Consider the following 144179-nt stretch of genomic DNA (forward strand, 5'->3'; position numbering starts at 1 on the left):
TACCTAATTGTATCTATTTCTTAAACTGTCCTAATCTTGTAAAGATAGGGTCTATGCTTTTTCAGCGTAGGTGTTTTTGGCTTTGAAAAAGAATGAGTGATTGTTCTTGTTTTTCTTGATGTGGGGAAAGGTGGCTAAGTTGCTTTTTTTTAGGAAAATGGAGGGTAAGTTTTTATTAGGTGTGAGAGATAGAGTTCTTTCTTTTGTGTTTTTGTTTTTGTTTTTGTTTTTGAATGAATATTTTTCACAGGAAGCAAGCTACCCGAACACAAGTCACGAACAAGTTACTTGATCAGAGACCATAGGCAAGTTACTTGATTATGAATCATGGGCTAGTCGCCTGAATAGAGACCATTTGTACAAAAAAAAAAATTATTTCTCACCCTATGGGCAAGCTACCCTTGCACAAGCCACGGGCAGGTTACCTAATCACGAACCACAAGTTGGTTGCCCAAATAGAGACCATTTATGAGAGTTCCTAGATATTTTTCACACCATATACAGGCTACTCGAACACAAGCCATGGGTAGGTCACCTAATCAGACACCACGAGCAGGTTACTCAATCACAAACCACGAGTTGGTCACCCAAATAGAGACCATTTAAAAAAATTGTTCTTTGTCACAACATGGGAAAACTACCCGAACATAAGCCACGAGCAGTTCAGTTAATCAGAGACCACGGGCAAGGTACTCGATCACAAACCATGGGTTGGTCGCCTGAACAGAGACCATTTGAAAAAATTCTTTCTTTTTCACAAACACGAAAAGGCTACCCAAATACAAGCCATGGGCAAGTCACCTGATTAAAGACTATAAATAGGTTACTCGATCACGAACCATAAGCTGGTCGCCCGAATAAGAACCATTTGTGAGAGATCCTAAATATTTTCTACACCACAAGCAGGTCACCTGAACACAAGCCACAAGCAAGTCACCCAATCAGGGCTGGTCGCCCAAACAAAGACCACGGGCAGGTTATCCGATTACAACCAAGGGTTGGTCGCTCAAACAGAGACCATTTTTAAAAAATTCTGTTAATCCTAATTTGTGATATATTTTTTTCTCAATTATGTTCTCATTATTTTGATTTTTTGGGTCCTTTAGTTAAATTATTCTTTTCTTTATAATTTTACTCTTCAATAAAAAAAATTATAAATGTCCCTTAATTTATGTTTTATTTCAATTTCGATCTGTGTTCTTCTAATTGCTATTTTTTGGTTTTGGATACTTTTGTATAATTGAAGTTTTCTTCAATTTCTTCCCTTAACATTTAATTAGTGAGGAATTGAGCATTGTGGTTTTTCCAAATACAGTACTTTTGGTTTAATGACCTGGGTCATGTGTTTAAAATGTTAACACGGGTTGACATTATTATTTATTTTACTTATTTTCTTTTTTTAATTTTATCATTCGACATTGTATTTTTTAAAAAAAGAAATAGTCTTTGTGGTTTTTTTTTTGTTTTCTTTTCTATCAGGTTATCCAAATCTTATTACCTAGATCACGGGTTTGGCAGGTTAATTTGGACTAATTCGTCCTTTATTATCCAAGTTGCAAGTTAGTCATGCTAACTTGAGTTGACTCGAGTTAAATTTTTTTATCCTTTTTTTACTCAATTTTTCCCTCCCTTAACAAAAAACTTTTTGTTCAAAAACTTTTTGTTCAATTGACCCTTAACTCTAGCCTTATCTTGAACTAACCTTGATTCGGGTTTTAAAACTATAATCAAGACTGTCAATGACCTAAAAACCATATAGTGATTTGTCCATATTATTTGTTGGTGAATCCTAGATAATAACAAGTTTGTCTCCGTTAATTCATTAATTTCTTGAATATTAATTAAAACATCTAAAAATCCACATTTTATATGTAATCTTCTTAACAATATTCAATTACTAAACCCTAAAATTTAAAGAAATCATATAAAAAAGAACTAAAATTCATCACAGGTCCTGAACAATAACAAATAAATCATAAATCAAAAAAATATAATGTTTCTACGTGATGAGTAGACAATTAGCTACCAACTTCAAAGGGCAAGATAACCTTCAACATTTTGGCTGCGTTATTTATGCAATTGCTTTTGTATTTGTGGTACAACAAACGTAGTAAAGTATTTGGTAATAAATCAAATTATGTTTTGTACTATGGGATCCACTAAAATATTAAGTTTGAAACCCAGTTTTTGTGAAGTAGTTTTTACATACTTTTTTAACTGAGTTTCGTAAAATCCTGTTTGTGTTTGCATTTCAAGAGCGCTTTTGAAAAATTTTTAAAATATATATATTTTTTACTTTAAATTAATATATTTTTTTGTGCTTTCAAATCATTTGATGTGCTAATATAAAAAATAATTTTTTAAAAATTAAAAAAAATATATATATATATATATATATATATATATATATATATATATATATATATATATATTTTGATGCATTTCCAAGTAAAAAACACTTTGAAAAGAAACCGCAACCACACTTCCAAACACAACTATCAAAACATTTTATACATGTTTTTTTGCTATACATAAACTTCAACAATAATTTTTACTAAACATGTATCTAAATCCAAATAACCATACCTATCCATACTTTTTTAAAACTTAATTTTTAAAAAATCACAACCACAAAGTTACCTTAAAAATAAACATAAAGTCTATAATGTGCTTTAAATAGGAGGAAAAGAGGGGTTAAACTAACCAACTCACTATACAAAAACCAAACACAAGTTTTATAAGGTAATATGTTTGAAATCATAGAACATCAGTTCAAGAAACATTTTACAAAACACGATTCTTGTTCATAAACCAAATGATGAACACATACACTTTATTTCTTAGGATTGATCTTAAATCAACACTAACTATTATAGTTGTTAACAAGACCGATTAGAACTGGTTCTAGGTCAACAAAGTCTTTATGTCAAACAACTAGATAACTTCTCGTTTTTATATTTACTCTTAATTAAAGAAGAAGAAGAAGAAGAAAACCATATTTCTCGGGTAGCTGTTTTGATAATTGAACTAGAAAATCTGCGAAAACATTGAAGTGCTAGAAAAACAAGTTTATATTGAATCTGATGAGGTCAATTCTTGAGTTATTTATACCTTAATTGTGTTTTTGATATGCAATGGCATTAGAAAGTGATTGTGTACCTCAAATTCTCTCCCATTAGACATTTGCGGTGTACGAAGCAGAATCTCAATCAAAGGATCTATCTCACTGTTAGAGAAGGAAATACAAGAAACTTCGGATGCACAAAGTCTCTTCCTGCAACTTGTTTTCTTGGGTTTTGAATCTCACCTGGGAGGCTTCGAACAACCAGACAAGAATCAAATTGATGTCTCCTTCACAAATTCTGATATCAACCAAACTTCCCAGTTACGCATTATGTTACAGGTAAGGTATATATGAGAAGTTCAAAAGGGGAAACTCATTTAAAAGAGAAGTTACCGTTACCAGGATACGCACCATTTTACTTACTTGAGCTTTACTTTACTTAATATGCACCGTTTTTATATATTAAAATCTAAAAGGCACGAGACCCTGCTCTCGTTTTCTATTCCTGACTATATACAAGGGCAGTTGTAACAGAATAGGATTATCAATAAAAATCAAGACAAGTTATTATATTCTTTTTCACAAACTAATTCTTCCTTCACCAAGTGGTATCAAAGCCTATATCTTCAAACCTTAACAATGGCGTATGACACAAGGTCCCAAGATATAAAAAAGTTGGAAGGGGTGATAGCAACAGCTAACTTGGAACAAGCTCAATGGAATGACAAAGTGGCAAGGTTGTTTGAACAACAAGGGCTACAACAGCTGTCCAGCGACACCAGACTTTTAACGTTGGAGGAGCTCATTTCAGGTATTTCCCTTCAACAGAATACACTATTGCAGAAGCTGCAGTTTCCTACAGGGAAGACAAGCTCTAACTAGGAGCACTTACGCAACAGTCAAGAAGGAATGTTAGGCAGGAGCGACTAGCAGTATGGGGGACACTACAAGTTTCATAAGCCTAAGCATGATTTTCCTTCTTTCAAAGAGGAAGACGTCCATAAGTGGTTGTATAAATGCAACTAATATTTTGAGATAGAAGAAGTACTTAATGCTGAAAAACTCAAACTAGCCTCTTATTATTTGGATGACATGGCGTTGTATTGGCATCCAAACTTCATGCACAGCAACAGTGACAAAGTAGTCACTTGGAATGAATATGTTGAAGCCATTTGTGAGAGGTTTGGAGGCCATAAAGACCCTCTAGAAGAACTCAAAGATTTGAAACAAGAGGGCGAGTTGGAAGTTTACATCAAGGACTTTGACATTCTATGGAATCGTGTAGAAATTGATGAAAGGTATGCCTTGATCTTCTTTTTAGGTGGACGGGAAACAGAAATAAAAAATTTGGTAAGATGTTTGAACCAAAATCCCTTAAACAAGCCTATAACCTGTCCCGCCTGCAAGAGAATACTAACCTATACAATAAACTACAGAAAAAGTCAATCAAACATGCCACTCTACCAGTTAACAGCAACAACAAGATAGCTCAATAACCACCCTTCTATAAAACTTATAATTCCGATGATACACCACCCTTTAAATTACCAGGGTTTCTACCCACCCCTCAAACACAAGTTAATACTCAGCCTACAAGAAGACCAACCCGAACTCTCAGGAGTACTGAAATGGAAGAACAAAGGGCAAAAGGTTTGTGTTTTTGGTGTGATGACAGGTTCACTTCGGGGCACAAATGTAGAACAAAAAGGCTTTACTCCATTTGTTTAGTGGAAGATGAGGAGGAGAACGAGGATAGTGCAGTAGAGTTTGTGAGGGAGATGGAGGAATTAGAAGGCACGGAACCACACATTTCCATGAATGCTTTAGAAGGGGTTCCAGGTTGTTACACTCTTAAGGTGACAGGAAGGTTGCATAAACTACCTATTTTTATTTTGATAGATTCTGGAAGCACGCACAACTTCATGAATGTTGAGGTTGCCAATAAATTACAGTGTAAACAAACCCCTATTAATCCAGTAACAATTAAGATGGCCAATGGGGGAAAATGTTATGCTCGTCCATATACAAAAAATTCAGGTGGAAGATGTAGGGTAATTATTTTGTGACCGATGTCTTTATGATGGAACTAGATGCCTGTGATATGGTCTTAGGCGTTTAATGGTAGGCTACCCTTGGAGACATTGTGTGCAACTATAAGAGTATGTGGATGAGTTTCTGTTGGCAAGAACAGAGAGTGACCTTAAAGGGAAATGAGCCGGTGAAGTTACAATCAGTCCAATATGGAAAAATGAGTGGATTACTGGACAGCAATAGTGGAATAGCAGGTGTTAGCCTCTGTAGTTTATCACTGGTTCATGAAACAGAGGGGGCAAAGGCATTGTTGATGGGGCAGAATGTCAACAAAGAAGAAAAAGAAGTCCTACAAAATCTACTCAATCTTTACCAAAACATATTCACTCCATTGACAGGGTTACCCCCTAACAGACCCAACGATCACACCATTCCATTGAAAGAGGGAGCCCCACCTGTTAATCTACGACTGTACAGGTATTATAGTCTTCATAAAGATATGGTAGAAGGAATGATCTCAGAAATGGTTAGTGCTGGAACAGTCCAACCTAGCCACGGTCCTTTTGCATCCCCTGTAGTGCTCGTGAAGAAAAAAGACCTTACATGGAGGTTGTGTGTCAACTATAAGGCCCTCAACAAGTTGACAATCAAAAATAAATTTCTCATTCCTTTAATTGAAGAACTACTGGAAGAGTTAACAGGTGTAGCAGTGTTCATTTACGCTCAGGCTACCACCAAATTTAGATGAGCTCCAAGGACATCCATAAAACAGCCTTCAGGACACACAACGGACACTACGAGTTTTTAGTGATGCCCTTCGGTCTTACTAACGCCCCTACTACCTTTCAAAGCTTGATGAATGAAGTGTTTAGAGCTCAATTGAGGAGGTTTATTCTAGTATTTTTTGATGATATTCTAATTTACAGCAAGTCATACACAGCACACATAGAGCATCTGCATGTAGTTTTTACAATACTCAGGACACACCAACTAGTAGCAAAGCAGAGCAAATGCGTCTTTGGTGATGACATGGTGGAATATTTGGGTCATGTCATCTCTAAGGCTGGAGTGGCTACTAAACCCGAGAAACTACAAGCGATTAAGAAGTGGTCATTTCCTCAGGACATCAAACAATTACGGGGGTTCCCACGGCTCATTTCCGAATGAGGCAGTTGGCTAACAAGAAGAGAAGCGACAAGGTCCTACAAGTAGGTGATTCAGTTTACTTAAAGCTACAGCTATACAAACAAAAAATCAATGCTGCAGCATCACCACAAGTTAGCAGCTAAATACTACGGTCCATACATAATAATCAAGAGGATTGGGGAAGTAGCCTACAAGCTAGACCTCCCATCATCATCAAACATCCATCTAGTTTTTCGTATCTCTCTATTAAAGAAGAACATGGGAAATAGGGTGGTGCATAAAAGCTTACCTGATGGACCCCGAGAACCATTATTACAGCCACAAGCAATCATAGATCGCAGGATAATCAAAAAAGGTCAATAAGATGAAATAAATCTCAGTTCCCAACTTTCAACCTTGAGGACAAGGAGGTTATTAAGGGAGGAGAATTGTTGCAAGTAAGGTATATATGAAAAGTTCAACAAGAAAAACTCATTTAAAAGAGAAGCTGTCGTTACTAGGATATGCACCATTTTACTTACTTGAGCTTTACTTTATTTAATACGTACCGTTTTTATATATTGTAATCTAGAAGGCACGAGACCTTGCTCTTGTTTTCTATTCCTGCCCATATACAAGTACAGTTGTAACAGAATAAGATTATCAATAAAAATCATGACAAGTTATTCTATCATCCCTTCTGCACCCCTGTTTTCTCTCCTATTATTCATCCTTATGTTCCCTTCTTCCTTACGTCTGTTATATTCTTTTTCACAAACTAATTGCTCCTTCACCACATTACTTGGAGCTTGTACGAGAACCTTTCAACTTTGAAGGATCTTACGGTTTGAGTAGGTCTGCTTCCTAGGGCAAGATTCTCCTATCTGTACTGCAGCAAAAGGTTGATGGACTCTCAATCCTGACCTGATCCTAAAGACCAGATCTAGATTCTCAGCTCATAGTAATTATACAAGTGCCACTTAGAAAGAAAGAAACCATCGGCAGCTGTATAGGCTAACTCCACATGCAGGTCTCTAAATAACATATGAACATGATTTTTAAAAAAATGTTGTACATACACCTCTGGATTCCTTACAAGAAACGGTTCGTCCTTGGATATCCCTCCAAACCGACAAGACATGATTCGTCCATGTGCAACAACGCAACCCAAAAAAACAAAAAATAGAACAAACGAGTAGACATGATCGAGACTGAATCAATGCAGCCTTGTCAGCTCTTCCACTCTCTTGCAAAGCTCCTCCACGGAGATCTCCATTGCCTTGGATATCTCATCCATCCGACTACGGCTGAGATCAAGGAATGACTCGATAAGATCTCCATCCAAGAAATTCTTGGCATCTACAGTTTTCTTCTCATTGTTGAATGATCTCCATTGCTCATGGCTCAATCCTCCAACACCCTTTATCACCTTTCTTAAGTTTGATTGCAGCTTCTCCAAAAAGAGGTATTGCTCATGAGGAAGTGAAGCAATGACCCCGATTACACCATTAACAGTCCCAAAAATGACAGTTGGGATCTGGCCAACATCGGAATCTGGCAAGCGCATGACAAGGGAACCATGTCGGAATCGATTTACAAATTCTCCAAGGTGATACTCACCGACCACCTCAAGACGGCCTCGTTCCTCATCAGTGGCACCTTCACTATTTTTCCGAACTGTGAATAGGTTAAAGTTATTTTCAGCACCAAGGTAAATGTCATCATCAAGAATCTCAACTGCCGACATCCAATTTGCATTATAATCACGGGCTCGCTCCTCAATAGCACCTTCCTCATGCTGAAAACAAGTTAGCAGTCGTGTCAGCTAGGCATCATCAGAAACAACATAAATGCTAGGGGCTCTTCAATTTTGATCTAATACATGTCAAAGATATGCAGTCGAGCAGCAAATAATTGGAACAAGTTGATGATGGAATGATGAAAACAAACACAAACTGAATTATCGAGCAAGTATTTGTTTCATGATACATGAAATACTCACCTTATAGATTAGCAAGGAGATTGACTTCATCAGATCACCAACAACAATGAAATCTCCACGAGTTTGTACATAGAGGGCAAGTATGTGCCCATGATGCCCACACTCAGACTGCAGCTCACGTGTTCCATCATCTCGGAGCATCCACTTGTATAACTGGATCTTTTGATTAATAGCAGCCAGCAGTTTGCCATTGAAAGCATTCAAAGAGTATACTGCCCCCTTTGTTTCCTTCTCAGCAATAAGCTGCAACTTCCCATCTTCCACTATGAAAACCAGTATTCGGCCCTACATTGTTCATGAAAGGAAGACATATGGGTGGAATATGAGATATAGCAAGTGCTCACTGCTCAATTTTTCAATTGGTTTTGTTTTAACTTTGTATTTCTGAACAAAGAAAAACCATAACAACCAGGGTGACCTTTACCTTGGTTGGCTCGTTTTCTTCTGGCAAAACATATGCAGTTCCAACACAATAGTACACGTTGCTATCATCAGAAAAGGAGCAGCTAAGTATGGAGCAGCCATACTCAAATGTGTCAAGTGGGTATGTTGATATGAACTCAAAGGTTTGATCATCTAACAATCGAATAAAATGCATTTCAGATTCTTCTGCATTGGATTGGTTTTTCATACTACAAATGGAGAAAGTCCGAGACTGCTCCTGGTGACATATACGCCGTGCATGTTCACCCAATGGAATAGAGCGGATGTGAAGCTTTTGGATATCATCGATGGTGCCAATGCTGAGTTCCCCTTCTTTTGCAATAGCAAGGCTGTTGACAATATACCACAAGTCAATGAAATGTGAATTTATCTTTTAGAAAGTATTTTTCTTTCCCTTTAGGAAAAAACTGCAGTACATTAGTGATAAACCATAGGACAGTTCATACAGAAGCCGGTTTCTAATACTATTTTTCCATGTTCTCATTTCAAACAATCCCATCCTACCTATCTACAATATTCCTTTTCATGCCATGCCAAAACCAGGCCTCATAAAATTATCACCCCACTCTGTTCAGGAAACAGAGAAGCTAAGTCCTATCAGTATGAATCATGGTACAGCAACAAAAGACAAGAGCCTCAATTAGGCAGAGTCAAATGATAGATAGCCCATATATAACTAGTTCAGAATCAATGACTTCATAGTTCTTCAGAGATTGTTTGGCTTTTAAAAAACAAAATTAAGATGCAAGAGAGAAATTTAAATAGCAATGGCAATCATGACCTTCATAAGTTCTAGAAGACAAGTGATTGAATAGCATTATAATAGAGACGCTATTTGCTCAAAGAAGTGGAATGGTGAATATAGTTTCCTAACAAGAAAATCTATAGGAAAGAAACAAAGAATCTCCAATCAAAGATAATTGCACCATAGCTACCTATAATCAGTAAAAAAAATAGATTACATGTACATAGAATATGCAAACTTTGCTGCTGGTTTCAATATTTTGCAGTAAAAAGTAGAGTAGGAAAATCACATCACAAAAGTGTTTCCGTTCGAAATGTGTTTGATCAAACCAACAAAATCAAATTGCATTCAATAAAATCGAAGGTGTTTCCCTAGTACCTGCTACAGTGTCGTGGTGCAAGCCAACATAAAAATTAGGGACACATAAGATTACCTGTCTGGAAATGCAGCAGAGTTAAAAGGACACATATGACTGACTTCTTTCAAGTTTACATTGCTGTAAAGTAGTTTCTTGTTGCTGCTGTAAATGACAGTTGGCCTATCTGATGCAGCAAATACATGTGTGGTATTCTTCGATGAGAAAGTACGGAGTGTTATAGGTTGGGTCCCCAAAGACACCTTTTTCCTATCTTTCAACTCGCCAGTACTCAAGTTCAGTAGGAAGTTCAAGAGGTGTCCGTCTCCAAGGGCACATAATAAATACGATATCTGAAGAAAGAGATAAATTATTAGCACTCAAAATTACCTCTCCATGGGAGAAAAAACCAAACAAATGTGAGCACCCAAAAACATATTGGTGAGATTTCCATATTCACTATTCATAATAAAAAGTTCATTATCAGATTATGGTCCCACCAAAGCAGGGGTTAGAATCCAACAAAACATCTTCCTGGATGTTCAAATGAATGCAATAGTATGATAAAAATTCCTTGGCTTGTTTGTTAAAACTAAACTTTCTGAGAAATATTTTTTGCAAGTCAAATTTATCTTTGGTTTTGAATCAAGAAATATGACATGGAGTTGAAGCTGCAAAGAAACTCGAGCAGATCCAGAAGAAGAAGAAAAACCACTTAAGACTGAAAGTGATAAGCATACCCCTTCAAAGGAACATAGAAGAACAGAACGGGGTATTATCTCTCCTCCCAATGGCTCCTTTGTTATGAGATTTAGATCAGGCAATGAAAATATCCTGACACTTATGTCTGTCCACATTCCAACCGCAGCTAGTTGACTATAGTTGGGATTCTCTCCAATGGGGTTAATGTCCAGGCATGATATCTCACACTCTAACTGTGCATGTTTTGCCTGTGTCAGTGTCCCATCACCGATTTCCAGATAGACGAGGTGGCCAGCACCAGTTGCCAATAAAACCTGTCAAATAAGTGGTGCAATAATTGAAATAATTTCTCATTCTATACAGACAACCTAGCACATGCAAAAACCTACGCTACCAGCAACCATTGTTCATTGCAAACTCATCGAAGTTAAGCATAGATCAAACAGCCATACAATTAAATGCCAACAACTGCCAAAGTCAAATCCTAAGCATAGAAGTAACATGTTGGCAGAATCACTAACATGCACAGAAGAAGAATCAAGCAATATAGCTTCCCCCGTGACCAAGGATAAATATCAACTGTATAAAAGGCTCCATATTATGAAAACAGTTCTCACAAGTTTATGGCAGATTGGCATGTGATCTACAAATGTGCCACAGGTAAAGACCTGGTGCCTTCAAGATGATGTGCTGGAGTAGAAATGAGTAATATTACTTCTTTTCTCCCCGGGGAAAACATCAACTGCTTTTTAGAATTAAAAACTGAGCAAATTATGAATGCAGTTCTCACAAGCTTGACAAACTGGCACTTGACCTACATTTGTTACAGGTATAGTCATAGACCTGATGCCTTCAAGATGATGCAAACAAATATTTGCCCCAATGCCAAGCAATAGCCAATCCAGCCCTGCTCTAGAGAAATTCTGATGTAGGAAAATGATAAAAGACTAAGGTGGGAGAAGACTGTGAAAGGAGGAATTGGGAAATGACAGTTATAAGGTTGAGGCTAGGAATTCAAATTAGAATTGGGAATTTTATACCCAGTTGTAACATCATCGTTCCAATTATGCATGTGCCTTGTTTAGTTATGACTCGTCTTTCATGTAGTTGTCTTTTATTATCATAGAAGAGTATTGTAAGGACACATGTCCACGACTGCTTTTGTTAAGCAGAATTCTGTTGCTGTATGAGAGGAGTATCAGAGCCAGATTTGTTATGCGATGAATGTAATTGATTCCCACACTCTCCCTCCCTCCCTTTCTCCCTCCCCTTCCCTTCTCTGTTCTTTCCCTCTATTTATGCTACTGACAGCATGGATACTGCTGGAATTATTGCTAATATGGTCTATCCCACAAACACACATACAAGAAAACATTGGATTTATGTCCCATTAAGGACCACCCTCCCTCTGTTTCTCTCTCCTCTTTCCTTCTCTGTTCTTTCCCTCTATTTCTGCTACTGACAGCATGGATCCTGCTGGAATCATTGCTAATAGGGTCTATCCCACAAACACACGTACAAGAAAACTTTGGATTTATGTCCATGTCCAAGTGGAGATCTAGGGTTTGTTCATTCGGGATTAGGGTTAAATAGGGTTTGTTTAGAAGAAATAAGGTGAAACAAGATTCTGAATTGCTCAGTATTATTGCATATGATAACAAAACAGAACAGTTTCACACTCATTTCCAGCAAAACCTGCAGCAAATTTATTGTCGAAAACTGGGAAACACAAATGTCAACACCAATAGATGGGGAATTGCATGAAACAAACCTGGGTGGCATTAGCAGTGGCGACATTTATTGAATAACCTGATGGAGCATTCCATTCCTGTCTGAGCTCTCTAGTTGTAGAACTGACCAGTCTTACAGAGCTTGATGTAACCTGCCAGGTCAATCCTCCCATATTACGACATATAATAGTGGATAAACAGTATCTCCTAGCAGAAAAAATTGGATGCAGAGAAATCCTTATCACATAACCTAATTTCACAAAATTGTAAATTCAAAATGGCAAAGAGAGGAATGATAATAAAACTTGAAAAAAAAAATCATTGTGAGAGCTTCTAGGATAGGATGAATGCAAAAGTAAATTTCCTTTTGGTAAACTGGAGGAGAGGGAGCAGGTAAATTAGTTTCCATTAAAAAATTAACACTTGCCACAAGTTAATTCTCAATAATTAAAATGTACCTGACAATAGACAGTGCACATGAATTCGCATTTGAAAAGGAATGGATTTCAGCATATCAACGCAAGATCATGTGACTGATCCCAAACCCAATGGTTAGCAAAGGATGGTAAAAGCCTTGTTAACAGAAAATGTAAGAGAAATTCCATAGCACAAGCACAAGTTCAGCCTTGTGGTGCACAGCATTTTTGGAGTAAGAGGACATAATAGAAGCATAAGAAAAAATGTTGCTCGCATCAAACCATAACAAATATAAAATAAACACCTGAGATTTGTTGAACTAAATTAATCAGTCAAATTGATCTGGTTAATCAAGATGCAATGGAACAAACAAGAAATTTCTTTTTTATTTCACCGGAAACACGTAAACTTACTTGTACAAGCTGGTTGAACACAGCACAATGGCAGAACAATGTCTGCACTTGTGAACAGAAACCCTCTATTTCAGTTTCCTCCAACTCATCCTCAATGTTCATTGCCAAAATTCTTGTCTCGCTAATAAAACTTACAACCAGAAAGGTGTCAAATGGATCATCAGTCAAAGATCTTAATGACCACATTCCTTTGATGCCTTGAAGCTCTACGGATGCCTACAATGAGTTCTATAAATAAATAAACAAATAAAAAAGCACACAATCAATTTACAAGGAACCAGTAAAAAATAAGCAAACCTGTTCATTGATTCCTATTCCATTACGAACTATCCGAAGAGACCCATCCTTATAGGCTCCAGAGCAAGTGACAACCTGACCTTGGCCTTGCCGCTCCAGGTCCACCACACAGAAGTCAACAATTGGTCCCAAATTGACATACCTGTCCAGAACTTCTACATATGAACCTTTTGCATCGGGTTGCAGATTTAACTTTACAAGCTGCACTTGGGAGCAACAAGATTGTCAATGCACTAATAATGCACATGAACTAAAATTATAGACAAGGTCAATTTTTCCCTGCATGTCGATATTACTTTTTCTTACAAGAGAATGAGCAGGTCCATGACCAAGTATTTCCTTACACTACCAAAATAAATTGAAATGAAAACCATTCAGATGTAGAAAATTAGAATTTTCAACAAATGAAATCTATAAAAAAAAATGTCAACTACTAAGAAGACAAGGAAGAATTCTTAGATAGACCCCTTCTTGTCCTCCTCTTCTGCAATCAAACTCTATGAAATACAGTTTAGTCACTTGTATCATGCAATGCATCCACCAGAACATCAATCAATTAAATAGATGTTTTTAAACCATGTAAAACACATTTTCTCCCTATTCATTACAAAATTGCAAAATCCCAGTACAGATTCACTAACATCAGGACAACACTATATAAATAAAAAGATCTCAATTTAGAATTTATTATTCAACAATAAAATGGAATTTTCTAATATTCACCATACCTGTGAATCTCCGTAGCTTGAACCAATAAAGACAAAAGCATTGTCGAGATATGATATGGTAGATGCAATAGAAGTTTCTCCCAACAGCTCAATTTTGAGGCCAGTGACCCTGTAGCACAAATGTGCACAAGCTTGAGAAAATTCTAATAATAGTGAGAAGTGATCAGTTTGCTTTTCCAATGAAAAAAAAAATGAATGCATGCAGATCATCATCAGCAGCAAGGAAAACTCACTTTTCTTTCTCATGGGTTATGACTAGAAGGTGAAGAAGCCCAGCATGATCACCAAGTAAATACCTAGAACCATCAGCATCAACCCTTCCATATGCTTTCGTGATAGACTAGCAGTGAAAATCAAGGAAAAAAGGTCAGGAACACATAGAAAAGTCAGTACTTGCATCCTGGAAATTTACTAAGAGAAAGCATAATATCAACAACAATCCACCAGTGACCTACAGGTCTGATTGGGATCGCTCTAAAAACATTGGCACTGCAATATACAATTGTTTCTTCTCCAATAATAAGAACACCACAGAAAGGTGGGGGCACTGGTATTAGCAAATCAGCACCATTGTCAAGATTGTTCTGCGACCAAGGACCCTCAATAAAGTCTTTATCTTTCAAAGCAACCTCATATGTTTTAACATGACGGGCATCCTTGTTATCCTGCATTGATAAGAACAGAATAAAATGGACATCTAAAGTTTTCTTCCCATAATATGCGTATAGTTGATAAAAAATCACATGCAGGACATGCATATTCTAGATAACCAGTGTCAAGCTGCAACTATCAAACAAAGCGATCATTTCAACATAAGAGTTTTTGTTAAGCATTTTCCACATGAATAATAAATTACTCAAGAAGGGTGAAAAGGAAGGCAAAGTCCAAAGCAAACTAAGAGCATGCAAGCACCAAAAGAACCAAAACGAAACACACAAAAAAAAAGCTACATTCTAAGATCTAAGGTGCCCAAGAACCCCAAAAATCAGTCAAGGTAGTGACTAAGGGTGAGAAAATGTGTGGATACTGTCCGACCATTGCAGTGGATGTAGAACAGAAACTTGCAGACAAATTATATTGCAAGGTGGACATGGTAGCTTCTTTGGAATATATCTGCATGCTTCAGACCACTCGTGCTTCTGATTTTAATTTTCTAATGCAGAATCCAATGAAACTTAGCTAGAACATAGTCGATATGGAGAAATTTTTGGGCCCCAGTTTCTTTATTAATTTCAGAAAAAAAAAATGGACTTAGGCAAGACAGCTGACGGTTTATATGCCCTACTTTAGTCATTAACATGCATGGTTTATATAACCTACTTTACTCATTAAACATACACAGAATCCACAAGCACATAAGACTTTCTCAACTCACCCTTAGTTATTTTGATTAATAACATAGCCAGTTTCATGTAAAAATGTAACACATTTTTTACTAGAAAGACAATTTTCAGAGCTTATGCTGCAGGACACCTCCTTGAATAATTTGAAAACTTATGAAGTCCATTTGATATGAGAAGAGAAAGTTACTTTTTTTTTAGATTGATCATCACTTCAATTTAATAAAATATATATAAATGTTCAAAGGATTCGTGCATAAAAAAATACATTTTAAAGAACTACATCCTGAAAGTGGGGATGCAAAAAGAAAACAGCGGACCTGGTAAAGAACAACAATCGTTGGTTTTGAACAACCATGAAGAAATTTGATATCCAAAACTTGAAGTTCCTCAAGCCTATAAAGAAGACACGATAAACAAATTATTGTATAAGCATATAATGAAGAAACAATAAACTCAATGATAAATTCGCCCTCTTCACCATAAACCTATGTGCAGACATCATAGAATTCTAGGGCATGGGCATGAGGAGACCCTCCTTTCCCAGAAAGAGCAATGTCTCAAAATTAACTTCCATCATTCTACTATTTCTCTATAGCAATTCAGATAGCCTTTGTTAAAATTGTCTCACTAATATATATCCATGTATTTACTAGAAAGCAGCTTCCTAAGAGAAATCACGCCTGGTTATGGCATACACACATATGCGCTGCATGTATGTGCAATTGAAGTATAGGAATCCAGATCCAATACACTGGACATCAACTTCACAGCCAAGGTCTTCATAAGCAGATTCATATATTCTTTAGATAGGTCATGGCAGGTTTATCCATAGAACTGATGTTGAGTAATTGGATAGAAGATTCATACCTTATGTTAAAAGCCTCTTTGAGTTGTCCTTTATTATCAAAAGGAATGACCTGAGAAAACAACCAGTAAAACTATCAATTCATCATTCTTTCCATCACAATTCAGAGAAGAATGTCGATAATAAGATGCTCTTATGTCAACCAGTAAAATTCACACTGCCATGTTGAAAATTCAAGTTGGAATATAGTTTGATCGTGAACCTTAAACAACCCATCATACAAATGGAGTCCAATTAATCTACAATCAGGATCAATTATGCCAATCTGCAGTAAGAAAGGAAAGATTAGATATGAACTAGTCAGGAAGAAGTTCATTACTAACCCCAATAAGAAGTTAAGGCACACTTGTCCAGATTGAGGAAGATAAAGGAAAACTTCTCTTAAAACATGAACAAAAAGCTTAAAAGAAATGATGGAGAGACTCAATATGAACCTAGAACTGTAATAATTACCTGACCATTGTCTGTTGGGCGACCTATACGGTCTGATACATCCCCCATTGCTCTATATGAGAAGGAAAAGAAAGAGTCAATGCAAGAATACTATAGAAAATGACATCCACATATTATAAAAATTTAAGAGATTCATCAAGGCATCTAATATCTAGACAGAAGAAAACTAGAGGCTGTTAATATCACCCACCCAACTTTGTTACTCCTCTATATACAACTTCCCATCTTTCCTTTTCCCAATACTGGCAACTAAGTTACAACTTAAAACAGGTTGCTTATGGACTCCAACTGTCTCAAATAAGGAAAACTGTAATTCCCATATTATTTCCCATTATTTTGATAATTATTATTCAATCCATTTAAATGTCTGATGAAAATTTTAACAAACCGACCAAGATGAAGGAATAAAAGCACAGCTCCTGATTTGACCCATGTATCACATCATGGAAAGAGACAAAAATAGCTATAAGCAATTATTTTCAATCAAACAAACACCGTTCATTCATGTGTTTTAGTCTTTATTGATTATCCATTATCTGAAATACTTAAAGCTAATATGGATTTCATCTAATTCATGTGTGTTAGTTTTCTATTTTGATTTATTCTCCATCTAGAAATCCTTAAACCTGAAGAGAATTTCTTCTAAATTTTATAGGAGCATAAAGAAGAAAGTTATATGGGAGAAGCGGATACAGCAGAAATTATAACCAATTCATAAACAAAGTCAACAGGCATAGAACATACAAAATAAAATTATGAGTGAAGAAACCCTAAATTGAACCCAATATCTTCCACTAATACTTGATTAGTTGCACTGTAATTGTGCCAGCTAAGTTTCATACTAGTGGAACTGCAAAGCAAATTAGACAACCTAATAAGTAAGGAGGCATTGATAAGACTCAAGGTTCAGGCTTTGGAAAAATGTCAAAATAAAAAAAATATATAGAAGAAAATCTGGTGGGCAAGATCACAGAAAGCAAACCACACTCTCACTAAACATGTTTAGAATTTCCCAGTATAACACCAGCTCATAAGTCACTAGATGCACGGTTCATCTTTGATACAAGGTGAAGGTAACGTATTCAACAGTCGGACTTCGAAGATTTTAGTCACAAAAAGCTCTAAGAGATGAATATCGTTTGACATTTTCAGCTTAAACCTGGTAATTAGCTCAGACGTCTCTGCATCCCACTGAAGCACACAGAATTTGTATCTTTCTGTTGCAATAAATAAAAAGTCCTGAGCTTCACCCTGATAAAAAACATTAAAGAATTGAGTTGAGATTTAAGAACATCAAAAGCACACAGCCGGAAGGTGAAATAAATAGAGATACTAACATGAGGCCGGAAAAGTTCGAGAGTTGCAATTCGTCCATATATTGGAACATCTAACATAGGCTGCAAGGAAAAAATTTGAGTCATTTCTCATGCTTTTTTAATGTCCTATTAGATAGATAGTTTTAGTAACTTGTAATTTCTCATAAAGCATCCATCCTTCCTAAAACTTGTGATTTGGGACATATCCAACAGGAAAACATGTGGTTGGTTACCTGTAATCCCTGAGGAGTAAGCAGATTGATTTCGATACGGGTACATTTCCTGGAGCAAGTAAAATGAAATTGTTATTAAGGAAACCAAGCCCTAGTGAAGAAGAAAAACAAAGACGGTAGATAAATATATAAAACAATCAATTGAATCCAACAAAAAAGAGATGGATTTATTACGCAATGATGAGATTGAGCTCTTGAGAACTGGTGAAATTGCCGACACAAGAGTGCGTCACATTGGTGGGCTTGTGAGCAGTCACCACATAGTTCCAGACACTCATCTTCACTTTCAGATCTCCCCCTCTCTTTCTCTGCGCGTCTGTGTTTTGCTCGAAGGAAATGAAAGAGCCCTAGCGGCTCCTGCTCTCTCTAGTGTTTTGCTGTTCCGTCTCCGTTTCTGGCCTTTTTCACTCGTTTCTAATTTACTCGCTGGTTAGTAAACTCCAAGTCAGACCCCCATCTATACATAACTTTCTAATTAAGTCCTTGAACTACTGCATTCCTTCTACAACACCATCCCATCCTCCATTAAAGTGTTGAGAATTCCCTCACTTCTAACAAGTGGACAAGTGACATCTTTTGTAGTGTTATAAATAAGGTGTATAGCTAACATGGTTGTAATTTTTTGTTTTTCAAAGCATTTTTTACTTAAAAAAATATATTAATAATAATTTTTTATTTTTTAAAAAATTATTTTTAAGATTAGCATATCAAAATTATTTAAAAATATCAAAAATATATTAATTTAAAATATAAAAAAATAAAATTTTTTCATAAGTGCTTTTAAAACGCATTTTCCAAACAGCCTTTAAAGTATGTAAAGCAACTTGATTTGTTATTTTTAAAAATATTTTTTATTTTAAAATATTTTAAAAATATATAAAATAATTCTGAAAAACTAAAAAAAAAAATTAAAAAAATTTATTATTTTCAAAAATATTTTTTAAAATATAAAAATAAATAAATTCATTAAATATCTTTCGTACATAAATCAATAAGATAATATATATTATCTCTCTAATTATATAAGTAGCACCCATCAATATATTTTTCCCATTCATGATGTTTATCTATTCTTTTTTTTATATAAGTAGAAAAAAATAATAATGAATTCTTTTAATATTGTAAAAATTCAATCAAGCAATTATTATACAAACGAATAATCGAGACAAGCATGGATAACAGTCTAGTTTCCTCAAGTATTATTAGATACGAAAATGTCCAGTTTTTGCTTTTCATTTATAGTTCTTGTACCTTGACCACATTCATGTTTTTACATGCGCTGAATGGGAACAAATTGCGTTCTCTCATATGTGACGTTTGTGAAGATCAAGGTTCATGAGAAAATATTAAGTAATTATCTAAAATGCGTGGGACATGGAAAAGTACTATAGTTTTTTAATAGGAATAAGAAAAAAACCAAAAAATTGATTAAATTAAAAAAATCGGAAAAAAAATAATTGAAAAAATCAAATCATAAAAAAAAAAAAAGATTAAACCTAAAAAAATTTAAAAACAAGCCAGTTCGGTTCGGTTTTTGTTTTTAAAAGGCTGAATTGAATAAATCAAACCGAACCGGTTCAAATAAAAAAATTAATAGTACTATAATACCTACTTTTCAGCTTTCCCCTTTTTCTTCCTAAACCCTAGCCGCCACCCATGTTTCACAATCTTCGTCTCTCAACACAGCCCTCACCCCCATCTTCACTCAACCTTTCTCGCCCATGTCTCTCAACTTTCATCTCTCAGGACAGCCCCCTTCATCTCTCATCTCTCAACCTTTCTCACATCTCTCAATCGTTCTCACAGCCCTCCATCTTCATCTCTCATCTCTCAACTTTTCTCACATCTCTCAATCGTTCTCACAGCCCCCATCTTCATCTCTCAATTTTTCTCACAGTCACCCTCAACATTTTCATCTCTCATCTCTCTCAACCTTTCTTTAAGGCTTTAAGAACAACCCCCCCCTCCTCCCCAAAGTAGATATGGTGAACGAACAATTCATTATCACTCATCTCTCAATCTTTTTGTCTTTTCTTTAAGCATAGTCGACTAAACTCATAGATTAACAACCAAACAGCAGCTCCGGAGCCCCCCATCTCTTCAATCTTTATTTCTTAATTTTTGTCCCTGTTTACTTTTTTTTTTTCTGTAGATCTATTATGTATTCATTTTCTATATTTATTTACAAGGTTGTGGATTTGCCATATGCTTATGTTGCGATTACTGTAATGGATGTTGTGATAATTATTTTTTTAAAATTTTCGTTTGACTCTTATTCTTTTTGGCTTCCTGATTTTTAATTTTAGAAAATCTGCTCGATATGCTTAGCCAAGATGAAATCGGTTTTTTCCGGTTTTTCCTTTCAATTAACCGAACCAAACCGAACAGAAACTGATCGGTTTGAACCGGTTTAGGTTTGGTTTCAATTTTGATTTAAAAATGAATAAATAAATTGGTTTGGTTAGTTTTTTTAAGTGAAACCCGGACCAAACGAAAAATGCTCACTTGCTGCTTTTTAATATTTTAATCTAATATGTTGTTATTTTAATATTAAAAAAAGATATCATCTTAAAATTTTGTTTAGTCAAATATTGTTTTACGAGTTGTATGTGTTGTTTTTTATCTGTAAAGTCAATTGAATTATATCGGGTAAACCCTCGTATGATTTCATTTTTTTGCTAGGAAAAAAACATTACCAACATTTGAATAATTTTTTTACGTTCAAGAAAAATTTCACTCTTCACTCGACCCTGGAGCAATACGGGACAATCATCTAGTAAGGATCTAATTTATGAAATGTAGATAGATAAAGGACTAAATTAATAAAATAGGTACGGAGAGATAGGATCAAGAACCTATTTATAGTTGACGGATGAATATAAGATCTTCCCTAATAAATGATAATGATGGCAATTATATTATTACAAGTAAAACGAATGATGAGGCCAAAAATGAACATATACTCTGGGCTAGAATTGTTTTTTTCATATATTTATTACATGGTATAAACCACTCTCTTGTATTTGAAAAAAAAAATGTTTGAGTGTTTTTTGAATTTTTAATTTTTATATAATATAATTACTGTACCGTTTCTAAGTTCAACTATACTTTCAGTAAGGACGATTAATTTTTATTTTGATTCAATTTTTTTATAAAAAAAAGTAATCTGTTAAATTGATTTAAAAAAAAAACCAAAATAAGTTGAAACTAACCTGGTTTCAGTTCATTTTTTTAGGATAAAAACCAATTCAAACCAGTTTGACTCGGTTTTTTTTGTTTGGATTTTGTTCGGTTTTGATTTGATTTTTTCAATTTCAAGTTTAAAAAAACCAAACCGATCGATTTAAAAAAAATTTTAATTGGGTTTTTTCACGTTTGATTTTTTCGGTTATTTTTTTCTGGTTTTCTTGGTTTAATCAGTTTTTTTTTTTTTTTGCCCACCCCTACTTTCAGTATTTTAATTTTAATTTTCTTGCAAATAGGATTGAGGGTGTTCTAATCAAAGTCATAATTTATTTTATTAAGTAATCATTATTTTGAATAGTAATAAGCTTGGATATTATTATTTCTGATCAATATTTTTATTTCAGCAAAGAAGCAACTTGTCATGTGTTAAAAATGATTTCTGACTTTTATGCATGGTTATTTCTCGTTAAAAGATTTTTTCCATGGAGAATGCTAGCCGAGCTCGAGCATTTTTTATTAATTTTTTTGTATTTTAAAAATATTTAAATTTTTTTATTTATTTTTTTTGCTTTAAATTAATATTTTTATATTATTTTAATGTGTTTGTGATAAAAATAATTTTTAAAAAATAAAAAAATATTATTTTAATATATTTTTAAATAAAAAATAATTTAAAAAATAACCATAACCAACTTTCCAAATGTGGGTTGCTTAAAAGTGATTGTATTTTGAATCATCTCCTAAATTGCTAGCCCTCCCAGCAAGTTCAACTGTTGCTTAAAAAGTGATTGTATTTTCGTTCTCTCTTCCTCGATCTTGCATTTGCTCGGGATTCTTCGTATTAGACTTCCATGGACCTTCAGGATCCAACAAATCTTTCCTCTAAAAACAAGGGTTGAGAAACGACGACCAAGATAAAAATGAAATATCAGCAAGCTTTGCTAACACAAAAAAATAATACTATGTTTTTCTTTCCGTTCCTTTTTATTGTAAAAATGCATTATATTTATAGGCTGCTACATATAACAGCTATGCAGAAAATAAATTAGAAAATTAAAAAAATTATTACAACACTTAAAAAAATAAAAAAGATGCTAGGAAATTAAAAAGTTGTAGCCGTTAAAAAAGTTTTTAAATGAAAAGAGTTGTTATAATTTTATTATTATTGAAAAATTAATTTCAAGAAGAGACGGGACGCATTACCATGTCTCCAATACTTTTAATTTAAGAGATTATCTTGGATCTGATACAACCAAAAACACCATAATATTTGAATTCAAGTGTTTTGGGTTTGACACTAGTTACATACCCATGTTTGCCTTGGGTTAGGTTGATCATCAAATCCAAGTATTTTAGATCTTGCACGTTCGCCAGAATTATATTTTATTGGGTCTAGCATGATTGTCAAACCCAACGGTCTTGTGTCTATCAAGGTCCTAGAACCATATCAAAGTTCACTATATAATCTTTATTATTTACAGCATTATACAGGTGGCACCTAATGTACAAAGTATTTATTTGATCTTGTATCATCACTCCATCATCCAAAAAATGTAAGACATTGCGTTATATTCATATTAAAAATTTGATAACTTTATTAATGATAACATATCACCTTGTCCCTTGAAAATATCACATGTATTATTTTATGATAATTTTAGAAATTTATACAATGATTTTTTTAGGTCTAGAATTGTAATCACTATATAAATGCATTATAATCATTAATTTTTAAAACTTATTTACAATAAACTCTCACTTGATTAATCATTTGAGCTTAATTTCTTAATAATGGTTTTTAATGTGTCCAACTCATTAGATTCCAAATATGTTGATCCAAATATAAATCAAAATCAGATTAAATAATTTTTAAAAAATTAACTTAGTATCAAATTAAGCATATTAATTGATTTATATTTGAAAATTAAATGTACAACCTAGCATTGTGTCATGGTCTCCTATATATTATAAAAATCATATGTGGTTTGACTTATAGTTTATGAGTTATGAGTATAATTATTATTTCTTCATCAATAATATTTTAATTTAAATGTTTAAGCATGAAAAGTATTTGCTTTGTCAAATTGTATTTGTTCTCAGAATCATAATCATTGATTTTTTTAATTAAAACTTGAAACCCTTTTTTTTAAATCTCATTCTATATTCTACAAGAATTTCACAATTAATACATTTTGAGACCATCTAAAATATTTTTTTTCTAATTCATATAGAATGATAAATCATTTCTTGATCATTCAAACACCTTCATATAATATATGTTACACCTAATATTTATTCACTTGTTATTTTGATTAAGGCAATATTAATCAAGATCAAAACATAACATTCTTTATATAATATAATGTAATGATCTCAAGTCTAATGATAACTTATATAATTCAAGGATTATTTACATAACTGTCACATGAGTTTTTTTATAGATACATGTGATCTCACCATATAAAATCTTCAAAGATATCAATTTAGTGTATATGTTATATAACAAACACCTTCATATTAGTTCCAAATCATACCTTAGCTTATGAAAACATCTATTTCATTTCATAAAAAAAAAAACATGATATATATTGGTCTCAACAACTCCAATTAATGTCTAGTTTTAATAAAGCATTGACCATAAAGATTTTAAAACAATTTTTAATACAATATAAATTCTCATATTATATTAAAATATTTTCTCAAAAATCTTTATTTGTACTCTAGACTCATTAATCAAACTTTAATAAATATTAAAAACAAAGAATATCTTTTATTAATAATGATATGTTCTTACAACTGTAGCTTAAAAGGTGTTTGTATTTTCGTTGTCTCATCCTCATCCTTGCATTTGCTCGGGATTCTTCATATTAGACTTCTATAGACCTTTAGCAACTTGAGAATCCAGACCTTACGAGATTCAGTGTTTCAGATTTGGAATCATCCTCCTCCGGGCATTCGTGTTTTGCTTGATGCTGTCAAGATAAGGAGCTGCTTTCTTTTCTTTTGCACCCAAAAAAATAAAAAATAAAAAATAAAAAATTGCTGCTCAACAGAATTAAGCAGATCCGTGACATTATTTGCAGAAATATCCTGCTGCTATTGATCATTCTTTGCCTTTAATGTGATGATTAAAGTATTTGTTCAAAGCTGATGAACCAATGCTCCATATGAGTCTTCCTTATGGCAAATAGCAGCATGCATGCACTTATTTTCCCTCAAAATGCTGGAACGATGACCATTCTGGATGATGTTAAAGTTCGAATTCAAAAATCTCTATCTGGCAATAGAAAGGTAGCTCAGCTTAGGCGGTGTAACACAGATCATAGACCCAGTCTAGCTCCGGCAGACCAGAAACCGGACGCATCCGCAAGTGATGGGAAAGAGCCGTAGAAATTATGTGTTCAAGCTTGGGAAAGGAAAAGGGAAATTATGGCAGCCGAGGTTGCAAGAAAGGGTCACGAATTGAATGAAACAGAGGAGCTTGTCTATGACCTCGAATCCCAGAATGAGACATTGATGGCAAATTCGTGGCGAAGAAAAGTAGTGGTAGCAGAGGAGAAGCACAAGGGAATTAAGCACTTCAAGAGAGAGTAATAGGGCACTTTCAGAGCAAGTCCTCTGCTCCCCTGATGGTTGTCGCTCTTTAAAAAGAAAAAACAAAGTTGCAAAAGAGGAAAACAGAGGAACTTGCGCTACCATGGATGTAATTGGGAGGTGCTTGATAGTGTAAGGAGCTATGGGAACCGACAGGCAACAGGCAAAGATATTGAAGATGAGATTTCAACGAGTGTTTCAATATAAAAATATTGGATGTGCTAAACTAGAAGGTGAGATCAATAATAGCAAGCCTCCTGCTGCATAATATTAAGTTTTTTTTTTTTTACCCATGGAAGACAATACTCTTGAGCATCTTCAATTATTTATAAAGAGGAAAGCGGTTGTATCGTGTAGAAGCAGACATGGGTAGTCCTTCAGTTTTCCAGTGTACTCCCTAAAATTTTGTTTTGTTTTCTATATTCTTAGTCACAGGATCTAAGCTCTTAAGGTTTCTGATGCTTCTTGTTGTGATGGATTCTGCAGATCCGTGTTCTCCAAATTTGTTTTGATCTTTCGCAATCAGGGTATACAAATGTTCAATTATTAATGATCCTAGTCTCTTCATTGAGAGCAGTCAGCAGCAAAACGAGGTTATATTGTGCTAGCTTGTATCGTATGACAGTTATACCCAAGGTCACCTGAGGTAGGATATGTAGTTCTGAAACAAAATATCCCAAGGATTTGATTATTGAACATGGCAAGGACACTATATCACCATAGAAAGAACTATATAGAATTAGTTAGGAAGGGAGAGCAAGAGTGCTTGGGTAAAACCTGCTCGCTCATGAATTGATGTATGAAAGAGGCAATGCTCATACCTAAGTCTTGATGAAACATGTACAGAGCTCCCAATTTTGAAATATAAATCCAGCATTATTGAGCCAAACTTTGCAATTTGCAGGCTGCTATAGAGTTCAAAACCCATTTATTGCTTACCGCCTTTGCTCCGGTTGAACTAGCTAGAGCTTCTGCATCAGACTGCCTTCGGTTTAATATCATATTCTTCTTGCTAGGAGCACATTTATCAGGCATCTCGAGGCTGTATATTATGAAAGTTGGAGGTTTAGAGTCCAGTAACAAGGTTCCCTGGGCTCCCGAAATGGGTTTTCTGTGCAGAATTGTTCCTCCACCAGCAACTAAAAGATCTTGTATATATCCCTTGTAAGAAGGAATAAAATCTCCCATGAAATAGAACTTAAATCCCTCAAAAATGTTTGGTTGCTGCACATAATAGAACTTGTCAATAAAAACAACTGGATGTATTAAGAACATGTATCCAACGTGCACCTAAAGAGAACTGCATGCATGCATGCATGCACACCTTGTTGTTAGAACTATGCTTAACAGGTGATTTAGCTTGCATGCAAAGAACTAGGGCCAATATTTTTCTTTCATAAACCAAATTACAGTCACAGATAAAAGCACAAAGCCTAATGCAGGAGGATAAAAAGTCTACTAGCTCTGAAAAAAGATGCAGATTAAAAACCCAATGCGAGCAGATTTCAAAACCAGAGTTCATGAGTTCTATGATCGCAGAAGAATCTTGACAAAGATATAAAGTAAGATGAAAATAATACAAAAGTTTATGGAGCATGCAGATTAGAGATGAACTAAACTACAGGTCTGATGCCAGCATGGAAAGGGAATGATCTGCCTTCCAATTATAGATGAATCCATGGAAACAAAAAAAAAAAAGGTCGATTCCCAAAATGTTTAAGATGACAACTGTAGAAGCAGGAGCAAACCTTGTTCAGGACTCTTAGTCTTCCATTTCGTGGACCATCCCTGATTCCGTGAACATCAGCAGTAATTTCATATCGCATCTCTTCAACAATTTTCATGGCTTTAATACAAGCCTTGACCCCTACAGAAGGAACAAACAAAGGGTTGAGTACAAGCAGAACCGCTAGATTCACATGCAGAGTCAATCACCAATGCTCAGTATCCACCTCCTCTCGAATATACTGATAAAAATAATAGGGTTCTGCATGTTTCATTTACATAAGTTCAATCAATGCCACAGGTGGCACCTAATCCTAACTTTTAAATGCAAATACACATGCAGAATTATTACACATACATTCACCCATGATTCTTTAATGCACACACAAATTGGGTACTTGAACATTGAGATATCACAGCATTCTGTAACTTGAGCGGATAATTCATTTCATGGAAACAATTATACTAACATTCAATGTTCACTATCCACTTCCCCTTCAAGATACCCATCAAAACTTTAAGGGTTCTTCTGCATGTTCCATTTTCATCTGTTGATGCAATGACATGAGTGACACTTGAATCCCAATTCTTCAAGACTGTAACTCCAGATAAACTCTCAAACTCAGAAACAATTTCCTGCAGTAATCAACATTTTCATTTAGGAAAGAGAAATGTTACAAAGCCGAAAGTCACTTGTAGATTTTCTATTACCTTTTCTCCAACTGTGAGAGCCGAACAGCAAAGAACCAACTTGTCATGTGTTAAACATGATTTCCGACTTTTATGCATATTGATGTCATGTTTGAAAGTAACTTGATTGTATTGCCTTGGTGTTTGTCTGGTAGAGGAAGGAGAATAAGTAAAAGGCATTTAGTATGATTTCCAAGTAGCAGCTAGAGTCAGCTACTTAAGAGATAAATTTGTCCACGGAATTTAGAATACCCTTTTGAAATGCAGTTTTTTCTCCTCTCTTGAGATTGTTTGCTTTCATTGGGCAACTTACAAGAAGCATGAAGAGGGCATAAGATGACAAAGTTTTCCTGGTGCAAGAGATTTGAGAAAAAATCAAAATGATGTTTGAACTACAAAGCATTGAATTTATGACACTTACAGTATCCCATCGACATTGGTGGGTCAACTTTGCGCAAGGAACATGGAAACTCTTGCGACAACTCTTCTCGTAACATCCAAGAGCAGCACCTTTGAGTCCACAGCAGCAACACTTAATTCTCCGACTTCTAGCTAATTCAGCTTCAAGGTTAATTGCATTATCACCCTCGAAGTAGACATTAGGTGCCCTGCAGGTATGATTTTTTATAATTATACGATGTCTACCAGAACAACAACATGACGACACGTGTAAGCTAAGAACTTTCCAGAGAAAGTAACCATTTTTTTAGCGCTCCTATACAGGCCCATGACTTAAATTAATTAAAAAAACTAAAAACTCAATGAATTGCCTTTATGAGCTCCTTTGAAGAATTCTCTTACCACTCAGCACAGTTTTTATGAGAGTGTATGACCCTGGATCCACCATTATAATCTGCCGCCACAGGTATGCCATTGTTGTAGTGGATCATCTCCCCTGAAGCCTGTAATTTTGGTGGAAGATTCAGAAATGAAATGGATTCAAAAGTCATGAGATACAGGAAAAAAGCAAAGTAGGACTCACAAAAACAAGCAAAACAAACAGATACCTCTGAGACTTCTGAAGAAAGACAGAAAGCACATTGAATATTATAATTAAGCTTGCAGTTAAGCACGGCCGCTCCATTTTCTTGGCAATGATCCCTTAATGTTGCCAAATCATCAAGAATTCGAGTATTAAGACTGGCTTGAACCTTCTCAACAGATTCAGTTGCCCTTGCAGAGTTGCCAGTAATATTTTCAGTGGACTGAGCTTCCTCTGCAAAGACATTGTCAGCACCTTCTTGATGGCCACTGACTAATCCATCTTCTATGATACCATCTAATGAAACTTCCATGTTTTTCTTACATTTTAAGTCTTGATTATGTTCTGGACACAATGCAGACTTGACTTCTTCCCCTTGTTTGCCAGGTTTCCCCTTGATTTCTGAGGGTTTTTTATCTTCAACCAGAGGGACGGGTAAAAAGTAATCATGGGCGTGTTCATCTTTGTCCATTTGGTTGTGTATTGAATGGACTTCTTTAATCATGTTTATCTCAACAGAATCCAGCTTTCGTTCCTTGCACCGGAGATTGATCTTTCTACTCACTTTTCCATTCTTCTTCCTTTTAAGATTACTGCGACCTTGTTTCTTATCCAATGAAATAGGCAGCTGATCAGTAACCGTGTTTTCATCAGCCTGGTCCAAATTTTCTCTAACTGAAACAGAAGAAACATTCTCTCCTTTCAACCTACCACCCTTATCTGCATTCTTTCGAGCACAATTCCTTAACGTTGTGTCCTTAGCATTCCTGCCTCTCTTATTGGAAGTATTACGCCCGATTTGGTAATTTGCACTTTTAACTATTGGAGAGGATAGATTGGCCAGCATGTCTTCAGAAATACCCATTCGCGGTTTGGTATCAGTACAGTTTTTGCTTTCATCACTACGTTCTTCATTTGTATTTGCATCCAGTGGGGGTGTTTCTGACTTACTCTCTCGAATTCCATCCATTTCCGTTGTTTTTTCAACCTAAATTTCACTTAAAATTTCAGCGAAAGCCAGATGACTTAAGCACTATAAAATACTAAAATTAGACAAAATTACTTGGGTGGGATGAATACCTGCATCTTTTCTGGGCTTGAAAAAATCTCAGGAGAGCAAGCTCGTTGCGTCCATTCAAACATCTCACTGTCAAAAAAATCTGCAACATGTGATTCGTTGCCACACACTGCCCCCTACATCATGTTAGAAAAACACGAGTAAGCAAATTGATGTGGTCGGACTAAATGTTAGGAACTCTATACAAGATATATATTTTGCTTGGGTTAACTAGCTTTGTTTGAGGAGAGCATAAGCTATGGATACAACGAATATTAGAGTTGTTTCCAATAGATTGACATAAACTTTACAACTTGATGATTTTTATTTTTGTTTTCATTTTTCAATATCCACTCTTTATCTGTATGCTTATTCTGAAAGGAAAGGAAATATCCATCGAATGACTATACATCTGTTCAGGAAAGCTCAATGAAAAAGTGTTGATTGAATTCAAGAAGAAGAGAAGAACCAGATAAGCCAAATCAATTACAGGAGCTATGAACCAAAAATATGAGTAATTGGCAGCTCACAAGACACAAGTATAGCAGAGAAGTAGCAAGTCACGAGATATTAGGATAAATTTGAATCGGACAATGAACTGAACTGGGACTCACTTTCGAGGATGATTCAGGGGGGTTTTCGTCATCTGAGTCTTTGATATCACTGAAAGTAGGAACATTTGGTGGTGTGATATCCAGAAGCTGATCTACATCAGTGTGCTGACTTGACTTCTCTCCATCTTCATCTCTCAACCAGAAGAAAGGCAATAGCATGCGCTCTCCCTTTTCATCGACAACAGGGTTCTTCCCTGAGACTGATGAATCATTTTTAAAGTCATCTTTTTTTAATTCTCTTGATCCAGTTTGTAGCTTCTCAGGTTGTGCCGATGTGCCTGAAAGAGAGCATTGTGGTACCTGAACTCTTTTCTTGGTTGGAAACGAAGGTTTCGAAGTAATGGGACCACATAATTCCATGTTGGATTCATCAAGTTTCCTTGAAACTTTTTGTCTGGATATATTAAGTTGCTCCTCTAACATATCCTGACAAATCCAACCAATATCTTCTCTGCCACAGTCCGTATCGTCTCCTACTTGCTTTTGTACATCTGTAACAAGAACAGCAAGAAATCATAAAGAAAAATACCCAATATTACCCTCACAACCAAAAAAAAGAGAGCAAGATATAGATTGCTAGAACTTCATCTAAGGGAGCGCAAACAGAATATTCATCGCAAGTGCTCCATGATTAATGCAAGAGACTCATGTTTGAAGTTGAACAAGGATGCAAAGTAAGTGCATAGAACCAATTACTTCCCTTGATTATTAATTTCTTTTTTTTGCATCACCTGATAATTTAGTTGATGGTGGTGGATTCTGAGTGACGAATATATTGAATCCTGAAGCAATTTCCATGTTTTTGTAAATGCTGACCAAGTTATCCATATGAGGAGCAGCGCGAACCTCTGAGGCGAAAAAAATAAATAAATACAGAAAAACACCCTCCTCTTTACTCCAAGATTTTAAATAAGAAAAAAAATGATAATGACTCAAATTGAAAATAAAAGGCAAGAACCATCATACCTCTACGCCGGTATGGCACTTTACAGACTGGACAATCGGAACCTGATTTCATCGATTTCACAATACATGAACTGAAATGGAACATAAATAAATTAGAGTAGAGTAGAGTAGAGTAGAGGGATTGAAATTCAAAACCAACAAAAAATAGTAAAATGGAATTTACTTGCAGAAAACATGATTGCATGTAAGCGAGACTGCAGTGTCAAGAAGACTTAAGCTGCAACAACAAAAAAATATTAGATTGAAAAAATAAAATAAAATAACAAATTGATTAATTTGTGAGTTGGTGTACCAGATGGGGCACTTGAGCTCTCTGCCCATTTTCTCGAGGTGAGTTGGATCTCCCATTTTGTAACTCGCTCGCCTTTCTCTCTGGCTTGAAATTTGATAATGAGAAGAAGACGCACTGACGGCGCTCCTTATCATTCTTCTTCTTCTGAAAATTCCCTGCACCCCGCCAATGCACTTTAAGCTCACGCGCCCTTTTTTCACTTTTTTTTGCCGCTGATTTTGTTTTTAAACTTTTCAAACCCGACAATTCTAAAAGACTGCCAGCATGAATTGAAAATCAATAAAGTATTATTTTACGTGGCCAATACTATTACAAATATGATGTTTATTTTTGTGTTTTAAAAATATTTTTAATTTTTAATTTATTTTTTTATTTACTTAAAATTAATATATTTTTAGTGTTTTTAAATCATATTGATATGCTGATATTAAAAATAATTTTTAAAAAATAAAAAAATATATTATTTTGATATATTTCTGAATGAAAACCACTCGCAAAAGTAACCACAACTATACTCTAAGTGATAAAAATGAGTTCTTTTATATTTTTTTAATAATTTGCATCCATAAAAAATATAATTAACTGATAATTTATTAATAAATATCCTTTTTTATTTTATGTAGGAAAAATACTGGTATTGAAAATATTCAAATAATAAACCGTACATGAAATGGTAAAATGAAAAGAGTCTTATGTAAAACAATTTAAGGATAACACCATAATTTTCAGACCTGACTCGATCTAAGGCTCAATTTTCGGGTTGACCGAGTTTTCCAGACAATTTGTTTTTTTTTAAAAAATCAAAACAACATCGTTTTAGTAAAAAAATAAATTCAATGGGTTGCAACCGGGTTTTTGACCAGGTTTTGTCAGGTCAACAAGGTCATACCGGGTTTTTCCTTCCTTTATTTTTTCTTCAACCCGTCCCGGTTCCAATCCCGGGTCGACATTAATATATTTTTATCTTTAATATGGTTTATATGTTTTTGATCGTTTTGATGTGCTGATGTCAAAAATGATTTAAAAAAAAATCATTGGCATGCATTTCGGCACAAAAATTTATTTGAAAAGCAACCGCTACCACAATGCCAAACACACTCTAAGATTATGTGCACCTATTCATAAGGTATGATCCTCGACAACAACTTTTTTTCTTGTCTTTTTTTGTCATGAAATTCTACAAGCAAGTATTTTATATATTAACTTATCTTTCTTTTTTAAAAAAATATTTTGCTCATGTTTTTTTATTATCCTACACACACACACTTGATCTATACTAATAATTCCCCAACAATATCAGGACTAAAATCTTTTTATCTTAATTGTTTATTTTACTTATGTATATATTCTTTCTTAAACCTTGTTAACTGAATAATTTTATTGTTTAAAATAATCAAATATTTATTTTCATGACAAAAAAAATACGAAATTTATTAAAGAAAATGTTGTTATTGCTTTAGCAAATACTACAACAACCAAAAATGATTTAACATATAAGAATTCACTATCACCTTTTTTATGGTTGATAGTGAGAGACTTGAGAAGTTTAATGGGTTTTAAACTTTAAAAGTTGATAAAAAATATATATATTATCCAACCACCTTGAACTTGACAAATTTTTTAACTGAAGTTGCGCCAAAGTTATTTGATAAAGAATTTGATCTCATTGTTGTGGTAGTTGTTGATACATTAATACATTGATTTTATGTTCAAATGTTACATTTTGAATGGATTAGACAATATACTCCATGATATATATGATTTCATTAATGATGAAAAGACACTATGAAAAGCTTCGAATCAGAAGTACAAAGTTGAAAAAATAGTATGAAAAAAATCATAATTGATAAATTTCATGGCTTCAAGATGCTTAATTCCAAAACTATAGCAAGCAAAGTTCAAGAGTTTTAACTAATCTGCATGATATTCATGTTGAAATGATGTTCCAAGTGAATATTTTCAAGTGACTATTATTATTAAAAGATTTCTATTGTATTGGAAATACTTCAAAAATTACCTTAAGCACAAGCAGAGAAAAATCAGGGTTAAAAATCTTATTATGAGCTTGAGGTGGGAAATGATAATAACTTGTCTAAAACAAAATTCAAATTTTCCTCAATGACCCGTGGGTCAAATGTGATTGAAAAAATAGCAAATTTCCATTACAATAACCATAAAAATAAGCTTTACCGCTAAGAAATTTAATGACAAATGTTTTATATGTAACAAAATAAAAACCAAACAAAAATAAGCCCAACAAGGCAATCCTAAAAGGAGGGTTTGTTCTAGCCCATGTCATTAAGGTTGAAAACCTTTAGAATAAACTATAAAAAATGAGCTTATTTCCGGTTGTCTCAAACATCAACTTGATCAACAACTATGAGCAGTGGTAAGTTGGTAGTAATGATACAAAATATATTTACACATGAGAAGATGATGATTCTCTCTCGTAACTAAGTAGATGGTGAATATTTGTATATGAAAACTAGTTAAACTTAAAAGTATTAGGGATCAAAAAGGTCATTCTACAAATGACTTCATGAAAGCTTTGACGTTAACAACGTGTTTCAAATTGTTGACATTAGAAATAACTTAGTGTTTGGCTTATAATTGAGAAAAAGATAGGTTCAAAATTGTTTTTTAGAGTAATAAATTTTCTCAAAAATAGCATATGTTTGTTATAAAGAGAAATCCATCAAAATAAATATAATGACCATTGTAATCTAATATAAAAACAATAATAATAAAATGCTTATTCTCCTTACTTGCTTGAGTTTTATGATATATGACATGATAATTTGAAACATATGAATTATAATTCTATACAAAGATTAATGAATTTTGGATTCTTACCACCAATTAATTTTTTCTAAAAAATTTACAAATGTGAAGTTTGTGTAGAATCAAAATTCATAAAAAAATATATTTTTATCAAGCAATTAAAAGAAACAACAAACATTTATATTTAATTCACTTTGATATCATTAATTTTCAAACTTGTATGAACTAGAGATAGAAAATGTATTATATTACTTTTATAGATGATTACATAAGGTATTGTTCTACCTGGTTGCTAAAAAAAAAAGATACGACTCTTGAAATGTTTTAATGACTCGATTAAAAGATTGATGTATTATCCCAAGGTAGGAGTATTGAAGTAATAAATTATCCAGCGGTAAGACTGGGATCGAACATACCACAAAGAGGTGAACTATATAAATTACAAATATATATATAAACAAAGAGTAAGGATTAAACAATGATAAAATAATTGTCAAGGTTAGAGGATCCGCTAATGAAATTAAGAAATAAATATAGTATAAAATTATTTTTATTAATCAACTAGAAACCACACATAAAGGAGGTTCCAATCGGATGATTTATCCTTAATAGTTCATTATAAATTGCTAACATGATCATATTAATTATCTTATTTAAGTAACAATAAACTTTTAAATATTATCAGCAATTCATGATGCTAACTTATGTTAACAACAAATCAAGTTTTTTTCATAGTACAAGTGTAAATTATACCATACAGTTGGTTATGAAAGTGTCGAGCATTTGTTTTACCAAGTGTTATACAATACAAATCTAGATTAACCATTTAATAAGCAAGGTATTAAGAATTAGTAAGATAAAAAGATAAGACATGTTAATAACAAACTTTCTTGGATATAAACATTGAAGTCCATGTTGAGTTTATATTCTACTTATTCTAAAACCATTAGTGAAACCTTTTCACCTTGACATAATAAACTTAGCTAAACATAATGACAAAGATAAACATAAATAAACAACATAAGAACATAAGTATAGTAAAGAAAATGAAAAGCATAAATAAGAGATTAAGAAAAATATAACATGAAATAAAACTTAAACCTTACAAAAATATAAAAAAAGAAATAAAGAGAATGATCTTGATGTGAAAACCAAAATGCGTAAATGCATTGCAAATGCCTCATTTTATAGGCCAAAATTTGAAACTATTGATTTGATGACTAATTGTTGAGTGGGTGGCCACATCTTGACTTGGTAACAATCTTATCTTCTTATCTGAACAAAACGTCATTGCTAATATCAGAATTTGAACAGATTTATACATGAAAGTTTCTAGGAAATTGTCTCAGCTTTGCAACAACAAAAAATTGGTGCATTTGGACTTATAAAACTCGAGATATTTGATGAACACTGAACAATATATGGGTTGTAGGACAGATTCAGACTTCTCCATTATTGCTATAATTTGAACTTGAAAATGACCTTTTTGAATCTTGCACTCCTCATGAAAGTTTTAGGCCTATGTCTTAGCTTTCCATCCGTATAAACTAGACCTAAATCCAAGTTCTACAACTTTAGTTATGACTCAATGACTAAACAATATTCCATTTTAGATTGAATCAACATCTCTTTTCTAAATTTAGCCCTCTCTTTGTCTTCTCAATTTCAGCAATTAAACTCATCAATCAATCTATTGATTTATGTGACAAGCCTGCATTTAAGATGAACATTTACCATAAATTAAAAGCATCTTATATTATTAGATATGTTATTATAAAACATGCTCTCGTTAAGAAGTTATTGATACTTCAAGTGTAAAATGATAATATAAAACCTTGATAAAAATGCATTTTTAAGTATTAATCATTTAACATTACATTAATGGAGTTTAAAAATAAACTTAATAAAAGAATAAAGGTAATAAAAGTGATAAAAGTGGAGAACATGGGGAATCTTTTGGTGAATGTTTTTCTCAAATAACATTATCCATCGAAATGTTGCTTCTTATTTGCCTCAATAAAATGACATTATTGAATGCAAAAACTGAATTCTAAAATTAATAGTACCATTATGATAAACCCAAAAACACCTCAAAACTTATGGATGGAGTTAATTTTAACTCTCAATTATATACTTAACAAAGTACTTAATGAAAATACTTTAGTATGCGTGTGTGTGAGAGGTAGGGGGTCCTGCAAAAGTGATGATATTTGATTCCAAAATATTTAAAATATGACATAAAAGTATGGATTGTATATTTATTGGACATGCTCTGAGAGTTTCAAAGGGCTTAATTAAAATAAATACAACAGTGAAAACTAAATAAAACTATAGGAAAAGAACTATTTGAATACTATTATCTTGGTATACAAAAGATTGAATGTTTAAAACATCGCATTCACTATTTTGCTAAGTAAATTCGATTGTATTCCACTATAAAATATTTAAAGCTACCTATCCTAATATAGTGTAATCTTCCAATTAATTTTATCTTTATAATTCCTTGTGTCTTTATATATTGGTCAATCAATTTTCATTCATATTGAGGAAGGTTCAAAAAATATTTTTGACCATAGTATTTGTACACAAACCATTTAAAACCATTAAGGGTGAATGTGAAATTGATCGATCAATTTCTTTGTATCTTATTAGATTCACATTGAGGAAGGTTGAAAAAAAATATTTTTCACATAGTAATTTTACACAAACCATTTAAAACCATTAAGGGTGAATGTGAAATTGATCAATCAATTTCTTTGTATCTTATCAGATTCATTGACTATTAAAATACAATGAATTATTAATAATTAATTTTAAACCAACTCTACATTCCTAGCCACTTGTATAAGTGAGGATAAAGGGAAGTCTTTCTTTGTAGTAATAAAAGAGATTAAAAATGAAAAATATATAAAATTTATGCTATTTTTGCCCTCTTTACCCCTGTGCTCTCATTCAACTTGTTTTAGGTTTTATTGTTATAGAGAAAACAAATATAAAGAAAGTCTTATAGTTAATAGGTTTTGATTGGAAGTGCATCCTTTCAAAGTATTATTGTTGAAATTCTTGGAAACAAGTCGCATCGAACCATTTGCATTTGTTGACCAGAAATTTAGCCTTAATAATAAATGTTACATTCATAGACAACAACTTTCTTTTCTATTTTTGTTGTTGTTCTATAAATATATGTACTTATCTTTTGTTTATGTTTTCTTTTATTATTTTGTAATTATCCAATTGTTTTTTGCCAAACAATTTTCTGAATATTTCACTATCTCAATATTGTTTTATCTCATCACTTTTTATCTTTGGATAACATCCAAATGTGCATCCGATATTGTTCTAAAATCTACAAAACCACTATATAAAAGTTATTTATTATTTATTCTGTAGGTTTTTCACAATAAAAATAAATTAATATATTACTTATTGTAAAACAAAAAACAAACTAGTGTTAATTGTGCTAAAAAGAGGAGTAGCTCACATAATTTGATCTCTATTAAGCTGAAGTTTAAAATTTAAATAATGCAGTCATGTAATTATGATGTTTCAATATCTATAAATACAAGAATGACAATGATCATACAATATTAGGTCAGTCAAGTCCATGATAGATACATCACAAGTAGAATAAGACCGGTCATCAAAAAATCAATTAAAAAATTCCCAATTGGGACGTAGGGGGAGGAGGATCAAATGTCTCCCATTTGGCTGCGACAACAACAGGTTTTATGAGTGGATTTGATATCTTCAACATGTCTAGTGTTTCAACACACCTTTGCACCCTCTTACCCTGCATAAATTTAATACACTATTGTCAAGAGTATAAGATTCTTTCTTTCTTTTTTAATGATAGAAAACTCCTTTCCCTTTTCATTATAAGTTTTCTTTATCTAATAAAAAAATTCAAAAATGTGTTTATTTATTGAAAACAAAAAATTCAAAAGGTTTTAATAAAATCTCATGTTTGAAATTACTTTAAGTGTCGAGAATTGAATTTCAAATGGAATTCAAGCTTTAAAAATTGTACAAAAGTAAATAAGATGTCAACCCATCTAATTTAATACATTGAAAAAGAAAAATTATTGTTAAAACTAGTTTCTCCAAGATACTAATCTACCCATCTTTCTTTCTTTTATCACTCTCTTCTTTTTTATCAAGAGTACACATTCACCACCATTAAAACCTCAACTACATCATTGCCAAAACATTATTTTCATGTCCTCTCATCCCATCATAAGTCATATTATTTATCCTTAATTTTATGGTTTATGTAGTAATGAGAAAAAAAGACCTTAAGAAAAGGTTTTTTAATTTTATTTTTTTGGGTTATTTATTATGGTAGTAGAGGAGAATTTGAATAAAGTGATTGTAATAAGTGAAAATAAAATGAAGAATTTAATTATAGAAAATCTCTTTCAAACATATAAATTAAATTTATTTATCAATTGAATTCAAATTAAACATTATAATTGAATTTAATTACAATACAAAATTGACTCCAAACAACCTGTTTAAATGCCACAATCACTTGAACGGGAAGCATATTGACTACAATAAATTAGAAAGAGAAAGCAAAGAAATTAACATTAACCCTTTCATAATGTAAAAACCAAAAACATGAAAGATACCTGTAAATATTTTTGAGCAGAAACATCTCCTTCTGTAGAAATGTTATCAAGCTTAATCGCTTGTCTCATTAGCATCTCAATTAATGTCGTGATTTGAATTTCTGGTACCTTAACTTTATTTAATATAGATTTTTCAATCGCAGAAACCTACATATAAGAAAAATATAATTAGAAAGTACTTGAATATTATAAGAAATAAACAAAAAAACTTCTCAATAAGTGTCTTATAAAACTGAGCAAATCACCCTGCTCTTATATTGCCTTTTATGTACAAAATAAAGTAGCAATTTAATGAGGAGCAATTTCTACTATAAATCACTAAAAAAGTTCTTAAATGCATGGATAAGTTATCTTATACACAATAAAAGATACCTTATTAAAAGACTACATTGTGCATTTGTATTTTCAAATTTTGACATGAATTTAAGTTTTTGGCAAGTTCAAATTGATGAGAAAAATAATTAAAAAAAAAAAATAGCTTTTACAATCCCCTTTGGACATCATGAATGGAATGTAATATCATTTGAACTAAAAAAAACTTTTTGAAATTTTTTAAAAAATCATGAATGATATATATTCAATCCATATTCAAAATTCACAATTATACACATAAATGATGCCCTTCTATTTTCAAAATCAATCACCAAAGATTTTAACTATCCATAAAAGTTTCACAATATTATAAATAAAATGGAATTGTTGTTTCAACCTAAAAATTCAACTTATATAAAATAAAAAAAGATTTTTAGGATGAAACATTTATCAAGGATCAATAACTACAATTAGCAAAGCAATAGAATTTTGCGATAAATTCCCTAATAAATTCAATGATAAAACTCAGCTTCAAAGCTTTTTGGGATGCTTCAATTGTGTTTCAGATTCTTTCCCAATTCTTAGAACTATATGCAAAGCCATACAAAAGACTTAAAAAAATCCTCGCGTATAATTTTTAAATGATTGAAGTTGTCAAAACTCTAAAAAATCATGTTAGAAATCTTCTTTGTTTAGGAATTCCTAATCCAAGAGCTTCTCTTATTATTGAAATTAATGCCTCTGATATTGAGACTCTTGCATATTTTTTTTGCTACAATCTAATAAAGCTTCATAGCAACACTCATCTCCATCAACTCCATCTCAAGAAGGAAAATTTACATTCTCACTTTCAAAAATAGAATTCAAGTTGACCTAGCATTATCAAGTTCAAAACTAGAATACAAAAAGAAACTCCAAGAATTCCTTTCCAGAACTTAAAGTATATATACTAAAGGGTTTCAAATTCCACATTGAAAAAAGATAGTTTTTTTTTTTTGAAAACATAGAGTATATATACTAATGGGTTTCAAATTCCACATTGAAGAAAGATAATTTTTTTCTTGGGAACATACTAATGAGTTTCAGATCCCACATTGAAGAAAGATAACTTTTTTTCTTAGGAACATAGAGTATACATACTAATGAGTTTCAAATTTCACATTAAAAAGATATTATGTTATTCTTTTAAGTTAAAGTATTTAAACCAAAAAGTTTTTTTTATCCCACATTGAAAGAAACATAATTTTTTTCTTGAGAACATAAAGTATATATACTAATGGGTTTCAAATACCGCATTTGAGGGAAAAAAAAACACTGGTCTGGCCTTGGTCACCTGGGTTTCACCAAGTCGTTGTATCAACCGGTCTTTTGACAAACCTAGACCGGTTCAGCTCTCAGGTTGACCGGGTCCCGGATCAACCCACCGAGCCGGTCCATGTTTAATAACTATGGCCTTAACAAGGCATCTTTTGCGTCATCCCTAAAATTATTTACTTCAATATTTGATTATATATATACGCATCTTGTAATGCCAAAGCATAGCGAATCCCACCCAAGTATTATCTTTGTTATGCCCACTTCGCTCATATTGTAATATTTTTCATAAATAAAAGTTCATGTTTTATAAGCTTAATTTTTTTGTTTTTATCTATCTTTGATGTTATTAACTTCAAGTTTTCATCTAGACTATGAATGGATCAAGTTTATAGAGTAATGGAAGAAAAGCACTATGAGCTTTTTTTTATACACATGTGCGTGTAACTTATAACTTGACTTATAAGATCTAGGATATAATATGGATTTTTATTAGTGAATTCTTATGCATCAAAACTTGAATTTTTGATAAAGGACATCTTAAAGCTTCCTTTTGTATTTTGATTTTGAACGTGATGATGTCAGGTTGGCTTGAATTCTACTTTTGAACGTGAGAAATGTAAATTGTGTTTTTATATATATATATATATATATATATATATATATATGAAGTTAATGGCGATAAGTTCTATTATGGAGCTTGATGAAATTGTAGCCAATAAAAAACATGCTTAAGTTTATTTGAATTGAGGCTATCATTTGACTTTAATATCCTTACGAGATATGGAGAATAATCAATATCTTCATCTATATCATGTATTATTATGAAAATCCAATATAAAATACATGAGAAACCAAAGGCAAAAATGAAATGCAAAGAAGCAGAAATTGAATTTGAGGGTTTTTTCTAAGAACAATTTCAAACCTTCTGCTATTTTTTAAGGAAAAACTTCATTTATAAGAGAAAATATTGACACCAATGATTTGAAAACCAAGCTGAAATTTTGTTTGAACAATTTATATTAAAATAGATAAACCAATAATGATCATAGTTTTTTAGAAAAAAAAAGTATTAAACCAAGCTTGTTAATAATCAAAGTAATTAAGTCATTAAAGAAAATCTTTTAAAGGTGTAAAAACCTTGATTCTAGTCCTGAAAGGTTAAAACTTTTAAAATTTATGATTTAAAAAAATGGTTTATAATGGATTATTTAAATCTTGATTGTGGGTTATTTTAATAGAATTTATGTCAACTGGGATAAATTCATAGAATTGCCTTATTTTTTTGTGAACTTTCTAGAAAAATTTGAAATTAAAGGGAAAGATATGAGGAATGATCTTGCTTGGGTTTTCATTGTAAAATTCCTTATCAATTGGACAAATGTAAAGATGAAGATTTCTCGACTTGTAAAGGTTAATGGATTTTTTTGATATGATATATAAAAAGTAATGACAAAGATGTTGAAGGTACTCTTTGATACTAAATAAACGAAGGTGTTTGAAGAACTTCAAAATAATTTTTAAGTTAAGTGTTTGAACTATATGATACCAAAAGTATGAAAAAAAAATGATTGTTTAAGGCAAATATTGGCCCCACTACAAAAGATCTTACCTTACTTAAGATTTTTTAATTACTTGTTTTAAAATGAATTGGTTTTGAGGGGAGTACGAACATATGATTATTTTGACTTCTTAAATGTGATGCTCATTTTGAGTCTTAAAAAAATCTTTGAATAAAAAATCTGAAACGGAGTTTGCTTCTCCTTATATGAATTCAATTTCAAAATTAAAATTTGATAAAACAGCTTGTTATCTAACAAAAATTTACTTTGAAATAACATTTTGAACATTTTTTTTCAACTGATATATTAATAGATTGACAATTTATTCATAAAATAAGTGTTTTGAGAAATAAATTATCTTAAAAAGATGAGAAGCATGAGGCAATTGATAAAATTTTTATATTTTATAGTTAAATAATTCTTTTGAGGACGCAACTAAATACCATAATGATATTGTACTATTTATTCTTAACCTTAAAGCTTTTATTTGAGAATAACACCCTAACCAATATCAGAGGTATCAGTTTCAACAATGAGAGAAGCCTTTGGACTAGGAATTCCTAAACAATAAAGACTCTTGACATGAATTTTAAGAGTATTTCAACAAGAAATATTATTTAGTCTGAATGGCATTGGTTTATGGTTTATGACAAATGTTTATGCTTCTCGTTCAATTTTTGCTTCATTTTAAATATAAAAGGCAACACAATACCATGATGATTTGCTTGGTCTTATAAGACCTTCATTGAGAAGTTCGTTGATATATGTTTTACAATATTTAAGTAATTTTTTATTCATTTGAATAGAAAAATATGACCTTTTTTGTTCCAAAAAATGTTAAGTAAGTTGGAGCAAACTTCTTTTTTAAATACTTATTGAAATTGTTTTATTTTTTCTTGATTTTTAGGAATTCTAATATCTTTATTTTTTATAATATATCTCATAATTTAATGTGCATTTTTTTGAATTATAAAAATTTATTTGTTGATTTAATTGCTTTGAAAATTATTTATTTCAATGGGTTTGAAAGATAATATGAATCTAAAAATTATTTCTTAACCAATTATTTTGCTTTTGATTCTTTGACTATGTGCTGTAAGGGTATATATTTGGGTTAGAAAGGGAGTTTCCAAAATGATTTGTTGGGAATTGTATTTAACAAATATAAAATTATTTTTGAAACAAGTTTCTTGATTACATATATGTATTTTTGATAATTTGTAATTAATTAGAAGTTTTTCACCATTAGCACTATTTTATGTATATGTTGTTTTTTCATAGTATTTTGTTAGCACTGATCCTTTTTTATGTAATTTTGATCTATTCCAGAATCCACAGGATCAATTGTTTTGATATAATATTCATTGTTAATAACTAAGGTTATTTCCATATATCATTTTTGTTATCGTATTTATAATTCTTGATGTGGGATTTCTATAATTTCATTCTCTTAAGATATTGAAGGTAATTCTTGATTTATACAATCCTTTCAAGATGAAAAATGATTTTGCTTTTTTAGTAACAATAGCTTTAATTTTGTTACAATCATATCTATGTTCTCTTAATTCATCTTTAATCTCTCTCATATCTTATTGCAAATTTGAATAGTAGTTTGACTTTGTTTTTTTGAAAATTATTTTAGGATTTATTGAAGGTTGCGTGGGTTTTTGTTTTTGCATTTGAAATTAAATTCCTTAATTTTAAGAGAAACTCTTTTAATTTCAGGGTCTTGAATTTTATCAATGATATCTAATATTAAGTATTTTTCTTGAGTTATTACATTAATTTGTTTATAGGGGCATGTATACACTGTTAGGCTATAGGTAATTGCTTTAATATTTTCTTTTTCACTATTAGATTTAGTTTCATTATTTTGGATGATTATAAATTATCATTGTAGTATTCTTTTATATTAATTTGTGTTTCAAAGTTACGAAGGTTGAGGAGTTGAATTTTTATTTTATATCTAATTCTTAAATATTTTTTTTATTTTTCATTTACATTTATAATGTCCTACTTGACCACACTTATAAAAAGTGTTGTTTTGAAGTTGTGGTATTTTATTTTTTATATGGCTTATTTGACCATCTTTTTTTATTTAGAGGTTTTTTAAAGTGCATTAATTTAATTTTTGCTTCCTAATCTATTTTATGTTTTCCTGAGGGAGGAACAAAGGTTTCATAACCATATTGAGCACAAAATGATCCTAACTCTTTTATACTTTCATGAAGTAAAAATTTAGAAGTCGAGATTAAAATCTTTCTTTCCAAAATAGATGTTGCCAATCTTTTATAATGGAAACATTTGAAAGAAACATCTCCTTATACCATGTAAAATCTTGAAGTTTAAGACATTTAAATTCAAAAGGATTTCAAATGAGCTTTCTTGAAATTATTATAGGTTACCGATAAATGTTTGGTAATGGAAAATATTAAGATTGAGACTGCATTTTTTACAATGACATGTGTTAAGGTATTTTTATTTCTTACTTTGACATCACTTATACAAGTTTTCTATCATTTTAGGTAAGATAATGATCCCACCATCCTTTGAGTTGGCTAATAAATCTTAAGACTAATACTTCATCTATTTTTTGTCTATTTATTTTTAAATTTGTATGTTGTGGCCGTCATGGTCATGTTTTGAAGTTTATTTGTGATATTATGTTCACTGTATCTATCTATGTTCCATTCATTTATGTTTTTACAATCATAATGAATTTGAGTTTGATAGGGCTGATATTTAATTTAGACATTAGAAAGTGTTGGTATGTTATAGTAATATTTGACCTGGGGTTTTTTTTTATTGATTTTTCTTAGGATTTCTAATCTTATTAATTACTAAATCTAATTGGAACTTCTCGGCAAGATCTTCAATCTCACTTTGAGTGTTTTGATCTTGGTTTATGACATATATTTATTTTGATGAGTTTTTATTTCTCATTTTTAAGGGGTTTTTATATTTAATGCTTTGAGTTTTTGAGCGATTATTTCAATAAGATCATACAATAACAATAGTTTAATAATTTGATATCTTAGTATTTGATGAGGCATGAAAAGTCGCTTTGAAATGGTGAAGATGATAGTTAGGTACCTCTCCCTCGATAAGGAAGAAGAGACTACAAAGACCTTTATACACTACTATTCTTTTGTCCATGGTATATATAATTAAATTGGTATAGTTGTTTTGTGACCAAATGAAATTTATAACCTTTTTATGAAATAGGAGTGTTGACATTTGTAGTGGTTGGTTTGAAATGGGTTGCTATAATCTCATTTTAATGAAAGTTTATCTTAATTTTTCCAAGATAAGAATGAACAAGGTTAGTATGATTATTAGTCGTTACATACCAGATTTGTTTAGAAATGGCTTGAGCATTTATTTGTTTTTGTTTATATTTATATGTTTTTAACCATGTAAATAATAGGATACAAGTATGCATCTCATTGAGATTGATTATAAGTTTTCAAGAATTGATTTCTTAATTCAATATTTTGTATCAAATAGAAATCATTTTTTAATTTTTATTTATTAATTTGAAATTTTGCTTGAATGACACTTAATTAATTTATGTACTACATTCATTATATGTTAATGATATAGTTGGACAATCTAAGTTCTCTTGAATTTCAATAATAATAATAAAAAAAAACTTATTTCACTAGTTTTGATAATATAATTTATGAATAGTCATACTAAGATCCACTCCTTGAAAGTTTGAAGTTTTTGAACCAGAAGGAATATTACTTATTAGTTTTCTAGGACTTCAATTTGTAATCTTAAAGGGATCATGTTTAGCTTATTGAAAAATAATTTTGACATTTCCTAACCGATTTTCTATAATTTGTACCAAATTATTTCTAAATGATAATGATATTGAAATATTAATTTAAAGATAATCTCTAATTATCAAGACACATGATTTGATTTCCATTATAAAAGTTTAGGAGCCTGGATATTTGAATTTTAAGGGCTAGTTTTGATAATGAGAGCTTATTTTTGGGTGATTTTTTAAGAGCTTTGAAAGCTATGTTGGTAACTATAACTTTATAGTATAAAATGTATAGATTATATCTATATTTCTAGAATCTAGAGAAGCATGTATGTTGGAGTCTTGATATTTAAATTTAAGAGTTTTATTATATTCAGATTGAATAATGAAATAGTGAAACTAAGGTAACAATTCAAGTATATTGGACTATTGATAAGATTTGACTAAAAGACTACAAATAATAAATTCATAAAAGTTGTAAATCTAGCGTCTCTTAAATGCATGAGTATAAGAGATTTTAATCTAAGACGATGAAGTGATTTGACAACAATTCAAACTGGATCTATGTGAAAAAAAATTATATCTTATTCTAAATTTATTTATTTGATCAACAATTTGAACCTTGAAGATTAATAGATAAAGCTTGTTCAATAGTTTCTATAGAATATTTCATCCATCTATCAAAGGATTCATATGTGATATATGATTTTCTTTGACTAGCTAGTTATGTTTCAATTTTCAAGATGTTATTTAATTGAGGAAATTTGATATTCTTTTTTATTGAAATCCTGTATACTATCTGGATCAAATAAATATAGATGCATTAAAAAAACTACAATTTAAAGATCTTGATAAAACTACTATTTTAAAGATCTTGAAAGTAAAGAATACTATAATCCAAATAATGGTGTACCAATACTACGAAGTATACTATGACAAACCTTTTTCATTACAAACTTTTTAATTAGGTTGTAATGCCATTTATGTGCTAAATTATCTTTATATAGTTGTTAAAGAAAATTTTATATATATATATTAAAGTAAATAGGTTGTTATTCATACATTTGTAATGTAGCAAAAACAAAAGGATTAATCAAATGAGTATAATTTAAGCTTAAACACTTACCTGCTCTACAAGTTTATCAACCTCTATAGACACGTCAGAAATGGCCCGATATGCATTTTGGATACGAGTATTTTTACACATCTCAATGTATCTTCTCTCAATGCTTGATGGATCCTCCATTAATATGAGTTTTGATCGATCTTTGACACCACATCTATCTAAGTACTCGCAATTTCCCCTCTCTTTTTCTTTGTAAATTATCTTTTGGTCACCTATTTGTAACCCTGTCTTGCCCGTCAAAACCTTCTTTACCTCTCCTGCACCCATTATCCAATATTAAGTTGACAATTAATTTTACTTTCTCCTTACTACCACTTTCATTAGTTAGTTGTGCATGTCTTATTATGGTAAAGCATTACCGAGATCAAATTTGATTATTGTTTCAAGATATAAAAAATAAAGTTAATAGAGATGTGTTTTATGTTCTTACTTAGCATAGAAATTTACGATACGATATGTTCATTAAGGTTTAGTTTGACATGATATATAAAAAAAATTTTTAATTTTAAACCATAATTCAAAAGGTTTTTTATCTTACAAATAAGCTATGATAAGAATAGTTAAATAGAAGTATATTTTGCAAAAATATCTAAAATAGCCTTTTCATATATAAAACGAGGTATTATAAATTAGAATCAATGTTAAAAACAAAATTTTAAACTTTTAGTTAAATCAAAATTTTGACAAAACCATTTGATTTATTAATTATTTATTTAGAAAACATTATGTTTGGATTTAATTTTTTGTAATGTTCATATTTTAGGATTTTTGTCATGCTCTTCTTACTTAAATTTTACTAGATTAATTAATCAATGAATTAAAATATATATATATATATATATATATATATATATATAAAGTACACTTAAATAAATTATCAATCAAGGTGTTAAAATTAGTTTTATTAAAAAGAATTTAGTTTTGAAAACTAGAAAGAATTAAAATTAGGTTTTATTAAGAATTTAGTAAATGTTAAAAATAGGAAGTGAATTGAAAAAACAAATATATAAATATTAATATATTTAAGTGATTAAATATTTTATATTATATTAGATTGGTTTGGATTTTTAAAAAACATTCAAGAAATAACTCAATTATAATTGATGTATAAATTGACTCGAAAATACCATTATTATATAGAGAGAAAACCATGACTTAGATTGTGTTTTATTAAAAAGCATTGGAGGAAAATTGTTAACAAAGTTTGGAATATGAAATATTAGATATCTTTAGTTAATGTATAAAAATTATATGCAAGGATAGAGTCCAATAAACTTTAAATTAAAAATAAAATTAAATAAAGTTAATAAATAATATATACTGTTGAACAAAAGAGAAAAGGGAGTCAAATTCCTGAAATAGCTAATAAATAAATAAAATAACACATTCGCACGTTTTTCCAAAAAGCTTAGCCAAATGGTCCAATCCTCCCTTGAATTTTTCTCCTCACTTTTTAAAAATAATAATAATATTTAATCCATTAACATTTAAAAACTCATTTATTTTTGCATTTAAAAAAAAAAAAAAATTACATCATCTTTATATATAGCTGCAACACAGTGAGCGCGCGCGAGCACTTACCGAACGTCGCCTGAGAGTTGACGGAGATCTCGTACCGAAGAACACCATAAAGAATTCGAAGGCGAACATTTAAAAGAGGAAGAACACCATCCTTCTCATTTCTTTTCTGCACCAGCATGCCTCCTGGTCTCATCTCCCACTCAATCTCATCCTCATGATCTCTACACGGCGTTGACATTGCAGTCGCCGTCGAGCTCGAGCTCATTTTAGCACACAGATGAGATCTTGTCTTCACCATAAATATATCATCCTCCGTGATCTCACCTCATATCTTTGAAGCTTTTACCGAGAAAGCATGAAAGGACCTGTCTCCTTCGTCTTTTAAGAGATGGAAGAAATGGGGCACTGCTGGTTTTTATTTACCGACACTTTCAATTTATACAGGGTGGAATGCCGGGTCGGGGGGTGTGGTGGTGGCCAGTGTGGGTTTTTTTAAAGGGCTTTTTTTTTATTTTATTTTTAGATTTTTCTTCCCTGAGGAAAACCTGAAATTAATATCATTCAATTCTTAACTGAGTTCTGAAGCAAAAGCATCTATCAATTAGATCACAGATATTTTACCGGTGAATGATTGGAATTAAAAAAAATATTTTAATATATTTTAGTATAAAAACACTTTAAAAATATAATTACTATAACTTTTAAATAGAGCAATAAACAGGGTAACATGAAGTCTCTCAACTAGTTTTTCTCATTTGTTTTTGCTAATTCCTCCGTAATTTTTCTATAAAAGAACATGTTATTCAACGACAAAGACAGGCTATTTTGGAATTGTAATATAAATAAAAATGGGTTAAAGTTTAATAATTTTTTATAATTTTAAATTATTAATATTTAAAAAATATATTATTTTAATATATATTTAAATAATAAAAAACAATATTATTAAACCCAAAAACACCATTTAATTAAAATGAACAATGGCAAATGGGGAGGGGGGGGTTGAAATGTTTTTTTTGTAATTCAAGAAATATAATCTGTTTTGCTTAAAGACAAGAGAAGGAGAAAAGGACAAGAGAGTGATTGGACCAATGAGAACGATATCACGTGTGGGAGGGGTGACCGTTTGCATGGATGACAGCTAAGTAGTAGATAGTTGCCGACAGTCTAAGCAAAGGAAGCGCCTGGCAAGTCCAATAAATTAAAGGGTTTTGTTTTAAAAAATAATAATAAAAAAAAAGAGATTAATAGTGAGTGGCATCTGGGTGACCTGTTATCGACTGTCACGATAAGGTTGGGTGGAGATGGAGATGTTTGGGGTTTTGCTCAAACATCGCATTTGCGGTACGTTACATCCTTCGTTAATTCCCGTTTTGTTGTTCTTATTAAACTAAGGCTTTCTTTCTTCATTTGAGGAGATGAAATGCTATAAATCTTATTTAAAATATTGTTATTTTTTAGCTACAGCTCCATTATGGTTTCAGATATGATGTACCAATAACGTTATTATTGTGAACTTCTTTTTAAAAAATAAAAATAACAAGCATAAACTTATAATATATCGAGTTCATTAGGTTAGAACCCGTTCAAACTAAAAGAATTATAATGACAATGTTGCATGAGCCCCCTTTTTTTAAAAAAATAAATATAAATTATAAGATGTGAAAGATTCTTTGATAATGCCATTAAATCTATTTTTAATGAATCACCATTAAAACCTTCTAACTTGAATTATTGTTTAGCCCTAAGCTTCAAAATTAAATTGTGTGTAATTTGTCACGAAAGTGACCAAATTCACAACTCAGGTCATGAACATAATATCATTAACAATCAAATTCGTGATCCGGTCATAAATACAATCGGAATGTACTTATTTGGTTGGTCAATTGTTGCTTTCTTTTCCGTTCTTTTATTCTCTCCTCAATTAGGCCTTTATTAGGCTCAAATAATTTAAAATTCAAGACGAAATGTAAGAGTTATTAGAATTTTAAAGTTATAATATATATATATATATATATATATAATATAATATATAATATATCTAATGTGTATAGTACACATGCCAGCGTGCAAGGTGGATATTACATTGGGCCATATTCAATTTTCTTCGACATTATATGATAGCTTTTCTTGTTTTCATTGGAATTGTCTTTCATTGACTTTCTTTTAAGGTAGCGCGTGGTAACGGTTGAGCCTCAGTGTAGCTCTACCGGTATATTCCTTTTCTTTATTTTTTTTTTTCACTCCTAAATTTTAAGGTTGTTTCTTCTCTTTCAAAAAATAGGGTTGCATTTTTCTCTCTAGATCAATTATAGCCCCTTGATTTTTAATCCTTTGTAAAATAAGAAATATGAATTAGTTTTTGTAAAATCAAGTATCAGTCCAAAGTTTTAAAGGGGTTAACAACTTGTTATTTGATCCTTGTAATTTTTTTTTTAAAAAAAGGTAGCCGACACATCACCTATTGGGATACGCGTGTCTACTTCACAGAATTCAGCCCCACCATGATGGCCAAAGAAACGAGGGGTTTTATTTTACCTAAAAATCTATTTCAACACATTTTCATCTAAAAACTTCTAATAAACAACATTAAAACCACCTAGAACCAATTTATCAAGCCAAAAACCCTAAAAATGATCCCAAAAAACAAAATCAAATTTTTTTTTTTTTTATCAAGGTCAATTTACTTTTTCTAGCAAGATTAAGGTAAAAAATCACTGTCTTCGAACTCTTCTTAATGAATGGAACCATTTGATGCCAAGTTTGATTATTTTGGTTGTGATAATTATGACAACCGTTGACATTCTCTCTTTATTATTGTTTTATGGCGAGGTTTTTTATTTTTTTTCAAACTAAAAACTGAAAAATAAATAAAATAAACTTTTTAATTAAAATAAAAAATATCATGAATACGAGAGGAGTCATTTATTTTCTTTGTGTTTTACTTTTCAATTAGTATTTTTTTTAACATAATTCCAAGCCAAATTTTATGTAATTAGATTATAGAATAATTAAATTAAAAGAAAAGGAAAAGAAAAGAAAAGAGAGAGGCAATGAAGCACCATAACAAAAATCATATCTTTTAGTATATTAAGTAATACCACTTGGCTACAAAAAGTGCCCGTGCTTATAATAAATACTTTAGATGTGAGGGGGGAAAAAATTACAATAACTAAACCCTGAAAATGACAAACATCACCACACTCTCTCTCTATATAAAATTAATTATTTAGTAATTTGATTACATTATCATAACCTTGTGGTATGTTGCCACATTGTTATTATTCTATTTACCTATAAAAAATATTTAACTAAGATTTTTTATAATTTTTATAACATTCCTTTTATAATGTGATTATTTTTTAAAATATTATTTACTTTAAAATATTTTTTAAAAAATAATTTTAATATCAAGTCATCAAAACAATTCAAAAATAATAAAAACAATAAAATTTAAAGAAATTTGAAACTACGTTACAAACTGAAACTTGGTTAATAATGCATCTGCACACAATCAAATACTTGTTGAAATACAACGACTGCTTGAACGCGGGTTTCGGTTCATCTTGATGTTTTTTTAAGCAATCTGCAACCTAGAAAGCTTCAACTCTCGAGTAAAATACACGAAATACACACTATGTTACAAGTAAATCCATGACGTGATCCACAAATCAACAAATGGTCCAAGTTTTAGAAGCTAAAGGTGCTCATCGAGCAACAAGAAGCTACCTACCAACAGGGTAATATCATGCAAACGATCCGACTCTTGAAACTTGTGATAATGCATCTTCGAAATGGTCATCATCGGCCTTTTCAGAGCTCAAGCTTGGTGGGATAAAAGATCTGTAGATGCGTTCCATGTTTGGAATTTCCTTCAACTCACGGCAAGCAACTTCGAGGGCTGTGTCGGAGAAAGATCGATAGAATTTCTTCTGACAGACAAAGGCGAACAGCAAGGAAACTATCGGCAGTGGAACTAGTAAGAGAGTACTGAAGGAGAATTTCTTCACCCCAAAATAACCGAACATGGTAACTTGGTATAGTATCAGAGCAGCTATGACTCTTGTATGGATGTGGGGCCACATCCTGCCATTGGTCTCAAAGGATGGAGCATATACTTTGAGTGCCTGTTAAATTTAACCACATTTGCAATTAATATTGATTAGCACCATGATAAGGAGTGCATGTTTAGCTGCAAAACTGGAAGAGTTAAATCGCATGTTTTGTGAAAATACTAACTTCTATTTGCCAAAACTTGCAGCACTTCAAAATGAAATGAAAACATCAAGCGAACAGATCGATCCGAAATTCAGAAAATGTTTGTCATATCAATACACAATACATGTTGTTTTAGCTAGCTACAAAATTTGAAGTGTTAACCCATCAGAATGAATGCAAGCCATCTCATGCCAGCACAGGTTTGTGGAAATATTGATTTCTATTTGCCAGAATTTGCAACAGTTCAAGGAATATGAACATTGAAAGCACGCAATGAATTCTCCAAAAAAGCATTCTGAAGTTTTTTATGAATGGTGTGAGATCCTTACCTGGTTCCTAAGGACAAGCCATCCCAGGCCAAAGTACACCACTCCAAATGGAATAATCAGAGGGGCTATGACAGAGTAGCAAAGAACAATTGTGAGAACAAGCATGTCACCAGGAATCCTGGTTGCATACCCTAAATCTCCAGGAAACCAAGCTTCTTTTAACTCAGCTTCGGTCTTGCATAGATACTTCCTCTTTAGATGAAAAATGATTAGAGGAACTATACGAGACAGCTCGAGTCCATAGCCAACGAAAAACCTGAGAGCCACAGAATACTTAAAAGTCAAAAAATGTATTCCAAAAAGAATAATGATTACCAGACCACATATCTAGATCAAAATAAATAGAAACAGAAAAGGCAAACACATTAGCATAAGAAACTCTTTTTTATGTCCAAGTGGTTTGGCAGAGCACAAGAAGATCTTGTGGCAAGGGGAGTTCTTCGACAGAAGAACGAAATAAAACAGCTCTGGTTGTCGCGCAACATCTTCTGGAGGGGTAGACGACTAAAACCATAGCTTTCTAAAAGGAAAAGAATTACGAGTTAAAATAGTGAGCTTACTTCAGAGCCACAAAAGTCAGGAAGAAAGTTGCATTCCCCGGGAGGCTACTCGCAAGCAAACTAACAATGGAGTTTGGTTCCTTCTCAATGCTCTTGAACGTTTCGAATAAGGTGCCACCCAGTGTCACTCCAATAAAAACGTTCAGTATGGTAAAATAGAAATATTTTCCAGAAGTGGCCCTTACTGCATGGCCCACTGAAGGAATTCCCTCCGCCTTTGAGAGAGCCAAAAGTAACTTGGGCAACAGTGCCAAAAACACAATCAGTGCAATCTGAGGAAGGTACGCTTCCAGCACCGTCTTAACCGAGACAATATTCACAATTGGCTTTAAAAATGGGAGAAGTTTCTTCAGATTATCCAGGGTTGTTAATGCGGAAATGAACCCGATTGGTATCATATAAAACAATATGGTCAGAGCCGCAATAAAACAAACAACATACTGCCGGATTATCCTTTGAAAGAGCTTAATTTTAAGATTAGACCATATTATTTGACGTGGTTCAGGGGCTTCCATGACTGTCCAGGTGTCAACCATTTGGGCATGTAGACTCTGGGCGGCAGAAGCTGCAGTCACCCTATTGGTGAAGAAGGCAAAAGCACAAGGTTGTTGTTTCTCCCGGAGAGTGACTTTCTGTTCAGCTTCCAACTTTTGGATTAGCTCTTTAATCTTCTCATTGTAGTGCTCTATGCTATCTACCTTTCTACCAACAATACCATGGGGGCCAGTTCTGATGGTTGGTCTCAATCCTTCTGGTTTGCCTGTTTTTTTGGATTCATTGTATACAGCTTCTGCATGTGCATGCTTCTTCTTGTATCCTTCCAACTCTTTATAAATCTTGTTAACCTAGAAGAGTTTTAGAAAAAAGAGGGGCTCAAAATCAGCAGAGCTCATACAGTATGCAGCACAACACAGAAAAATAAAACTCACAGTTGACCATCAAGGATCATAAATTCCTTGATATGGAATATAATATACGATAACCTCAAATATACTTGATATGGAATCATTATATTACTAGCACTTAATTCCTTCTTTTTTCCCTTTTCTTTATAATAAATTCTGAAAGCTCAAAGGAATTGGAAACTAAAAAACGTGGGTTGGCTCAAATTACAGAAGCAATTTAGGATGTGGAATCCAGAACATCAGGGTAAGTGGCAAGAGCATGGAAAGGAAGAAACTAATTTAAAATTAAAAAATACCTGTTTGTTGTTTGTCACCACCATTGATCTATAGAATGTCTCGGGATAGATGGATTTAAAATATGAATCAACCTGTTCCTTTCTAGTTTGGCCCTCAGGGACATGAGGTATGTCTCTGACAAGAACAGCGAATTGCTCTGGTTTCAGTTCAGGAGACATTAGAGCATTTGCTCTCAGCCCAGAAACATGCACGTACGCCTTCCATGACAAGAAATAGGTAACAAGAGAAACCCAATAGGTAGCAATCAAGAATGCCCACAGCCTTGGACTTCCCCCCTGCAGACATATTTTTCCATGGAGCAAGTCAGTTCAAGCAAAAAAAACAAAGAAAGAGGAGTTGTGGAGGTACCTTGACATTTCCCATTAATAACTTGTCAATTTCACTAAAACTTGTGGAGGAGTTGCCTTTAACTTTTTGTATTTCCACATTGTCGTCGGTGGCAGCAACAGGCAGAAGTACCGGCAGCAGAACAAGGCCAGACAAAACCAATATTGCCAGCGCTGTCATATAGAACAAAAAAGAGAGTAAAAATAAACAATGTGAGGAGAGCAGTTGTCTGAGAAATAATACATGGAATGGAAGTGAGAGTTGTCCGAAATCATGAAGAAATGTACACAGATGGATTTGCTTAATCCTATGATGTAAGGTGCTTGTCAGTAGTTCAAGCACGACTAATAAGAGTAGTCATTGTCAAACCCAATTATTTTAGATTTTATACTTTTTTTAGTTGCATACCACCATGTAAACAAATTTTTTTTCTGAGCAAACTAAAGTAGATGAAAAGGGAAATCGGAAAACAGAGAAAAATGAAAAGGTTACAGTATCAAGTTTTGGAAGGCAACCATCCCTTCGCCTCGAGAAATTAATTTAAGGGGAAGAAAGAACAGAACTACCACCAAAAAGGGACACAATTAAAGACTCAAAGCAACAAAGAAACCCGTAAAAGGTATGATGCTAACAACCTGATAAATTAGTCACAACATTACAATCGAAGCGATTCTTTGTATTAGTTTTTTACAAGAGAGAGAGAGACTCGGAGAAAGAGAGTTTAATTAATCAAATACCAGTGCTCAAGAAGACAAAGTAGACAGCAGCGTCTACACCGGACATGTTTATAACGTCCTGCTCGCTGGAAGAGAGGGCTTCCCGGATCCAAGCACAAGGGTTGCGGGATCTTGACCCGCCCTCCCAGGGATCCAGACCTTTCAAGATCCGGTTGGGGTAATACACGAAGGAGTTTCCAGGCTTCCTCGACAGCCATGTAAACAGAAGCATTAACACCACGAAAATAAAAAACGACGTCCCTAAAGACGTCAAGAAAGATGTGTAATCCATCACTCGCTCAGAACAGAATTATTGTGAAATGGGAATTATAAGGGCAAGGAAAGGAAAAGTAGCAGTGAAGATGAGGGCAATGAAAGCAGGTCACCGTTGAGGGAGGAAATGTTGATTGTATTTATGCTAGAGCATTGATTGGTGGGTGGTTCAAATGCAAAAGATGAGAGAATACAAAATGTCTGCCATAAGAAGAAGGCTTTTGAGCTGTTGGTTCTGTGGGGTTTCGCGCTTTTGTTCATGTTTTATCGTCATCATCGTCGCAGTGCTTTCATTTTCACAGTCCGCGTAAGTAAAATGAGTGTCTCTGTGTGAAAAGAAAGCGGGGACGGCATCAACCGAGCGCGCTTCGAGTTCCTGGTAGGGAGACATAGCTTGAAAGTACTAAATTGGGTTTCAACTCTTAACCGCTTGTTTCATGCCACCTTTCTTTATTTTATTTTATTTTTAATTTGGCACGATTTAATTTTTATTTAAGCATTTTTTAAAAATATGGAATTGTATGTGTATTAATCGAGTTTAAATAAGCAATTGATTGTAAAAAATAATTGTGAATCATAAAAATTAAAAATAAAACATTTAAGTATGAATTTTTAGTTATAATAGAAATTACCTATGAAAGAAAAACAAGTAAATAAAAGTAAATAATTGGTATATTAGTAATATGATGTTACCTAAATGGTTAGTCAATGAATCTAAATGAATTCTATCAACTTTAATATTAAATTACATCAAAAATTAGAATAATTACTTTGAATTATCAAAGAAATATGGATTAAGGAAAAGATTGTAAATTTAATTAAAAAAAAATTAGCCCCTGCTTTATACTTAAAAGGTTTTCGGCCAATGGATGGAAGAAAGTAGAAGCTTTCTTCTTCTCTTCTTATTGCTTTTTATTTCTCATAGGTTTTAGGGTTTGATACATGGGACTATGAGAGCTTAAACACTTGTAAATATGAGAGGAATGAAGTGAGAGAAAAGTAGGGTTTAAAAAGAGAAAGTAAGGAAATTAAAGCATTTTTAAAAATGCCCTGTCCACGTCAACGTGATCTTTTTAGATAATGTTTTCTGCATCCTAGCTCTCAGCTTCATAATTTTCAACTATGTTGACGTGTGTTTGTCTCCACTATTTTTAATGTTTGATGTGATAGAAATAAAAATAAATTAAAAAGTAAAAAAATATTTTTAAAAATAATCATCAATATAATATTAAACTGTTCGGTTCAGTTTTTATAAAAAAATAATCAAAACCAAAGTTTTTTTTTTAAAAAAACCAAAACTGGTTCAAACAGACTGTTTCAGTTCCGTTTCATTTTTTAGACAAAAAATTGGTTCAAATCGGTTTCTCTCGGTTTTTTCGGTTTTGCCTCGGTTATTTCCGGTTTGGTTTGGTTTTTTGGTTTTGCTCGGGTTTTTTCCAGTTTGGGTTCGGTTCGTTTTGGTTTTTTTGGTTTTAGACTTATAAAACCAAAATCAAACCGAACCAAAAAACAAATTGAGCCATGAATAAAATAATAAATACTTTAGATATGAGGGGAAAAATATAATAACTAAACCATGAAAATAACCAACATCAACATAGTCTATATATATACCAGATGCCATGCCCGCATGATGTTGCGAGCTTGTAGCATGCTTGTGTGTTGTTGTGGATTTGTGAAAAAAATCATATTTTAAAAAATATATGGAGAAAAATTGTTGCAATCCACAATATTTTTGAAGAAAAAAAACTATAAAGCTAAATTCTCAACTAACTTACTTTTTTTAAAAATAAAATTTAAAAAAATAATTCAAAACAAAATCATAACAAAAAAAAACAATGCAGGGAAACATTGTAGTAATCTGTAATGTTTCATGCAGAAATCTATAGTTTTAATTTTTCAAAAAGCTCAATATTAAAAATAATAAAATCGATAAAGATAATTTTGAAAAAATCTTAACAAAAAAATTCATATGGAGGAACACCGTAGCAATCAACAGTGTTTTAAAAAAAAAAACTAAGATGCTAAATTCTCAACTAGCTTAGTATGAAAAAAATAAAATCAACAAAAGACAATTCTAGAAAAAAAAATCATAAAAAAAGAAAAAAAAACCATGTGTGAAAACATCGTAGTAATCCATAATGTTTTTTAAAAAAAAAACTATAAAGCTAAATTCTCAACTAGCTCAATATTAAAAAAAAAATTCGACAAAGATAATTAAAAAAAATACATGCGGGAACACACTATAGCAAAACAAAAACCATGTCGGGAAATATTGTAGCAATCCACAATGGTTTAAAAAAAAAATACAACACAAAATTCTTAACTAGCTCAATATATAAAAAAACTGACAAATATCATTTTGAAAAAAAAAAACGAAGAAAAAAAAATTCATAAAAAAAAAAAATCATGTGGTGAAACATTATAGTAATCTATAATATTTTAAAGAAAAAAACTTCAAAACTAAATCCTCAACTAATTCAATATTAAAAAAAAAACAATAAAATAACTTTGAAAAAAAAACACAAAAACAAAAAAAAAATAATAAAAAATGACCATCTTTGAAAAAAAAGAAAAGAAAAAAACATTTAAAAACCCAAAAAAAAAGGAAAAAAAAAAAAAAAAGGGAAATACATACATACATACATACATATATACATACATACATATATATATATATATATATATATATATATATATATATATATATATATATATATATATATATATATATATAAAGGTAAAATCTTTGTCTTACAATCCTTTCCTAACTGATTTTTCAAAAAAAAAAAAAAAGTCAAGAGTTTTTATACTTTTGTTTTTGGATCATTAAATGAACATAATTGTTGGAATCACGCGAACTTAATTAAAAAGGAAAGGGCAAGTAGAAAATTTATTTCTTTTAAAATTCAATAAATCATAATTTTTTTTAAATAGTAAATTATGACTTGCTAGGTTAGATCTCATTTCAAAATCAGACAATTATGGTAAAACTAGACACATATCCTCGCGTAGTGAAGTATACAATTTCAATTATTCATATAAAATTAACTATTTAGTGATTTGATTATATTATCATAATCTTGTGGTATGTTATCCCTTGTATTGTTATTATTCTATTTAATAGTAATAAATCTTGTACCTATACAAAAATATTTAACTAATATTTTTTTATAATTTTTATAGCAAAATATAATTATTTTTTAAAATATTTCTCATTTTGTTAAAATAATAATTTTTTTTAAAAATATATTTTTAACACCAAACACCAAAACAATTCAAAAACGACCACAAAAAGTTAAAATTTAAAGAAATTTAAAACTACGTTACAAACTGAAACTTGGTTAATAATGCATCTGCACATAATACAATAACTAAACCATGAAAATGACCAACATCACCACAGTCTATATATATATAAATTTAATTATTTAGTAATTTGATTACATTATCATAACCTTGTGGTATGTTGCCACATTGTTATTATTCTATGTACCTATAAAAAAATAGAGTTTTTATAATTTTTATAACATTCCTTTGATTATTTTTTTAAAATATTATTTACTTTAAAATATATTAAAATATTTTTTTAAAAAATAATTTTAATATCAAATCATGAAAACAATTCAAAAAAAATAAAAACGATAAAATTTAAAGAAATTTGAAACTACATTACAAACTGAAACTTGGTTAATAATGCATCTGCACACAATCAAATACTTGTTGAAATACAACGACTGCCTGAACGCGGGTTTCGGTTCATCTTGATGTTTTTTAAAGCAATCTGCAACCTAGAAAGCTTCAACTCTCGAGTAAAATACACGAAATACACAATATGTTTACAAGTAAATCCATGATGTGATCACAAATCAACAAATGGTCCAAGTTTTAGAAGCTAAAGGTACTACAGGACTTCATCGAGCAATAAGAAGCTAGCTACCAACAGGGTAATATCATGCAAACGATCCGACTCTTGAAACTTGTGATAATGCATCTTCGAAGTGGTCATCATCGGCCTTTTCAGAGCTCAAGCTTGGCGGGATAAAAGATCTGTAGATGCGTTCCATGTTTGGAATTTCCTTCAACTCACGGCAAGCAACTTCGAGGGCTGTGTCGGAGAAAGATCGATAGAATTTCTTCTGACAGACAAAGGCGAACAGCAAGGAAACTATCGGCAGTGGAAGTAGCAAGAGAGTACTGAAGGAGAATTTCTTCACCCCAAAATAACCGAACATTGTAACTTGGTATAGTATCAGAGCAGCTATGACTCTTGTATGGATGTGGGGCCACATCCTGCCATAGGTCTCATAGGATGGAGCATATACTTTGAGCGCCTGTTAAATTTAACCACATTTGCAATTAATATTGATTAGCACCGTGATGAGTTAAATCGCATGTTTTGTGAAAATACCAACTTCTATTTGCCAAAACTTGCAGCACTTCAAAATGAAATGAAAATATCAAGTGAACACACGCTTCGCAGTCAAAAAGATCGGTCCGAAATTCAGCCAAATGTGTCATATCAATACACAATACATGTGTTTTAGCTAGCTACAAAATTTGAAGTGTTAACCCTCAGAATGAATGCAAGCCATCTCATGCCAGCACAGGTTTTGTGGAAATTTTGATTTCTATTTGCCAGAATTTGCAACAGTTCAAGGAATATGAACATAGAAAGCACGCAATGAATTCTCCAAAAACACACACACACACACACACGCTGCTAGTCAAACAGAGTAACCATTCCAAAATTCAAACAAAACATTCTAAAATTTTTATGAATGGTGTGAGATCCTTACCTGGTTCCTGAGGACAAGCCATCCCAGGCCAAAGTACACCACTCCAAATGGAATAATCAGAGGGGCTATGACAGAGTAGCAAAGAACAATTGTGAGAACAAGCATGTCACCAGGAATCCGGGTTGCATATCCCAAATCTCCAGGAAACCAAGCTTCTTTTAACTCAGCTTCGGTCTTGCATAGATACTTCTTCTTTAGATGAAAAATGATTAGAGGAACTATACGAGACAGCTCTAGTCCATAGCCAACGAAAAACCTGAGAGCCACAGAATACTTAAAAGTCGAAAAATGTATTCCAAAAAGAATAATGATTAACAGACCAAGTATCTAGATCAAAATAAATAGAAACAGAAAAGGCAAACCCATTAGCATAAGAAACTCTTTTTTATGTCCAAGTGATTTAGAAGAGCACAAGAAGATCTTGTGGCAAGGGGAGTTCTTTGACAGAAGAACGAAATAAAACAGCTCTGGTTGTCGCGCAACATCTTCTGGAGGGGTAGACGACTAAAACCATAGCTTTCTAAAAGGAAAAGAATTCAGAGTTAAGAGAGTGAGCTTACTTCAGAGCCACAAAAGTCAGGAAGAATGTTGCATTCCCCGGGAGGCTACTCGCAAGCAAACTAACAATGGAGTTTGGTTCATTCTCAATGCTCTTGAACGTTTTGAATAAGGTGCCACCCAGTGTCACTCCAATAAAAACGTTCAGTATGGTAAAATAGAAATATTTTCCAGAAGTGGCCCTTACTGCATGGCCCACTGAAGGAATTCCCTCCGCCTTGGAGAGAGCCAAAAGTAACTTGGGCAACAGTGCCAAAAACACAATCAGTGCAATCTGAGGAAGGTACGCTTCCAGCACCGTCTTGACCGAGACAATATTCACAATTGGCTTTAAAAATGGGAGAAGTTTCTTCAGATTATCCAGGGTTGTTAATGCGGAAATGAACCCGATTGGTATCATATAAAACAATATGGTCAAAGCCACAATAAAACAAACAACATACTGCCGGATTATCCTTTGAAAGAGCTTAATTTTAAGATTAGACCATATTATTTGACGTGGTTCAGGGGCTTCCATGACTGTCCAGGTGTCAACCATTTGGGCATGTAAACTCTGGGCGGCAGAAGCTGCAGTCACCCTATTGGTGAAGAAGGCAAAAGCACAAGGTTGTTGTTTCTCCCGGAGAGTGACTTTCTGTTCAGCTTCCAACTTTTGGATTAGCTCTTTAATCTTCTCATTGTAGTGCTCTATGCTATCTACCTTTCTACCAACAATACCAAGGGGGCCAGTTCTGATGGTTGGTCTCAATCCTTCTGGTTTGCCTGTTTTTTTGGATTCATTGTATACAGCTTCTGCATGTGCATGCTTCTTCTTGTATCCTTCCAACTCTTTATAAATCTTGTTAACCTAGAAGAGTTTTAGAAAAAAGAGGGGCTCAAAATCAGCAGAGCTCATACAGTACGCAGCACAACACAGAAAAAGAGAACTCACAATTGACATTGGTCGAGGATCATAAATTCCTTGATATGGAATAATATATACGATAACCTCAAATATACTTGATATGGAATCATTATATTACAAGCACTTAATTCCTTCTTTTTTCCCTTTTCTTTATAATAAATTCTGAAAGCTCAAAGGAATTGGAAACTAAAAAACGTGGGTTGGCTCAAATTACAGAAGCAGTTTAGGATGTGGAATCCAGAACATCAGGGTAAGTAGCAAGAGCATGGAAAGGAAGAAACTAATTTAAAATTAAAAAATACCTGTTTGTTGTTTGTCACCACCATTGATCTATAGAATGTCTCAGGATAGATGGATTTAAAATATGAATCAACCTGTTCCTTTCTAGTTTGGCCCTCAGGGACATGAGGTATGTCTCTGACAAGAACAGCGAATTGCTCTGGTTTCAGTTCAGGAGACATTAGAGCATTTGCTCTCATCCCAGAAACATGAGCGTACGCCTTCCATAAAAAGAAATAGGTAACAAGAGAAACCCAATAGGTAGCAATCAAGAATGCCCACAGCCTTGGACTCCCCCCCTGCAGACATATTTTTTCCATGTGGAGCAAGTCAGTTCAAGCAAAAAAAACAAAGAAAGAGGAGTTGTGGAGGTACCTTGACATTTCCCATTAATAACTTGTCAATTTCACTAAAACTTATGGAGGAGTTGCCTTTAACTTTTTGCATTTTCACATTGTCGTCGGTGGCAGCAACAGGCAGAAGTACCGGCAGCAGAACAAGGCCAGACAAAACCAATATTGCCAGCGCTGTCATATAGAACAAAAAAAAAAAAGTAAAAATAAACAACGTCAGGAGAGCAGTTGTCTGAGAAATAATACATGGAATGGAAGTGAGGGTTGTCCGAAATCATGAAGAAATGTACACAGATGGATTTGCTTAATCCTGTGATGTAAGGTGCTTGTCAGTAATTCAAGCACGACTAATAAGAGTAGTCATTGTCAAACCCAATTATTTTAGATTTATACTTTTTTTAGTTGCATACCACCATGTAAACAAACTTTGTTCTGAGCAAACTAAAGTAAATGAAAAGGGAAATCGGAAAACAGAGAAAAATGAAAAGGTTACAGTATCAAGTTTTGGAAGGCAACCATCCCTTCGCCTCGAGAAATTAATTTAAGGGGAAGAAAGAACAGAACTACCACCAAAAAGGGACACAATTAAAGACTCAAAGCAACAAAGAAACCCGTAGAAGGTATGATGCTAACAACCCGATAAATTAGTCACAACATTACAATCGAAGCGATTCTTTGTATTAGTTTTTTACAAGAGAGAGAGAGAGACTCGGAGAAAGAGAGTTTAATTAATCAAATACCAGTGCTCAAGAAGACAAAGTAGACAGCAGCGTCTACACCGGACATGTTTATAACGTCCTGCTCGCTGGAAGAGAGGGCTTCCCGGATCCAAGCACATGGGTTGCGGGATCTTGACCCGCCCTCCCAGGGATCCAGACCTTTCAAGATCCGGTTGGGGTAATACACGAAGGAGTTTCCAGGCTTCCTCGACAGCCATGTAAACAGAAGCATCAACACCACGAAAATAAAAAACGACGTCCCTAAAGACGTCAAGAAAGATGTGAAATCCATAACTCGCTCAGAACAGAATTATGTGAAATGGGAATTATAAGGGGGGAAGGAAAGGAAAAGTAGCAGTTAAGACGAGGGCAATGAAAGCAAGTAACCGTTGAGGGAGGAAATGTTGAATGTATTTATGGTAGAGCATTGGTTGGTGGGTGGTTCGAAAGCAAAAGGATGCGAGAATACAAAATATCTGCCATAAAGACGAAGGCTAGCGAGCTGTTTGGTTCTGTGGGGTTTCGCGCTTTTGTTTCTTGTTTTTTTTTTTTTTTCATCATCATCCTCGCCGTGCTTTAATTTCACAGCCCTCGTAAATAAAATGAGTGTGTCTGTGTGTGAAAAGAAAGAAAGCACAGAGCGCGCTTCGCTTCGAGTTCTTTATTTTATTTTATTTTATTTTATTTTATTTTGGCACGATTCAATTTTTATTTTAGCATTTTTAAAAATGCACTGTCCACGTCAACGCGATCTTTTTAGATAATGTTTTCTGCATCCTAGCTCAGGTTCGTAACTTTTAACTATTTTGACGTGCGTTTTAGATTAAAAATAAAATTTTAAAAATAAAAAATATTATTTTAATATATTTTTATATAAAAAATATTTAAAAAGTACCAATAACACAATATTTAACATTATCTAAAAAAATAAAACAAAACTTTTAACTATTGCACCCATTTATGACTGATTAGAAACACGATAGTTTATGGTTTCTTTACATGTTTTAAAAATATATTTTACTTTAAAAAGTATTAGTATTTACTGTTTTTTAATTATTTTAATATATTAATATTAAAAATAATTATTTTAATATATTTTAAAGCTAATAAATTTTTTTAAAAAAAACATTACATATTACAACACCAAACACACTCGTTTAAATAAGATATTAAAACTATCTTGTAATTTACAAAAATCAAAATGTAAAATGGGTATGTACTGAACATGTAGAAGGAATAGAACAATGTTTTACTTAAATGATTTCTATTTATTCTGAGCTTTAATTCGTCAATCAATTATTTTTATTGTAGCGTCAGTTACGTAGCTAGGAGTTATTCCTTCATTTAATCTCTTATAAAACACGGAAACCGCATATTCTTTTTAAAGTAAAGATAATTTTAGATACCAAGACAAGGAATATTTTAATATATAATTATCTCTCGCAAGATATGATTCTTGTCAAATTTATAAAACAAAATAAATATTACTATAATAAAATGTTAATCATATAGATGAATTCTCATGAATAATCATTTTCGATTCTATTCTTATATATAAAAATAACTAAACTAAATTTTTTTATATAAAAAAACCAAAATTGAACCGAAACCAGCTTAAATCGATTAGTTTCAGTCTGGTTTGGTTTTTTTAGATAAAAACTTGTTCAAACCTGTTTAACTCGGTTTTTTTTGTTTTGACCCGATTTTTTTTTGTTTGGCTTGATTTTTTTAGTTTGACTCAATTTTTTCGGTTTGGGTTCAGTTTATTTTTATGCTAAAAAATCAAAACAATTTTTTTTTTAATTTTAATCAGTTTTTTTTATAATTTAATTTTTTCGATTATTTTTTTTTCTGGTTTTTTTAATTTTTTTTACTCACCCTTGAATACTCAATCTAAGAAATTCTATATTGCTGCAATTTAGAATTACCAATACTTAAAATATAAGAAAAAGGAGATTAAAAAAAAAAAAAAAAAAGAGAGAGAAAATCTCATTCACAATCATTAAAAAACAAAGGGATAAAAATATCTTTGTTATCCTTAAAATTAGTATTATTTTTAATTTCTTCTCTTGTGTTTCTCTCTCGTTTATCTCTCTCCCTCGTGCTGTAGTTATTCATTATCACAATTTGATTAGAATCTCTCCTACCAATAACAAGGAAGGGGGAAAAACTACGGTGTTTAGAATTTAGACTTAATTATAGTAATTAGTATCAAACTTTATCAAATGGCTACTTAATTTTTAGATTATTATAATATCCTGATATAAAAATAAAAAAAAATATTATTTTAATAATTTTTAAATAAAAAAAAAAACTTTAAAAACCAATCTCTTGCACAAAAGTATAAGATGAAAGTAGTTAACTCTGTGGGTGCTGGTAAAGGACAGGTTAGTTGAATCAGAAGGCGAGGAATAAAGAGAGAGTTATCCAAAACTAGAGGAGCTTGTGGAATTCGTGACCGTCAAGCGGCCACTTCTCTCCGTGTCCCCACATACCAGATCTATTCCACCTCCCCACGCCCACTCTCCAGTAACCCCACCGCTGATTCAAATTCAAAACATTACAAAACGGTGCCGTCACACTACGGCTCAAACCAGCAACGTCCCTGGCACGCGCTCGGTCGAGACTGTGCATCCCCCGCCAGTCCTTTTAAATTAAAATCACAAGTTGCAGACAAAGCTAAAACTTCCTTTAGAAGAAGGGACACGCGGCAAGACAGCAGGCTGCCGACTACATATCTGGTACTGTGCCGCGTAGATGTCGGAACTGATGGACGGGGCCCATTACAGGGATACTTTGTCGGTTTTAGCGGGGAATTGAGAAGGGCTGATCATTGGGGGGCGACGTGGGTGACGACAGGGTATCATGCGGCCCCATCAGAGCTGCTGCTGCTGCTGCTGCCGCTTTTTTATCCAGTGGGTGCATCCAACTTGCAAGATAAGAAAGAACGTTGCCGGTTGGATGCCTTTCTGGTGTTTTTCGAGACCGGTCGGAGGGGATGGATGCCTTCGACTATTGGTATGCTTCCAGGAAACGAAAGGATAAATTGAGTAATTAGCATGTAAAGTGCAAATAAAGAGTGAAATGGAATAAGAAAAAAGTAGAAACTCATTCTTGATTGTTCAGAATTATCTGTAAAAACTACTATATAAATAATTACTTTTAAAAAATTTTAAATGTTTATTTTTAAATTTTCAAGTTTATAATTTTACTAAAAAATATATATTAAAAAATATTTATAAAATTATTAATTTTTAAGTGAAATGATCGACCACTTATTTAATTGTATCTAATAAAAATTATGACAATTCAAAAGCTTAAAGCAAAAATAAAATTGTTTAAATATTGTTATTTATGAAGTGCGACAATTATTATATAAATATTAGTATTTTAAGATTTTATTTGAAATATATTTTTTAAATTTATAAATTGATCAAAAGATATATATTTTTAAAGCTTTTTTTTTCTGTCGGCATGGAAGATTGAGAAAGAAAAATGTGTTTTTTTTTCCAAGAAATTGGGTAAAGCCTCTAGAAAGCATCCCCAGTACGAGCAAGGAAAGCAGGGAGAAATTATCTTTGAATAGCTGCAGCAATGGCTTTCATGTTGTTGATTTTGATTTTGGTCAAAGATTAATTAAAGAAATTTGAAGTTAGCCAATGTTATTTAAGCTTATATGATTTATCGAAAGAAGAGGAGAAAAGAGGTGCGGCTAGGTAGAAGAGAGGTTTAATTTTATAATTTTAAGTGTTTTTTTAGTTATTAATTAAAATATTATGAAAATTCGGTAAATGATCTGAATTTCTTATTGATTTTCTTACACATATATAAAGGATTATAAATTTATAGAATATAGAATATAAACTACAAATTTTAATAGAATAAAAATAAAGTAAAAAAATGAAATAATTTTTCTTAAAAAAACTTGGCAACTAGTCGAGGAAGGGCGAGTATACTGTGGTTTTTTAAAATAACACAACCATATTTCAGTGCTAACTAGTATATTTTACCGAGTTTCACTCGGTTGGATTATTATTTTTTTAATTTTAAAAAAATATTGAGTATGAATATTTTTATTTGCAGTGACATTAAATCTAATTAAACAATTTGATTTTGAAATTTATCAATTTGATTTCTTGTCTACCTCGAGTTTCAAATTAAATCGTGTAGAAACTAATTCAAAATAAATTTTTAATTTAATTTAATGAGTGTGAGGATTACTTAAATAATTGATAAAAACATGACATAACTTTTTAAAAAAAACTATAAGGCAATATTTTTTAATATTGAGACGATGCTAGATTAGATTGATCTTGGCCACCTTGTGACTTGGGTTATAAACTTTAATAGGTTTAATAACTTTGTTACTTTTATAAATTATTTTTATTTAATTTTACGATAATATTAGATACTTTCAAAATCGAACATCAACCCTAAAAAGACATTTATTTGAAATTGTTATAATTCCATAGAAAATAAAACATAAATTTAATTTCTCAATCCAATTCAATATTGAATAAGAATGAAATAAAAATAAACAATTAGAAGAATTAAAGGACCGAAAACTAAAAAAAAACATATAAGGTTTGATGAGTAACCCCATGAAACCTGTGAATTGGATAACTCAGTTCAACATATCAAACCCGCAAACCAGGTAATGGATTTCATTAGGATTAATAACTTGTTTTTTTTTTCTTTCTAAACTATTGTTCATTTAACTATATGATAAAAAAATAGACGATCAAAAAATCGAGTATCAAACCAATATCGAGACTTTTTTTTAAGATTATGATAACCTAATAGAAAACAAAATGAAACTCAATTCTCAGTCTAATATCAAATGATAAAAGTGAAAAAAAAAAATTATAAAAAAAGAAGCAGTTCAACTCGCCATACACGTCAACGAGCTCATAAACTCTTCTAAAATTTAATAGCATGTTTTTTTTCCTGAAACTATTTTTTTAACCATATGATTAAAAGAAAAATACAAGATCATATAATTGAGTTCAATTAGAAAATAAAAATAAAAATAAAAATAAAAGTACCTCATTAAACTTGCAAACATGGGCAACCAGAGTTATCTATTCAAACTTGCTAACTGAGTTATTGACTCCATAAAATTTTAATACCCTAGTTTTTTTAAAAAAAATTATATTTTATTTAACTATTTTTTTTTTAAATAGACCATATCGCGATGCTATGATATTTTTTTTATACCAACCTAATGTTGAGATAATTTTTTGATACAACAATAAATATATAAAGACAAATTAAAATAAATTATCCACTCTAAATCCTCTATAAACACGACAAAAAAAAATATAACTAAAGAGAAAAAAATAGACTAAATGCGAAAAAAAAACGAATATTGTGAATTACTATTGTAATCTATAATGTTAATGGGTGCGGAAAAATAATATTTCCCCCACGTCTTTAAATTTATTTATAATTTATAATAATGTTTCTTTAAAAAAAAATATCATAGTTTATGGAAGATTTTTACTGTCTGTTTTTTTTTAAAAAAATCTTTTTATGGTGGCGCTAATTCCTCAAAACTTTTCTACACCAATGTTAGTTTAGAAAAAAACACCCTAAAATTAATGTTTGAGTCCTTATAAAAGATTCAATGTCCTATTTTGTTCAGATTATTTATTCTAAGTTGGACAATAATGCTTTTTCATAAGTTAATATTATTTTCTAGTTAGAAATTGATCTATAAAAGTGTGGAGGTTGACCCCATGTTATTTGTTTGATTTGATGAGTTTAAAAATAATAAATAAAAATATAATTTGATTTACAAAAATTCAAAACATCATTTTAAAAAAATAATAATATTGAAATGACAACATATTTTATCAATTCAGACCAACCTAGATTGACCTTGTCAAATCTGTAACCTAGATTATGAGACCATAATAACCCCATATAAAATAAATTAAAACAAATTATAAAACTGTTTCCAAATTAACTCAATATTGAAAAAATAAAATTGAAAAAAATTAATTAAAAATTATTTTTTTACCCTTAATTAACTTGCTAAATCCGTAAATCGGGTCATGAGATTAGAATAACCTCATAAAAAATACACCAAAAAAATGACTAGAGTCAACTCAGGTTAACCTGCCAAACCCGCAACCAAGTTCATGAAATTATGATAACCTTATAGAAAATAAATTAAAATAAATTATAAATTTTAATTCTCAATAAACTCATTGTTAAATGTTGAAAATGAAAAAAAAAAATCAATTTAAAAACAAGACATGATAAAACAACACGCGTCTACCTAGGTTATCTTGCAAAACATGTTACTTGAATCATAAAACCAAGATAACGTCATAGAAAGACAAACCAAAATAAATAATGAAGCCTAATTTATAATCATCCCAATACTAAATGATGAAATTAAAAAAAAAACCATTTAAAAAAAAAAAAACTCTAGTCAATTGGGTTAATTCACCAAATTCACGACTTGAGTCATATGACCGAGATAGCCTTATAGAAAGCAAACAAAAAAAATCATGAAGCCTAATTCTCAAACAATCCAAATGTTGAAAGTTGAAATAAAAATCTTGTCAATTAAAAAAAAAACTTGAGTCAAACCCGTGACACAAGTTATAAGACCAAGCTAACCATGTATAAAACAAACTACAATAAATCATGAAGCCTTATCTCAAAAAACTAAATATTGAAGTATAAAATTAGAGAAAGAAATATATATTTAAAAGAAAAAAACTATTGAAATGAATAATGTTTTGTGAGGTGGTGAACAATAAAATCGCCACCTCTTTTAGTTTTATACTGGTTATATGACTCGTGCTCCACCATGAGTAAGATATCTCCTATAAAACAAATTTGTATATGTAGGTTTTTTTTGACATATTTTTGTAGCTAATTTTTTTTTAAGTACAAATAAAAAAGTTTATGCATACATGTGATAGAATAAATTGAAAATATATTTTTTAAAAAAATTAATGATCAATATATTGAAATTTATGAACCTTATAAAATGTGAGTTCTCATTTAAATAAAGAAACCAATATATTAGAGAATCAATATAATGCCAAAGATTTTACATAAAAAATAATAATGTTAGGCCTCTTTATAAAGTATACAAGTGTCCTACTTGTAATACAATTTTACCTAAATGAGAAGACGTAGGGTGGAACTGAATAAATTAGAACATAGCAAGCTTCCAAGTTCTTTGGGTCTAAAACACCTTCCAACAAGGAATGATATAAAACATTATCCACGACATAAATCATTAAATTAAAACTCAATGATGAGATGACAAGTTGGATGGTGATCACCAACATCTCTTAAACTTGGAAACAAGGTAACCAACCATGGCCTGAAGAAGTAAATGCATTGGTTAAACATTTTAATCAGCTAAATATCAATTATTTAGTGGCCACAAACCTTGTCAAAAGGTTTTCTAGTTTGATTTTCATTCTTTTCAAAGATAGGAAACAATAAAGAAGCTAACGACTTGATTAATTAAGGTTAGGATATAAAATGACCTTTAATCATCATGGTATCATCCTTGTAAAAATTGTCGATCAATCAGTTATTATCCATATCCAATAAAGAAGTAATGATGCATACTGTAATATATATTCTATGGTTGAAACATATAAAACAATGATGATAATATTAAATTGATTCTTGTATTGGGGATGCAATGAAAGATAGGATTCCTAAGGAAACTAAATGATCGATATGGAAATCATAAGCATGAAGCTGCTTTATATATGTATTATCTATACTTTGGGTTTGATAATTAAGCTATTGTTGAGTATAACTTTTTTTTTTTTGCTCCATTTCAGTATGAAAATGATAGGGAAATATGATTTCATTTGTTTAAAATTTAAGAAATATTATGGGCATTGTTTAAAATAAAAATAAAAAAAAATAAAAATTTTCATGTTATCCAAATAAGAAGTATAGTTTTTTGCAACCAAATAGAAAAATAAAAACTAAAATTGATCATGAACAATGGAATTGACTATGCTTAAAAAGTCCCAATTGATCAAGAAACAAAGAAGTAGTTAATTAGATGGTCAAGAGTTAAGTCAATCAAAGGAAACGATCTATCATAGTAGCAATAGTTCATGTAATTGAATATAAGGTTTAATCCTATTCAAAATGAGAGTTCTCAACATAATTAATGCTCTATATTATTTATGATTCACATAATTATTAGTAAGGAAATATGATAGAGTTTATTTTTGTATTAAGACTTATCATGTATATGAATGAGTTTATTTAGAATTAAATTTAAGTATTTACATGAAATTCTTTCATATAACAAAATAAATAGACCATACTAGTTACATAATGTATTTATAGTTATATTTTTCCCGCTTCTTTATTTTCACGCACTATCTCTTATTATGTGTAAACCTTTCCTTTTCCTATAGAGCAAATAAACCTTTTACTCAAGGTTTGAGGTTTTGGATCCTTATGTTTTGGTTGATTTGCAAGATTTCTACTATATTCTCTCATGATTAAGTTCATATTGTGTAGTTTCTTCTCCTTAGTAGATATAAACTAACATATATTAACATATTGATAAGATAAATATTTGAGAGATCAACACACCTAAAACGTAATCTATTTAGACTTTTACCGATGCTTACCTCTTCGACATACTCATTGCTAGCTATTTATACCATGTCTCTTACTACTTGTACTTGCTTTACTTAGTTAGTGTGACATTACTTTTACATGTCATAACACTAGCTCTTGTACTTTGATTGGACAATTGATCAATCATCGACTTGTTCTTAATAACTCTAACATATAATGCCTAAGACTTATGATTATTTTAACATATTTTTGGAATGTTATTTAAGTTAATTCATAATTAATTTGTCACGTGCAATGCATATAATCTTGAATTTTGACATAAAATGTTATAAACATATCAATATAGTACATTGACTAGATGATTGGTTGTGCTATGTTATATCAAGGTAACCTCATCAAAAGAGAACTTAATAAAACTATGATGCTCAATTACGAAATAACTCAATGTTGAAGGAAAAAACTGAAAAAAAAAATATTTTAAAAAAAAAAAAAAAAAAACCCAATTAAAACCAGTTTAACTTGGTAATCTCGTGAACATGATCATAAGATTAAGATAATTCCATAGAAAAAAAGTAAAAAAAATATGAAGATTAACTCTCAATTAATCAAATGTTTGAAAATAAAATTCTAAAAAAAATCAAATGTTGAAGGATCTTATTTGATAACAAAGTAAAAATTAAATGAGAATGTAATAACTTAATAGAAAGCAAAAGGAAGAAAAAAAAATCAAGCTTAATTTTTAGCAAATAAAATATTAAAGGGAGAAATTGAAGAAAAAAAATAAATAAAAATGTCAAAAAAACCCAATCCAATTATACACGAGTTAGCATGCAAAATCTATGATCTAGCAAGTTGTTCAGGTGTTAAGACAATTATAACACCTAAGAGGGGATGAATTAGGTATATCACTAGTATTAACAAATTAATTGAAATAAACACAATAATCAACAATATAATTAAAGTGCCTAAAATAAAGAGATAAAGAAAAGAATTTGCAAACTTGTTTTTAACATGGTTTGACAAGCATATATCCACACTTCAAGTACCAAACTGCACTTGAGTATTGTATTCATTCACTAGTCTAAATTTAGGAGTATAATAGTCACTTGATAAAGCAACATCAAGATTTTCCCCACTTGAAGATATGTCCTCTTCAAGATTTTCTCCACTTGAAAATATATCATATTCAAGATGTTTCCATAGTGAAATCACCTCACTAATACTAAAATTTTTTACCTAACTTTCAAATGTTTACAATGTTAATTTTGTTATTATAATTAACTCTTTCAATAGAGTAGATAATACAATTGAAAGATCTAATATCTTTATATCTCATAAGATAACACTTATATAATTTGAAAGTGTTTTGGTGTAGTGAGAATAAGATTAAGTACTTTTGTGCTAGATTATAAAGGTTTAAAACTCCAATTAGAGTATAATTAACGATTCATGTTTTATAGTGTTTTTGCATTTATATTAGCTTGTATATGATATATGTTTGGAATCCCTCCTTAATTTTACAATTGGACGACCAATATATATATGTTTATAAGAAAAACTAGTTGTTTATAACCGTTATAATCATACTAACGACTAAAATAGTTGACCGATTCAAATTAGTCAAGCTAATCAGTCGATTGATTTTTGTAGAATTTCCAGGTGTTCATTATTGATGAATAAATGGTTGATTGATTCATTTAATTATATCAAACGGTTGACTAGTTCATACAGAATTTTAATTTTAACAATTTAACCTTGGTGAATTCTTAGAATCGTCTATCTTAGATTATATCAGATTATATACCAATTCTTTAATGAATGCATAATAAGGAGTGTGAATTCATTTTAATTATGCTATAAAGTAGGATATAAAAATTGACATTTAGCACTTTAAATGAATATTTAATCCAAGTCTTCACTTTGTTTCCTTCTTGGATTTCTTGATCACGAAATCCATTACGCTTGTTTATATGTTCTTTGAATAAATCTGTTTAAAAACTTATTTCTCAACAAGGTATATTACTCGTTCATTTTTCATTTTATTGTTATCATAAAAATATATAAAAACATGAATATTTGACCTAGAGGTCAACATGGTTATGATACTGGGGTAACCTTGTTAAAAGCAAATTGAGTAAAATTATGAAACCTAATTATCAAATAACTCAATGTTAAAGGGCGAGATTAAAATCATTTTTTTTTAAAAAAATCATAGTCAATTCAGGTGAACTCGTTAACCTCACGATCATGAGCTTAAGTTTACAAGAGTAATTTTGTTATCATAATTAACTCTCTCGATATAATAGATAATATAGTTGAAAGATCTAATATCTCTATATCTCACAAGATAGCATTTATAAGATTTGAAGATATTTAAGTGTAACGAGAATGATATTGAATACTTTTGTGCTATTATAAAGGTTTAATAACACCACTTATATTAGCTTTAGCTTGTATATGAGTATATGATATATGTTTGGAATCCCTCATTAATTTTGCAATTAGATAAGCAACACATACACACACACTAGTTGTTTATAGCTGTTATAATCACACAAACGATCAAAACGATCGAATGGTTCAAATTAATCATATGATCAGTTCAACTTAGTTCAATCTAATCAGATGATCGGTTCTTGCAGAATTCCTAAGTGTTCATCACTGATGAATAAATGGTTGACTGATTCATTTAGTCATATCAAATAGTTGACTAGTTCATATAGAATTCCAGTTTTAATAGATTTACCTTGATGAATTCTTATAACTATCTATCTTAGATTATATCATATTATATATCAATCCGTTAATGCATACATTGTGAAGAGTGTGAATTCATTTTAACTCTGTTACCATGTAGGATATAAAAATTGACGTTGAGCACTTTAAATGAATACTTAATCTAAGTCTTCACTTTGTTTTTTTCTTGGAGTTCTTGATTACGAAATCCATTATGCTTTGTTGATATGTTTTTTTAATAAACCTATTTAAAATTTATTCTCAACAAGGTATATTATTAGTCCATTTTTATTTTATTGTTATCATCAAAATATATAAAAACATGAATATTTGACCTTAATGTCAACATGATCGTCATACCAGGGTAACCTTGTTAAAAGTAAATTGAGTAAAATTACGAAGCTGAATTATCGAAAAATTCAATGTTAAAGGATGAGATTGAAAAAAATTTAATTTCTTAAAAGGAAAAAAAAATCATAGTCAATCCAGGTTAGCTTCCTAATGTCATGACCATGTGTTGGGACTCGGACCAAGCCCCTTTTGGATCTACCCACAAACCTAAACCCAACCCGCTTAGGTCCGTACAAGGGCCCTAACCCATCCCCCAACCCCAAACCCCCTTGGGGCTTGCCCAAGGACTCATGTTTAATGGGTCTTGCCTCATAATCCAATTCACCCTGTGTACTTGTCAGGATCCAAATAATTTGTGTTATAAATATTTTTTTTATTTTTTAATATAATAATTTTTGTTATAAATATTATTATTTGTATTATAAATATTATTGTTTTTATTACTCAAGGCCCAACTTAGAAAAAGTTTTGACTCATGTTTAATGGGTCTTGCCTCATAATCCAATTCACCTATATACTTGTTAGGATCTAAATAATTTATGTTATAAATATTTTTTTTATTTTTTAATATAATAATTTTTGTTATAAATATTATTATTTTTATTATAAATATTATTATTTTTATTATTACTCAAAGTATTGATATAAAAATATATTATTATTTGTGTTATAAATATTTTTAAATTCTTAATATAATTATTTGTGTTATAAATATAATTATTTTTTTGTTATAATTCTAAATATTCATATAAAAAAATAGTATTATTTGTATTATTAAATATTATTAGTTTTATTATAATTAATATTATTAATAAAATAATTAATAAATTATTATTAATATTAAAAAATATTATTTTTATATTATTTTTCATAATATTTTTTTATAAAAATAAAAAATGATTTTTTATGTTGAATGAAAAACTGAGTTATTTTTGTTAAATGAGGGCCTACTCACTCCATTTAAAAAAAAAAAAAAAAAACAAATTGTTTAGTTCCATGTACAGAAATAAAATGGGTCTCCCTGCGTAAACCCCTTCGGCCTCGTTAAAAAAGAAAAACCCGTGTTGCCTTATCCCTTTCCTAAAGCCCCGACCACTGGAGCAACTCCCCACACTTGCGAACGCGTAACAAACCGGCGCTAAACCCCTCAAACTAAAACTCTAGAATTCTTGAAAGTGTCACTCGCAATCCCATGAAAAAGAAAATCCTCCTTTGAACTTTATCAACTGATATAATTTATTTCATTTATGTGCTACCTACTAGAGAAGGAACAGTCACAGTCACGGTGATGGCTTCTCTATCAGCAATTTGGCTTTATCATGGTGGGTTTCTGCTTCATTATTATTCAAATTCAGTCAAACATATTGTGTTCTTCTTCAATATATGTAGAACTTTGAGAATAATTTTTTGTTTTTTTGGGTTCTTGCGTTTAGCAGATAGAGGATTGAGGGGCAGTATTTCTGCTGATAGCTTTGTTAATGGGAAGCCTCGTTTCAATCATCTTTTCCAGGTTTAGCTTTTCTTTCTTTTGTTTTGTTTGTTAATGCAAATGTATTGTTAACTGTTTGAACTCTACATTTTGAGTTTCTGGGTTTGATTAACAATAGAAGGAATGTTGATGACGTGGGCTGTCGTCTCAAGCTTGAAAATTAGTCTACTGAAAGCGCAGGAACCTTCTTTATTTCTGATTTAAAGAAGGGCCAATAATAAATGTGCTGTTGCTGCTGGATACCTTTTTGCTTCAAAGTTCAGCGAAGAGTCTAAGTTTTCTAATCTTGTAGCAAATATTGAAGCGTTGAGTGAGTTTTCCAAGGAAATGCCTACACCTGAGAGTTGTAGCAAATATAATGCAAATAGCGCTAGTCTTTATTCGATGAATAGACTAACTGTAATATGTTTAGGAGGATTTGTCTAATGTTAGACTCCAAATCTTCATAGTTTAGAGATACTTCATTCAATCTCATCTGCCATTTACTGATGGTACATGGAATAATTTCGATTAACAATTGCCATGCAGACGCCATTTATAGGCTCTTTTCCAGCTGGAACATTGGAAGTTCGTAAGGCTCCGTCACTGCCTTGTATAAAGTGTGAGAAGAAGGATGAGAACGTTGAGCATGTATATGTTGAGCTTCCTCCCTACCATAGCTATATGGACTCAACATCTGGGCAGCTTGAACCGGCATCTGGTGCTCGTGCTAGTATTCCGGACCAGGAATACTGGCCAGAAGGCACTGCTGATAGAGTTAGGGCTGCCAGGGCTCCTGAACCAACAGGATTGTCTGCAGGATCTCCATCATATGGCAAAAAGCCTGGAAGCAGGAGGAAAAAGTATAAAGCTTCAGTGGCTGCTCCTGAATCTTCTGAAGCAAGCATAGAATTCAGTGATTCAGAGGCACTTGAAAGCTATGAGGAAATGAAAGAGGAACCTAAAGATGACTCATCTGACTATGTAATATATGATATAGAACCTGAGGAAGAAGAAACCGGATATGAGTTAGACAAGAAACTGGGGCGTCCCCATCCCTTTATTGATCCAAAAGTGAAGAAGCCAATCGAGGGGATTCTTCCACAGGAAGAATTATGGTGGAACTGGCGAAAGCCAGAGAATGAACAATGGTCCAGATGGCAAAGGAGGAAGCCTGATGTTGAAACGGTTAGTATGCCAATTATAGCAAAAGTCAACGAGTGACTTTAACTGAACCTTCTTTTTTTTATGATGATTGCATTTTGTTATGCTAACAAAGCAGTTGCTGTACCTTTGTTCCCAATGGGTCTGGACAAACTTGACATGTTGTCCTCCACCCTTCTATTCATTTTAATGTAAAAATGGTGTTGATGCAAGAAAGTATTAGTTTTGAAACATGCAATTCGATATTATTTGACTAAAATGTGAGAAGTCTTGAAGTATCATATCAAAAAATATTCAGTGACATTGGTTTTTTTAGCTAGCCTTTCTGGCCCCTGTTCGTTCATGGGTCTTGGAACTCTGTTCTGCATGTTTAATTGTGTTGCATGAGCTTAAATGGTGGAGTAGGGCATGCTATACTTAGAGAAACACTCTCCTCTTTGGTTTCTCATTAAGTAAAAAGTCTTTTTGGTAAAAAAAAAGTGTCCCTGGTAGATTTTAGTGTTTGGGGTCTAAAGTGAATAGTCATGGGGTATTTTGTAAGCATGGAAAAATTGTGATTTCAGCGTGTTCCTGTGAAACAGGGTTATTCTACTAATTTTCAGAATTATTTTAAGGCCTAGTCATATTTAGGAAGTTGTTATCTTAGTCTTTACACAAGCGGCACCATTCAGTTTGCACCATAATTATACTTTAGACAAGCAACATCATTGTCAACTCATTCATTACAGTTCAAACCACACTGCCTTTCTTGTTGTTGCTTGCTCAGACTTCAGATTGAGCAAATTCAATTGCTGCTGAGTGTCTTTCTTGTTTTGGTTTCTTCAAGATCGATTGCTTTGGTTATATTATTTGTAAGATTCTCGCATGCCATTTGACCTATTGAAGAGGATGTGTTACACCATGAAATATTTAGTGACTGGAGATATTTAGAGTGTAAATTTGGACTGGAGTTAGCTTTCGTTCAATTTCAATATGTGAAGCATGCTATTCCAGCTTATTTGCACTTAAAAAGTACCCGTGCTTATTAAAAATTGCTGTAAGATGGATATTCGATTCACATACATGTGTAAGTTATGAGTGTACTATGATAATGTGAGCCTTATTGATACTATCTATCCTCCAAAACAAAAATTCAGATTATCACATCGTGCAGCTAATCAAGTTCCATTGACTAGGAACACAAAGTCCTCGAGAGTTGGTGAAATATTGGAAACCAAAGTCCAAATTTCACAAACCATTTATTCTGAACTTAGAAAAAAAACTAGATGAAATCAATGCTAAGCTTGACAGGTTAATAATAGACATTGGGCGTTTTATGACGCTAGAGATAACTTTAGATATTGTAGAATCGCAAGAGGAAAATTTTTTAGTCTTACCTAGGAGTAATATTTATTATGTAGTAGTTAAATTAGGATTCTAGTTTCCTCCGGGAGTTAAAGACTTGTTAGGTTTTGTTATTTTACTTCGTTTGATGCTTATAAATAAGCACCCATGAATTCAGTATAGGATCATTGAATTATTGATTGAATAAAATGAGCCAGTTTTCTTCAAGATTGTCAGTGGTTATACATCGCTTAGCTTAGCACAAACCATTCCTAGGACAAAAATCCCAAATGTGTCCTGCATCAATGAAATATTAAACCATGTGATGTATTAATTCAGAAACCCATTCTTGTTTTTAAGTATCTTTCCAATGACCGCCTCAAGCATGGTGCAGGTTTTTCTCAAAGCAATGGCTGAAACTGGGCAGGTGAAGCTTTATGGTAAGGAGCCAACATTAACGGAGACTTCTCTTTACAGAGCTAGAAAACATCTTTACAAGGAAGAACGGTAGAATATTGATCTCTATTTGAACCTGTCATTTTGTGTTTCTCTATGTAATTCTGTATCTTATTGAGGGAAATGTATTTTTTTTTAAAAAAAAAATTGTTGGCTTATGTCACTTGCAATTTGTGTAGACTTGAAGCTGAACAAAAGAGACTGGAAAGGATAGGTCCAATGGCATACTACTCAGAATGGGTGAAAGCATGGAAGAGAGACACTTCACAAGAAGCTATTCAGAAGCATTTTGAAGAGACCGGTGAAGATGAAAACGCTCAACTAATTGCAATGTTTTGCCATCAAACGGATAGAGAATTTCGCATAATGATGGGGACTGATGTTCGTATTCGTAGAGATCCTTTAGCAATGCGAATGCGAGAGGATCAAATAAAGCAAAGTATCTAATCTAAAGCTGATAAGTTTGTGCTTATCTATCTTTTAATTTTTATCACAGTAATTTATCTTCTTGATCTAGATGTGAAAATTATTTGTTTGTGTGCACATTTCTCCATGATGTATAGTGAGGGAGGAAAGCAAAAGAAATGCATAGAAAACCTAGAAATCCACCAAGTAATCCTTGAGATCCACAGGAGGTTTTCTTGAACCGAATCAACATGGAAATTAGGATTCTTGAAATCCACAAGGATAAAGAATCTCCAAGTTACTCAACTTTAATCCAAGAAATGTCTTTCTCTAACCACAAAAAAATGTACTTGTACAGGCATAGCGAAACCCCAAAAATCAATGCTAAAATAGGAAATAAAACTAAAAAAACTAACATAAAAATAAATTCTAAGCTGGTCCTTAAACAATAATAAAACTAAATTTCTATAAATTGGTTTTTCAGCACTTTTTTTTTTTCTACCATCAAGTGACCTTTTCCTTTTCTGATTTTAATTTTAATTTTTCTATCTAAGCAAAAGGTTGAAGAAATGTCCATCCTTAATATTGATGGATTCTTTCTATTTAAAATCAGCTTGTATGTCCTTCAGATTGGCTGCATAATGGACCTACACATTCATGTATGTGCTGTTCTATTATTCGTAATGCTTTGCTTGTTCTATTACCTAAATTGATAGTATTACTTGAACTAGGAACACCCACTGTCCACTCCACAGAGTCGTTCATTGACTATTTCTGATTTTTGTTTTTTTTTGGAAAAGCACTTTTGCATTCCTGCATTTATCATGACCTTATAAAGCAAGGCTGCTTCTTATCTTCTTTTCCTACCTAAATTATCAGGTTTTATTGTATGTTAATAAAGCAATTTGATGGAAGAAAGGTGAATTAATCCTTTGTTAGGCTATCAAACTTTCTTTGCTGTGCTGTAGCAGTTGATAATTCTATTGGCTTTTGCAGTTTGGGGTGGAGATCCTGTTTACCCTACCATCAACTACATTCAAGATCCAAATGAAATTATTGATTACAGGGGTCCAGATTTTCATGAACCAACACCCAATATGCTGGATTACCTGAAAGAAGTTAGTATTCTAACCAAATTAAATTATATAATCACGTTACAAAAATGTTTGTAGTCAAGCATTTATCGATGATTTCAATGGCTTTAGTGTATGTTTTGAACTCAAAATTGGTTTATAAGTGGTGTTGAGTAAGTTTTTACTTTTAGAGGCCACAGTACAAAGCTTATGGTTTGTTTAGCTGTGAGATGATTGGATGATATCATCCAATGGATAATTGAATTAACTTGCTACCATCAAAACTGTTTGTGGTTCCTCTCTAATTTTATATCTCTGTTCCTTTTCTTTCATGAAGACTGCAGCTAATAGACTCATCTTACTCATTTTTTTTAACCCATGAATGCTTATTCATAAATGACACTGAGTTTTGGAGTTGGGTTTGCCAACCTAACAGATGAACTTGACCTTGAACCATTTGAGGTTTATGGTTCTACACGAGATATTTTGAAGTCTGCTAAGCAACAATAAAAGTGAATGGAAAGGCACTTACGGATATGAATTACGACTTTAGATTAGGCTTTGTTGTTTGCTTTCATTTTAATTCTATCAAGATTTCCAATTTAAATCAAGGTGGTGTCTACAAGAGGAACAAAACAAGGTTGCATTGTGCATATAGGAACTCAAACCCCACTGGATGGAGTCCCTCTCATGATGATCTTGGCTTTTTATTCTCAAGTTTGCCCAAGATGTTTAATATTCTTTTTGATGTATTTAAATTTTAATTTCCATAAAGCAAGTGGAATTCTTCTTTGTTTTAGGTGATGCCTGTGATTATTACGGCAGTTTGTCAAATGCTGACTTTGTTTTCCTAACCTTGATCAGCATGGAAAAATCATATCTAGGAAGGAGCTTGAAAAAATTCTGGCAAAAGAGAAGACAGAACAACTCGAGGTAATTAACAGAGAGCTGAACTTGCTATATTATCTTTTCTGCCAATCATTTTCTTTTTTCCATGATGAAATATTCTTTTCCATGCTTCATTGCTTAATGATGCGATATTTGTAATAATATCACATGATCTTTTTCTCACCCCCCAAATTTACTATGAACTTGCTGTCTTCTCAGTCTTTAATTTCTATCCAAAAAAATAAAAACTAAAGTCATGGAAATTAAAATGCTTGCAGAGTTTTCATATATTTATATATTTGAGAAGGAAAGGCCTTATTTTAATTTTTTTTTCTTTTCGTGTTTTGTTCTTTTGATTTATAAGAACTTGCTCAAAGTAAAAAACAAACTTTTTTTTTTAATTGTCAGACTAGCATTATTTTTGAAAATAAACATTTTGTGCAGTGTTTCTATTTGGTTCATTGAACAAATTAACATTGTTTTCAAATAAAAAATAAGAGCCCTCTTGAATTAGAACACACACTTCTCAAAATTAAGAAAATGTTATTTTCCTCAATTTTTAACATGAAGTTAATGATAATTGCTACTTTACCTATGACATGCTGTTTGTATGATTGTTGTGTTTATATTGTAAAATTATTAAAAAAAAAGGCATTACTAAAAATTTGTCCAGTGTTTCTAATTGATTCATGACAGTGATAGCTACACCCAAACCATAATTTAAAACCCTGAAATCAACTAGGATGTATTGAAAATGTGGGTAGATTGTAGACAAGTAAACTATTTTCACCATAAGCAGTTTGCACTGCTGCACATAAAAAGCAAGGTGTCAACATAAAAACACTCAGCTTCTAATATCTACTTATTGAGGCCAATCAGAAGCTTCTGTTGTAACCCCTGTAGATTCTTGAGGAGACTACTAAAAACAAGAACTTTTATTGAACTTTAACAAATTTAAAACAGAAGTTTATTTAGATCAACATATTGAGTTCAAAATCAAATCACAACTAATGAGGTCATAGTTTTAAGATAGAATAGATTGTGCATGAACAGGAGCTTTTGAAAGAAAAGAGAAAATACGTATAAAATGTTTGGAAAGGTTGATGTCAGACATGATAGTAGAGAGAGTAGAAAGAAGTAGAATTCCCTATAGGAGAGGGAAAAATAGAGAGAAGAAAGAAACCATATAGAAGAGGGTAGATCTGTATAGAAGTGGGCTGATGGATTGAAAGAAAACCCTGTAGGGGTTCAAATATACAGAAGAAACATAGCTCTGAAATTTTAATTAATCATCAACGTTATATCCCTCTTCTGTAAAGAAAAAATGGTGTGTATATAGACACTAAAAAACCCTAATATCCTAAACTAAATAGGAAATAAGAATCCTCATAAAATATTATTTTTTAATAATAATAATCAAAACAAAATCATAAAATTCTACCTGCATAATAATAAAATCTTGAACATAAAAAACTACAAACAAACAAGTGAAGTTTAAAGTTCCTATACTGCATCAAGTTTTTTATACAGTTTTGTATTTTTGTTTACAAATTTGTATAATAAATTAATCTTTGTGTAAATAAGGATTGCATGGTCTACAATTACTTTCTTTTCTTCATTTTCTTTTAAAGAATCAGATCAGATCATAATTAAAATATATAATTTGGATTACAAACAAAACCATCTCTCTTAAGGAGTAGACCTAACTGAACTGCCCTAATACAATTTGGTCTAGTTTTGATTGACAGTTTACTATGAACAATGATAACTCAATAGATTTTTGAACTTTCCATTCTTTGTTAAACCTTATATGGGATAATGTTATTCTCTATTATAACTTAGTTTGTTGGGACAAACACTTATCTCTGAGATTGTTTTCCTTTTCTTTTGCTTTTTTTTTTTTTATTTGATTTGTCTTTCTGTTTGTTTTGGTTTCTGCCATCACATCTTTCATGTCTTTCCTGTTATTTTCCACTGTAGTTGTCCTTAGATTTTTCTAGACATAGATAGATGGATGAACCATTTAGTGTTAGTAGTGGTACTTGTCATGGCCTGTTAGTAGTGGTACTTGTCATGGCCTGATAAGCGAGCAATTGACTGGAATGCAAATAGGATGATCCCAAGGTCCACCTTGTCCACGCAAGCCTCCAACCTAACAAAATGTGTAGCAATAATAGTGTAAAACTTATTGTTCAGTATCAACTTTACGTACTAACTTTAATAAGTGATCATTTACAGAATATTCAAAACAAACTCAGAACTTGATACAGGCATAGAGCTCTAGTTAAACAGATTTGCAAGCCTAAATGAAAATATATAAATCAAATAGGTGCAAATAAGCATACATGAGGAATGAGCTTTCGGGATACCAACTCAAGCATATGGCAAACTTCTTTTACGCAGATGGAACTCGACTGCTAGTGCATGCTACTACCTGAAAAGTTAATATAGATAAAGGGTGTGTTTTATATTACTGAATAAATGATACAAAATATTTGACTGACTCATTTGCAAAAATATCCATATCCTGTAATGCCTAGTTTAAGAGTATTCTTTCTTGTTATACTTGTGTTCTTGTTGGAGCTCCATATATCAGAAAGTCAAATGCAGGGAGAGGAAAGTAAACACCTGTGATCAGGACATGAGAGATCTTGTATGCATACACCCTAATCCATGTGAAAAATCAAAACTTGAGCTCGAGTCTTGGAGTGTTGAAGTAGAATAGACTCCTTAAACTTGAATTATGGTTTGATCATTGAACTGAAGTTTAAACTTGATAGTGCTTTCTCCTCTTTGTTGCTAGGAATCAATCGCAAAGAAAATTTAGATTAGTCTGGACCATGGAGCAATACTTGCAGTTATAATTTTGGTTGTGGTGCTATAAACCATCGCACTAGTTTTGCCTTTTTGGTTTTTGCTCTAGGTTTTTTGCTAGCTCTTTAGGAACTTCATTTCACAGTTCTCATTGTATAGCTTATATACTAGCTGCTTTAATTTTCTGCAAGCAGAACTTGGTAACGTGCTTCTTGTTGAGGCCTCTATTTTGACTTTTCCTTTTTCTGCCTTTTGTTTTCAGCTCTATGTTCTCATTTTTCAGCATGCAGTGCAAACTGCCATGTGTGTTGTATCGACAACTCCACTTGCTCGTTTAGCTTTTCAACCTGAGTTTGGCTAATCTATAGAATGTGCAACCCCTAGATGCTTTTTGGCTGACTGTTTTAGGGTTGAAGTCTGCTCTTTTGACTCTTTTGGTGATTGGTTTTCCATTTGGAAACATAATTTTTTTTCCATGAGTTGCTAGAGCATCAACTCACCTTCCATCTCTCACAAGCCCTACTTATAATCAGTTACTATGTTCCTATAATATTTCTTCTTTTCATGAATATTATGTAAAAACCTAAGCTCTTATACAATTTGATGCATTACAGAATACTAAGTGATTAGATTTGTGTTAGAGGTCAGGTTGTTTTGGGATCCAGTAATTGAATTTCTGATCTGAAAAATATAAAAGCAATCAACAATTAGACAGAGCTACTATCATCACTCCAGTTAAGTCAGAATTACTTCGGACGGAGAAATATTCACACATTCTTTGTTTATATCAGTCAAATGCAGGAAATAAACTATTCATTCTATTGATATTCTGAAATATTCCAAGTATAGGTTATATCCATATTTATATGTATGAAATATTTGCAGTCACAATTAGACTTTGGCTGCTAATACCCTATTTTCCTATTTGAAATAGGAAAAACCTAAATTGGAAACTCCAGTTTTCCTAATTAGCAGATATATATTTTCTCTACATGTAGCTAGAAAAATATTCATGTTTGGTGGAAAATACTGAAATTATAAGTTTACTATTGTTTATGTGTTTACTCAAAATAAGTTTCAGTGTTCTTTTGGACAACTGCATCTAATTCTTCCCAAGGAAAGAGTACTAGATTTTGGCTGCTTTTAATATTGACTCATCATCATTTAATTCTTGATCAAAAAAGCAGATGACAGACATTGATGAAGCTATGGCACGAGCAGTTGACATTGGTGAAAATGATGTGAGTTTCGTGTCCCCTGCAATTTTTACCATCATCTGTTTCATACATCCACATATACCACAAATTTATCATGCTGTACATTTTAATTAAACGTACCTGTTTCATGTGTAATGACATCTTTCTGTTCATGCCTGCAATAGGGCGAGGGAGAGGATAGTGAGGTTGATGGAGAAGAAGAGGAAGAGGAAGAAGAAGACGAAAAAATTACACGAAATTGGAGTGTTTATAAAACTACTCCCCAGGCTCGAAAATCAAAGGTGATGGTGCATCTTTCTAAATTATGTCTAATGCCTTGCCTCATCTGATACAGGCACATGCATGCAAACACACAGTGCTGCAGCACCAAAGCTGTTGCTATGATATTCATCTCCTGCTTCTGAAGCATTCTTGTGTTGTCTGCTCTAGATTGTTTAAAATGGAAATATTTTCGTACCATAGCCTATTTCATTTGAAGTGGAAAAAAGGCATAACCTTGACAGAATTTGCAAGAATATAGATAGATTTTTTAATTCCTTCATTTTAGTAAAGACATGTTCTAAGTACTTGTATTCTTCGAAATCCTAGAATTCCACTGTATTAGAGGCGAGGATTTTTCCTTTGTCAGGATTTTCGGAATTGAGAAGTTTTGCACCTCTAGCATCTTACATGTATATACCAGCTCCTACACTTTTCAAGCCCCTGACAAGAATCATGTCCTTGATTTCCTTGAACCTGCAGGATAAACCTAAAAAAGAGGGCCCGTTGAGTCTTGAAGAGGCAATTGATGATTCTGAGAACTTAACTGATTTCCTCATGGACTTCGAACAAGATGAGTGATTATTGCTTGGCCTTCAAAACAACAAAGTTTCTCAGCTCATTTGATTGAAACAGACATGTGGTGAGATAATTGAAACTCAGAATACAGTTCATTGTTAATTGGGGGTCTTTCAGCAGCTAATATGAGTATCAATTGCAGCTTAAGGTACCATTTTTGTTCTTTTTGAGATGTATGCTGAGCTTTCTTTTAAGAACTTATGATGAATGTGCATTTTCCCTTAGGTATGGAAAATTTTGATATAAATGGGTAGCAATGTAATTTACCTTTTCTCTTTCCTGATTAATGTGCATTTGCCCTTAGCTATGGAAAAATTTGACTTTTTTTAGGGAACCATATAAAATTGTGATGCAAGGGCAAGGGATGGTGGACCTAAGTTAGGTTTGGGATTTCCTGGTTTTGTGCTTATATAAAGTGTAAGTGAAAGAGGAGAGATAAGCAATGAAATGTGTGCTAGACCTCTTTTAGTTTTAGTTGTTTGCTAGATAGTGGTTCCTGTTATTCTGCAGATTGGATTAATTTGTTTCTAACATTTTTAAAGAAGCAAGAAAAAATTTGATACTTGGATAATTGATTTGATTGGGTTGAATAAGTTTGATTAATTTAATAACATGATAAAAAAAAAAGGCATGAACAGTAATAAAACGAACAAAATAAACTTGGCAATTATTAGCTGCCAATATCATACTCATAAAAATTTAAATAAAAAACTCGTTAGAGATTCATCATTTTTTTATCATTAACATTGCCCTACCAATAATAAGAGATCACCAAGATAATTTTAAAGTCACTGCAAAAGATTGGAACAATGACCTAGAAAATAAACCAAATAAAATATTCATGAAGTGAATATATTCATCTTTGTATTTAATTAATTAATTTAACTTAATTTAATTTAATTAAAAAATAAAATTTCTTTTAAAAAAAACTAAATTTAACAAAGAATGATAAATAAATAAAAAAAATCTGAAATAACCTTGGTCATTTAAGAAATTAGTGAAAACTTCTATAGAAAAAAATAAAGTAAAAAAAAATGGTTGCTTTAAAAAATTTGGAAAGTTAAACACAAAAATCAAAGAAAGAAAAAGGAAAAAAAAAACAAGAGAAAAGATCATCGGTGCTAAACTAGAGGTTAATAAACCATATATGTCACATAGGAATAGAGGGACTGCTAAGACAATTACAACACCTTTGTGGAAGGTGAATTTTGGCATTCAAAAGACCCCCCCTTCAAGAGACACCCCATGCGCCTCCCAAAGCACACGCCATCTACATTTGTTTTTAAATGATATTTTTATATTTATTAAAGTACTAAATTACCTCTTAATCAAATTGAGTATTACTAAGAAACTAGAGTGAAAATATGAAAAAGTTCATAGCCACTAGTTAAATAATTTTTTCTTTGAATGATAGTTTAATTATTTTATTGTGTTTTAAAAAGTTAAAATATAAAAAAGTTCATGGACGTCAGTTAAATTATTTTTCTTTTAAGGGTAATTTAATTGTTTTATAATACTTTAAGAATGTGAAAAGACCAAGCTACCACGAATCAATCTAAAATGATAAATGGATTTTGTAAAAAAAACTGCATTACCTTTAATAACTAGTTCAAAGATCTTCTCTTGAAAGGGAAAATTCATCATTTTATTATTCTAATTCATGAGAGACTAACAACAATTTTTTTTTTTTTAATATTTCAATCATAAAATCTCATTTCCCCCCTCATGAGTTAAGCTCCTTATATTGCAAAAAGTTCAATTTGGTTCTTAAAGTTTTCGAAGAAGTTCAATTAGTCCTTAAACTTTTTGATTTGTATATTTTGTCCCTATAATTTTAGATGTTTATGTTATCGTCTTAAATCTCATTTTCTCACGTTTCAATTCCTAGATGTTGCAAAAAGTTAAATTTATTCCGTGAAAATTTTATTAAGGTTAAATTTGGTCCTTAAAATTTTTTATTTTTACATTTTTGGTCATTGTAGTTTTAGATGTGTATGATTTGATTTTAAAACTTTGTTTTTCTCGTATTTAAGTCTCTAAATGTTGAGAGGGAGAGAGAAAAGTACCAGCAAAGAAATGAGAGGAAGATTTTGGCTAGTCACATTCTACCAATAAAAAGATATGTTTTTATTAAAATAATAATAAAAAATAAGTTGAATGAATAAGAAAAAAAAAGGGTTTTTGATTAAAAAAATAATTTTTTTGTCCATGAATTTAAATTATTAGAATTATTCTGAATATTTATTTTAATTATCTTAAGTTTTTATTCAAACAATCATGTTAATAAAAAAAAATGTTTCATCAAAATAAGAAAAAGATATATAAATAATAAATAAGGATTTTGACCAAAGATAGATAAAATGTTTCATGAATTTAAATGCTTTGATATTTATTTTGATTGGTGTAGAGTTAATAAAAAAATCACTTTTAAAATGATTTTATTATTTTCACCTTTTTTTTCCATAATTTATTGTACTTATATTATTGTTAGCTAGTGGGCTTTATATGGCTTACACTTATAAAATATTTGTCTAGGTAAGATCAACTTCATGTTTTAGTTATTTTTAGATTTATTATATTAAGTTGAGAAACTTTATGATGCACATGGAATAATTAGTAGTATTTTATTAGTTACTTTCATCTTAATTTTTAAACTTAACTAGATGATTCACGTATAGAAATAACCAAGTCAAGAGTAGAAAGGGTTGATCTAGGTCAATCCTGAAAACTAAAGAAAAAACATTATAAATTATGAAGAAACATAGTTTCTAAAAGTAAAATGCATTAAAAATCTTTAGTAAAAAACCTTCTCATATCAAAGCCACTAAATACAATATTATATCTATGGCTCAAAGAAGTTTTAAAGAGGAAACAATATGTTTCAAGTTTTGAAGAGGCCATCTTCAAAACTTGAATATGCTTTTCTAAAATAGTTGTTGGAAAGAATGATGAAGATGGAAAAAAGCCACTTTTAAAATGGTTTATAGTTTCTATTTTGTTTTCGTAAATTAGAGATTTTTTATCTTATTCATATTCAAAATTATATAATTAAAAAAGAAAGTTAATTCTGGTTAGATCATCTAGATTTGTTGAGTCACTCGAGCTTATTAGTCAATTTGACATGTTATTTGGGTCTAAATTGAGGGTATTTTCATAACGAACTTTCATGGGCCCAAACTTGACTAAACGCTTGCCAAACAAGCTCTAATATCAATCTATAAACGTGTGGTGAGGCATTCATGATTCCTTTATGCTTGTTTTAGCCAATTTTGTAACTTTCAATTTCAGAATCTAAGATTTTCGTAATTTGTTGGATCCCATGGAGTAACGCGATAGCTACAAAATGAGCTAAGATTGTGTTTGTTCAATAATTAAAAACTAGTTTTTAATGCTAAACGTACCTTATGAAGTCTAATATAATTAAAATAGTTTAAGGAGGAGGCCTGTCTAAATTGAAGCATAGGTCGATTAAAAATAATATTATTGATAATTAAATAAAAAAATAGATGTTTAGTAAAAGTATAGAAAGTATGTACAATGGACCTTTGAAATTTAAATCAATGATGAAATGATATCAAAAATATATTTTGGACCCAACTAAATAATTATTCGTGTTATATTATGCGTTAGATTAATTTTTTATTGAATGTTAAAAAAATTCAAGTATTATTGTTTTGTTTTTTTAAAAAAAATATAAACAATATAGGATTAACTTGATTTGATTTAGTTGATTTTACATATTCCAATATAATTAAATAATTTATAATTTGACTAAAAATATCAAAATAATATATTTTTTAAAAATACTAAAAAATATATTAGAGTAATTCAAATTTACTCAAATCAACTTAAATTAATTTAATTAAAGCTTGATATGAGCTAAGCATATTGAAAATTAAACCCAACCGAGCCAACTTTATTTGATGTAATCTCTCCTTATTACAAGGCAACCTTTGGTAGAGTGCCACTTCAGTGAAAAGATAGACCAAATTACAGGATAAAATCTAATCTAGTAGTTGTTCTTGAATTGATACCATGGACTGCAAAGACGGACACCTCAGCTAGAGAAAGTACTTTTGGTCTTTGAAAGTGAATTTTTCTTACGGGAAGAGATTTGGTCCTCCTTTTCCATTTGAGAATTATGGCACCTTTTCACTTTTTGGTCGTAGTGCCGTCCACAGCACTCTCTTTGATTACATGAAAGTAGTTTTTTTTTTTTTTTTTTCTGTTAAAAAAAAAATATATAATGGGTTGATATTAAATATTTTAAAAAGATTTAAAAAATATTATTTTATTATATTTTCAAATAAAAAATATTTTAAAAAATAACTGTTATTGTACTTTTAAATACCTCAAAAATTATAGATATGCCTGGTTCAATACCTTTTATATATATAATACAATGTTGCTGAATATTTCACTAGAAACGAGGAATAAAATTTCAATTCCCATTATGATTCATTTGGAGCCACCCTCCCTAGATGTTCTTACGCCAACAATCATTGAAGAACTCCAGATTTTTGTTCAAAAATACCCACCAGATTCTCCATGGTAGCATTCCATGGATTTGTGCAAGAGATTATGATCTTAATATCTTTATATTATGATATCTTGGTAGAATCTTTCTTCAACTCTTTATAAAAATCCAATGACCCGAATGTAGATTTATGACCCGAATACGAGAACCCTTGGTCCCATCAAAGAATAAATAACACACTTACTTTAGATGATGATTTGAAGAAAAAATAAAAATTATTCTAAAACTCCGCAATACTTAAGACAGTCATGGCTGCATAATACTCGAATAAGCTCTACCATCTTTTGTCTACAAAAGGAACCCTCCCTCGTCAAAGAAAAAAAGGAAAATTGAGAGAGATATTTCCATTTTCTACATTCTCTAGGAGTAGGATCCCCTTGTGCAAGGGTGGAGCCGGGAATTTTTTTTATCCTGGACTATGATATAAATACTCATAAATTATTTTTTAAGATCAATCATTTACTTGGATATATAAATTTGTCAAGTTAATAATAAAGTTTTAATTCAAATACGTAACATAAAATATATAAAAAATAAAATTTAAAGTACATAAAATTCAAAATAAAAATAAAAATAAATTACACTATCAAAGCTGCACTCTTTGATGTTTTGTAGAATATAATTTATCTATGATCGAATCCGAATTAATATCTTCAACAAGCTCTCGTTCAATGTAAATCATCATAGAATTTGCTAAGAACTCTTCTTCCATTTTATTGCGAAGCACAGTTTTAACATGTTTCATAGCTAAAAATGCCCGCTCTGTAGTGGCAGTGGAAACAGGCAAAGTCAAAACAAGACGAATCAACCTGTCAATCAAATGACAGTGATGCGACTTATTTGTTTCAGCTAATCCTCGACATAATTCAGAAATGGTAGATATATTCTGAAAGCTCTCATGATGAATCACATCAATCTGATAATGCTCTAGCTGAGATCTCAAATAATACATCTCTTGTTCGTTGAAATCTTCAGGATAAAATTTCTCAGCAAGCTTGTAAATAGCATCAACTTTAAATGATTTAAAGTTGTCCTTAGGTTCTAAAGCAGAGTTAAGTACAAGGAGTTCCACTGTCCCATCACTGAATCTAGAATTTAATTCTTCCAACTAAAAATCTATTGTTGAGTTAAATATATCATAATGATAATGCTGGTACACTATCACTGAACCTTGTTGTTGACATGAACGACCTGTAGCCTTTTTATACGAAGCATTCATATGTGGGATGTCAATCTCATATTTTGTGCAAACAAATTGCACATTTGCAAGGAGAAGATCAAATCCGGCATCTCTCAAAGTTTGAAGCAATACTTTAGTAGTTGATACAAGATCCATTGCATTTAAGATGTCAAGAGATTTTTGCTACAAATCTCGACAAAGTAAATCAGTAATTCCCATTATTTTATGCATCAAATATAAGATAAATATAAATTCAAAAGATTTCATCACAATCAAACAGCCACCAGCTTCTCCACATATAGAATTAAAAGATCCTTCTTGAACCATACTTTCAAGCATAGTAATAGTTGCACCATACATATCTATTAAGCTGCAAATAGAATCAAAATGAGAGCTCCAACGAGTAGTTCCACTTCGTTGTAAATTACCAATTTGATTAGCCCCTCTACCAGTCTCACGTTCTCCAGTAGCTACCATATGTGCAATTTCTATAGCCTGAGCATAATGTAACTCGGTATGACGTTTGGGAGAAGCACAAATAAGGTTGATAATGGTTGTCAATTTTGAGAAAAATAACCAAATAGAAATCTCATTTCTAGCTGCTGCAACTAATGCCAGTTATAGTCGGTGAGCAAAGCAATGTACATAATATGCATAAGGACAATCTCTGAGAAATAAAGCTTGTAGTCCATTCCATGCGTCATGCATATTGCTAGCACCATCATGCCCTTGACCTCGCATATTGAAAATATACAAGTTATATCGAGCGAGCACATCACAAATTTCTTTTTTAAGTGTTGAAGAAGTAGTATCTGAAACATGCACAATACTAAAAAAATGCTTTCGTACAAAACCCTGAACGTCAACAAATCTCAAAACAATAGCCATTTGTTCTTTATTTGATGCATCTTTGGCTTCGTCAACCAAAATACAAAACTTTGCATCTCTAACTTCTTCACAAATTTTTTTCCTCACTTTGTTCGCAAGAATATGCAAAATCTCTTTTTGAATAGTCGGCGAGGTATACTTTGCATTTTTTGGAGCTTTTTCTAAGACAACATCATCAATGTCAACATTCAGTCTCCCCATAAGTCTTATCATCTCCAAAAAATTACCTCGATTATTAGAAGCTGAAGATTCATCATGACCTCTAAATGCACATGCTTGTAAGCTAAGCCATCGAACACTTTCAATTATTTTCATAAGTTTCAACTGATTTTTCTGAACTTCTTCAACAGTTTGTGCATTCAACACTTTATCAATATGTTTACTTACTTTCATTAAATCTTTAGGAGATTTCACAGCATTATGATGTGGTGAAGTCGGACTTCCCACATGCATCAAAAGTGCACATCTGACCCCATCATTAACCCTCTTCCAACTTCTAAAGCCTTCGGTGGTGAATGTGAGATGACAAGGCATTTTTTTTTCAAAGATAAAGCATGGAAAACAAAATACTGCATCCTTTGATCCTTTGATTGAAATCGAGATACTGTCTCCATGATTCAGTCCTAATAACTTAGGTTGATATGGACCCATTTTGATATAAGCTCTTCTAATTTCATCTTGTTGATTAATAGGATGTTTCCACACTGGAATTCATAACCCAGGATCTCGTTCAAGAATATTAACATCAATTTCAACTCTTTGAGATTTGAAAGGGGGTTGTTCACTACGATTTGACACATCAACATTAGAAGGAGAATGTCCTTTACTGGTTGATGTTTGTTCGTTTGGTTTAAAGAATGAAAACATAGTTTTTCCTTTCTTGTTTCCTTGATTTTTCATTATAATTTATAACCTATTCAAGTAAAAGGGATTAGAAAAATCAGGTGCAAGATTAAAAGATATTAATGCCACAATAAAATATTCATAAAATGCAGAATATACAAGGACAAAATAGTGATGCAAACTACTGGGAGATTTGGAGAACTTAACTTTGAAATAACTAGTAAATTATTAGTACTAGTGTAACACCCCACACTAGCAAGTGTGTTAACATGCATCAATTTTTAGGGTACAATACTGTTTACTCCATTAACAATCTACTGTAATGAATGTGAAACATTGAATTCAAAATGAAAAGTCATGGTTTGTAAATTCTTACCTGATGATTTTACACTCTTGCAGCTCTTTGTATAAATTCTTCTTTAAAATCCAAGCTAAAATTGTATATTGTTGAGAAGAAAAATAGCTAAAACCCCAAGTTATTTAGAAGACATGTAAACTAATTAATTATTTATATTTAGATAAATTTGCTATAAAATATAATAATTAATTAGTATTTGCAACTATGCAAGAAAGGGCTCTTGGGTGGCTAATTAACTAATATTGCTAGGGAAAGTAAAGTGGCGGCTGATGGCTAGTAATTAATTTGTATTGCAAGGAAAAGTGGGACATTAGGTTTGCAATATAGGAAAAGTGAAGTATAAGTTTGCTGTCTAAAACTTAAAAGGAACAGTGGACCATTCATTTTTTTTTAACGTGGGCTACAACCCTTCTTAGCCTTCTACAAGGCTCTGCCTATGTGTACATGCATACAAACTTTTGGTTTTAGATAAATTTTATGACAATCAAGTTCTTAAAGAGGTTTCCTTTTTTAACCCAAGAGCCCTCCATTCTTTCATAGTTCATGGAATATATTTTTATTTAATAATACATTAATAAAAATAGATATTCATAAAAGATAGTGAAAAGATTATGGAACAAATTAAAAAAATATCATGTATTGATAATTTTACGTACCTATATAAAAACGAAATATAAGAATAGTAAATTTAAAAAAATTATATAAAACATTTACATTAAGAAAATGAAAAAATAGATATTTTATTCTTATTCAATATAATGAGAAAATTATTTTAAATTTTTTGCATATTAGGCTAATATATAATTATTAATAAAGCAATCACTAATATCATCATAAAAAAGCCATGATCTTTTTAAAAACAATGACATAATTGAATAATTCCTTGTATATTATTTTAATAAATTGATTTAAAGAGATTTTTTTATCAAAAAGAAAGAAAAGAAATAAAGGGATATGTTAGAAAAAGGTAGCTCAAGAAAAAAAAGTCTAGGCACACATGGGTTTGGAAGGCTAGGCTTATATGTTGGATTTTTTAAAAAACACATGATGACACAAGTCTAGGCATACGACACATTTTCTTCTAGTTGAATTTCTAGCCACCTCTAGTAATTGAAAAATCAATGTATGAGTTTGTTTTTATCACAACAATTTAAATTTCAACTTTTTTTTCACTTAAAACTACCTCTAAGAACTTATATAAAACCATTTCCTACCCCAAACTATAATCACTCTAAAACAAAAATCCATCCAAAACAAAAACAACTTTATAGGTCTTAATCTACTTTCTTACAACATGTTCAGAGAACAACACTACCTTCATTGAACTCTCTTTCTAAGATAAATCAATTGACACCAAAATCATTTTTTTATGACTGAAATATAACCAATCAAACACTTTCTTTGTTATCTCTCTTTTTTTAACGACTCTTTCCCCTCTAAAATTTTAATGATTAAAACGCAAAATAAATGAAGTTCAAGATTGAAATGTAAAAGCCTTAATAATATTGAAACTGAAATTTTTGATGATTTTAGTTTTTATATGGATTAGAATCAACCACCAAAATTTAACAAAGAAGAAACTGAAGATGTTATTAAGCTTGAGGTTTGTAAAAATTCTAAAATGTCTATAAGTTGGGATCTACAAGGATTCACTCATGAAAGAAAATGGACCAACCTATTATTGATAGCCAATAATCAATTATTCAAAGTTGATGCTTAAAGAATTTCAAGGTAGTTTTGGTGTTGTCAATAAAAATGTATTGCTAAAAAAGAACATCATAGTTGTTATTAATAAAAATAATGTTATGCTGGATTTTGAATTTAAAACTTGATTAAGAAATATTGGCTTGCCACATGTAGGCTCCGTTTGTTTACAAGAAAGTGAATTCCTTTCGGAAAGTGAATTCCGGGAAAGTATTTTTCGATGTTTGGTAGTGTTATGGAAAATGAACTGGAAAACACTTTCCAGTGTTTGGTTGTATTATGGAAAATGAACTGGAAAAATAATTTATTAATGAATTAATTTTTTTTTCAAATTTATGTAATATATATATAATATTTAATATGTAATCACTTACAATAAAAAAAAAATGAAATCTAAAATGTATAATAAATATTAGTAAATTTTTCATGTTAGTAAATTTAACCTAGTCTTTTTAAAATAATAATAAATATTTTTTAAAAAAATATTTTTTTGTTTGAAAATACATTAAAATAATATATTTTTTAAAAATATATTTTTAATATTAATATATCAAAATTATCCAAATACAGAAATTTTTTTTAACTATAATCTAAAAATAAAAATAAAAATAAATTTTTCTTGAACACAATCTCAAATACCCAATAGAAATCCTAGTCGTAGCGTAGCGTGGGTGAAGGCTGGAGGAAACTTTTTGACTTGGGATTGGGCCCACCTCTGGCCACCACTATCTTTATAAAAGAAAAATAAAGGAAAGTGTTTTCCTTTCTTTAACAGAAGGAAAACAATTTCCTTTGGCAACGTTATAAGTTTTCCATTGACTGAAATTCATTTTCTTTTGACTATTTTTCCTTGTTGTCGCCAAACATAGGAAAAGCAGGAAAGTGAATTCACTTTCCTGCAATCAAACACGGTCGTAGTAAAGAATGAAAAAGACTTGGGTTAGCCAATAAAAAAAAAAATCATTATCTTTAGTGTTGCATATAACTTAGAGTATCTGTATAATCATGTTGATGGTAGGTATGATATTTCTAATGAAAAGACTGAGCACATGCATGGTTGTTAAATTTTGATTAAACATCCATGAGATTAAAGTGAAAGGATTTTGAACTCGAGGATGAGTTCTCTCTAATCTAGGGAGACTGGTGCAAGAAATTTTTTCCTAATGCATAACATTATGTTAATAGGCATGCATTTTAATTTGATTGTTGAATTAGGTTGATATTTTGCTATGAAATTCTAAAGGTCCTGTTTCCTATAAGTTTAAAATCTTATAGTCATCTAAGGTCAGAAAGGCATTCAAATAAGGCCCATAAGTTATTGTTCAGAAATTACCATATTTTTCAAGTTGATTTAAAATTATTTTTCCTTTTTTGGTTCAATTCTTGCTTTACTTAGAATTTTTTTTCTAGTATATAAGCTACCTAGAATAGTATAGTTGCACCCCACTCCACACCCATGCCTTCTCTCTCTCTCTCTCTCTCTCTATTATCTCTAATCTCTACTTTTTACTGACAGAACTTGATTGATGTTCAAAAGACTTCCTTGTTATAAAACCTTAAAAAACATAAACTAATAAATTTAAAACCAAAGAAAGAAGAATATGTTGTTTCAAGTAGAAGGACAAGGGATACAACTCATCTTCTTTGAGATGGTTATCGCTCAACAACTTCTTACATGTCCACATCTCTTATTTTATTTATAATTGTTTGCCCACTTAATTTTTCAAGTTTTTAAGGATATGAAACTGATGTTCTTATGACCCATTTAATTTTCATTTGGAAAATTCATATGTTAAAACCACTAGCTGTACAATGCATGCCCATGGCTAGGTAGTAAATATGGCTACCAATTTGGTCTTTAACTTGGAAGTGGTGGGTGAAGTTGATTCCTGAAAGGATTAGGTAGTTGGTCTCAAGAACTCTATCTTACCCGAGTTCTACCTTTGTTGGATGTCGCTCCATGTTAAAAGGAATGGCTCATCAATAAGGTTATTAAAGACATTGATGAAAATATTGTTGTTACTAATGGAGTTGATATTGGGTTCATTTAATTAATATTTTTTATTATGGGCCTGGTTTTTTTCGTAGTGTTTGTTGAACCTTGAAACTTGACAAGCAAAAATATGCTTTCATTGCTTCATCTAGGGTTAATTACCTTTCCTTCCATTTATATATTCAAATGGAACAATTTAGGCAGATATGAGAAAATGTTGGGAAGTTTAAAGACTTAATGGTATTGGATCTCTAGAATTAAATAAATAAATAAACAAACAAACTAGACCAGACTAAATAGATTTCGATTTGAACTAATTTTTTATTTGGTTTGGGTTTAATTTTTTCATAAATTAAAAAATCCGATTTGGTTGGATTTTTTGTCATAAACCAAACCAAACCAGATTGTTGACACATCTAGCTTTTTTAAAACTGACATTAATTAGAACTATTGAGATTGATAAATATTATATTTTTTATTTATAAAAAAGATTAATTGCTCTTATAAACTAAGGTATGAGGGATAATTAAAACTAATATGTAGGCGGTTATTAGATGGCATGTGTATTAAACTAACATGTATGAGGATTGCATATGGGGATATTATTTATGTTTATAGAAAGGCTTACATGATATTTATTTATGTAACTCTTAGAATTAAGATCACTAAATTATCTTATATAGAGAATTATGTGTTTTGATCCCTAACTACAAGTTATTGAAAAATGGGTAAATATTGGGTACAATATAAATTATATGAAAAAAAAAAAAAGGTATTTGAGTGATTAATAGAGGATTCATCATCCTAGATGAATTATGAAAAATATTTCATGTATTCTCAAATAGTATTGATTGTGAAATATTTGTTCATGGTGGAATGAGATTTGAAAATGATTTCAAATCTTATTCAAAGAACCAATGATTATAGCAATGAGAAGAAATATGATTTGACAAAACAGACACACTTCTTGCTTAATTATCTAAATCAAAACATTCATCATCATGGGATAACAATTATACTAATAAACTAATCACTGAAAAGTTAAGTAAAATTATATATAACTTTTCTAATAATTAAAGGATTAGGACTATGATAAATGTTGTTTTGTTTAGGATTATGATTTATATTTAAGCCAATATTTTAGGAATCATTGGTAAGAAATTAAACTAAAGTGATTAATCAAGTGAACTTAAAAGTAAATAAGTTTTTTAAATCATGGACAAAAATGTAATTAGTACAAGGGATTACAATTTTATATATATATTATTCGAGAGGAAAAGTGATACTTTTCCATTAATAGAGTTATCATATTTTTCCTATAAATAGAATAATATATTAATCAAAGAGACACACCTAAAAACATATAAAAGAAATAATTATCAATTAAAATCATAGCAATCATTATCTTCTAGGAAACTTCTGATTTGGTAATTTATATGGATTATTATTATAGACCAAATAATTGGATGATTTATGATAGCCTAGCCTTAATTAGCTAAAAAAAACATAGAAACTAAATTTGATATTTAGGTAATTTTTAATAAAACCCTAAACAACCCTACATTGTTTAACAAGATCCTTCGGACTCTTGAAAAAATATAAAATTATTGTTTTTGCTATTTTTATATGTTACGGGAAAACCAACAACTTGATGCTAACAAATTGACTAGACCAAATTTTGTAGGCTAGTGCTGAAATGTAAGAATTGTTCTTAAACAAAAAAAAAGAAGAAGAAGAAGAAGAAGAAGTTTATATTAATTTAAAATTTGATTCCTTTTGTACTCGATGATATTGATGATGAAGTCAAAAGTGAATATCAATGTCATATTGATGATAATGAACAAGTTACATATGTGATGTTAGCTAGCATATCAACTAAACTTTAAAGGTAAGATGATAATATAGATGACAATACTATACTTATACATTTTAAAAAGTTGTTTAATGTGGCTAGTAAAATTAAGAGGTATGTGATCTCTTAAAAATTATTCTACTTCATGAATATAGAAGGTTTCACTATGAACACCCATATTCTAAAAATGTTTGGTTATATTAAGAAATTGGTCTAATTGAGCTTTATCATAAACCTGAGTTAAATATTGATTTGGTTTTGAAGTCCTTACTTTAAAGCTTCTTTAGTTCATTATAAACTATCACATGATTAAGTTGGATGGTTTGTTACAATAATTGCTTAATATGTTTAAAAAGAAAAAAAAAATGTTTTTTTCTCCTACTTTAGTCTTATAAAAAGCCTAAGAACAAGAATAAGAAAAATAAGGGTTCTATCTTTATAGTATAAAATCCTATTAGGAGCATAAAAAAATAAAAGGGTATTTGTCATCATTATGACAAAAATTCCACTCGAGAAGGAACTAAAAGAGTATCTTACAACCTTGAAAGCTAATAAGTTAATTGAAGCTTTTACTTTATGAATGTTTATAATTGAAACTTATATTTCTACTTTAGATGATAGTTCTTGTGTATTAGATATCGAATATGATTTTTAAATTTGTAAAAATATGTAGGAACTAAAGTAAATTAGAATATTGCATAAATGTGAAATGGGCATATGAGTTGGCAGATAGAGCAAGAATTGTTGTATTAACTATATGAACTTATTATTTATGTTTACTTAGTAGACTGATAATAGAACTTCATAATTGTTATATTGTTTATTTTATAATAATGATATTAATTGTATATTTGGTCTTTATATGAATAATTTGTATATATTTGATTTAAATATGCCTATATTTAATATAAATAATAAGAAGAATAAACTAGATAATCAATATCCGTAATATTTATAGAGTTATATATGAGGTCATATCAATGAAACAAGAATTTCTAAGTTACATAAATAAAGATATTTTGATAATTATGATTATGAATTATACAAACCTTGTGAAGCTTATTTATTGACTAAGATGACCAAAACACCTTTTAGTGAAAAGAGTAAAAGATCTAATAAATTGTTAGGTGTAAAATACATATATGTATAAACAGGTTAATGACGATTTGTGCCATAGGTTGATAAACATCTCCTTACATTAGCCAATGACCATTTTAGATATGATTGTTTGTACTTAATGAACCACAAGTCTGAATCATTTGAAAGGTTTAAATAATTAAAGAATAAAGTTTAAAAACAAACTAGAAAAAGTAATAAAATATTTTCATCAGATGAAGGTGGATAATACTTTAGCCAAGAATTTCAAGATTATATAAAAGAGAATGAAATTCTATCATAAAAGACACCTCTTAGAACACTACAATATAATGATGTTTATAAAACGAGAAATCATATTATACTAGATATGGCATAGTCCATGATGAATTATACAAATCTTTCGTATTCTAAGGTTATGCTCTAGAAATTGTTATTTCTCTTTTAAATTGAATTCCAATAAAATCTATTTATAAGATTGTATATCAGATTTGGTAGGAGACCAAACTTATTATACTTAAGGATTTGGAGATGCGATGCATCTATAAAGTTTATAGTATTTGAAAAGTTAAGAGCTAAATCAAATAAATTGTTGGGTATTATTTTTACTATCTCATTGAGAAATAAAGTTTATCTTAAGACATGTTATCTTTCTAGAAAAAAAAAATTGTTTTTGAAAGGAGTTGTGGCAAGAAAATAGAACTTAAAGATGTTCAAGAACCACAAACTAATATCCAAATAGAACTTGAGCTTGAAGCTATAACATTGAATGCTCAACCTAAAGCTTAAGAAATACAATACACACACACACATGACATAACATGTACTAATGAGATATGAACTTATGAAAATTAAAAATAATGAGTTACTCGTACTTAATGAGCCTGCCAACTAAATGAGAGTAATATTTAATATTTATTCTACAAAATGGCTGAGGTTGTGAAATTTAAAATGGATTTTATGTACACTTATTAGGTATAGAGCTTGATTAACCCATTTGAAGAGATAAAAAGCATTGGATTGAAAGACTGACATGAATGAAAATGTACAAATATACAAAGTTATACTAGTTATATAAAATTACAAATAAAGACAAGGAGTTAACTTTGATGAAAATTTATTGTCGGTATCTATAAGGATTCTAGCAGTGTCAATGGAATTAGTCAAGCAAGTCACTTTGAAACCTCTTGACATAACTCCTTACCTAACCTAAATTTCAAATTAAACCTTGTGGGAGTTAACTCAATGTGATCTGGTCGACTTCATGAGTTCAAAGATAACTTAGACAACCGGTGAAAACTCAGTTTGACTTAATAAATTCAAGATGACATTATGTTTTTAAAATATTGAGATGAAAACATCTTGAATCGACTTGGCTCAACTTTGACTAACCAGCCAAACCTGCAGCCTGAATCATGGATCCGACTAAGTTTAATAACTTTATCTTTTTTAAAATAATTTTTTGTTTACTTATAGGATAAAAAAACAGTTGTTTGCATAAAAGCAACCGGATAACGTTTAAAAAAAATAATCATGATGGGATGCATAAAAAAATATTTTTCTAAAATTATAAAAAATTGTATAATCTCATGAACTTAAACTAAATATTGAATGACATTTAGTAAAATAATATGTATAACATACACTCAATTAATATAAGAATGACATAAAATAATAAATTTAAATTGAAGGGAAAATAATCTTTTTTAAAAGGTAAAAACACATTAGACGTACGTGTCTTGGTAGTTTAGCATGTCTGACCTATCATAATAAGCCTAGACACTTCAACCTGCTAAGCTAAGCCCACAAGATAAGCCTCTTTTTTTTTAAAAAAGATGGATAACACATCGTATGTCTACTATGAAAAAAATAAAACAAATAACATGTAATCTAGAAGCCTAGTTTTCAACCACAATTTAGATTAAACCGAATAGTGCTAACTCCCAATCTCTATTATCACCACTATCTTGTTACATATTTAACCATCATTGCAATCACTAGTTTATTTCTATAACTACCATCTCCACTTTGTCTTCATTGCTACAATATACATCATAACCTTACCATTATCACCATGATCATCTCTACTACTATCAACACAACTACTATTATCATATAACAACCATAAACACCATCAACATCACCATCATTGCTAGCATCATTACCATCATAATCACTATCACAACCACTAATGGTAACACTATCATAATATCACCACCACCACCATTATCATTAATAAAAACACCATCATCCACTATTTTATTATTATTTTTAAGAAAAATATTTTTTTAACTTAGCCAAATAATAAAAATAATATCATTTTTAAAAATATTTTTGAAGAAAAAACACACTTTTGGGTTCAAATAACTAATCCCTTTTATTTTTTTTATTCGATATCATCTATTGTGTTCTTTTGATTTTCTCTCTCAACCTATATAATTATTTTTGTTTTGCCATAAAGCCATTGTCCTAATCTTGGTGTTTATTAAAGTTAATTTTTTATTGTCGTTGTTTATGTTATTATTGACTAGTGATGTTATGAGAGAGAAAGAAACAATGGGAAAAGAAAGCGAAATCATGTTAAGAGAGAGAAAGAAACAAAAGGAAAAAGAAAGCAAAGTCACAATGTCTTGGTTTCTTTTTTACATTAGAAATTAATTTCATATTTCATTTATGATTTTTTTTTTTACTTTTTAGGTGCTCTTTATTATGTTTCATTTATGATTTTCTTATATTTTCTTTAATTTGAATATAAATAATAATATTAAGAAAAAAAAACAAACATAAAATTGTAAAACAAAACCTAAAAAACCAACTCTTTATGTTCCAGAGGCAACCAATGTTCCAATTAAATATGATACATGCCTTGACATATATGAAGTTTAAGTTTGACAAAACATGATTAAGCTTATAAATGATGGGGTGGATGGCATTTCTCACATAAATTTAAAAGACTCGGCTATCTTCTTGTCTTATCACAAACTTTAATATAGCTACTAGTTGTTGATCAAGGCTATGTTGCGAGGTCGGATTAATTATTTTTTAACAAAATAATATTCAAAATAAAATTAAAATTTTTTTTTTTAAAAAAAGCAACCCCATAAAAAGGTCAAACCAACCTCGGGTCAACCCACCAGACTTGCAACTCAGGTAATGAGATCGGAATAACCTAGTAGAAAAGAAAATGAAGAAAACTACAAAGCCCATTAATGAAAAAAAATCAATATTGATTGATGAAATTAGAAAATAATAATAATAATAATAATAATAATAATAATAATAATAAAAGATATCAAGCTACGTTAACTTTGGAAACCCATTAATCCAAGTCATTAGGCCGAGAGCACCCCACCTGAAAAAACTATGAAGCTTTATTATCAACCAATAAAATATTGAATAATAAAATTAAAAAAATATATATATACTAAAAGATCCAAAACAAAAAAAAAAATACCAATTAAAAAGAATAAGGATAATGAACAATTCAAAGTATGAGGATCATAATTAAAACAAAAAATAAATTAGATGACATGTACAAAATTTTGATTGAAAAGTAAAATTGAAAAGAGAAATCAATTTAACAAAAGGATAAAAAAAATAAAAACCAAATTTAAAAAAAAAAACATATAGAAAATTAAGATTGAAAACAAATTAAAATCTTAATCACGAACAAAAATTAAAAATTAAAAGAATAAGAATTAAAGTTTAAATATCAATAAATAAAGGACAACTCTAAAATTACGCATAATCAATGTGAATTTTGAGGTGAAGAAAGCAAAAGAGAAAAGAAAAAAAGAAAATGATGTCGGTATTGAACTGCTGCATCGACACCACAACTCGCTGCTTCAACAAGGATAAAATAATGCTTTTAGGGTCCGTTTGTTAATGAGGTTGCGTCTGTGTTTTGTTTAAAAAGCAAATGCAATATGCTTAGTTAAGAAAAAAACATAATTTACTGTGTATGGGCTCGCATAATTTTGCGTTCGAGACACATGGAAAGGAAAAGCAGCAAAATGCTGCTTCTTGCACACTGATCATGCTAATTGATTAGCATGAACAATGTAGCCAGCTCTATTGTTTCAGTCTGGCCGGTTTTGGTTTAAAACTCAAAATGTATTGAACCACGACCCAATGAAATAAAAAATTATTAATTGTGTTTTATTTGAAAAATTAGTGTTTAATATTATTCAATGACACTACATAAATTAGATAGAGATCACTTGATGATGTAGCATTTATAGAATTTGATCGCAATTCCAATTTTGTTCATGATTAAATTTTACCTAATGTTGTTGCGCGCTTAAGAAACAAAAAAAACTGTAGTCTTTGTCAGATGTATTTCATACGTGATGGAATTGTATATAGTTTAATGGAACAACAAAAAATATTTTATATAAAAGTATTATTTATTTCATGATGTAATAACAATAGTTAAATCTACAATATTTAAATTAAAAACTATCAATATTAATATATATTTTAAAATTATTTTATAACTTTAATTTCAAAAGCATTATTAACCAAACACATTAAACTATTTTTTGTTCAACCTTAATTTTAATTACAGTTTTAACCAAACATATATAAATACTAAATCAACGTCAATAAAAAATATTTTTTATAAAATAATTTTTTTAATAAAAAAAGCTTTTAGTCATTGCAAATTTTATATACAATTCCAATCTACAGTACACGAATCTTGTGCTACAAGATTTTTTTTATAATTTTTAGATTTTATTAATAAAATAATTTGAGGACGGAAAAAACATAATCTGTTATACATCAAAATTAATCATTGAATCCAACAAAACTTCCATTAAAACCTAAAATATCTATTTCGGATACATTGTTTTAATAGATCGAAATTTGTTTTTTCCTTTTTCTCTAATCTACCGTCCATGTCCTCCATTGCACGCATCATGGTATAAATTAGACACCTAAACAATCAACTGTCTAACTAAAGAATTGTAACAAGACCAACCATCTAGGTGGTAGTCTAGTGGTAAGATTTGAAATCAAAAGCTTTGCTTTTCTTTGTGATCTCAGGTTCGAGCTCTAGGTTGCTCATATGATAGTTATTGAAGGCTTATATAGTCGTTAACTTCAGGACCCGTGGGATTAGTCGAGGTGCACGTACAAGCTGGCCGGACACGCACGTTAAACTAAAAAAAAAATTGTAACAAAACCACTCCGTTGGTTAATTATCATATATTATAATCAAAAACTCTTTTTAAAACTTTAATTATGAATATATATATATATATATATATATATATATATATATATATATATATATATATATATATATATATTGCTGCTATAAAAACTATTATAATATTAAATATAATATATTTAAAATTACTTTAAAAAACTACAGCGCACACTCTCAGACACCCTTCTCATCTCTCGCTTTCTAATAGGAAATCTGACGCTCTCCCTCTGTTTACCTTCCCTCTCTTTCTTTTTTGTGTTCAGGGAGGACTCGGGAGGAGGAACCTTGGCTCGCCGAGCCTTTCTTCTCATGATAGTATAAAAAAGACAGCTAAAAGATGGTGGCGGTTACATGTCCTCTTCATTGACTGAGCCCCCATTAAAAAGAAAAGAAAAGAGAAAAACAAAGAAAGGGGTAAAAAGCAGAAGCATCAGCAGCAAGCAACACAATCACGTACTATAATATCCATCATTACTGGGAAAAATAAACTCTCCCCATAAATCTTCCGCTTCTTCTCCTCTGTTAAGATGTTGTGAATATAGGTAGCATTCAAGTGCTTGAAGCAGTATGGTGTGGTAGCTATGAAAATGTTGCGCACTCGGTTTTTAGTATGTAGTTAATGCTATTTGGGGTGTAAAAAGATCTGGGTTTTCTCAGAGAACTCAAATTTAGTGACATTCAACTAAGATCTAGCTTAAATGAGACGCACAAGTGAGTGATTTTGTCGGCTGGTTAAAGCTTATTTGAAAAGCGGATGAGGCTGAAATCGATCGTGTTTTGTAGCAAAACCGGTTTCGGTTGAGGATTTCGAAACTGGGCCCGTTTCTTTGCTTTTCTTGGCTTCCATATGAACTTGTCTTTGATGGTTTAATAGTTTTGTCATTCTTTTTTGGGTAAGAGGGAAGGTAAAAAGGTGAAGAACAGGAAGAAGAAGGCATGATAGTGTCATTGTGTGAAGGGAAGAAGTTAGTGAAGATTGTTTGGGTTGTGGGTCTAAACTTGTTGCGATTGTGTTATTAAATCTCCCTCCCTCTCTCAGTCTTAATGAGGCACTCTTCAGCTGGTTTTAATCCACAAACCCACGAAGGTCTGTGTATTTAATTATTATTGCCTCTCTATTCTTTTTTCATTTCATTTTTGCTTCAGCTATAATTTTGGTGGCTGAGTAAATGAGATCTTGGAAAATCATATCATGCTTGGTCGATATAATCCACACTTAAACTTTGATTAAGTTCCTTAATTTTTTTTCTTCTTTAATTCTGATTTTTCCAGTCCTATGCTCAGAGACCTTACTGTGTATCCAAGTTTTGAAACTTTTCCAACGTTTTTTTTTTTTTTAATTTCCCTCAATTTTCTCAGGGATCAAGCAGACTGTTAATGTAGTTCACCTTGCTGAATTTACTTCGTTTGGCTTTTTATAATATTTGCCCTGTTTTGGGGTTTGGGAGAAGTGATTTTCATTTAGTTTCTGTTTCAAAGCCCTTTTTCAGCATTCTTAACTACTTCATTCAAGCTAATTGGTGGCCATATTTTTTTCAAAGTTTTCTTCGCCAAAAATTGCATTTTTTCATGTAATTTTATCACATTACTTTGGAATGGATTTTGCAGTGGAAAAGCGGGTGCTGAATTCTGAACTATGGCACGCATGTGCGGGTCCTCTTGTTTCTCTACCTGCTGTTGGAAGCCGCGCTGTTTATTTCCCACAAGGTCACAGTGAGCAGGTTAGCAGAACTCCGATTTTAGCCTGCTTACGTTCACCTATCGATCAGATCCCTTTATTGTTATTGAATAATTATGTGTTTGGTAGAACGAGTATCTGAATATAGCCTACAGAGGCTGTCTCTTCCTTGCACGTAGTTGAAATTTTAGAGTAATTCAGTTTGATCATCAAGATCTAATGTGTAAATTACCAGTATGACATAATACAAATAATCAACAATGTGTATGAGACAATCTATGATCATTGTGGTGCTAAGCTGCTCACCGATTCTCTAAAACGTCCACTGTATTTATTAGTTCATGTTGAAAATTGAAGTTGTGCTTGTATGCAAAAATGTGTATCTGATTTTTCCTCATTGTCACACTCTATGTTGACTTATGACTGTGAACAACTCTGTGTGCTTCATTTCATTTATATTGCAATGGCCTTTTATGTAGGTTGCCGCATCAACGAACAAGGAAGTGGATGCCCAGATTCCAAGCTACCCAAGCTTGCCTGCACAACTTATCTGTCAGCTTCACAATGTGACCATGCATGTAAGACTTGCTTTGCTTTGTTAGCTTCTGGTTCTGAATATTCCTTTCTTTTTTTAAAGCACATATTATTTCTCAATTTCAGGCAGATGTTGAAACGGATGAAGTTTATGCACAAATGACCTTGCAGCCACTAAATCCAGTATGCCTATCTGTTTTTATTGGCCTTTTTCATTAGTTGTTCTTATGGATTACTCTATATGAGTAGCATTACATACTGACAATGACCTTGTTCTGCAGCAAGAGCAAAAGGATGCCTACCTTCCAGCAGATATGGGCACCCCTAGCAAACAGCCAACCAATTATTTCTGTAAGACTTTGACTGCCAGTGACACAAGTACTCACGGAGGATTCTCTGTCCCTCGGCGGGCAGCCGAGAAAGTGTTCCCACCATTGGTAAATATTCAATCTAACTATGGAAGGTGTCCATCAATTTTTCAGTTCTCCAACTCTGATGAAATCCTGACGCATTGGTAAATATTCAATCTAACTATGAAATGCAACCATCAATTTCCATCTACTGTTTACTTGCAGGATTTTTCTCAGCAACCTCCAGCTCAAGAGTTGATTGCTAGGGATTTGCATGATAATGAATGGAAATTCAGACACATATTTCGCGGTTAGTTTTTTTTAAAACTCTGATTTTGTCTATTGAGCACCATATTCATTCTTTATGTCAGTCAAAGTGCATCCAGTGGAGCCTCATCTTCATTTAGTTTTTTTAATTGATTGGGGTAAACACGATATGTGATGAACAGGTCAATAAACTATTGTGTATCTGATGATAAAAGTATTGTTTTTATGAATTATTGTCTTTCAAACTCATTATTTGTTTAGAGTTACAACTTATTAACTAACTGACTAATCTATATTCCTCTTATGCTTGACTCAGTTTTTAGGTCTTTTGTTTGTTATGTCAATGCCTGCTCTATGTCTACATTATTCTCTGTAAAACTTGCTTTTTGCATGAACTGATGGTGTAAATTATATTTTTAGAGCTTTTAGATTCAAATTCTCAAAGAACCATTCTAAATTGTCATAATTAATTGTTTTTTGAAATTTTGTATCTTATTGGAATGATTCTAGTTGCTTACAACTTATGATAGAAGATGATTCTATTATTTTTGGAGAATTTAAGCCAAACAAGAAGTTACTCTTGAATTACAGGTTCCACTCTTAACAAATTTTGACTTCTCTTTAATCAGGCCAGCCAAAAAGACACCTTCTTACAACTGGGTGGAGTGTGTTTGTGAGTGCTAAAAGACTTGTTGCTGGGGATTCAGTGCTTTTTATCTGGTATGCTGTTGGTTAGCTCCACTGTATTGATACTTTTAATTTACTTTATATTGTGTGTTTTTAGTTTTATATAGTCTAACTGAACTTGGGGACACCAAGGCTAGAATCTCATCCTGATCATCTTAGCTACATAGTTTGTGCACTCTCTTGGAATTCCAGTGAATGTACATGACACTATGCTTAGATTAGGAGCATAATGCACTGGCAATCTGGTAAACCATCTGTGGTCACACGATTCCTCACTGTATGTTATATGTAGTTCATGATGTGGATTTTTTAAGAACATCCTTGCTCTTTAAATTGTATGTATATGGTTTTCTATAAACCATGCATCATGTTAGTGTTTCAATTGGAGCCTGTTTCTGTTCATCAGGAATGAAAAGAATCAGCTGCTACTTGGCATTAGGCGCGCTGCTCGACCACAAACAGTGATGCCTTCATCAGTCTTATCAAGCGATAGCATGCACTTGGGCCTTCTTGCTGCTGCAGCTCATGCGGCTGCAACAAATAGCCGTTTTACCATATTTTACAATCCAAGGTATGATTGTGCTTGTGAAAGTTAAATTTTAAATTACTTATCTGCCCTCTAAATTTTTGTCCCCTCTTATTCAGGGCTAGTCCATCAGAGTTCGTCATACCACTGGCCAAATATCTTAAAGCTGTTTATTATACTCGAGTGTCTGTTGGCATGCGCTTTAGGATGATGTTCGAAACAGAAGAATCAAGTGTCCGTCGGTATGCCCTGAACTTTTATTGTCACGTTCACATATGATAGTTATGATTCTTCCATGATTGGGTTTTATCTTCTTGACATTTTGTTGACAACTGGAGTGAGAAAAATCCTCGTTTCTTATTAGCCAAGGGTGACAGTAGATCAATGACAAGACAAATGTTTGCCTGGTTTTTCATTAGATGGTTTGTTGTCACATCCAGTTGATTAGAGTGAGAAGACATCATTTTTCCCACCTCACTTTTCTGCACTTGTACTGCTACCTAATGCCTACATTGGCTCTGTAATTTCTAGCTTACTTCTCTTCTTGTTAGTGCTAAATATTCTTTCCAAAAAGCATTTTAAAATTTTGTTTCAATGAAGACATCTGACAGTTGTTCATTATCCAGCTACATGGGTACAATAACTGGCATAAGTGACTTGGATGTTGTTAGGTGGCCAAATTCACAATGGCGTTCAGTCAAGGTATGCCAAGAACAATCAGCGACGCTGATATTATTTATTTTTTAATAAAATAAATGCCTGGTACATGTAGAATTTTGCCTTTGCCAAATCACCTTTCAAATATTTGCTTGCTATATTGTCCAAAACTCTATCTTGATACAAATAGAGGATGTGCATGCAGGTTGGCTGGGATGAGTCTACAGATGGGGAGAGGCAGCCAAGAGTTTCTCTTTGGCAGATCGAACCACTAACCACTTTCCCAACATATCCATCTCCATTTCCCTTAAGGCTCAAGCGGCCATGGCCACCAGGACTACCCTCTTTCCATGGTAAGCTTGTCTACAACATTTTGAGGGTTTGATGGATGCTACTATCATATAAGCTCTCATTTTAAAGTACTTCCATGATTTTTCTTTCCTTGTTCTTTTAACCTTCACCTTACTTTGCCGGGTTTAGGCATCAAGGATGATGATCTAGGAAAGAACTCGTCCCTTATGTGGCTACGAGGAGATGGAGACTCTGGAATTCAATCTTTGAACTTTCAGGGAACTGGAGTTTCACCGTGGGTGCAGCCAAGAGTTGATGCTTCCATGCTAGGTTTGCAAAATGATGTCTACCAAACTATGGCTACTGCTGCCTTTCAAGAGATGAGGACTCTAGATCCTTCCAAATCATCAGCTGCATCCCTTTTGCAATTCCAGCAACACCAGAATCTCCCAACCAGGAGTGCTGCTTTAATGCAGCCGCATATGTTGCAGCAGTCTCCTCCTCAACAGACCTTTCTTCAAGGTGTTCAAGAGAATAAACATCAGTCTCAGACTCCATCCCAGTCACACCTTATTCAGCAACAACTGCTGCATCATCACTTACTTGACAGTCCACAGCAGCAGCAGCAGACATTTCTGCAACAACAGCAACTGGCTGACAAACAGATCCCAAATGGTGCCTCTGCAATATCTCAATATGCTTCAGCCTCTCAATCCCTGACACCACCATTGCAAGCTATTTCACTGTGCCAGCAGCACAGCTATTCTGACTCAAATGGGAACCCAGCGATGATCCCTGTTGTTTCTTCCCTGCAAAGTCTTTTGGACTCATTTCCCCCAAATGAATCATCTCATTTGCTAAGTTCGCCTAGAATAAATCCCTCGGTAACTTCTTCTGGCTGGCCCTCAAAGCGAGCTGCTGTTGAATCGCATACTTCCTCTGGAGATCCTCAATGCATGGTGACCCAAGTGGAGCAGCTGGGGCCACTTCAGACAAGCATCACTCCTAGTTCTGTTTCTTTGCCACCCTTTCCTGGAAGAGAATGTTCAATAGACCGGGATGGTGGCACTGATCAACAAAACCATCTTCTATTCGGTGTCAACATAGAGCCATCATCTCTTCTACTGCAGAATGGAATGTCAAGTCTAAGGGGAGCTGGAAGTGATAGTGATTCCACAACTATACCTTTCTCTTCTAATTACATGAGTGCTGCAGGCACCAATTTCTCTCTTAATCCAGCAATGACACCTTCAAGTTGCATTGATGAATCATTTTTCCTGCAATCCACAGAAAATGTGAGCCAAGGAAATCCACCAACCAGAACCTTTGTTAAGGTAACTTTGCATTTTGCAATTTGAATTAATGTTCCTTTCCGGATGCATTGTTGTGGGATTTATGGAATGCTTTTACATTTAGCATGCAAATTTTTAGTGTGTTGGTAGACTTAATTATTTCTCCATTATGAATGTATTCATCTAGAAACCTCAAGCAAATATTGTCATGGATGTTAACAATGTAATTGTTTGCAGGTTTACAAGTCAGGGTCCTTTGGTAGGTCACTGGATATCACCAAATTCAGCAACTACAATGAGTTGCGCAGTGAGCTTTCTCGCATGTTTGGCCTCGAAGGCCAACTGGAGGACCCCCTGAGATCAGGCTGGCAGCTTGTATTCATCGACCGGGAGAATGATGTTCTTCTCCTTGGTGATGGCCCCTGGCCGTGAGTTTCTTACTTTTACTTTTGGCAAATTGGTCTGACACAATTTTCTTTGTTAATCTAAAGCTCAACTTAACTAAAATCATTGAACGCATTTGATCTATATAATCTTTATATTTGTTATTGTTAAAATTAAAGCATTTGATCTATAATCTTTGATGTGATGTTGTAAAATATCCTAAGAAAAAGATGTAACAAGAAGAAAATGTCTTGTATAGATGTGCACGAACTTTGAAAGGCTAGATTCAGTATATAACATTCATGAAATTGATACATATGTATGCTGAACGTCTTTCAATTTCCATCTATTGTGTTCCAGTCTCCATCAGCCAAATTCCTGATCAATTTGGTGCTTTCTTATTACAGGGAATTTGTAAACAGTGTGTGGTGCATCAAAATACTCTCACCACAAGAAGTACAGCAAATGGGAAAACGAGGTTTAGAGCTTCTAAACTCTTTTCCAATTCAGAGGCTTTCTAATGGCAGCTGTGATGACTATGCAAACCGGCAGGATTCAAAATCCTTGAGCACTGGTATAACTTCTGTGGGGTCTTTGGACTACTGAACAATTTAAGAAGTTAAGATACCACTATTTCTTCTGTAATATCAGCTTCTCTTCCAACTCTTTCAGTTTCAGAGGTGGAAGGGCAGCCTAATCCTAGCGTAAAGTTTTCATATAAGCTATTACTGTAATTAGAAGATACTGTTCCTCGTTTTCAAGCTATTGAATGCCCACAGTTGATATTAGGAGACATATTTTGCAAGCTCAGCTGTTTGATTTTGTTATTTTGCAGTCCATTTATTATGAGCTAAATCTTACTGTAGAATGAACGTGATTTTCCTGTGTCATAACTTGGCTTTTTATGCCCTGACAAAGACCTTGCTGGGTTCAGATGACTTGCTCATCTTGTAGGTACCGGTACTGTCACGTGCTGGAGATTGATGGCGGCAAGGTATTGAAAAGTGAAATCCACTTTTTCTAGGGTTTGCATTAATGCGAAAAAGCCCGAGCCAGCCGTCCAGTCCCACCATTGCTTTTGATTTGACCAGGCTACTGATGCTGTACACGAAAACAACGATCGAGCCAAATCTGCCTCAATGTCAAGTCCCAAAAGTCTGCTAATTTCCCTATTCAATTTGGATAAACCAGCTGCGAATATATATAGACCGTCGAGTACAACAAGGTAAAAATATATGGACCTGGATTGTTTCTTTCTTGAGGTCGAGGGGGCCAGGTGTTTGATATTATCAAAATCAAGTTCTTTTCCGAGTGATTTGAGTGAGAAACGGAGTACTATTTACAAAGAAATCTAGCAGTGTTTCTGGTGTTGGATTAAATCAAGAAAATGGAGCAAATTCCTTGACCATAAAACTAATTTTCCAAGCTTAAGGGCTCGTACAATCAACCTTGAGATTTCAAGAATGGCACTCGCAGGCAGAAAGTTTGCCTCGTGAGGCACGAGATATCCTCCATCTAAAACCCTAATTTCACAAGATTCTACGTTCCCTTGATGGCTGTGAGGATGATCTTTCAAGCAGTGAAAGGGGAAGGAGAGAAGAAAAAGGTTTAGTTGAGCTCTCATTTTTCTCCGTGGGACTGTAGGGGCCACTGTGTAATGGTGGAATTGTGTTTTGTGATGCATTGAGTGTAGATTGGACTTTCCTGAGGATTGGAATGGTGACAAGGAAGGACGCTATCAGCAATAAGACGTAGGGCTGGCAATCCACCAACCCTCTCAGAGACCCTTTCGCAACTGCGTGGGGAAGGAAGGAGGGGTGTCCTTTTTCTTCTGGCTTACAACGCATCAAGAAATTGATTGAATTGACCGGTTAGTTTATATGCATTTCAATCAATCTTTTAAGAGCTTAATATTAATAATTATATGAATCTTGAAATTTATAAAATTTGTAATACTCGAATTAGTAATTTTTAAAAAGCAAATTTATAACCTGATCAGTTAAACTATATCTCTTATCCGAGTACCATGAAGCACGTGGAATCCCGTGTGAATCAGCAAGGACCACCTTGCAAGGCTAAATACTCCTGGATGACCGATAGCGAAATAGTACCGTGAGGGAAGGGTGAAAAGAACCCTCATCAGGGAGTGAAATAAAACATGAAACCGTAAGCTTTCAAGCAGTGAGAGGAGCCCAGGGCTCTGACCGCGTGCCTATTAAAGAATGAGCTGGCAACTCATAGGCAGTAGCTTGGTTAAGAGAACCCACCAGAGCCGTAGCATGGTTTTGTTAAGTGCAAAATTGACACATACAAACCTCGCCTCTCCATTCCCTTTCCCCATCAACACAGGCGAGATGAGCTTAGCCATGGCATTGCTGTTGTGTCTTGACTGTCTGAGATCTTAGCTCTCAACAAGGAAAGGCTCGAGTTCGAAAATGCTCGAGGAAAGATGACGACTCATTGAGTTACAATCACAGTACCATAAGCTCATGAGGATCTTCCAACATGCATGCCTTCTCGCATGGTTTTTTGTCGACATTTAGGCTGCAATGGGAAGATTATGGACAGAGCTTGTTCAGCCCACAAATCTACGTTCATAGCTTGAATGGCCCATAAAATGATACGGCATCGTATAGGGAGCCCAAGAACGCTTTCCTCTCGCTCTTGATTATGCATTCTTCGGCTCTCTTACTTCCCCATTTGTGTCAATGTCAACCTTCTATTCTTAAGAAATGTCTTTGTTAGTCCTTCATTTATATTCCATTGCATAAGGTGTTAAATCCTTTCTTTAACTCTATAACATGATGACCAACAGGCACTTGATACTAAAGGGATCAGCCACAAGATTTATGCCTCTACTAAGTAGTCATTTTACTCGTGTTTTGTTATGGATCAGATATTTATTTTAACAAAAAATAAATATGATATTTTTTCAAAAACAAAAAATTTAACTATAATCATAAATTAAAAAGTTGATGAGAAGTATTTATGTCAAAAATAAAGTGTTAACATGTCAATTTAATTTGTCTAGCTGCAGGTTGAATAATTTTTTTTCAACACAAAATCATTTAATATACACGTATCATTAACGTGTTTTTTTTTATATCAAGTAAAATATATAACCATGAATCATAAATTCGACGCTTATATATGATAAAATATAATAAATATTATATACATAAAAAATATATTAGATCTCAAACTAATTTTTAACATAGTCGAAAAATGGAACAATGTTGCAATTGTTATAATAAAACACCATTTTCTTAATCTGTGTAGAATAAATCTCCAATAAAAAGTGAAAAGAAAAATAAACAAAAAATAGAATAAATAGACCAGGTGTAAATAATAATAAAAAAAAACATTTCTACAAAAAGGTGTAAAGAATAAAAAAGAAAAAACATTAAAATGATGAATTTGGCATGCATATTATAATTTTTTAAAAAAACAAATCCTAGGTATGTAGGTTGCTCCCATGTGCCTTTTTACATAAAAAAAAAATAAGTGTCATTTGAAAAGCCTCTCTAATCATTCAATTAGATAAATCGATAATCATTTATTTATAAGATTTTGTTCATTAAATTGTTTTATTTAAATAAATAAAAGATAAATCAACACTAAAAAACTCGTTACTTAAACGATAAATACAAATAAAAATAACTGAATAAACTCATACCATAAAAAATATTATGAAAGGCCTAATACATAAAATTGTTTTATAAGATTTTGTTCATTAAATTGGTTAATTTAAAATAAATAAAAGATAAAATCAACACTAAAAAAACTTATTGCTTAAACGATAAATACAAATAAAAATGATTGAATAAATTCATACCATAAAAAAAATATTATGAAATGTCTTAATACATTTCAAAAAAAAAATATAACTAATGAACATTTACCGATACGATGAAAATATTTTTTTTATCCAACTCCTAACATAATATAGTCAATAATCTAGTAATCGGCCAATTATGCATTATCTTTTTATTATTTACACTTTATATTCAATTGAATTTATTTATTTTTTTTGCATTAAATTTCAAATATTTTATTACAATTTAATATATTTTTACCTACGAAAATCCTCCAATGATAGAAATTAAATCTTTTCTTCCCCTGTCTCCGTTAAATAACATAAAGGTACACATGAAAGTATAGCCCAGCCCAAATCCACCCGTTGCCATCCCTAGTTTTGAATGGATCTACAGACATGGCCTCACATAGCGCAAATAAATAAGCTTCAGGTTTTCGAGAGAGCGCAAAACGGGTTCATATTCCACCAGTATATTTTGCTTTTAATTCCTCATCTCATTTGATTCACTTGCGTTTCATCTGAAACCAAGCTGGTCAATGGGGAAAAAAACACCTTTCAACGAACATGCCATTCTTCAAGCTTTCATGGCTCCTAAAAAGTTCATATTCAAGACGAATGTCAAAAACAATAGACTGGAACTTGTTATTGCTCTCTTCTGAGCAGATTCGTTTTGCAAACTTGAAAAGGGCTTCGCTACATTCTTAGGAATGTAGACAAAGACATGAGATTATGCTTCTCGTGTGTAGTACGAAACAAAAAGACAGGCGCTGGGGTTGAAATTGCATGTAATAATGTGGAATCCGTTGCCGACGGCGGAGAGTGCGGTGAGATGGGTCCGAAACGGAGAGTAGTTTCAGATCAGAGATCTCTGGGGTCTCGGCTGAGCATGCAAGCCGGAGCCAGCTTCACTTGAATATGAAGTGCACTTCGGGTAGAGTATTCTTTTGCCATATCAGTTGAGAGCAGTTCTCTCCTCTGACGCCTGTTCACTGAGAGGCTTGCGAGCCCAGTTTATTCAAAGTTTAGACTTTGATACCTGAAAGAAATTCATCTTGCTCAACAGAAAAGAGGCTCTCTTTGATGTATTAACTTACATACTGAGGTCAGTTCTATTGAATACACGATCGAGCAACATACACGGGAACACTCTATGGATCATTAGAGATCCAAAACAAGAGACTCCATTTCAGCTCAACAAGAGCACCAAGCAATTTATTTTGGACCGTTGGTTTCAGTAACATCAAAACCAACCACAGCAAATGTAATTAGATGATGGCATTCGCCCTGTTTGACGAATACATTCTGCTTGGGCTGCAGTTCTTTCTGCATCTTGATTTTTTCTAGCTTCAGCTGCCGCCCATTTTTCTTCTGATCGCTGCCTTGTCATGGCGACCTTCTTCACCATCTTCGCATGTGCTTGGGCTCGCATTTGTTCAACTCGAGCCTGAAAACAAGTCCGCTTCAATCTTAGTCTGTATCACTTGATCACAACATTACAGAACTCAAAGCCAAAATCTATCAAATTTGATGACAGCACAAGTTCTAGATTGGCTGTAAATCATTTGTGATGCCTGGTTCCTGCCCTAGTGGTTTTGGCTAAAGAGCAACCACGTAGTTTTACCTAGTTATTAATACCAAGTCTTATCAGATTCTCGGTCTCCACTATACCCCCCCCATTCTATTAAACAAGAAAAGAAAAAAAATGCAATATTGGGGCGAAGTTGTTTCTACTAAATGTGGACCATCATTATCCAAATACCTCTACTCTCCGCATCTCTGCTTCTAGTTTCACTTTCCGTTGACTTTCCCATGCTTGGATCTTGATTTCTTCACGTTTATATCTGAAACAGTTAAAAAATTCTTTTGTCAGATTAAAGTGTCGGAAATATCTTTTGCCAAAAAGCTAATCAAAGCTCCCTATTTGTTTCAGGAGAACAATGACTTATGTGAAGTTTAGCATGGCTAGTCTCAACAGAGAAACCTTGCTGTGTGTTTAGATTGTTCAGCTTCCTCCCATGCAGCAGCACGTTTTACAAATTCAATTTGCTCATTCTTCTCCATTTCAGTAGTTTCAAGTGAAGATGCATGTTTTTGCTGGTCATTTTTACTTGCCCAAGCAGCAATATTCATCTTGCCAAGCTGAACACCGAGGGCCTCAATCTCTCTCCTCGTCTTTAGTTTCAATTCTTGCTCAGTCAATTCTATTTTGCCATTTCCAGTGGCATGTTGTGTATCATCATTGGAGCAGTGATCTGTTGTTGTGAGTGCTGGTGCCCTTCTTTGGGGAGTAGATGGGATAGAAGAAGTTGGGCTGCGGAGTGGAGTTGTTGCGTCTACAGGTGTCGCAGTCCTAGAAGGCTCTAGACTTGTAACAGGGGTCATTTCCGTTCCCATATCCCTCATACAGACTGATCTTACAACTGGAACAACTGCAAGTTCATATCATCAAATCATCAAGAGAAATAACAGTAGATAAAGAAGAGGAATAAGATATTTGGGTAGCAGGTATTCAAAGTACAAATTTAAAAGACATGTACATTCTTGCAGGAAAAGGAAAATGGACACCATGATTCTCTAAATTCACACAGACGAGTTGAAAATCTGCATCCTGACAGATTGAATATACCCACAAGGCAGGCTGCTAAGTATCCTGAAGGATTTAAATCATTGTACGCTACAGTTAATTTGAATCATTCGAAGTGTTTATACTTGTATAGAACAATAAATTTGTGTAGGTGCTAGCTATCTTAGCTGGAAAAAACACTTGCCATTACCCCCAAGAGACTTGGAGCTCAATCTCCCTCTACTAGAATGAAAGGGGGGAGATACATCCTGTTTTGTAGCCCATCCATTTAACAAATTGAAAAAAACAAAGATTAAGAATAAAAAGAAAAGAAAAACAAAAAAAACAATCAGTAAACATACGTCTGGACTAACATTGTTTCCCAGAGATCCTCCACTCTAGTTTTGCAAGTCCACAAACCAGACAATTTACAAACTTGATTATCTGCCTCACACTCACAGACCACCATGTCCATTTCGCAGACAGTCTCTCAATAGTCGATTATAACTTCCCCTAATTGTCTGCCCACCAGCAACAGACCTAGCCCTAATTCTTAACAGGATTGGTAACTCACTGCAGGCATACCAGAGGTGGAAGATATCAAGCAGGTAAATAAGAAAGCAAATTCGACCTCCTCTTTAATCACTTAGATAGAAGGACATCAAGCGGAACAAACAAACCACCATCACCAAGATGCCATTATGAATCAATGAAACATACACTGTCTTGGTGTCTTTGATTTCCTTCCACACAACACTCTTTTGTTTCAGAGGACGTCTTTTTAATCCAAATCCATGACAAAGCAACGGTGAGAAGATTCTCATATTAAAAATCAATAAAGCATAGATGTGCGCGGATTTACCTGCTGAATCTTGTATTGAGATTTTTGTACAAGATAATTCCCTTTGATCCACTTCCTTCAAGTCTGTACTCTGAGCACATCGATCGACTAGGGTGTCAACCCCATTTTCTTGACCAGAAATTGTGAGAGGTCCAGGAGGAATGAAGGAGAATTTTTCAAACGCCTGTTGATAAGAAGGCAGACAGAAATCTACAAGCTTCGTGTCTGCTACCCTGCTATTTGATGATTTTGGATCATAATTTGACAACGCAGGAGCAACCCTGTCCACACTTGTTACTGGATTCCTATTAGCTTGGTTGTGTAAAGTATTATTCTTCTTAACATAATTGGGTTGTACATTCTGCCTCTTCATTATCCATTTCTCTGCATCATTCCACTTAGAAGACATAGGCCTTGAGAATCGCTTTGAAAATTGATTGTTTGCCGATCTCTCATTATGAAACTCAAAGCTGGACGAACTAGCATTGCTATCGTAATCAAGGTTCTCATCTTCTACTGTCCTGACAGGGTGAACTGCACTTGAATTACCCTTTTCACACTTTGAGAATGGCTGCATTTTAACACGACCAGCGTCACCAATTTCCTTGGGCACCGTCTCCATCGGCAGGTCAGCTTGGCAGAGGTCCAACACCGCCTCACTTGGAAAGTTAACAGATGCAACCTCAAAGCCGAGAGCTGCAACTGGAGAGCATAGTTCAATATAAACATACAAATAATCATTTTGTGCAACACAAGTTTAAAAGCTCAAAAAAAAATCAAGTGATGAAGGAGAGCTATACCAACCTTCTTCACCGAAATCTCCACAATCGGAAGCTAATAAGCTGTTTTTGACAAATTCGTTATCCTGAAGCTTGGAGGGAGAAGTTCTTGAGGAATTGCTGTTTGACCCATCCTTCTTTCTGTGATGGTGAGGTCCTACGAGCTTCATCCTCAGCTTGCTAGGAGATATTATACCACTCTGCATTTGATCAATTAAGAGAAAAACACTATTACGCTGCTAACATACAAAATTAAAGCAATATTATATATTGTAAAGGTACTGATTCTTAAAGAGCAAAACATCCAAAAAACACATCTTCCCTGCACCTAACTTGGAGAAAACAAGATCGTGTTCAACTTCCAAAAAAAATAAACAAAATGAGATATGCATTAAAGAAGTTAATTAGTAGAGCATGGGGAAAAGGGACATGAAAGAAAAACACATAAACACCAAAAAAATAAAACAAAAAAACAGCCATTAAGTTGAACAATTTAAGTTGAAGAACAGCCAGAAACAAGAAATGGGTGGTCATCAAAGAACAAAAGGACTCATACCTGCACTTTGTGTATCCTTTCGTAATCCATGATTAGATCTCTTTCTTTCTGGGATTAGCTTGTCTCTCTCTCCCACACGGACTCAGCCTCTACTCATCTAGAAAGCAGCACCAGTCTCGATGGAAATGGAATGGGATATATGCGCCTGCCAAGTTTAAATGGAAGTAGTGTCTCAGTAAATTACTTATTTGGTCCCTGTATTGTTTATAAAATAACTAGTTATTCCCTTTTCTTGAAAACTCTGATATTAAGTCCTTTTGAAAAGTATTCTTGTGTCGATTTTCATCACAGTTAAGGTTTTTTTTTTTTTTAAGTCTGTTTGTTTTTTTTTTCTAAGATTATTTAAAAAAAAATATTTTTAAAAAATTTTTTAAATTAATTATTTTTTATTTTCAAATTATTGTGATATGTTGATGCCAAAAATAAATTTTTAAAAATATAAAATATTATTGCAATACATTTCAAGTAAAAAAAATTTTAAAAAACAGTTACTACTTCGAGTCTTTTTATTTTTACTTTTTAAAAAAATTTTAATTTTTTCATCAAATTTTTTTTTTTCAAATCATTTTGATGTATTAATATCAAAATTAAATTTTTAAAAATATAAAAATATTATTTTAATATATTTTTAACTAAAAATTATTTTAAAAAAATAACTACTAAAACCAGCTATTCATAATTAGATTTCCCATTCTTCTTACATACTACAAGAAAAATATTAATCGATAGACTAAAATATACTTTTCAAAACCAGAGGGAGTAGAATATAAGATAATAAAAATATAGGTGCTAAATCGTAATTTACTCTTTAAGAGGGAAACAGACAGAGGTGTAAGCGCTGACCAGTCCACTGTGTGAATCAATTACCTATTCAATCAGTTCAAAGCTTCTCCCTCCAGATCTCTCCACGTCAGTGCTGGCCCACCTTCGCATTCAATTTCCGGAGAGGGACCTACCTACTCCTAGTCAATCCAAATTGCCTGGTCGGCGATTTCTTACTTTGACCAGCCGATTATTCACTTGTGTTGAAGGAAGGAGAAAAAGGGAAACGTGGAAAATGATTAATTGCAGTCCATCACGCTTAAGTGCTTTGCTTTTGCAGCCCTACCTTCCCTAGCTGCTCGTGTTATTATAATGACTAAATTAACCTCATTATCTTTCCATCAATCAATCACCAAAATTTTAATTAAATAAATAAATAATTTTGATTTATTCTAAATATAACTTTTTTTAACTTATTAATATTATAAATAAAAACTTATTATTTTATAAAAATTACTTTAAAAAACAATTATATAAAGACAATAAAATATTATTTGATTTTACATTTTAAAATTATTTTTTAAAAATTTAAATTTTTTATTTTTTATTTGCTATAAATTAATATTTTTTATTTTTAGATTATTTTGATATGTTAATGTTAAAAATAATTTTTAAAAAATAAAAATACTATTATTTTAACAAATTTTTCAATAAACTATACTTTAAAAAATAATAAAAAATACACCTCCCAGCACCCGTTAAAGATATTAAAAAAACCAATGAATTCTCTGAGTGGTTTTATTGATATTAGCAGGGTTAGAATAATTTAATAAATGTTTCTGATTTTGAAAGATAAAGAACTCTTTATAACCATCCAGAGTCGTACTTAAAAATCTTAAATAAAATATTTAAAGTTGTACATATAATGTCACGTCAAGACAATCTAATTATTATTACATTAATAAAAGGCAGGAGTGAGACTGATTGCCTCGGAATGGAGGCGGCCCCTCCATCCATCACTCTAATTCTGACAGCCTTGGATTCTTTTTCCACTTCCACCACCTTAATTTCTTACGTTTTTCCCCCTCCTGCAGCACTGAGAATTTTGGCCCGGCAAACCTAGTTCATTAAATCAATATTTTAATTGTCGAATCAATAATTAAATCAGCCAGCAACTTAGTAGATTTGTTTCTTAGTGCAACCAAACCACCTGGCTTATTTTAAGACCAGGGCACCGACCAACAGGGTCGTGGCTCAAGTGGTGAATGGCAGCTTTTTTCCTTCGAATCCAGGTTCAAATCCCAGTGGGAGTGGGGCTGGAAAGTTTGCTCTCTTACTCTTTCTCTTGGGTCCTCCCTGTGCGGTATCTCTGTCACCCCGCGGTTTACCTGCTCACTAGGCTTGCAGGATGTCCAGTGGGCCGTGGGATTAGTCGTGATGCGCGTAAGCTGGCCCGGACATCCACGTTATCAAAAAAAAAAAAAAAGACCAGGGCACCGTTCGAAAAAAAAACCAAGATTGAAAAAAATTATATATATTTTTAATTTATTTTTTAATATTTTAAAATTATTTTAATATACTATTAATAATAGATAGTACTATATATTATATCTTCATATCTCATTTAAAAAATTTAAATTATTGAATCAAGATGGTTTTTTAATATGATATTAGAGTCTAATGGTCATGAGTTTGAATATCAATATCCTATTTATTTGATAAAAAATAAATATAATTAGTATAAGCAAGTACAAGTTTCAAGTTTAAAAAAGTTTTCACTTGAAAAGATATTTTAAAGAATAATATAAATCATATCTTGTAATTTTATTTAAAAGTTTAAACTATTGAGAAATGAGCTATTGAGAAATGAGAAACAGGCTATGATAATTTTATCTTTAATTACTAAAAATGTTATTTTTCTTGTACAGCTAGAAGATTGCAATGCCAAATTACAGGTTGTTAATTTTATTATTTAAGGATTATTTATGTATCTAACCGTGTAAACTTAAGTCTTGTTTAATGATATGATTATTTTTCTTTTATTTCTGAAGACTGACATGATTCATTTTTCCATTCAGACTACTGGAAGCAATAATTAGCAGGTCACAAGATTAATTTTCACAGCAGATACAGCTTTAAATTCATCGAGGGTTTTTGCAGAAATTTTTTAAAATATATATTTAAAATTATTTTTTTAATTTTTATTAACAATATAAAAAATTAATATTATTATTTTAATATATTTTTAAATAAAAAATACTCATATTTCATCAAAATAACATGTAATACCAATAATACATGTTCATTACATGTTTTTAAAACATTGGAGGATAGTTTGTCATTAAAAAAAATGAACGACATTGTGACATGTCTTCTAGGTTAATGAAAGTTGTTCAAGTAGAATGCACGTGATTCATAAGTATAATGTTTTTATAACAAATTATCACATCAATTTGCTGCCTTCCTTGACTACCAATTAGGGACATTATACACGTAGTCATTTATTGGAGACACATATTAAAACATATAAACAAATAAGCTATTTACCTTAAATCACACACTAAATAATATAATCACGTTTTAAAAAAAAAAAGAAATTTTATTTTAAAAAGATGAAATTCATTTCCATAAATAAATTGGATATTGATTATCTAATATATTTTCTTGTTGTGTATAATTAACATGGACATTTTTAAATCAAGTATATACAAATCATTTTGTGTAAATACTAAATTTATAGTAAATATTACTATTATAAAAAGAACAATATTTTCTCCAAATAACAAATTTATATGCATTTAAAATCAAGTAATGGAATAAAATAACGATAATCAAGTTTTAGTACTAGCCCACTTGAAAAAATTAAATAATAAGTTATTATAACTAATTTTGCAACTTTTCTATATTGTCAATACATAGATGGACTTATCCTTTATGTAATCTTTTTACTTTTCTTTAGTTCTTACTTCTTAATATAGATGTGAAAACCATATCTCATATCCAATACTCAAAAACTACAATGTGAAGTAAAAATATAAATGTTAATCATAAATAAAACTTGAGCATTCACATATGAACCTTTTTATTATCTTGGAGTATAATAATTTCTTAAAAGTCTCGTAACTCTCAACATGTTAGCCACATTAAATAATTTTTTGAAATGCATTATTATAACATAGGCATTCATATTCTTATGTTTTGTTTGAAGTTTAAGATGACATGATGGCTAATACTATATATATAACACTTGCTCATTATCACAACATGATGTCAAAACTCATTGCTAACTTCTTTTTCAACATCTTTGTCATAACAGAAATGAATTGAATATCCAAAAATCTAGAGCTTTCTTTTTTTATTTCAAAACAGTTCTCATATTTTTGTATGCTAATAACAATCAAAACATGCAATCAAGAACCCTAATTGTCTAACAATAGCTTTGATATATAATTTTTTTTTTAGCGAAGATTTTCTTAACATAAACTCTTTGTTTTCCCTAAAGTTTGATCAACTTTATAAAGTTGAGTTATTGCAAACCACGAGCTTTTTAATTTTCTAGTCTCGAATAATAATTTGCATGATAGACAAATCTTTTAAACCTTTTTATAAGAAAATGATTTGTATGTCTTAAGTACTAACTCATGTTTTTTTTTTCTTTTGTTTTCAAGTGTATTCGATCAAATTAGATCTTTCATTATCAACTCATAAGAAAAATATAAAATACATCATTCTATTTATAAAAAAGACTTGATAACCCTACAAATAACAAAATATCACTTTGCATAATGAAAAATATCACTTATATTATTTCAAGAAAAAATTAGAAATTCATGAAATTAAATTCTTAGTTGATTTTTCTAGGTCTAGAATTGTATTTCCATGAGTAAATTACATTCTAATCCTTAATTTTGAAAAAATTATTTACAATCAATTCATATTTAATTAATCATTTCAGTTTAATTTTTTACCGATAGTTCTTTATATGCATGACCAATTGTGTTTTTCTAATATGTTAGCCTAGTATATAAATCACAATTCTAATAAAAATAGAATTAAATAAGTTACACAATTTAACATATTATAAATTCAATAAATTGATTGATTTTATTTTTTAAGATCAAATATATTTTTTAACAACGTGTCATAATTTTTCAAATATTAAAAAATATCATATGTGACATGACTTTCAATGCTAAAAGCATTTATGTCAGATCTCTTACGTTTGGGAATGAAAAAAGACAGAATCTCTGGAGAAGAAATTCCATTATTTCAGTTCTGTCTTTCTTCTTCATAATGAAATTCAAACTCCAACAACTACCAAAGAATTTTAAGGCCATGGCTAAGAGCAACAACACAATGGTCAACACATGGGGTGAACCTTGATTTTCTAATAAAATTCTGTATTGTGGAGAAAGCCAGAGAATAAATTCAAAATCACGAGGCATGGCTCCAATACATTTGAAATCTTTTAGGCCTCCCGTGGGTCCCATGGATAATTAATTTTCTTCCACCGTTTGAAAGCTTTGGTAAGCAAAGGCACTTTCCCTTGTGCGGAGTTCAGCTTTGTGGTCACCGATGGTTTTCTAACCTTTTGGAAATAAGCAGTGCTTTTTTGTTTTTCTCCCCCGAAATGGAGGCGGATTTCTTGTTTATTCTTCATGATTGGACTTTGGAGGTTTTAGTGGCGGCTTGTGTATGGAAATGTACACTTTATGATTGGAAAAATAATAATTAAAAAGCACTTCACAAACAAAAACAAAAAACAAAAGAAAACCCTTAAATTTCGACTTTAGAAAAGAAAAAAATTTATGAAAAAAACCTTCTCTGTCTTGGGTTAGGTTGCACTTGTATGATCTCGATTCAATTGTAAAAAATATTAAAATAGTATTTTTTTTATTAAGGAAATATAAGCCAACATCAAGTTATTTTTGTGAGAGAAAGAAACATTTTTATTTAACTATTTATAAGATTTAAATTGCAATTATGCGATACAAACGGTTTTCTACGATTCTTTTTCACCGAAGATTGAGAAAATACACATTCCAAAATGTCATTTTTTTTTTTGAGATTAAATCTCGGAATCTCCTCCAAAGGAAAAAAAATTTATAGAAAAACGATAGAAATGGGTTTGGGAAAAAACAATGCATAAATAATTCGATATATATATATATATATAGTAAAGGTACCTTTAGTTTTGCTGTGGACACCCCCACAATATAAGGTTTAAGATGGGCTAAAGCTCTGGTCCATATCAAAACTATGTGCAGTGCAGTGCTTGGATCTAGCTCAAGTCCTCTGGTAATTTTGCAAATGAGTTTCCATGGCCCATGAGCTTTAGAGAAAGTCCTATGGAAAAAAAAAACATAAATAAATGAAAGCCCTCTTCGTTCTTAAGAGAAACATTTCTCTAAAGAATAATTTTACATATACTCAAACCTTTACAAATAAGGTTTTGTAGCTTAATCACTCATGGTATCACTAAGAAAATATACATCTAATAATTTAAAAAATATTTTCCATGCATGTATAGGTTGCAAATTAAAATTTTATAGTATTGAACTTGTGACAAAACAATAATTACCTAAGTGGAAATTCAAGTCTTCGATCCTTAGTAAGGAATAACTTGTTTTAAAAGCATTATCGTCTAAAGAAAACACAGAAATTCTAAGAGATGATGAGCTTGTAAGAAATCAAAATGCATAAAAATTGATGAAAGCAATAAGAAGAATAAAAATGAAAAGTTGTAAATAAAGCCCTTTAAAAGAAAAGATAAATTGTTGAAATTAAACATGTGAGTTCGACTATCAATTATATTAGTATGTGACCCTATTTCATTATTATATGGTTTGAATTATATTTTCATAAGTAAATATAATTTTATACATATATTGATATGAAATAAAATGGTTTATTTTATAAACCCTTGATAAAATAAAATGATAATAAAATATAGTGATAATTAATTTAAAAAAAGAGTTTCAAGGATTCAAAACCCTAAACATGATTTATTTTTAGAATGTCAATGAGATGAGATAATCAGTTAAAGAAAAGACAATAGAAACTTAAAAAGAAAATGGCATAATGGTATATTATAGTACATAGAGGGATATAAATACACTATTGGCTTCTAAAAGAAGCCATGAGTGGCCAACCAATTGAGAAGGAGAAGGAGGGGGGAGATCTTGCCAAAATTCTTCAATTTTCTTTAAAAATTCCAAGCAAATACTTGAAATAAAAGATCGAAGAGGAGTTACAAGGTATTTTAGCAAGGAAATTGAAGGGAAAACCATGGAAATGGATGCTTAAGGGGGCGGTTTGAAGAAGAAAAGAGAAGTGAAGGGAAAAACTTGTTTTCTTACCAAATCTTTTATAAGAAATTGTGGTTAAGAGATAAAGAACCTTAACCAAAACTTAATTTAAAGTTTTAGCATGAGTTTTATTGGATTAAGTATTGTTTTACATTATAGAATATTGAATTAAGGGAATTGACTGACTTAATGACTTGTTTAATGCTTGGAACATGATTATTAAAGTCCATAAACATAGTATCAAAATTGAGGTAAAATGAAAAAAAAAATTTTTTTTGCCTTTGTTATTGACCATAGGTTCGGCCAAGTAGGTTAAATGGAAAGGAAGAACTTGATTAGTCATTCATTAAATTAGAAAACTAATGATTTCGATAGAGTTTATTGATATCGACATTAATTGAAACTTGATTAATCATTACTGGAATTGAGAGTCTAATGATTTCAATAGAGTTTATTAATATCGATATTAATTGATATTTGATTAGTTGTTCCAGGAATTAGAAGACTAATAATATCAATAGAATTTATTGATATCGACATTAATTATTATTTTTAAAATTACTTTTTTAGATTATTTTAATATAAAAGAGAATGGATAAGGAAGAATTTAAATGTAACCCAATTTTATTAAATTATTTAATTGATTATTCATAATTAACATATCATATGTTGTATTCTTTTTAGGGTCATCACATTCATGCCAAGAGTAAATTACTTCTGCATCTTTTGATTATATAGCCTAGATCTAGAATATGCATTTCGAACTATAATATTATTTTGCTTGTAATGCAAAAATAAATGCTCATATTTTGTGTATTGTAATTATCTAGTAATATTAGTTTTTTAAGAATATGAAATGAAATCATGGTACTCTGTAAATATATGTATATAATTGCTAAATATATTTGTATGGATGAAGTTATTTGAGAAATATTGGTTGATGACGGGAATTATCCAGGATAATTGGATCAGGTAAAGAAAATTGTGTTGGAATATGAAACAAGTTTAGTCAATAACTTGGGATCTCTTGTTATAAAGGAAACTTTGCTGAAATTTCATTAAAAATTTTGGTGAGATTTTAAGTATGCATTTGTTTATATATAAAAAATATTTTTGCTTGTAAATCTTCTTGGTAATAATTGGGAATGTTACATATTTAATCTTAATACAAAATAAATTTCTCTTCTAGTGACACATACATGAATCATAATTTATTCTTTATTTTTTTTTTTAGTTATTCTATTAAAGATTCCCACTCCCAATAAGATTGCATGACTTTACCGTATTTAAACTCTATTGGCCAATCATTTGTTTTTATCAATTATGACTTTTGTTCATTTAGTCATTTAGTTAATTGGTCAACTGCTCCTTCAACATTCCTGGTCAATCAATGACACTTCTAATTCGGTGGATTCTTTTTATTCATGATCGATTTCAACTTTCTTTCTTTTTTTTATGGTGAATAATTAGTGCTCTCTATGTTGGATGGATGTAATTTTATTTTAGATGTAAATGATACCCCTATATTATTTTATTTCTCAAATGTTAACTCCACCACATTAAGAATAATGTGGAAAATAATTATATACACCTAAAATTAGTCAATGATGTTTTAAAAGATACATAACATGTCAAATGATTTAGCCAATCTTTTTAATTTAAAAATAGTACATTCTCTAGATTTTAGAAACGGTGTTTATGTTTCTTTTACATAAAAATCCCTAAAGTCTCTAAGAATCTTGAGATTTTTTATTCAAAGATTCAATCAAGAACCCTGAGAAATTTTCTTCTTGTTAGAAACATGAATGACAACTTCAAGTTTCGCTTCATCAAAACCCATTATTGTCTCTTCTTATAAAAATCTCATAGTTTGCTTACCCAACATCAATTGGTCTATCATTATTGCTACACTAGGAGGTATGAATGGAGATTGTCTTGGCTTGTTTTCTATATAAAAAAAAAATGTTACATGGAGTTAAAGACTACCACTTTACTCTATACATTGAGAAAAAAAAGATTCTCTTTTACAATGACCATGTAAATCTCAATATATAAATCAAGCCAACCAAAATATGGCCAAGCATTGCCCTTGGCAATTGTATCAAATGGTTTGGTAGGATGCAAGAAAGCTTTAGTGAACAATGAAAGTTAAAAATTTGATGTTATCAAGCTATCTAGAATCATCATCAAACCTAACAAAGAGTTATTAACCGCTCTTTCCTTGTTTTAGTTTAAATGTGACAACATTTTCTTTTTCAAATATAGGATATAAACTATCATTTTGAATGGCATGACCTAATCTTAAATGAACGCTTATATCTATTAGGTAAGGAGCTTTTGATAAGTCCTATTGATAAGTGCTCCATCTTTTTCAAGCTATCAATACATTAAGATATAAAATGGTTTACTCCAAGCTTATTTTAAAAACTCTTATTTTACTAATGTTTTGATGTCCCTTCTTGTCTTATTAAGGATAAGATCTTTATGGGTGTTCCTTCTAAAATACTAAAGGCCATGTTCTAATAAATAAACAAAAACATTAAAGTTTAAAAACATATATTTGCATACAAGTATCTACACTTTAGGCTGGTGATTAATCCAATGTAAAAGAACAACTATTGTTCTTATGAGCCATATAATTCTTATTCTATAGAAATATAATTGGGATTTATCTAAGGCATTCACTTCCTAATGCATTATACTATGAACAAGACTAAGTCAACTTCTGACAACCTAGAATGAGTGGAAGAAGTTACTGAGATAATTTAACACCACTTCACCTACTTCAATATACAAGATTTCTCCCCTACCGTGAGCTATCATTAGGGTTTTATTATTTTTACAAGAAAAATATGAAACCTTTTTACTCCATTATATTAGAAGAAATGATAGAGATATTCTTACTTAACAAGAAGTGTTTTGGTAAAAGCACTAAGAGGAAAGCCTTTGACGATTTGGTTAGAGGGCCAAACAAGAGGCTAACTCGAAAAGTATAAAGTAAGAACAATATATTTCAATAATCTTGATTATAATTTCTGATTTGGTATATTCTTACAACACTTTCTTATGCATAGCTTTTCAAACTACCTTAAGTTCTCAAAACAATAAACGACCCTAAAAAAACTCTAAAATTTTTTTGCACTAGAGGAATATAGTGAAGATGAAACCTTTATTATCAAGTTGAAAAGTAGGCCTAGGGTATTATATATTATCAAATTCATAAACTTTTAATAAGTTATTTAACATTTTAACTTACCTTATTTTTTTGTTATTTGGCAACCTCTTACTTTTGTTATACCTTTTCCTTTACTCCTATGTATATAGATGACAACATAGATATGTTATAAAAGTTGGGCTTGACTAAGGACCTTTTCTTCATAAAGAATGTCAATCATTTTTCATATAGTGGCTTCTGAAGTTATGAGTGTTGAGGTTATCAAATTAATGTTATTTTCTATTATTAGTTTTCTTAGAAACATCAAATTAAGTTTCAATACTAGTGAGAGAAATCCTTCAACTCCCACTACTATAACTAGTTCTCCTAAATTTTCAACAATAAAACCTCTCAAGGTTCGTGCTTTTCTTGTTAAAGGTTTATCCACCCCATTAATAGATGTTGCTAGGGAAAATGCCTTGCTAAAGTGGTATTTTTATAGTTAAAAGGATAATAACAATGAATAAGGAGAATGAAGGAATACATATATAAACATTAACTATTCTTAATGTCGCTAAATCTCTACCATAATCTAGAGTCATGAACGATTTTATCTTCTTGCTTCCATGATATGAGGTAGATGTGAAGGGAAATTATATTGAGAATATCGTAGGAGATGAGCTTATGTTATCAATTAATCATCTCTTTATCAAGTTAACAACTGATTTTTTTTTGAGAAATCTCTAATGGCTGAGGTTTTCTTTTTATCTATATTATTATAAAACCCATGTATTAATACTTTTTTATTATCGAATGATTTATTTTTTTATTTAACTCAAAACTTAATTTTTTTTTATAATTTCACAATTTATTATCATTGATTTATTTTTGCTATTTCGGTAGAATTATCATAGTTTTTTTTTCCTTTTAAAAATAATGTTTCATTTAAAATTTTTTTCATGCATTTTATTGTTATATAATTAAATGAAAAATAATTCTTAAAACTGAAATACTTTTAGAATCAAATAACATGCATGATTTACTTTACGAGTTTTTTTAGTTAACTCAAGTTCACTTAAGTTTTTTTTTAATTAAATGTTATTTTTTTTAATTTTATTTTTTAATATTAATTAATTATAAATTAAACTTTAATATTTATTTTTTTAAGATTATCATCGTAAATTTTATAAAGTAGCCTATATTAATTAAGGTAGATCTAATATTTTCAATTTTAATATTAAATAAAAATATATCATGTTTCTATTTTAATATTAAATAAAAATATTCGTGCTTAATGATTAGTTTTTTTTTAAAAAAATGCATTATTAATATCTAAATATAATTTTTGGTAAGTAATTTATTTTTCCTGGTCCGTGGCGTGTCGCGGGACAAATAATTAATTGAATTATAAATGATAATAGTAATAATATATCATAGCATCAGTGAAGAAAATCAAGGTGTTGTCTCTGTTGTAGATGCAGAGATGGAGGGAGAGGGAAATTTGGAGAAATAAAAAGGGGAGGTGGGGGAATTTGAGAGAAAAAAGAGATGTCAGACCTCGACAGACAAATAGAGCAACTGAAGAGGTGCGAGCCCCTGAAGGAATCGGAAGTGAAAGCTCTTTGCCTCAAAGCTATGGAAATCCTCGTCGAAGAGAGCAACGTTCAACGCGTCGATGCTCCCGTCACCGTACTTCTCTCTTTTTTTTAATGACTTGCTCTTGCTGTATATGAGATGAAAGGCTGCTGCTATTGTTACTTTCTTACTGAATTTTTTATTTTAATTTCTGACGAGAATAATATTCTACAGCTTTAGTATCATTAGTTGTTCTGCCTGTATTATTACTCCTAAATTTACTAGTCTTTAATTATTGCAAAATTGAATTCAAAATTAGAATTTAGGTTTTTTTTTTTTTTTCCTGTTTTAAGATTAGACACTCCAATCATGAAAGTTTCTAGTTTTTATTTTGAGATTTCTTTCTGGTTTGATATGTATTTGAAAAGTCTTTTCCTCCCATAAGAAATCTATTATTAGTTTGCTATGAGTTTCCTCTGTTGAGTATACTTATACATTTGATTTAAGATAAAATGCGCAGTCCTGTTTATTCTTAATAGGTATGAGGCTAGAACCCTGTTAGTATGGAATCTGTTATCATGGAGTAGTTAAATGCCCCCTTTTCTTTTGGCATATGAAATAGGAGATGTGTTGAGGTTTTAATCATTCTAAGCCAATTAATTAAATTTTGATTTTCCTCGTCGAGATTCTGTCTGAGGTAGCCGCTCCTGCACAACAGCAGAAGATGATGTTGAACAAGGAACCTTTGGGTTAGAATGATCTTTGGTATTACCAATGTACACAGTAGGTTGGCCATTCAGTTGTCTTAGGTTTAGTTTAGGTTCAGAATGTTGTCATAATTTGGGTAAGCCAAACATTGGATTTAGTTCCAGATGCATCTAGTAAGACTTTCTTTTACTTCTTTATCTTGCTTTGTTAAAGTTAATATTGAATGAGAATGAATGTCATCTTGTTTCCAAACACAAATATGGCAGTTCCTACTTCATACTGTAGCCATGAATTTTATGCTTCAAATATCTTTTTCTTAAAACGAGGAAAAATCAAGAAGTGCATCTTATGATCGTTATGCCTGGGTTATTTAAAAATCCTAGTGGTCTCTTATGCTGTGTGTTTTGAAGGATATTATTCAGTGAAAGTTTTGCCTCTGATTGTGTGGGGGTAATAAAATTTCAGATCATCACTAGGAAATAAGTTTTCACCCCATTGTATATTACTGTTTCATTGCCTACTTCATCTGAGAATTTAGTGGTATGTTGTTTTGTGATATTATTATTTCCTCTTAAAAATGACAATCTTCTTCACATGCATAATTTCTTTGTTTCAAACAATAATCCTTTGAGTCTGTATCTATGTAGAATGGTCTAAACAGGACTACTTGGAAGTGTTTCTTCTGTATACCAATGTTGTTTGAGGTTTTGAATCTTTGTACTAAGACAATTCAATTTTTATTGTGCGTAGATATGTGGAGATATCCATGGACAGTTTTATGACATGAAAGAGCTTTTCAAGGTGGGAGGGGATTGCCCGAAGACTAGTTACTTGTTTCTTGGAGATTTTGTTGATAGAGGATTTTACTCTGTTGAGACATTTCTGCTTCTTTTAGCCCTTAAGGTACATATTATTATCTCTTGGAGTTTAAGGTAACTTTGTCTAGATATGTATGCTTTTATTATTATGGAGGTTCTATGGATGTTCTTCTACTTCCTATCTACTGATATTTAAACATTTCTTAACTAATTTTTTCTAATTTTAAACACTCTGACATTCTCTTTGAAAAGTTTCATGGTCAGATGTCATTAAAGCAGCTTCCATGGCATGTCTCTTTCTAGGGGTAGTTTCAGGATAGATTGTAATAAAAATTAAAATCAATTCATATTATGTTTTTTTTTCAGTGATATCACTGTGTCTGGGGGTAATTATTTTTAACCTCTGCTTGGTGGACCATAATTACAGTTCATGGGAATGTTACATTTGATGCTGGTGCGAGGTTTGTGCACCATCCGACAGATCATGTTTACAATGTAATTGGCATAATAATCATTGCATAATTGGTAGTTGGTCTAAGAATTTGGTTCATTTCTGCCACCTGAGAATTCCTTATTCAAAAATTTAACTTAAAACCCATTTTAGCAAGATAGTGACTGTGGTAAGTGCTATCTTCAATTTTGCTGGCTTTTCAGGAGGTGAAATCCCTTTGTAAATTAATTTGAGGAGAGCACAATGGAAATGAAAATTGACAATGGCTGTTAAAAAGCTTCCGGAACAATAGACAATCGATTTAGTAAATGGCATTTTGACATTCTGTAGTTGCAGGAGCAGTATAAGAAAGTTCTGTACTAAATGGACTAGGGATGTAATGCATTAAGAGATGGGAAATTATGTGTAATTTTGGACTTAAAAAGCCCTGGTGGTACAAAATTTGACATCAATGCCACAGACATACAAAGACCTTACTAGTAAAAAATGAAGCTAGCCAAATTCATTGATCTACTAAAAGCTTGAAGCCAGAGGTCAATAATAAGCAAACATAATCGCCTGATGATCTTTTTGAGGTCTTTCTATTTTTATACCATTGTCATGTACTATGATATCTTTTGTCAAGTTGCCTTAAAATTGCTTCAGGGGTCAGCCTGAATTCAAGCTTACGTTGTCAAATTTGGCTTGGCAATGTGATTTTTTCTGTTCATCGAGTAATAAATGTCCACCAATTGTCTTATCATCTCTCTTTTTAGCTAATAACTTTGTATCATCAGGTGAGATATCCAGATCGGATAACACTCATTAGAGGGAATCATGAGAGCCGTCAGATAACACAGGTTAGATCTCTTATGATTATTGGTGTTGAACTTCCATTTGGTATAGATTTTGACATCAGTACTTTCTTCACAGGTGTATGGATTTTATGATGAGTGTTTGCGTAAATATGGCTCAGTGAATGTTTGGAGATATTGCACCGATATATTTGATTACATGAGGTATGCTAATAAATTAGAGAAAACAGTTATCCAAAAAATGAGGGGGGTCAGGGTAGGGGGAAGGAGGGGGAGAGAGAGAGGGGAGGCACATCTAAGTTAGCTGGGTTGGATGCTATAAAATCTAATAATTATGGAGTTACAGCTGATTTTTTATGGGATGGTTAACTGGATGTCCAACTGATGATTGCACAGTCTGCCATCTAATCATGGGTGCTCATAATGTTCATCATCCAATTGACTGTCATGTGATGCAAAGGTAGTTATTGAAAGAGGGTTGCAAGTGCGTGAAAGCTATAAATTTTATGATGTTGGCAAAATCCATTCTGTACTGCTTCTTTTGTGCCTAGTCAGACATCTGTAGTCAATTTTTATTGGATACTGTTGACAATCAGATGGCATTGGGAATTATCGACAAGTCACTTGCACACAATTTTTATTACGCATTAATTTACCTTGTGTTTGTTTTTAACCCAGTCACCATGATTTTAAGACTTAATTGCTATCTTCTTACCAGTCTGAGCCCTGATCTGAATGTGCTTATCTTATGGTAGGATTGGAATAAAGCATTAAAACTTTTTTCTTTTCAACTGTCCAGTGTTGTATCATAGCAAACTGAGAATTATCTGGTACTTGACTGGTTAGGTACATACTATTTTTATCAGACTTTAGATTGCCTTGTGTCCCTCTGTAACACAGTAATGATGTATCTAGGTCTTGATGGGTGTCTTCCTTCTAATGGGTGCCCTGGTTTGACTGCTTATATTTCAGTATGACTGGAAGAAAGTATTTAAGCTTCCTCTTTTTGATGGTTCAGTATCATGTCAGAATGATAGATTTTTCCTTTGATGTGATTCAATATGGGAATTAGGAATATTTGCCTTACTGACAGAAAGTGAAGTTTGCCATTGAAAAGTTTTTGTTTATATGTTTGCTTGCCATATCACTATAACTTCCATGGACCATAAAAAATCAACTTAAGCATCTGTTATTTGTCATTCCTTTTCTCCCCATTTAAGATGCTTCCATCAAAATATTTCAGTTCTAATTGTGATGTTGGTTTATCAGTCTGTCAGCTCTCATTGAGAATAAGGTTTTTAGTGTTCATGGTGGTCTCTCTCCTGCTATATCAACATTGGATCAGGTTGATGAATCCATCCAGCTTGCTTTTCTTCTCCTCATTGAAGATTTGTGTAAATAACTGCTAACACAACCCATTTTCCAGATTCGAACAATTGATAGGAAGCAAGAAGTACCTCATGATGGTGCTATGTGTGATCTTCTCTGGTCAGATCCTGAAGATATTGTTGATGGTTGGGGGTTGAGTCCACGTGGTGCTGGTTTTCTATTTGGTGGTAGTGTGGTCACTTCTTTCAACCACTCTAACAATATTGATTACATATGTCGTGCTCATCAGTTGGTGATGGAAGGGTATAAGTGGATGTTCAGGAACCAAATAGTCACTGTCTGGTCAGCTCCAAACTACTGTTACAGGTAAATTAGCATATAAGATTCTCCCTTTTATTTGTTCAATGGTAATGGTTTTTTCTCACTTTGAATCTGTTGCAGATGCGGTAATGTTGCTGCAATCCTTGAGCTGGATGAGAATCTTAACAAGCAGTTTCGTGTGTTTGATGCTGCTCCACCGGTTCGTACTAACAATCTCCAGAAAGTGATCACAAAACATTTTAAAAACAAATGGCTTTGGTATTTGATCATCTATAGCGTGAGCTATAGCAGGTTTATGCAATATAAATTGTCTGGGTACATCTTGGATAATTGGCCCACAAACCCAATTCAGGAAAAATCGCCTTTATGCTAGAAGAATTATTAACCAAAAATACATATGCTTATTAGCTAAATGGACACTTTCAATTCAATATAATTATCTTTGAAAAGGATTGGGATAAAGTGTTGCAAGTTTTAGAAATGTTGAAGGAAACATGAAAGGTGTTTTTGCGTGCTGCCTCTGTGCATTGTCATTCTAGTTGTATATTATGTGCTGTGCACTGAAAAGTTGACATGGATGCAGGAATCAAGAGGTGCACCTGCAAAAAAACCAGCACCTGATTACTTCTTATGATATTTGATTACTTGAAGTTTTATCATGTGGACAAGTGAACGGACGGAGAAGAAAATTTATGGTGGTTCGGACAAGAATTCTCTCACACGGTGGTAAGGTTACCCAATGATCAACTCTTGAAATGATTAGCAAGAGTAGTGCCTTTTGCTCTTTTATATGTTTGGATCATTCTCGCATCCTCTGTCACCATTTTTTGATGTTTCTGTGCAATATTAGTGATGTCTTACGCTATGTGCGATTGGGTCATGGAATATGGGACCCACATCATTTATTTAGGACAGGCAGTGGGGTCTTGTAAAATTAGGTTGCTCCACTTGGAGTGCTTGTGGGAGGATGATGGCAAAAAATTGGGTCTGGGGAGAAGGAAGCAAAGAAAGCTACTCTCTAATATGTTTTTGTTTTGTCTTTTTTCGGACAATAAAATTTTGAGTATTTTCTATCGTGTGTTTTCTTTTTAGCTGTCCTATGCTCCTGCTAACATGGAAGATCGAGGATTTTAGCATCACTAGGCTAAATCTCTAGTTTGTGGATTTATTTATTGTGACAAATCAAAGAATGCCAATAGTTTTCCTCTTATATATATCAATTAATTAATAAATAAAAGGGTGTGAGGTCAAATTATTGTAGCTGTATCTGTAAAATGGTATTTCTTGGAATAATGCCTTTTTTTTTCCACTTAATTTCATCCCTTTTTTTATGTTTTCTTTTTCAATTTTATTTTTTACCAACACAGTCTTTTTTTTTTTTCAATTTTAATTTTATACTTCATAATTTTTTTATTTGTTAGGTTATATATCATATCATACTCATGAATTTTTGTTTTTAATTTTAATCTTTAATATTATATCATTAAAAGTATAGACCAATTACAGGATGAATTTATTTTGATTTCATGATCCATAAAGTAACTTTTACAAGTTAACCTAGGTTAACTTAATTTATTTTTTTGGTTGTTTTTTCTAATTGATTTTTTTTTCATTCTTTAACATTGGTTAGTTAGGAATTTAACTTCAAGTTTTTTTCTTTTTCTTTTCTTTTTATAAGGTTATCCTGATTTATGATTTAAGTTGTGGGTTTGACAGGTTAATTTGGGATGACTCTGTTTATTTTTAAGTTTTTTTTTTAATTTAATATTTTTTAATTGGGTTTTATAATATTTTTTTCGATTCACTTTTCATATGGTTATCATCGTTCTCATAATTTAAGTCGTGAATTTGACAGGTTAACTTAGGTTGACTCGATTAATTTGTTTTAGGTTCCTTTTTAATTAAATATATATATTTTTAATTTTATCATTTAATGTTAGGTTGTCTGTGAGTTGCACTTTGTAATTATTTTTTTTAATTTTCTTTATGTGGAGTTTTCCTGGTCTCATTGATTTGATTTTATTTTAACCTTCAACATTGAATCTATTAAAGATTGAGCTTTGTAATATTTTATTTTCTATAAACTTATCTAAATCTCATGATCTAGGTCACATGTTTAACACATTAGCTCAAGATGACTTAAGTGTTTTTTTTTTTTCTTCATCTTTCAGTATTGAGTTAGGTGAAAATTGGGCTTCATAATTTTTCTGATTTGCTTTATATGAGTTATCTTGATTTCATGACCTGGATTGCTGGTTAGATATATTGACCCGAATAGTTTTTTTAATTAAATATTTTTTTTTTCAATTTTATCATTCAACATTAGATTGATTAGGAATTGAATTTTATAATTTATTACGATTTGCTTTCTATAGGTTTATTATGGTTTTATGACCGGGGTCAAAAATTTAATAGAATAATTTGGATCGATCCAATATATTATCGTTTCAATATTAAAAAAAATACATTATAATATGTCGTTGTATCAATATTTAAAATAAAATACCATCCAATATATATATATATATATTAAATTTATTATTATTATTATTATTATTATATTAACCATGCTTAAATAATTTTTCATATTAAAAAAATTAATTTGACTTGCAGATGAAAGTTAATATTCTAGTGGTAGCTATAAAATGTAAACCATCTTGGTACCAAATGTTGTATTTATGTTTTCTAACAAGTTTCAGATCTATTAGTTAATATCAATTCAAGACAGTCCACTGATGAATGCGGGATTTGGCTTTATTTGGAAGGCTATTAATAACATATTTATAAGACTCAACATGGGGTTGATTTGATATTGCGAGTTGGCAGTTTTGATATTGCGAGTTGGCAGTATAATAGATACGTAATTGGTTGTTTTAAGAGTTGGCGGAATAAATATTTTATAGCACTTATAAGTTTTTTTTTTTATATGTGAATCATATTTATTAAACTTGGATCAGTTTGATGGGTTAATTTGGAACTTGATTGATTTGGGACTTGATTGATTTGATAATTAGACTGATTTGGTTAAGATAAAAAACGAATGGACAAAAACTTGGAAAAATCCGGGTGACTTGACAAAACTTAATTGAAACTTTTTTTTTCCTTTTTTATATATATATATATATATATATATATATATATATTTTGGTTATTAACTATTTTTAAAGTTTACTATATAAATATTATAAAAATGTTCTATTTTTTCAATGTGAGATTTAAAGCCCTTTAATATATATACTCTATGTTCATAAGAAAAAAAGTTATGTTTTTTAATGTGAGATTAAAAATCTTTTTGGTTTAAATACTTCAACTTAAAAAAATAACATACTAACATAGTATCTTTTCAATGTGAGATAAAAAAAACCTTTTAAAATAATCTTTTAAACTTCTTTATTTATAACATTTATAGCCTATATTTACATGAATTATTTTTTATTTTTTTCATATGAAATATTAAAACTTCAAATATATATATATTTTTTTGAGTTGATACAGGTCAACCTGTACAACTCGGAACCCAACTCTTTGTTCGGGTCAACCCCTGAGTCGGGTTTGATAACTATGAGGCAAATAACCTTTAGAATTTCATGTAAGAATCTAAGTTTGATCTAACGGTTAAATTTTTTGTTATTACTATTTTAAGTTGTTATCTTAGTCTGATGTGATCAATCCTCCTTTTAAATTTAAATAGATCTTATCAATCCATAAAAGTATCTATTAAGCTAACTAAATAGTATCTTTGAGGGAAGTTCTCATGTAAGTGCTTAGACATAAAAGTATCTATTAAGCTAACTAAATAGTATTTTTGGGGGAAGTTCTCATGTAAGTGTTTAGAATCTCAAATCTCTATGAAAATCAGCTCCATCAAATCATTTGAAGAAAATGGAAATATGTTTAAAAATCAAGACAAACACAACACGAGAGCAAAAGAAAAAATAAAGGAGATTTAACCATTATAGTAGAGTTTCATCTTTTTCTTTTTTTCTTGTTTTCTTTTTGCTAGTTTTACTTATAAATTTGATATTTAATCTCTTAAGGCTGAGAAATAATTGATTTTGATTATTTTGTTAATAATGATAAGCAAATTTGCAAATTGTAATCATACATTATCACATATTTTTAATTGATTACAAATAGAATATAATTTAACACTAATAAACCAAGCTTGTGATTTTATTTGTTGATCCAACTTACAACTTTCTTGATTTATCTATTTCATTAAATCTCTTATTATCAAAAGTATAATATCTTTAAGTACAAACCACACCTCCAAAAACTAAAAAAACATGTGTTTTACTAAAAAAAAATAAGTTACCTCCCATTCAAACACACACCTAATTAATTAAGAGAGCTTTTTCTAAGTTGTTTAATGAGAAGAAAATAAGTAAAGAGTTTATTTTACTTAATAACAAAGTAAGGAAAGATTAAGATAATTATACCAGTGATTATTTTAGGATTGTTAGATATAAAAAGAAACATCTTAACCATGTTTATCATAGTTTTTTAAACTTTGTTAAAACTTTTTATAATTTTTAGATTTTTAAACTTTTATTTTTATTTTTCTTATATATCAAATCAATTTCAAATCCACCTAAATTTTATGTGCAACTAGATTAAGGTGATTTTAGAGTGTCTATAAAGTTTAAGTTGATTTCATTAAATTTAGATATATTTTTTAGTTTCATTTTCTTTACTGGTCATATGATAACTTCTTAGACAACTCTAAATGTTTTCTTTAGGCAAGTTCTCTTACTTTATCATGTCAAGGGAAATGCTTAGTCGAACCTTGCTTATGTGTTCTATTAAAATTGGATAGATAATGAGATTAGCAATTGTTACTAACTTTCTATTTGCTATTTTAGTTGGGTTCTCCCTACTGAAGCTGTAATAGAATTTACCAATGCTTTGCTCATCTTACATGTGATTAGAAATAAGTCCAGGTGCTTTTCCTGCACATCTTTGCTTAATATGATTGAGTCTTTATCTAACCTTTATGTACGAACAAAATTGTAGTGAAAAGCCTTTTAATCAACTAAGTTTTTGGTTAAGGTACTTCATATCAATGATAGATGTTTAATCCACTCTTATAGTTAGAGATATGCTCCTCAGGTGCAAGATTCACTACTAATTACCTTGGAATTTCAAAGATTATTCTATATAATAGATTTTAGGCATTTGTTTACAATAATACAAGGTGTTTAAGAAAGAGGTTGTTGCCTTGGTAGTTTGGGTCTACAATTTGTAATTTGAAAAAAACAATTCTATAGAAATGGACCTTACTGAATAATAGACCAAATAACAATGTTATTTAGTGTATGGATTTAATTTATACACCTTTTAAAACATAATTTTTGACATTGTTGTTGGTGATTGTTTTTTCTAATTAATTTGGTATATGTTATTTTCTCTAGTTTTCTATTTTTTTCTTTTATTTTATTCATATATTTATTTAATGTTTCAACTTGTTGGAAAAGAGATAGATCAATGGTTTTAAAAAATCTTGGAATTTACATCATATACTCATAGATCAAACGAGCAATTTACATCTTTTCAACCTTCATAATCCAATTTCAACAAGCATTATATACTGCCCTCTAACCTAGTCAACCAACTAAGCAAAAAAGGAAGAAATGGTAAAAAAACATCCAAACTCTCAAAGAGTTGGCAACACCTACTTCCAACCAGCAACTTATTTGCATTTTAGACCTTCAACTTGAAGTTGTTTTTGAAATTAAATCAATAATGATTAATCTCTTACTAACTTTTTATAGTTTTGCAGGTGAAGACCCAAATAAGCATTTTAAAGAGTTTTATATTATTTGTTTAATCTTGAAACCAACAAGAATCTCTAAAGTGTAAGTAAAGTTGAGAGCTTTTTCATTTTGCTTAGCGGACAATGCAAGGCTTTATAATCTACTATTCGACACTATTTACCATATGAAATGAGATAAATAAACCCTTCCTCTATATCTAAAGCCACAAATATTTGAAAAGAGATTTATGGCATTGAACAGCATAATCGAGATAGTTTGTATAAGTATTGGGAACGATTTAAGAAGTGCCCTCATCACTAAATCTATGAGCAACTCCTAATTTAATGTTTTTATGAAGGCCTTGTATAAATGAAAATGAGCA

At 31.4% G+C, this 144179-nt stretch overlaps 9 protein-coding genes and 1 pseudogene across 13 annotated transcripts; 3 read left to right on the forward strand and 7 right to left on the reverse strand.

Moving 5' to 3' along the window:
- Positions 1–7253: 7253 nt before the first annotated feature.
- LOC118056827 (DNA damage-binding protein 1a) lies at positions 7254–18662 on the reverse strand. The gene is made up of 19 exons (XM_035069194.2): positions 18438–18662; positions 18264–18312; positions 18052–18111; positions 17874–17965; positions 16715–16766; positions 16464–16526; positions 16264–16313; positions 15714–15789; positions 14509–14718; positions 14287–14393; positions 14054–14162; positions 13326–13526; positions 13029–13244; positions 12240–12350; positions 10507–10782; positions 9845–10119; positions 8647–8995; positions 8223–8507; positions 7254–8018 (listed from the first exon to the last, which is right to left on the reverse strand). Exons 1-19 carry the CDS (start codon positions 18539–18541, stop codon positions 7437–7439), a joined length of 3267 nt encoding a protein of 1088 aa, XP_034925085.1. The 5' UTR covers positions 18542–18662; the 3' UTR covers positions 7254–7436.
- Positions 18663–25809: 7147 nt separating this feature from the next.
- On the reverse strand, positions 25810–31546 carry LOC118056826 (protein BREAST CANCER SUSCEPTIBILITY 1 homolog). The gene is made up of 14 exons (XM_035069192.2): positions 31370–31546; positions 31241–31294; positions 31078–31148; positions 30843–30959; positions 30112–30602; positions 29521–29634; positions 28466–29428; positions 28260–28360; positions 27880–28066; positions 27711–27808; positions 27480–27606; positions 27239–27404; positions 26792–26910; positions 25810–26267 (listed from the first exon to the last, which is right to left on the reverse strand). Exons 1-14 carry the CDS (start codon positions 31501–31503, stop codon positions 25920–25922), a joined length of 3090 nt encoding a protein of 1029 aa, XP_034925083.1. The 5' UTR covers positions 31504–31546; the 3' UTR covers positions 25810–25919.
- Positions 31547–37652: 6106 nt separating this feature from the next.
- On the reverse strand, positions 37653–48869 carry LOC118056825 (BAG family molecular chaperone regulator 3). The gene is made up of 4 exons (XM_035069191.2): positions 48446–48869; positions 46865–47121; positions 38779–38925; positions 37653–37940 (listed from the first exon to the last, which is right to left on the reverse strand). The coding sequence occupies exons 1-4, from the start codon at positions 48681–48683 to the stop codon at positions 37803–37805; spliced, it is 780 nt and encodes a 259-aa protein (XP_034925082.1). The 5' UTR covers positions 48684–48869; the 3' UTR covers positions 37653–37802.
- A 2986-nt stretch (positions 48870–51855) lies between these two features.
- LOC118056824 (CSC1-like protein ERD4) lies at positions 51856–56372 on the reverse strand. The gene is made up of 6 exons (XM_035069190.2): positions 55759–56372; positions 55043–55194; positions 54694–54969; positions 53493–54337; positions 52933–53188; positions 51856–52512 (listed from the first exon to the last, which is right to left on the reverse strand). The coding sequence occupies exons 1-6, from the start codon at positions 56027–56029 to the stop codon at positions 52132–52134; spliced, it is 2181 nt and encodes a 726-aa protein (XP_034925081.1). The 5' UTR covers positions 56030–56372; the 3' UTR covers positions 51856–52131.
- Positions 56373–59678: 3306 nt separating this feature from the next.
- Positions 59679–64192, reverse strand: LOC118056823 (CSC1-like protein ERD4). The gene is made up of 6 exons (XM_035069188.2): positions 63644–64192; positions 62926–63077; positions 62574–62849; positions 61370–62214; positions 60810–61065; positions 59679–60344 (listed from the first exon to the last, which is right to left on the reverse strand). The coding sequence occupies exons 1-6, from the start codon at positions 63912–63914 to the stop codon at positions 59964–59966; spliced, it is 2181 nt and encodes a 726-aa protein (XP_034925079.1). The 5' UTR covers positions 63915–64192; the 3' UTR covers positions 59679–59963.
- Positions 64193–76300: 12108 nt separating this feature from the next.
- On the forward strand, positions 76301–87220 carry LOC118056822 (protein PLASTID TRANSCRIPTIONALLY ACTIVE 12, chloroplastic). 4 transcript variants are annotated; one of them, XM_073404403.1, is made up of 10 exons: positions 76301–76617; positions 76729–76805; positions 77313–77951; positions 79645–79757; positions 79886–80145; positions 81108–81229; positions 82049–82117; positions 86071–86127; positions 86268–86384; positions 86845–87220. In XM_073404403.1, exons 1-10 carry the CDS (start codon positions 76584–76586, stop codon positions 86941–86943), a joined length of 1587 nt encoding a protein of 528 aa, XP_073260504.1. In that variant the 5' UTR covers positions 76301–76583; the 3' UTR covers positions 86944–87220. The 4 variants fall into 4 exon arrangements, with proteins under 4 accessions (XP_073260504.1, XP_073260508.1, XP_073260509.1 ...); XM_073404407.1 differs by having other exon boundaries at positions 76732–76805; XM_035069186.2 differs by having other exon boundaries at positions 76304–76617; positions 86074–86127.
- A 19556-nt stretch (positions 87221–106776) lies between these two features.
- On the forward strand, positions 106777–114095 carry LOC118056820 (auxin response factor 6). The gene is made up of 14 exons (XM_035069185.2): positions 106777–107689; positions 108211–108323; positions 108760–108858; positions 108941–108997; positions 109096–109251; positions 109390–109474; positions 110061–110151; positions 110525–110689; positions 110764–110886; positions 111271–111346; positions 111507–111654; positions 111782–112926; positions 113122–113312; positions 113676–114095. The coding sequence occupies exons 1-14, from the start codon at positions 107647–107649 to the stop codon at positions 113872–113874; spliced, it is 2691 nt and encodes an 896-aa protein (XP_034925076.1). The 5' UTR covers positions 106777–107646; the 3' UTR covers positions 113875–114095.
- Positions 114096–118137: 4042 nt separating this feature from the next.
- On the reverse strand, positions 118138–121951 carry LOC118056819 (uncharacterized). Of its 2 annotated transcripts, none has more exons than XM_035069184.2 (6): positions 121825–121951; positions 121294–121468; positions 120511–121185; positions 119067–119514; positions 118845–118926; positions 118138–118529 (listed from the first exon to the last, which is right to left on the reverse strand). In XM_035069184.2, exons 1-6 carry the CDS (start codon positions 121852–121854, stop codon positions 118326–118328), a joined length of 1614 nt encoding a protein of 537 aa, XP_034925075.1. In that variant the 5' UTR covers positions 121855–121951; the 3' UTR covers positions 118138–118325. The 2 variants fall into 2 exon arrangements, with proteins under 2 accessions (XP_034925075.1, XP_034925074.1); XM_035069183.2 differs by having other exon boundaries at positions 120511–121191.
- An 11524-nt stretch (positions 121952–133475) lies between these two features.
- LOC118056818 (serine/threonine-protein phosphatase PP-X isozyme 2) lies at positions 133476–139117 on the forward strand. Its single transcript, XM_035069182.2, has 8 exons — positions 133476–133737; positions 135082–135234; positions 136377–136439; positions 136513–136598; positions 137664–137739; positions 137821–138089; positions 138165–138243; positions 138628–139117. The coding sequence occupies exons 1-8, from the start codon at positions 133597–133599 to the stop codon at positions 138676–138678; spliced, it is 918 nt and encodes a 305-aa protein (XP_034925073.1). The 5' UTR covers positions 133476–133596; the 3' UTR covers positions 138679–139117.
- Positions 139118–144025: 4908 nt separating this feature from the next.
- Positions 144026–144120, reverse strand: LOC118056931 (small nucleolar RNA R71; annotated as a pseudogene).
- Between the last annotated feature and the right edge of the window lie 59 nt (positions 144121–144179).

The sequence above is a fragment of the Populus alba genome, chromosome 1, assembly GCF_005239225.2.
Source record: "Populus alba chromosome 1, ASM523922v2, whole genome shotgun sequence".
NCBI classification, from domain to species: Eukaryota; Viridiplantae; Streptophyta; class Magnoliopsida; order Malpighiales; family Salicaceae; genus Populus; species Populus alba.

What these genes read in the sequence shown, in the direction of transcription:
- LOC118056827 (XM_035069194.2), bottom strand. Translation starts at nt 18,541, where the DNA reads ATGAGTGTCTGGAACTATGTGGTGACTGCTCACAAGCCCACCAATGTG. An exon ending in TGTATGATGGGTTGTTTAAG is followed by an intron (nt 16,314 to 16,463) that starts GTTCACGATCAA and finishes TTGTTTTCTCAG; the next exon opens with GTCATTCCTTTTGATAATAA. An exon ending in CGATTGTTGTTCTTTACCAG is followed by an intron (nt 14,719 to 15,713) that starts GTCCGCTGTTTT and finishes TTATCAATGCAG; the next exon opens with GATAACAAGGATGCCCGTCA.
- LOC118056826 (XM_035069192.2), bottom strand. Translation starts at nt 31,503, where the DNA reads ATGATAAGGAGCGCCGTCAGTGCGTCTTCTTCTCATTATCAAATTTCA. An exon ending in CCCCTGAATCATCCTCGAAA is followed by an intron (nt 29,635 to 30,111) that starts GTGAGTCCCAGT and finishes AACATGATGTAG; the next exon opens with GGGGCAGTGTGTGGCAACGA. An exon ending in GACTAAGAGTCCTGAACAAG is followed by an intron (nt 26,268 to 26,791) that starts GTTTGCTCCTGC and finishes TATTATGTGCAG; the next exon opens with CAACCAAACATTTTTGAGGG.
- LOC118056825 (XM_035069191.2), bottom strand. Translation starts at nt 48,683, where the DNA reads ATGGTGAAGACAAGATCTCATCTGTGTGCTAAAATGAGCTCGAGCTCG. An exon ending in CAACTCTCAGGCGACGTTCG is followed by an intron (nt 47,122 to 48,445) that starts GTAAGTGCTCGC and finishes TAATGGGTGCAG; the next exon opens with GAGAGGTAAAGAAGGTTTTG. An exon ending in TTGATAAACTTGTAGAGCAG is followed by an intron (nt 38,926 to 46,864) that starts GTAAGTGTTTAA and finishes TCTTATATGTAG; the next exon opens with GTTTCTGCGATTGAAAAATC.
- LOC118056824 (XM_035069190.2), bottom strand. Translation starts at nt 56,029, where the DNA reads ATGGATTACACATCTTTCTTGACGTCTTTAGGGACGTCGTTTTTTATT. An exon ending in CTTTGTCTTCTTGAGCACTG is followed by an intron (nt 55,195 to 55,758) that starts GTATTTGATTAA and finishes TCTATATGACAG; the next exon opens with CGCTGGCAATATTGGTTTTG. An exon ending in GGCTTGTCCTTAGGAACCAG is followed by an intron (nt 52,513 to 52,932) that starts GTAAGGATCTCA and finishes TAAATTTAACAG; the next exon opens with GCACTCAAAGTATATGCTCC.
- LOC118056823 (XM_035069188.2), bottom strand. Translation starts at nt 63,914, where the DNA reads ATGGATTTCACATCTTTCTTGACGTCTTTAGGGACGTCGTTTTTTATT. An exon ending in CTTTGTCTTCTTGAGCACTG is followed by an intron (nt 63,078 to 63,643) that starts GTATTTGATTAA and finishes TCTATATGACAG; the next exon opens with CGCTGGCAATATTGGTTTTG. An exon ending in TATTAATGGGAAATGTCAAG is followed by an intron (nt 62,850 to 62,925) that starts GTACCTCCACAA and finishes ATATGTCTGCAG; the next exon opens with GGGGGGAGTCCAAGGCTGTG.
- LOC118056822 (XM_073404403.1), top strand. Translation starts at nt 76,584, where the DNA reads ATGGCTTCTCTATCAGCAATTTGGCTTTATCATG. An exon ending in AGCAATTTGGCTTTATCATG is followed by an intron (nt 76,618 to 76,728) that starts GTGGGTTTCTGC and finishes TCTTGCGTTTAG; the next exon opens with CAGATAGAGGATTGAGGGGC. An exon ending in CCCAGGCTCGAAAATCAAAG is followed by an intron (nt 86,385 to 86,844) that starts GTGATGGTGCAT and finishes TTGAACCTGCAG; the next exon opens with GATAAACCTAAAAAAGAGGG.
- LOC118056820 (XM_035069185.2), top strand. Translation starts at nt 107,647, where the DNA reads ATGAGGCACTCTTCAGCTGGTTTTAATCCACAAACCCACGAAG. An exon ending in TAATCCACAAACCCACGAAG is followed by an intron (nt 107,690 to 108,210) that starts GTCTGTGTATTT and finishes TGGATTTTGCAG; the next exon opens with TGGAAAAGCGGGTGCTGAAT. An exon ending in CCTTGCAGCCACTAAATCCA is followed by an intron (nt 108,998 to 109,095) that starts GTATGCCTATCT and finishes CTTGTTCTGCAG; the next exon opens with CAAGAGCAAAAGGATGCCTA.
- LOC118056819 (XM_035069183.2), bottom strand. Translation starts at nt 121,854, where the DNA reads ATGGATTACGAAAGGATACACAAAGTGCAG. An exon ending in TGGAGATTTCGGTGAAGAAG is followed by an intron (nt 121,192 to 121,293) that starts GTTGGTATAGCT and finishes TATGCTCTCCAG; the next exon opens with TTGCAGCTCTCGGCTTTGAG. An exon ending in CTCAATACAAGATTCAGCAG is followed by an intron (nt 119,515 to 120,510) that starts GTAAATCCGCGC and finishes ATGAACTTGCAG; the next exon opens with TTGTTCCAGTTGTAAGATCA.
- LOC118056818 (XM_035069182.2), top strand. Translation starts at nt 133,597, where the DNA reads ATGTCAGACCTCGACAGACAAATAGAGCAACTGAAGAGGTGCGAGCCC. An exon ending in TGCTTCTTTTAGCCCTTAAG is followed by an intron (nt 135,235 to 136,376) that starts GTACATATTATT and finishes TTGTATCATCAG; the next exon opens with GTGAGATATCCAGATCGGAT. An exon ending in GCTCCAAACTACTGTTACAG is followed by an intron (nt 138,090 to 138,164) that starts GTAAATTAGCAT and finishes AATCTGTTGCAG; the next exon opens with ATGCGGTAATGTTGCTGCAA.